Below are 144,179 nucleotides of genomic sequence, written 5' to 3'. Positions count from 1 at the left end.
TCGCTGAGGCAATAGCAGCATGGCTGGTGAATGTGCGGCCACGGAGAGTGTCTTTCATTGTTGGAAAAAGCCAAAAGTCACTAGGAGCCAGGTCAGGTGAGTAGGGAGCATGAGGAATCACTTCAAAGTTGTTATCACGAAGAAACTGTTGCGTAACGTTAGCTCGATGTGCGGGTGCGTTGTCTCGGTGAAACAGCACACGCGCAGCCCTTCCCGGACGTTTTTGTTGCAGTGCAGGAAGGAATTTGTTCTTCAAAACATTTTCGTAGGATTCACCTGTTACCGTTGTGCCCTTTGAAACGCAATGGGTAAGGATTACGCCCTCGCTGTCCCAGAACATGGACACCATCATTTTTTCAGCACTGTCGGTTACCCGAAATTTTTTTGGTGGCGGTGGACCTGTGTTCTTCCATTGAGCTGACTGGCGCTTTGTTTCTGGATTGAAAAATGGCATCCACGTCTCATCCATTGTCACAACCGACGAAAACAAAGTCCCATTCATGCTGTCGTTGCGCGTCAACATTGCTTGGCAGCCATGTGGTCGTCCGTCAGCATTCGTGGCACCCACCTGGATGACACTTTTCGCATTTTCAGGTCGTCATGCAGGATTGTGTGCACAGAACCCACAGAAATGCCAACTCTGGAGGCGATCTGTTCAACAGTCATTCGGCGATCCCCCAAAACAATTCTCTCCACTTTCTCGATCATGTCGTCAGACCGGCTTGTGCGACCCCGAGGTTGTTTCAGTTTGTTGTCACATGATGTTCTGCCTTCATTAAACTGTCGCACCCACGAACGCGCTTTTGACACATCCATAACTCCATCACCACACGTCTCCTTCAATTGTCGATGAATTTCAGTTGGTTTCACACCACGCAAATTCAGGAAACGAATGATTGCACGCTGTTCAAGTAAGGAAAACGTCGCCATTTTAAGTATTTAAAACAGTTATCATTCTCGCCGCTGGCGGTAAAATTCCATCTGCCATATGGTGCTGCCATTTCTGGGACGTATTGACAATGAACGCGGCCTCATTTTAAAACAATGCACATATTTCTATCTCTTTCCAGTCCGGAGAAAAAGAAATTGGAGGCGTTAGAACTTGAACGCAGCTGGTATAAGATTTGCTGATGACATGGTATTAGTGGCAGAAAGTGAGCGGACAGTGAACAACATGATGAAAGATCTGAATGAAGCTTGTGTGGAATATTGGATCCAAATAAAGAAAGCAAAAACAAAGAGTATGGTCATCAGTACAAGACACTGACTGTCCAATATTAAAATAGGACAATCTACGATTAGCCAAGTAGCTTCATTTAAATATCTTGGAAGCACAGTAACTGAAGGTTTGAGATGTCACGAGGAGGCGACAACTCGAACTGCCAGAGCCAAGGAGGCATTCAACAGAAAGAGAAGACTGTTACGTGGCAAATTAGATAAAGATCTAAGGAAAAGGCTTGGCATATGTTTTGTCTGGAGTGTGGCACTCTATGGGGCAGAAACTTTGACGCTGAGACGAGAGGTTGAAAAGGTTAGAAGCATTTGAGATGTGCATGTGGAGGAGAATGGAGAGAATAAGCTGGACGGAAAGACTGAGAAATGAACGAGTATTGGAAAGGGTTGGCGAGAGAAGGTTGCAAGAGAAACGCAAAAGAACTCGTTGAGATACTCATTGAGAAGGGAGTGCTTGCTAGCAGGTGCTTTGGAAGGATTGTTTTGTGGGAGAAGACTGAGAGGAAGAAGGATATACAAGATGATAGACGACATAAAGGGAAGAGGAAATTATGCAGATCTGAAGAGGATGGCAGAAGACCGGGCAACCTGGAGAACTACCGTGTGAAAACATGCCTTTTGGCAGAACATTGATGACGATGATTGTGAACTCACTTTGCCGTCTCAGCGACCAGATTCGCCTGGTGTAAACCCATGTGGCTCGCTATCGGGCACCATCACCGCGTACACAAATCAGCAACCCGTCATGTACGCGAATTACACGACCTGTTCGTAGACATGTAATGCCGCATACATCTACAAACGTACCAACAAACTGTAGGATCCCTATTACGCGGAATCAGTGTTGTATTTGGTTGCAAAGACGGGTAAATAAACTACGAGGGCGGTTCAGAAAGTAACCTCCGATTGGTCACAGTGCGGGTTGTGGGGGGAGTAGCGACGCCATCTGTGCGTTCACGCACTCAACAGGTCAGTCGGCATCAAGCCGTGGTCGAGTGAACGTCGTACCTGCACTAGTTTAGTTTTTGTGGCAGTTTGAAATGTGTGCTCCAATAGAAAACCCCGCCAAATGTGAAGTGCGTGCTGTCATAAGGTTTTTTACAGCCAAAGGATATTCTGCAGCAGCTGTTCATCGTGAGCTTTGTGCCGTGTACGGACCAAGAGTTATGAGTGAAGGAGTTGTCCGTGAATGGGTACGTTTATTTAAAAGTGGATGAGAAAACGTTCATGATGAAGAGAGGAGTGGTAGACCATCATTGGTGACTGACGAACTCGTTCAGACAGTTGATGCAAAAGTTCGTGAAAATCGACGTTTCTCAATGTCGGAGTTGTCTACTGGTTTTCCACAGATTTCTAAGACTCTCTTGTACGAGATAGTGAGAGCAAGATTGGGTTACCGTAAGTTCTGTGCACGATGGGTGCCCAAAATTCTTACCGACCACCACAAAACTCAAAGAATGGCCTCTGCATTAGACTTTCTGTCACGTCATGAGGATGAAGGAGAACCATTGTTAAACAGAATCGTGACCGGTGACAAAACCTGGATTAACTACGTGAACCCTGAGACAAAAGATCAATCAAAGATGTGGGCACATTCAAATTCGCCTACCAAACCAAGAAAAGCCTCGCAAGATTTTTCTGCCAGAAAACTGATGGCAACGGTGTTTTGGGATGCCAAAGGGGTGTTGTTGGTTGAATTCATGGAACGTGGTACGACCATTAATCAAGACGTGTACTGTGAAACAATAAAAAAGTTACGACGGGCTATACAGAACAAACGCCGTGGTATGCTGACTTCCGGTATCGTTTTTTTGCACGATAACGCCCGTCCTCACTCTGCTCGCAGAACAACGGCCCTTCTTGAGTCCTTCAAGTGGGACGTTATCAATCATCCACCTTACAGCCCAGACCTGGCGCCAAGTGATTATCACCTCTTCATGCATTTGAAGAAATGGCTCGGGTCACAGCGGTTTGATGACGACGAAGAGCTCAAAGATGCGGTCACAGGCTGGCTCCAGGCACAAGCGGGTGATTTATTTGCAGAAGGAATTTCAAAGCTTGTGAAGAGATACGATAAGTGCCTCAATCGCTATGGAGACTATGTAGAAAAATAGTGCAAAGATGTAGTTGTAAGATGTATATATTAAAATATTTTTATTTAACTTGGTGTATTTTTTTAAATCAACCGGAGGTTACTTTCTGAACGGCCCTCGTATTAACCAGGCGGTCGTAATGTTTTGACTCATTAGTGCAGATGTAGTCAATATCTGCTCTGCGTACCTCATTACAGTGGGAAGTGACTACCCAACGGTGAGTTAGCATTTACAAGGCCGGGTCTAGAGAGAGCGGACCCTTTCACGCAGAGACAAGAGCTCGTTCAGTCAAACCTTCAGTGGGTCTAGCCTCAGTGCATAACTGGTGCTAAAATTATGTAATCCTGCCTCTCGTTGAGAAAGGCGAGCAACACTCTGAGAACTAGGCGGTCGAGTACGGCAACAGAGAGGTACATGGACGTCCCGTCGTGCACTGCTGGTTCACGAGCTCTGCAAAACTTTCTTTTTGTGATGCTGCGTAGTAGTTGTCACCCTCTCTCTTCCAGGGTGTAGGCTGAACTGTCCGTTACGTTTTCGCGTATCATCCATACACCTGCGTCTTTACTCTGCAAGCCACTCTCAAGAACGAGGCAGAGGCTAATGCCCGTAGTACCGGTTGCATGCTGTCCACCCTGAAATTAGCCTAATTTTGTGTTTCTTTAAGTTTTCCGTGATTGCGTCCGAGACAGTATTACACGTTCTTCCGACGTTTTCGCTGCTAACAGTACAGCCATTTTCAGGGTGAGTCTGTGACAGAATTAAAATCACTCGACGCAATGTTGTGGGGTAAACGCGCTTGCGTTGTACTATGAAACTTTCGGCAACAAGTTAGTTACTTAGATAGTTAGTTAGTTACATGTTCCGTAGACATTTTAACGGTGCATTTCACTGAAATGTGAAACGAGTTAATTTACAGCACACATAACATAATTGATTAACGACCATATTTTTTAATCCTACTCATGTAATTTCCATTTAAAAAACTAGGGTTGTTTTTAAAAATAGACTTACATTTACATAAAGAGTAATTCGTCCATGGATTAGAAGGAGTTGTCTAGGAGAAATGATTTTAGATTGGATTTAAGTTTTGCTACCTTTTCGATGTTTTATGTTATTGAGCAAACCAAACATTTTTGTTACTGTATACTGCACTCCTTCCTGAGGCCCTGAAAGCTTTTATAATGGGTAATGTCACGTTTTACCCTAGTATCCTACTTAAATTGAGATGGATTTTTCATGACGATTTTCATTAGCGAATGTATGTATTATTATGACTGCAATTAAAATGCCTAACTCCTTGAAGAGGTTCATATATTAAGACCGCCGATGAGCACCCTGTGAGCTCGATTTTTGTGGAATTAGTCATTTCATTATGAGTGATGAGTTGCCACAGAAAATTATTTCCTAAGACGTTGAATGAGAATATGCAAAATACGTCAGGAATTAGCCACTATTATCCCGCTAATAGTGCCTGGTTGCTGCCTTCTTGTTTCTAAGAATCAGCCTGCATGAATTGTACACAATGTCAGTTTTAGACCAAATAGCACGTCAGAGATTGATGCGTTTGTTTCCAGGACCGCAACTCTTCGAGGAACAAAAGTAGATGAACGTAATTGTTTAGGAAGAGTCCATTTTCGGGAAACTATTAACAATTTTTTGAGAAACATCATTCCTAATGTCTTTTGTTGCTTTAATGGATTCTTTACAGTAGCAGTGTCCTCTACAAACAGTAGCAGTTCTGCTTGATGACTGTTAAGTGAAAAGTTAATTACATATACTGATCAGCCAGAACTTTATGAACACCGACCTACTATCAATATAACCCCGAGCACCACATGACGTGGAATGATTGCTAGTCAGACACACGCACGTTGTGTGTAGTATCAGTGAGCGTGCTGTCTGTCTGTAGAATGGGGATGGCGTGCGATCAGTTTGAGTTTGACCGAGGGCAGGTCATGATGGCCCTGAGTTTCGGTATGAGCATTTCGGAAACTGCATGACTTGTCGGGTGCTCGAGGAGTGCTGTGGTGAGTGTCTTCAACACGTGGCGAAACCAAGGTGAAACGAGATCCAGACGTCATGGGGTTGGGCGGTGAACCCTCATTACATTTGTCTGACGCTGTAGGCTGGGGAGCCTGGTAAAACAGGCGGCGAACTGTGGCGGAACTAACATCGGATTTTAATGCTGGGCATATTACAAGTGTGACTGAACACACAATGCGTCGAACCCTCCTACCGATAGGTCTCCGCAGCCGACGACCATGCGTGTGGAGTTCGGCACTGGACGTCGGCGCAGTAGCAGGGTGTTGCTTGGACTCATGAATCCTGATAACTTCTTCGTCACGGCGATGGGAGGGCACGAATCCGACGTCTTGCAAGGGAACAGCTCGTTGATACCTGTACTGGCGGATGGAGACAAGCTGGCAGCGGCCCCATTATGCTCCGAGGAACACTTACGTCAGCATCCATGGGGCCGGTGGAGCTCGTGCAAGGCACCATGTCGGTCAAGGTGTATCGTACACTGGTTGCCGACCACGTACACCCATTTGTGTCGGTCATGTTCCCCGACGGTAGTGGCATTTTTCAACAAGATAATGCGCCATGTCACAAGACCAGGATTGTGGAGTGGTTCGAGGAACACAGTGGCGAGTTCCAACTGATGTGCTGGTGCCTCAATTCGCCAGATCTGAAACCGATCCAACACATATGGGATGGAATGTGTAGCCAGCTTGTACGACTTGGACAGGTTTGTACGACCTTGTTACAATGATGACAGACGTCTCGCTCAAAGGCTCGCCATGCTTTTGAACGTGGCGTCAGAGGCCAACTCCCTCCACCGACCTACCAAGACCACATCGCCGCTGTTATCCGTGCCAAAGGTGAACATACCGGCTATTAGATAGGTGGTCATATTGTTCTGGTTGATCAATCTGGCCGGCCGGTATGGCCGAGCGGTCCTAGGCGCTTCAGTCCGGAACCGCGCGACCGTTAAGGTCGCAGGTTCGATTCCTGCCTCGGTCATGGATGTGTGTGATGTCTTTAGGTTAGTTAGGTTTAAGTAGTTCTAAGTCTACGGGACTGATGACCTCAGATGTTAAGTCCCATAGTGCTTAGAGCCATTTGAACCATTTGATCAGTCTGTATAAGGAATATGAGTTGACTTAAAATTGAACCTTGTGCGACTCTGTGTTTTCACCTTCTCATTAAAATTTTCTCTGCTGCAAACATTGTTTGAATTTCGCAATGTAGGCCTTCATGGCCGATATTTTCGTTGTTGCTGATACTTTAATTATGGTCATAGGGTCTACATCTACATCTACATCTACATTTATACTCCGCAAGCCACCAAACGATGTGTGGCGGAGGGCACTTTACGTGCCACTGTCATTACCTCCCTTTTCTGTTTCAGTCGCGTATGGTTCGCGGGAAGAACGACTGTCTGAAAGCCTCCGTGCGCGCTCGAATCTCTCTAATTTTACATTCGTGATCTCCTCGGGAGGTATAAGTAGGGGGAAGCAATATATTCGATACTTCATCCAGCAACGCACCCTCTCGAAACCTGGACAGCAAGCTACACCGCGATGCAGAGCGCCTCTCTTGCAGAGTCTGCCACTTGAGTTTGCTAAACATCTCCGTAGCGCTATCACGGTTACCAAATAACCCCGTGACGAAACGCGCCGCTCTTCCCTGGATCTTCTCTGTCTCTTCCGTCAGACCGATCTGGTACGGATCCCACACTGATGAGCGTTACTCAAGTATAGGTCGAACGAGTGTTTTGTAAGCCACCTCCTTTGTTGATGGACAGGGTCGTGGTGCACGTCATAATTCTCTGCGTAACTTTTCGACTTCCACTGCTTTAGACGTCATCAGAGGCTTCAATGACTCAGAAAGCTGTTACAGGCTCAAAACAAGCTCAACAAGCAGAATATTTTGGTACCAATTCCAGTGAAGTTTTTCTGAGAGAGTGACAAGAACTATGCAACCTGACACCACGGAAAGAGAGTCAGTCGTAGATAAATCTTGATGTGTCTAACAATAAAATACACGAAGTGATGAACCAGCAAACCCACAGTACTTACGAATTATGTGTTTAATTATTAATTGGAACGGCGTGTGTTGGAGTGCCAGGTGGCTGAGTCGTACTGCAGTAATTGCTCTGACAGCGCACAAGTGAAATGAGATATTTTCACAATGTGTGTATCTGGAAACCCTCATGTTGGTGAGCAGTTATTCCCCCACAGCTTACGTGAGCACTGAAATCCTTAGGTGAGCACTGAATTCCAATAGAACGAGGCTGGGCCTAGTATCTTGACTTTGCCGTAGCCCACGGAATGTCCATTGGAAAAACAGCGTTCAGCCAGTGCATATTTGTTGGACTGCGGAAGACGAGTGCGACGCTGGCGATGGATGGGCTGTTCTTATACAGCGCGTATTGTTTCTCCTGGGTGGCGTAATTTCATAAATACCGGCCTTTAGTGAAATATTTTTTCACAGATCCCACAAAAGTTGCCGTCTTGATAGGAGTGAGGAAGATCATTTCCACTTCAAGCTTCGTCATTAATCCGGCAATTTTTGAAGAAACCTTTTTTCCACTTACGGTGGAAGGGCCGTCATACACCTCTTTGTTCTTGGTGTTCCTTTTTTTTTGTATGGTGTTTTCGCTGGCAGAGCTCCCTTAACCTGATGTTTAGAATACCAGTTTTTCTTTTAATACGTCTTCCTAGCGTATCAGTTCACCATGTCGGCTCTCAGCACCGGACACTGTATGGGCTTTCGTACAAAAGTTTTGAGTGCAACCATGGTGTGCGAAGGATGAGAGCAGTTAGACGCCAGCGAGTGTGAATGAATATGGATGGGATTACGGTGCGCGCAACTCCATGAGCGTACGTTTTGGTCGCACCTGTGGTACGGGGGCAGTGGTAGGCGTGATACGAGGCGGAGGTGCTATGTTAATACACGTTTCGATCTGAAATGGCGTTACCTTACCGCCATCCGGGTGTAAATATCATCTTTCAAGCGGAACATGCAGGACCTCGAGTGGACGAAAACGAACAGTTCATACGTGACAACTTCAAATCGCATCTCAAGATGTTGCAGGAATTCACTTCTGCCTCACGAGCAGCGTTGTGTGCATCGAACTGCTGACCGAAGAAATCTGCACTGATGTGCGACGTTTCACCTATGGACTGATGCCCACTTCGGAGCTGTTTCGGTTGACCACGCAGGTTTCGCCCTCCGCACCCGGCTTGTTTTCGAACTTCCTCTTCAGCTACTGCAAGACGTTTTCGTATATGCATTAAGGAATTGTCGTCAATCACATCACAGAAAAATGACAGAACATCGAGAGCTACCACGTCTCGTATGGTCTGCGTCAGATCAAACTTGAACAGACAATGCTGACGACTGACGGCGTGCGGGCGATAGACATGTGCGACAGTGAGTTGCAAACATGTGCGGGCTTTGGCAAGGATGTCGCACCACCTGTGACACCAAGAGTGCTCCCTGTCACCTACGTGATGTTCCGAAGATGTCAGATGCACCCGTCCAGATTCCTTCCAACTTGCCATCGTTGCAGGATCCTGACTGAGCGGCGAGCCTTCAGATTCCTTCTCCATCATCTCCGGCGGAAAAGAAGCCCTCGGACGTCAATAAGTACCTAAAAAGCGATGTTATAGTAATGATTTTTTTTTTTGGTCATCAGTCTACTGACTGGTTTGATGCGGCCCGCCACGAATTCCTTTTCTGTGCTAACCTCTTCATCTCAGAGTAGCACTTGCAACCTACGTCCTCAATTATTTGCTTGACGTATTCCAATCTCTGTCTTTCTCTACAGTTTTTGCCCTCTACAGCTCCCTCTAGTACCATGGAAGTCATTCCCTCATGTCTTAGCAGGTCCTATCATCCTGTCCCTTCTCCTTATCAGTGTTTTCCAAATATTCCTTTCGTCTCCGAGTCTGCGTAGAACCTCCTCATTCCTTATCAGTTCACCTAATTTTCAACATTCGTCTATAGCACCACATCTCAAATGCTTCGATTCTCTTCTGTTCCGGTTTTCCCACCGTCCATGTTTCACTACCATACAATGCTGTACTCCAGACGTACATCCTCAGAAATTTCTTCCTCAAATTAAGGCCGGTATTTGATATTAGTAGACTTCTCTCGGCCAGAAATGCCTTTTTTGCCATAGCGAGTCTGCTTTCGATATCCTCCTTGCTCCGTCCGTCACTGGTTATTTTACTGCCTAGGTAGCAGAATTCCTTAACTTCATTGACTTCGTGACCATCAATCCTGATGTTAAGTTTCTCGCTGTTCTCATTTCTACTACTTCTCATTACCTTCGTCTTTCTCCGACTTACTCTCAAACCATACTGTGTACTCATTAGACTGTTCATTCCGTTCAGCATATCATTTAATTCTTCTTCACTTTCACTCAGGATAGCAATGTCATTCAGCGATGACATCTAATAATGACACCGGAAGACGGCTGACCCCACTCGGATATGAAACAACACTTTCGGAAACAGATGTCACTGAGGAAACGAAAGAAACATAGTCGTACGCCATCTGACGGTTTTTCTTTTGTACTGTCATCTTACATCAATCAACTGGAGTATTTGTTGTCTCTCTTCGCAGTTACCTTCTTTTTTACCTATGTTTTTCTTCTGATCGCCCATTTTAGAGACAAAATTTCCTCTTCAACTGAACTGGCAAATGAGCTATTCCTTATCGCATTACCTATAGCTTCAGAAAACGTCAAGTTTATCTCCTCATTCCTTTGCAGTTCTGTATTCCACTTGTTTGCGTATTGATTCTTACTCACTAATTTCTTAAACTGGAGCCTACTCTTCATCACTGAGAAATTGTGATATGAGTCTATATCTGCTCTCGGGTAGGCCTTACAATCTAGTATCTGATTTCGGAACCTCTGCCTAACTGTGACGTAATCTAACTGATACTTTAATGTACCTCTTGGTCTCCTCGTTTTGTTGGCCTGCCATCGATATTACCTCCGACGTATGGCCTTCAACTGCAGGCGACTTCTGCAACTTGACCTCGTGCAACGTACATGCTATGTGAACAGCCACATGGTTCGCTGATTCCTCAGATGGAGCAAAGTATTCTTGTCCTGCACATTCTGGTTCGCCTCATGTTAGCTGCGATAGGTCCATTTGTTAGCCAGAGGATGATCATCAGGAATTCCCTATGAGTCCTTCACTCTTCCCCATGCCCGAGGTGGTGTGGGCGTTTACCATGTTTCAGACAGAGCTCACGCCCTTTTTGCCAGCTCAAATCGACGATATGGCAGCTTACTGTTTGACGCAATGCTCCGGCCTCGCTGGCCCTTTCCAATGACGTGGGACATTCCAGCAACCTTCTATCACATGAGATTCTTATTTTCTGGAGCATGGTTATATTTCTCGTTCTTTCCAGCCTGTGCACTTGTTGCCAACGAAGGCGTCCCCTCTGAAATGCAATTGGACTGCATCCCTAATGTGATAGAATAAAAATACCCGCATTGCAGGTTACGCCATATAAGAGGTGCATTCAAGTTCTAAGGCCTCCGATTTTTTTTCTAATTAACTACTTACCCGAAATCGGTGAAACTGGCGTTACTTCTCGACGTAATCGCCCTGCAGACGTACACATTTTTCACAACGCTGACGCCATGATCCCATGACAGCGGCGACGGCTTCTTTAGGAGTCTGTTTTGACCACTGGAAAATCGCTGAGGCAGTAGCAGCACAGCTGGTAAATGTGCGGCCACGGAGAGTGTCTTTCATTGTTGGAAAAAGCCAAAAGTCACTAGGAGCCAGGTCAGGTGAGTAGGGAGCATGAGAAATCACTTCAAAGTTGTTATCACGAAGAAACTGATGCGTAGCGTTAGCTCGATGTGCGGGTGCGTTGTCTCGGTGAAACAGCACACGTGCAGCCCTTCCCGGACGTTTTTGTTGCAGTACAGGAAGGAATTTGTTCTTCAAAACATTTTCGTAGGATGCACCTGTTACCGTAGTGCCCTTTGGGACGTAATGGGTAAGGATTACGCCCTCGCTGTCCCAGAACATGGACACCATCATTTTTTCAGCACTGGCGGTTACCCGAAATTTTTTTGGTGGCGGTGAATCTGTGTGCTTCCATTGAGCTGACTGGCGCTTTCTTTCTGGATTGAAAAATGGCATCCACGTCTCATCCATTGTCACGACCAACGAAAAGAAAGTCCCATTCGTGCTGTCGTTGCGCGTCAACATTGCTTGGCAACATGCCACGCGGGCAGCCGTGTGGTCGTCCGTCAGCATTCGTGGCATCCACCTGGATGACACTTTTCGCATTTTCAGGTCGTCATGCAGGATTGTGTGCACAGAACCCACAGAAATGCCAACTGTGGAGGCGATCTGTTCAACAGTCATTCGGCGATCCCCCAAAACAATTCTCTCCACTTTCTCGATCATGTCGTCAGACCGGCTTGTGTGAACCCGAGGTTGTTTCGGTTTTGTTGTCACACGATGTTCTGCCTTCATTAAACTGTCACACCCACGAACACACTTTCGACACATCCATAACTCCATCACCACATGTCTCCTTCAACTGTCAATGAATTTCAATTGGTTTCACACCACGCAAATTCAGACAACGAATGATTGCACCCTGTTCAAGTAAGGAAAACGTCGCCATTTTAAGTATTTAAAACAGTTCTCATTCTCGCCGCTGGCGGTAAAATTCCATCTGCCGTATGGTGCTGCCATCTCTGGGACGTATTGACAATGAACGCGGCCTCATTTTAAAACAATGCGCATGTTTCTATCTCTTTCCAGTCCAAAGAAAAAAAATCGGAGGCCTTAGAATTTGAATGCACCTCGTATGGCGGGCAGTGAACGTCCCTTTGCTTGACACTGCTGCATGCTACACGTGAGCCGTTTTTGTCAGCTCACAGTCGTCGATGTGACGGCGTTGCTCGATTATTGCATGAAGCATATGCCCTGACCCTGTTGACCATTCCAGTGAAAATGTTGGACATCCCAGCGTCCTTCTGTCACATCGGTCTCTTTTTTTCTCGAGTACAGTTATTTTTCCGTTCTTTGCTACCAGTGCACTTGTTGTCAACGAATGCGGCCTACACAAATGCAATTGGCCTCCACCTCTAATGTGATAGAACAGTAATACCCGAATTACAGGTGGCGCCATATACAGCGGGCGGTGAGCATCCCTTTTCTTGACGCTACTGCACGCTCCGCGTGGGCCTTTTCTTGTCGGCTCGCTGCTCACTGTTGAAGATGGGGCAGCGTTGTCCAACATGCCTTACCAGCTCGCCACCTTATGCATATGCCCCGGCCTCATAGGGCCCTCCAGTGATGTCGTCAGACTTCCCGTTACCATAATATCACATCGGATTCTTTTTTTTTCCTTGCCACATGTGTACTTGTTACTTGTCGACGAAGACGATCTACACTGAAATGCTACTACGAGGTGCATTCATGTTCTAAGGTATCCAATTTTTTTTCTCCGGACTGGAAAGAGATAGAAACATGCGCATTGTTTTAAAATGAGGCTGTGTTCATTGTCAATACGTCGCAGAGATGGCAGCACCGTACGGCAGATGGAATTTTACCGCCAGCGGCGAGAATGAGAACTGTTTTAAATACTTAAAATGGCGACGTTTTCCTTACTTGAACAGGGTGCAATCATTCGTTTTCTCAATTTGCGTGGTGTGAAACCAATTGAAATTCATCGACAGTTGAAGGAGACATGTGGTGATGGAGTTATGGATGTGTCGAAAGTGCATTCGTGGGTGCGACACTTTAATGAAGGCAGAACATCGTGTGACAACAAACCGAAACAACCTCGGGCTCGCACAAGCCGGTCTGACGACATGATCGAGAAAGTGGAGAGAATTGTTTTGGGGGATCGCCGAATGACTGTTGAACCGATCGCCTCCACAGTTGGCATTTCTGTGGGTTCTGTGCACACAATCCTGCATGACGACCTGAAAATGCGAAAAGTGTCATCCAGGTGGATGAATGCTGACGGACAACCACACGGCTGCCCGTGTGGCATGTTGCCAAGCAATGTTGACGCGCAACGACAGCACGAATGGGACTTTCTTTTCGTCGGTTGTGGCAATGGATGAGACGTGGATGCCATTTTTCAATCCAGAAAGAAAGCGCCACCAAAAAAATTTCGGGTAACTGCCAGTGCTGAAAAAATGATGGTGTCCATGTTCTTGGACAACGAGGGCGTAATCCTTAACCATTGCGTTCAAAAGGGCACTACGGTAACAGGTGCATCCTACGAAAATGTTTTGAAGAACAAATTCCTTCCTGCACTGCAACAAAGGGAAGGGATGCGCGTGTGCTGTTTCACCAAGACAACGCACCTGCACATCGAGCTAACGTTACGCAACAGTTTCTTCGTGATAACAACTTTGAAGTGATTCCTTACGCTCCCTACTCACCTGACCTGGCGCCTAGTGACTTTTGGCTTTTTCCAACTATGAAAGACACTCTCCGTGGCCGCACATTCACCAGCCGTGTTGCTATTGCCTCAGCGATTTTCCAGTGGTCAAAACAGTCTCCTAAAGAAGCCTTCGCCGCTGCCATGGAATCATGGCGTCAGCGTTGTAAAAAATGTGTACGTCTGCAGGGCGATCACGTCGAGAAGTAACGCCAGTTTCATCGATTTCGGGTGAGTAGTCAATTAGAAAAAAAAAAAAATCGGAATCCTTAGAACTTGAATGCACCTCGTAATTCGCACTCCCAATGTGACAGAACAGAAATATCTGCATCACAGGTGGCGCCATATATGCTGAGAGGTGAACCCCACATGCGCCACTCCTGGCTGAATTACACGACGCATGATGTTGTTCCTGGATGATGCGTACTACCCACAGACGAAGACTCACTCAGTGAATTGATCCCGTGGCCTTGCAATCCGAAGTATTTTTGCAGCTGGCGAGAAGAGTACTCCCGATTTTTGAGCTTACGTGGACAAACGAAATTGCACCATTGTCTGTAATTCAAAATACATGTAATACTTTCCCATCTTCCTTTGGAATGCATTCCATGACCTGCCACGTAGTTGGAAATGTCGCTGGGATAAGTAGTTGATGTGATCTGATGCACTATTCTTGGATATTTGATAATATGACCCCAGCGGCACTCCCCTTTATTTTCAAGAACACGTGCATGGATTTCTCCATGGCTTTGGGTAGATTCAAGGACTCCGGTAGAACTACTGAGATAGACGTAATTAGGGGTCAATGCCTGAAGTGGCGCAGATATTTTTTTTAGTGTCAAAGCGACGGTGGCAAATAGACCATTTTTGTATAGGTTCCTTTACAATCAGGGAAGTGAGGGACCAAATAAAAGGGGGGGGGGGGGTATCATCTTTGACAAGTAATCAAAACGTTCTCGGTCCCGAGTTCGAATGACTATCGAGCTCTGGTTCACCACCTATACAGGGTGTTAACGATGAATGTTTACAGCGTACCACAGTGGTGTAGGGTAAGTTTGATGTAGGCACTTGCAGTCTAAAAAGCTGGGAAACAACCTCAGATCAGCATAAATACCACCTAAGTTACAGCGCATGAGCACCGTGGAGGATATTAAGTATTCATATACTAGTGTCCTCTTACGACACGCCGGCCGGAGTGGCCAAGCGGTTGTAGGCGCTACAGTCTAGAACCGCGCGGCCGCTACGGTCGCAGGTTCGAATCCTGCCTCGGGCATGGATGTGTGTGATGTCCTTAGGTAAGCTAGGTTTAAGTAGTTCTAAGTTCTAGGGGGCTAATGACCACAGATGTTAAGTCCCATAGTTCTCAGAGCCATTTGAACCATTTCTCTTACGACACCGGCTTAGTCGCCCAAATTTTTGAAATTTTTTAGTTTCTGAACATTAGTAGCGTAAACTATTCTACGACGGCAATGAAAAAAGTAATGATATGCCAAAATTAATTACGTTTACAATGGGATGTAAGGTTTACAGTTTGTAAGAGCATGAGCAACACGTATTTAATATTCAAGCACGGTCATACATAGCAACAGAAATGAGCTTCGAAAGGCTAAGATCGACAAAGCCAGTGGCGTAAGAGGGTGGGAGGTTATTCAAAAGCTCAGCCGGCATGCATGGTGCCCTCCAGCTTAGGTGGCTCTTGTAGCTCAGTTTAAGGCTGATTCCCAATTGCATGGACCACAAGAATGCTGCATCAATCTGCTCGTCTTTATTTAATCTCAACAGCTGCGGTATGTTGTAAACAAATATTGTTTGTTACCCATGAAGCCCTCCCATGAACCATGGACCTTGCTGTTGGTAGGTGCAACCACAATGGAGGGGTATCTGTTGACAAACGTTTGGTTCCTGAAGAGCGGCAGCAGCCTTTTCAGTAATTGCAGGGACAACAGTCTGGACGATTGATTGATCTGGCCTTGTAACACTAACCAAAACGGGCTTACTGTGCTGGTACTGCGAACGATTGAAAGCAAGGGGAAACTACAGCCGTAATTTTTCCCGAGGCATGCAGCTTTACTGTATGGTTAATGGTGATGGCGTCCTCCTGGGTAAAATATTCCGGAGGTAAAAGAGTCCCCCATTCGCATCTCCGGACGGGGACTACTCAAGAGGACGTCGTTATCAGGAGAAAGAAAACTTTCGTTCTACGGATCGGGGAGCAGAATGTCAGATCACTTAATCGGGTAGGTAGGTTAGAAAATTTAAAAAGGGAAATGGATAGGCTGAAGTTGGATATAGTGGGAATTACTGAAGTTCGGTGGCAAGGGGAAAAAGACTTCTGGTCACGTGAATACAGGGTTATAAATACAAAATCAAATAGGGGTAATGCAGCATAGTGAACGCACGAAAACTACGCCTTCCACAGTAGTACAGGTTTATACGCCAACTTGCTCCGCAGATGACGAAAGAGATTGAAGAAATGTATGATAAAAGAAATTATTCAGATAACAAAGGGAGACGGTAATTTAATAGTCATGGGGCACTGGAATTCAATACTAGGAAAAGGAACAGAAGTAAAAGTAGTAGGTGAGTATGGAATGGGGGTACGGAATGAAAGAGAAAGCCTCCTGGTAAAATTTTGCACAGAGCATAACTTATAGCTAATACTTGGTTCAAGAATCATGAAAGAAAGTTGTATATGTGGAGGAGACGTGGAGACACTGGGACGTTTCAGATAGATTATATAATGGTAAGACAGAGATTTAGGAACCAGGTTTTAAATTGTAAGACATTTCCAGGGGCAGATGTGGACTGTGACCACAATCTACTGGTTATGAACTGTAGATGAAAACTGAAGAAACTGCAAAAAGGTGGGAATTTGAGGAGATGTGACCTGGATAACCTGAAAGAATTAGAGGTTGTAGAGTGTTTAGAGGGAGCATTACTGAACGATTGACAAGAATGGGGGAAAGAATCACAGTAGAAGAAGAATGGGTAGCTTTGACACATGAAATAGTGAAGGCAGCAGAGGATCAAGTAGGTAAAAAAACGAGGGCTAGTAGAAATCCTTGGATAACAGAAGAGACAATAAATTTACTCGATGAAAGGAGAAAATAGAAAAATGCAGTAAATGAGGCAGGCAAAAAAGAATACAAACGTCTCAAAAACGACATCCGACAGGAAGTGCAAAATGGCTCAGCAGAGGTGGCTATAGTACAAATGTAAGGATGTAGAGGCCATATATTACTAGGGTAAGACAGCTACTGCCTACAGGAAAATTAAAAAGATCTTTGGAGATAAGAGAACCACCTGTATGAATATCAAGAGCTCAGATGGAAAACCAATCCTAAGCAAAGACGGGAAAGGTTGAAGGAGGATATAAAGGGCTATAGAAGGGCTATGTACTTGAGGACAATATTATGGAAATGGAAGAGGACGCAGATGAAGATGAAATGGGAGATATAATACTGCGAGAAGAATTTGACAGATCACTGAAAGACCTACGTCGAAACAAGGCCCCATGAGAAGACAACTTTCCATTAGAACTACAAAACTGACAAAACTCTACCATCTGGCGAGCAAGATGAGATACATGAAATACCCTCAGACTTCAAGAAGAATATAATAATTCCAATCCAAAAGAAAGCAGGTGTTGACAGGTGTGAAAATTACCGAAATATGTGTTTAATAAGTCACGGCTGCAAAAGACTAACTCGAATTCTTTACAGAGGAATGGAAAAACTGGTAGACGCCGACATCAGGGAAGATCAATTTGGATTCTGTAGAAATGTTGGAATAAGACCCTATGAACTATTTTACAAGACAGATTAAGGAAAGGCAAACTTACGTTTCTAGCTTTTGTAAATTTAGAGAAAGCTTTTGACAATGTTGACTGGAATACTCTCTTTAAAATTCTGAATGTGGCAGGTTTAAAATACAGGGACAAAAGGCTATTTACAAATTGTACAGAAACCAGGTGGCAGTTAAAAGAGTCGAGCGGCATGAAAGAGAAACAGTGGATGGGAATGGAGTGAGATAGGGTTGTAGCCTATCGCCGATGTTACTCAATCTGTATATTGAGCAAGCAGTAAAGGAAACAAAAGAGAAATTTGGAGTACGAATTAAAATCCACAGAGCAGATGTAAGAACTTTGAAGTTTGCTGATGACATTCTAATTTTGTCTGAGGCAGCAAACGGCCTGGAAGAACAGTTGCATGGCATGGCCAGTATCTTGAAATGAGGAGTTTTGCTATTGGAGAAGAAAAATAACTGATGATGGTTGAAGTAGAGAGGATATAAAATGTACACTGACAATGGCAAGGAAAGCGTTTCTGAAGAAGAGAAATTTTTTAACATGGAGTACGGATATGTCAGGACAATTTAACATCGAGTATAGATTTAAGTGTCAGGAAGTCGTTTCTGAAAGTATTTGTATGAAAGGCAGTCATGTATGGAAGTGAAACATGGCTTGTATCTAGTTTAGAGAAGATGAGAATAGAAGCTTGCGAAATGTGGTGCTACAGAAGAATGCTGAAGATTAGATGGGTAGATCACATAACTAATGAGGAGATGCTGAACAGAATTGGGGAGGAGTTTGTGGCACAACTTGACTAGAAGAAGGGATCGATGGTCCGACGTGTTATGAAGCACCAAGGGGTCACCAAATTAGTATTGGATGGCAGCGTGGAGAGTAAAAATCTTAGAGGGGGACCAAGAGATTAATACACTCAGCAGATTCAGAAGGATGTAGGTTTCTGTAGTTAATTGGAGATGAAAAAGTTTTCACAGGATACAGTAGCATGGAAAGCTGCTTCAAACCAGTCTCTGGACCAAAGAGCACAACAACAACAACAACAACAACAACAACAACAACAGCAACAACAACAACATGAAGACGTACAGAATGATGTAGTGTGGAAGTGTGAGTTTGAAAGGGATTCGCAAAGTGGACAGAAGTGGACGATAATAAGAATAGCGCTTTCTGGCTACCATATTTCATATAGTAACAGTTGCTTTATTTTTAAGAAAGAGACAGTACGATATCTGTGCAGAAAAAAAATGTGCCATAGGTTATGTGGCCCTTTATATATCTTCACCGAGTTTCTAGACTGTTCACCGTTTCCATTTTCTAGGAGAATCTAGTAAGACACTGATCGCGTACGTGAACAAAGCGATCTAAATATGGTAACGCCTGATAGGTATGCAAGACTCCGGATGTACCGGTAACGTGATTTCGAACTGACAAAGGCTGCTAGGAAAACTACTGTAGTTTCTGATTACTTGCTGTAGCCTACAGTAGTTTTAGAACTCTACCTGTATCAGTTTACTCTTGTCCTCTTCAGCTCAACCACAGTGGTGCGTTGTAAGCGATTACTGGTTACACCCTGTAGAAGTACACGAAGAAGTAGGGTGTAAGCGTGCATTGGAAGAGGGTTAGAAAGGCGGACAGAAGTACATCATTACAAGACTAGCACTTTCTGGCTACCAAATTTTATATTGCAAACGATTACCAGGCGTCTTTTAATAGATATTGTTTTACGATTTGTGCATTGACAAAGCATTGAAAAGAGACCTAACTTTTGAAACATGGTGCTGATTTTCTGAACAGTCATTCATGTGTGTTTAGCTGCATGTAGCATGCGCATCTATACTTATGCAAGTAACTAAGTTGTAACGGTGAAGTCCGCAGCTCGTGGTCGTGCGGTAGCGTTCTCGCTTCCCGCGCCCGGGTTCCCGGGCTCGATTCCCGACGGGGTCAGGGATTTTCTCTGCCTCGTGATGACTGGGTGTTGTGTGATGTCCTTAGGTTAGTTAGGTTTAAGTAGTTCTAAGTTCTAGGGGACTGATGACCATAGATGTTAAGTTCCATAGTGCTCAGAGCCATTTGAACCATTTTTTTGCAAGCTTCCAGTTCTACAGCATGTTACGGTGTCTTCCTATTTCCATTCGCTTTAGAATCGTAGCAAGATTATGGGAGCGAAAATATATATATATATATATATATATATATATATATATATATATATATATATATATATATACAGTGGAAACTCGATTAACCGTCATCTTCGGGACCGTGGTCGTGACGGTTGAGCGAATAGACGAATAACAGAAACACTGTATTCCTCCAAAACATAACCTCAATCAATTATTTTATGTATCGACACGTATCACTCTCACAGTAATATAATAATATTTCGGAGCGAAAACAAATTAAACACGATTGTAATAGCAAATAAAACTATTTATTACATGATAAAAACATCAGTATAGTAGCTACAAAAGATGCAAAATATGTAATGTACAGTACTGTACTGTACTATAAACTTACAGGTGAAATAGTTTATCTAGCTTGGAAATAGTCAACTTCTTCTGTCTTTTTGATGTTCGAGCTTTCACCGCGGCAATATTTCGTATTTTTCTGAGCAGTAGTGCCTGCGTTGCATTAGCCTCTTCTTGACGTTCAAACCATTCTATACACTTGGTCAGCATTGTTTCGGCCTCTGAATGGCTAATAGTTTGTTCTTCTTCATGGTTTGAACACTCGTCTTCGTCAGCCCCTTCTTCTTCATCTGTGGTGGGACTTACGCTGGCAACAATTTCGTCATCATTCAAAATTTTAAAACCCCCGTCCACTTTGTCACACTCTAACCACTTTGATACTTCTTCTGACGTCAAATTTGTGCTTTGTAAACTATTGCACAAATTGACCATCTCATCAACTGTCACACACTCAGCTTCCTCCGATTCTTCACCTCTAGGTTAAGGCAAAAGTTTATTCCAACCGTTCTTGAGGTTTGACACTGACAAATCACTCCATGCACTGGCAACATTGAAAATGACATCTTTAATACTGTAAGACCTCCAAAACTGTTTTACAGATGTTGATTCATAAGATGAGAGCAAACTTTCGATAAATATTTTTCTATAACGACGTTTCATATTTTCGATGATTCCCTGATCCATGGGCTGTATAAGTGAAGTTGTGTTTGCTGGAAGGAAGAGACATGTTATGTTGCCGTCATCACTTTTCATTTCACAAGTAGGGTGCGTTGGGGCACTGTCTAATGGCAATAGCGCTTTCTGTGGCAACTTTTTTTTCAGCCAAATGTGCTCTAACTTGAGGTACAAATTGTTTGTGAAACCAGTCAGAAAAAATTGATTGATCCATCCAAGCACTCTTCTGGGCGTAGTATTGTGCAGGGAGAGCATTCAAATTCAAATTCTTGAATGTACGAGGTTTCCTTGATTTCCCAATCACAAGTAGGAGTAGCCTATGATTGCCGGTCGCATTTGCGCAAACCATGGCAGTGATGCGAGCTTTTTGCACTTTGAAACCTGGAGCAGCTTTTTCAGAGAGTGATGCTAATGTCTTTTGTGGTAAAACCTTCCAATGAAGCCCAGGTTCATCACAATTGTAAACTTGCTCCCTAACAAGATTCAATTCAGCCATTTTTTCTTTAAATTGTTCCCGGAACTCAGCAATTACAGAGCTATCCGCGCTGAATTTTTCTCCACTGATATCAAGTTGGCGAATGCCATGACGAAATTTAAACTTGTCGAGCCATCCTAGACTTGCTTTAAAAGAAGAGTCACCATCAAGCTTGTTGTTCATTTCAACAGCCTTGGCCATTATTATAGGCCCTGAAAGTGGAATCCCCTGACTTCTTGCTTGTATAAACCATCGGTACATTGCAGTGTCCAATTCATCATTTTTGCAGGTTTCATTGTCTTTCTTGTTCACACATCTCCATCCATGCTCTGCATTGTTGACACATGTTGTTCTATTTTGTCAGCATCACGTTTTATATCGTTAACTGTTGTTCTTCCAATACCATAAATCAGCGCTACACTTGTCGCAGTTTCGCCCTTTAAGCGTTTTATCATTTCAAGTTTTTGATTAAGTCCTAAAACAACACGTTTAGGTTTGTCAGACATTTTATCAAGTCACTGTATCACACACACCTGCACTAAATACGGTAGTGTAAAATATTAGTCAATAAAGCTTATTCAAGTGGAAAACACGTACCACGGCACAGCCCGCTAGATACACTGCGACAATTACAGTCTTCCCGCCACAACTGGAAAGCGATCCAGTGGTGATTGTTGACTCACAAGTGAGACAAAGACAAGAAAAGGGGGAGATGTGTTAGCACATCAACTGAAGGTCATATTTTATGTACCATTCTACGGCGGGCGGGTACATTCACTCCCTACTAAAATAGAGTAAATAAAGCGAACACGTCACTGCACCTTAGGGCATTCTGTTATCACAGTATTATTATGCTGTTACAGCAGTGACGGTTAGCAGAAACTGACGGGTTAAAGAGTGACGGTTAATCGAGTTTTTACTGTATATGGCTTCCTCGCTTGATACTGCTTCTTGGACGGGTGTAAGTAGACTTCTGCAATATAGTCGACGTCTGTCTTAAACTTTCATCCAGTTGTGGTTTTTCCCGTATCTTGCGAACGCTCTCCGCTGACTCAAATAAACGTTTGACTGTTAGCAACAAATGATCCTGAGTAAATCATGACGGATACAAGGATTAGAGACCACAATGTCGTTATAGCGACACTGAGTACCGTAACATCCAAACCCACCAGAAATAAACGCAAAAAAAACTATTTAAAAAAAGCCAAAAAAAGTCAGGCTCTACACTTTCCAGTCTGACTATGTAAGCGTATAAATTCGAAGAAATAGTATCGACGGAAATTGAGAGATATATATACCAAACAAATTAATAATACACTACTGGCCATTAAAATTACTACACCAAGAAGAAATGCAGATGATAAACGAGTATTCATTCGACAAATATATTATACTAGAACTGACACGTGATTACATTTTCACCCAATTTGGATGCATAGATCCTGAGAAATCATACCCAGAACAATCACCTCCTGCCGTAATAACAGCCTTCATACGCCTGGGCATTGAGTCAAACAGAGCTTAGACGGCGTGTACAGCTGCCCATGCAGCTTCAACACGATACCACAGTTCATCACGAGTAGTGACTGCCGTATTGTGACGAGCCAGTTGCTCAGCCGCCGTTGACCAGACGTTTTCAATTGGTGAGAGATTTGGAGAGTGTGCTGGCCAGGACAGCAGTCGTACATTTTGTGTATCCAGAAAGGCCCGTACAGGACCTGCAACATGTGGCCGTGCATTATCCTGCTGAAATGTAGGGTTTCGCAGGGATCGAATGAAGGGTAGAGCTACGGGTCGTAACACATCTGAAATGTAACTCCACTGTTCAAAGAGCTGTCAGTGCAAACAAGAGGTGACCGAGACGTGTAACTAATGGCATCCCATACCATTACGCCGGGTGATACGCCAGTATGGCGATGACGAATACACGCTTCCAATGTGCGTTCACCGCGATGTCGCCAAACACGGATGCGACCATCATGATGCTGTAAACAGAACCTGGATTCATCCGAAAAAATGACGTTTTGCCATTCGTACACCCAGGTTCGTCGTTGAGTACACCATAGCAGGCGCTCCTGTCCGTGATGCAGCGTGAAGGGTAACCGCAGCCACGGTCTCCGAGCTGATAGTCCATGGTGCTGCAAACGTCGTCGAACTGTTCGTGCAGATGGATGTTGTCTTGCAAACGTCCCCATCTGTTGACTCAGGGATCGAGACGTGACTGCACGATCTGTTACAGCCATGGGGATAAGATGCCTGCCATCTCGACTGCTAGTGATACGAGGCCGTTGGGATCCAGCACGGCGATCCGTATTACCCTCCTGAACCCACCGATTCCATATTCTGCTAACAGTCATTGGATATCGACCAACGCGAGCAGCAACGTCGCGATACGATAAACCGCAATCGTGATAGGCTAAAATCCGACCTTTATCAAAGTCGGAAATGTGATGGTACGCATTGCTCCTCCTTACACGAGGCATCACAACAACGTTTCACCACGCAACGCGTCCGCCCCGGTAGCTGAGTGGTTGTCCGCCAGAACCTCTTGCGCCGCCAGGACACACTTCAAAGGGTTGCGTTTATTAATCTTTATGTGGCATCAAAATTGGTTCACATCGCTCAAGTTCTCCCTCTGCCAACTGCAATTGGGCGCAACCTTCAGGCGGCTTTTGGCTATTACCTCACGGCTGGTTCAATGTTTAAAGTCCGTTATGAGACACTTACCCTGCCCACACGGTATGGTGGCGTCGGGCTCGTCAATGTCCGTATGCGATCTGCAGCCTTGTACATGAGTACCATGAGAAAACAGTGGATGGGCCAGGGTACATCTCTAACACGCAGCTTGCTTGAGGTCCTCCTACCAGCTTCCACCTCACCACCAGTGTCTGTCGGCCATATCGTGCCTCATTTGTCCCATCTTTCGACCTTTTTCGTCGACTACAGTTATATACATACCAGTCTCCCAGATACACGCCCACCTAGGACTAAGGATTTTTACAGCTTGTTGCTGCGCTGTGTTCCCCGGAATGTGATGGAGATCAAACACCCCTCCATCCAGTGGCCCATAGTGTGGACTACCGTCCACCAGCCCTTCCTCCCTACGAACGTCCGGGCGCTGTGGTATCACATAGTCAACAGGAAATTTGCCACGAAGCAGCGCCTGCACAACATTGGCTTGTCAGAATCCCCTCTTTGTCTCCTTTGCCAGCAACTGGACACTGATGAACACCGTCTGACACGCGCCTCATCGCAAGATGTATGGCGCTTCGTGCAGCAAATCATTGCCTGCTATCTCCGGGTGCCACCAGACACAGTCGAGCTTCGAATGTTTCTATACCCGGAGGACCGACATTTTCCCGCCGCCAAATGTCATGCTATTACGTGGGTCAAAGGGTGGGCGGTCGCTTATCTCTTTAATGAGGGACCTAAATCCCGCCTCGACTTCTGGACCTATTTACGAACAGCCCATGCAGCTCTCGAACACACGCCACGTTACCGAACATTATTTGCAAACTATCTTCGAGCGGTCCTTGTTAGACCTCCACTGAGTTGGGGGGTGCCTGGCACAGAGGGCACCCACCCCTCCTCCCCCGGCGGTGTCTGAGTTTCAACCGCCTACGATCTATTCTACTTCTGACCTCCGCGGATGGGAGAGCGCGTCGCAGATTGCGCGGATTTTATTTCTTTTTGCTTTTCCTTTTTCCTTTCTTTTTCTTTACCTAGAATTTATATTTCTTTTAACTTTCGCATATGTGTTCAAATAATTTCATGCTATTAGTGAATATTACAAAAACACATGCAAATAAATAAATAACACCGCGTTCCACTACTGTTGATTCCTGTTTCTCCCACTTCCCTAAGCACCACAGGCTCGGTGGTGGTGAGGGGGACACTGTGGCCAGGCCTCAGGTTTCGACCCCTGCCCACTTTGCCCCCTGAGCCCCCCACCGGTCCACTAAAAAAAAAAAAAAAAAAAAAAAAAAAAAAAAAAAAAAGTGGTCCGCGCGACAGACTGTCAATCCAAAGGGCCCGGGTTCGATTCCCGGCTGGGGCGGAGATTTAAAAAAAAAAATTAAAAAAAGTGGTCAGCGTGACAGACTGTCAATCCTAAGGGCTCGGGTTCGATTCCCGGCTGGGTCGGAAATTTTCTCCGCTCAGGGACTGGGTGTTGTGTTGTCCTAATCATCATCATTTCATCCCCATCGACGTGCAGGTCGCCGAAGTGGCGTCAAATCGAAAGACCTGCACCAGGCGAACGGTCTACCCGTCGGGAGGCCCTAAGCCACACGACATTTCCATTTACCACGCAACGCCGGTCAACTGCTGTTTGTGCATGAGAAATCGGTTGGAAACTTTCCTCATGTCAGCACGTTGTAGGTGTCGCCACCGGCGCCAACCTTTCAGTATGCTGATAGAATAGCTCTATTCTTACCAATTATATACAACTGTTCGCTCGTCGAGAGATCAGTACCTAAAGACTGGCAATTTGCACAAGCCACCCCAATACCCAGAAAAGGAAATTGGAGTAATGCACTGAATTAGCCATATAACTAACGTCGATTTGGAGTAGGATTTTGGAACATATATGGTGTTCGAACATTATGAATTACCTCCAAGAAAACGGTTTATTGACAAAAAGCCAACAGGAATTGAGAAAATATCGCCCTTGTCAAACAAAAGCTGTAAATTCAACCAAATAGTAAGGGGTTACAATTACGAATAACTTAAACAAATGTCATAGGGAAGGCAAAAAGGCAAACCAAAGACTGCGATCTTCTGGAAGGACATTTAGAAAACGCAACAGGTCTACTAAACAGATCGCTTAAACTAAGCTTTCCTGCCTTCTTCTGGAGTATTGCAGTACAGTATGGGATCCGCATCAGATAGGACTGACGGAGGACAATGAAAAACTTTGAAGAGACGTAGCTCGTTTCGTATTATTGCGAAACAGGGGAGTGAGTGTCACGGGTATAATACGCGAATTGAGGTGGCAATCATGAAAACAAAGGCGTTTTTCGTAGCGGTATGATCTTGCACGTAATTCCAATCACTAGCTTTCTCCTCAGAGTGTTAAAGTATTTTGTTGGCGCCCACCTACATAGGGAGAAAGGATCATTGTAATAAAATAAGAGAAATCAGAGCTTTCACGGAAAGATTTAAGTGGTTGTTTTTCACGTGCGCTGTTCGAGAGTGGAACGGTAGAGAAATAGCTTGAAGTTGGTTAGATGAACCCTCTGCCAGGCACTTAATCGTGAATTGCAGAGTAATGATGTAGGTGTAGATGTCGATACAAGGTGTCCTATTTCGTAGGATGTACTTTCAAAATCTGTTAGTCCCATTTGGTATGGATCCTTTACAATTGTGCAGTATCTTACTCTTTTGTAAGGATTCGTCCGCAGCTCGTGGTCGTGCGGTAGCGTTCTCGCTACCCGCGCCCGAGTTCCCGGGTTCGATTCCCGGCGGGGTCAGGGATTTTCTCTGTCTCGTGATGACTGGGTGTTTTGTGATGTCCTTAGGTTAGTTAGGTTTAAGTAGTTCTAAGTTCTAGGGAACTGATGACCATAGATGTTAAGTCCCATAGTGCTCAGAGCCATTTGAACCATTTTTGTAAGGAATCTGCTTTTTTAGCCTGATCAGATTTTCCTACTATCCTCCGAATGAACAGCAGTCTGCCACCTGCTTTACCTACGATTGAGTGTGTGTGATCTTGCGTTTTTATACGTGTACAAATTGTTGCACACAGGCAGTTCTATGAGTTATGCGGATCCCATTGTGACACGCTGAAATCGAAGTCACAGGATTCTTCGTTTTGTGAATCACACAATTTAAATTACTGCTGATTCCTCATGGGTGTTCCCATATTGTCCGTAGCTGCGAAGGTATTATTTTAATTCTTTTTTCGCCTCTACAAGGCAATGCTTTTATTTACGTCACCAAATCCGTTTCGTTCCATTGAAATAAAACATCATCAGCTGTCTGTAGAGAGAGATTTTTAAACTGGCTTTCTTCCTAGATCGGAAAACAGATAATTACAAAAGCTCTTGAGTTAACTTGCGATATTTCATGACTGAATTTCGCTCACGTCAGGAAACGCCGTCTGATTGCACGTTTATGAGCTATTCCTGTTTTTGGCATTGCTGATTCTCGCCTAATGCCTTGCTGTCTTGCGGAACTATGCAATATAGCATACAAGTGAAACGCACCAAAATATAGCTAACAAGTGTTTTTTTCATATCTTTCCGGCTACGTGGGCCTCGTGTGACGTGCATACTAGTACCAAATTTACGGCTAATTTTTTCTTTGATCTTGTTCTCTTTCTCTGTTATTCGTCGTACGTGTGTTGCTGTGTTGAATTAAAGGATTAAAATGGTGAGTAGGTGGCGGGTTGGGAGAGGTGGAGAGGTGACTGAGCAGTGAATTTAAGGGGAGGTTTAGTATCATTTGGTTCAAAAACTCAATTTTTTAAAAACTGAACTTTTGGATCCATAAAAGTGTTTAGAATCCACCCCTGAAACGGTTTTTCCGAATACGAAACGAAAATGTTTGATGTTCGCGGTCGAAAAAAAAAAAAAAAAAAAAATGTACGTGCCTGAAATTGGCTTTTTTCAGGGACCAGTTTTTTTCTTCCGGAGGACGAGTTATTTTACCAATGCTTGGGAGGAAACACACAAAATTCAAATGAAATTTTGAACGTATGTGCTTGGAAGTTAGCCCCGAAGCATTTGCATTCTGGTGCGAAGACTGTGGAGACTGCGACTTTCCTGGCAGTGAGCAGCTTCAGCGAAGGGTATTCAGCAATTCTGAAGACCATGACATCGGTGGACGTCACCATGGGACTCTATTCGACGCAGTTCGCCAAGCATTCGGACGACCACCGGATTCTGGCGGCCGAAAACCGCTTGTCAACGGCCCTACGAGCGGCTCTGGAGCAGCGTAGGATGGCCCAGATCGAGCAGAACGCCCTCTATGAGGAAGAAGAATGAGGAGTTTATAGACCCGGAATAGCAGATTGAACGTAAGTTGCATAATATTGCATTTATATGTAGTCAAAACTTCAAACGCGTTTTTCTCGAAATGACATTTTTTAATCTCGCGATGTGGTAACTTCAAATCTAATGAACCGTTTGGCATGTTTCTTTGTTTCCGACGAAGCTAACTAAATTATCAAGGAGTTGTACCACTTTTATTCCGATCCATTAACTATATATATTTTTACTTGGCCGGCGAATTCGAAAAATCGATCAGAAAAACCCTCTTTTGTTTTCAAATGGCCGCCATTTTGTTTCCTATGATCCAAATAACTTAAGCGAGGTACAACTTCTAAAGAATCTTATATGGTTCGCTAACGTCAACTCAATTTTCATTTCAGACCAGCCGGCTGACCTGTGACATACCGCACGTGGAGGTCTACATCGAAATTTTGTTACGTTCCGACAACACTACCGCCTTTGCTCTTTGACATTTCCGGTCGAAAAAATTTCAGTTTGTAGAGGATATGTCAGTAAACATTTTGACCAAATTTGACATTGATATTTAGAACACATACCGATAAAAAAATTCTCAAAGAACATGCTTTTTTCGGGCCAAAGATAGTAAACCTCCCCTTAAAGCAGTGGAATGAGAAATGTGTTGCTGAGGGTTAGGAGAACATTTTTTCAGTTATGTGTGTATGCAGGCTGTAGCGACGAGTGAAACTTTGTACCAACGCCGGGACTGGAACCCAGGTCTTCTGCTTACTAGGTAAATGCGGTAAGCACTACGCCACCCTGGCAAAGCGGCTTTGCATAACTGCTACGACTACCCTAGCACGCTTCTCACCTCGATCCAAATTCCCATCGATGCATCAAACCACTTGATATTTCACCTAAATTCGAACAGCATTTTGGGGAATATCACGTGGTTTGAGGCATCGATGGGAATTTGGTTTGAGGCCGGAAGCGTGCTAGGGTAGTCGAAGCAGTTACGCAAAGCCACTACGCAAAGGCGTCGCAGTTAGCGCATTTACTTACAAGGGAACCTCCCCATTGCACCCCCCTCAGATTTAGTTATAAGTTGGCACAGTGGATAGGCCTTGAAAAACTGAACACAGATCAATCGAGAAAACAGGAAGAAGTTGTGTGGAACTATGAAAAAAATAAGCAAAATATACAAACTGAGTAGACCATGCAACAGGTAAGCAACATAAAGGGTAGTGTGAACTAAGGAGCGCTGTGGTCCCGTGGTAGTGTGAGCAACTGCGAACGAGAGGTCCTTGGTTCAAGTCTTCCCCCGGGTGAAAAGTAACTTTTTTTATTTTCGCTAAGTTACGATCTGTCCGTTCGTTCATTGACGTCTCTGTTCACTATAATATGTTTAGTGTCTGTGTTTTGCGACCGCACCGCAAAACCGTGCGATTAGTAGACGAAAGGACGTGCCTCTCCAATGGGAACCGAGAACATTTGATCGCAAGGTCATAGGTCAACCGATTCCTCCACAGGAAAACACGTCTGATATATTCTATACGACACTGGTGACGGCATGTGCGTCACATGACAGGAATATGTTGTCGACCCACCTAACTTGTACACTTGCCGAACGGGTAGAAATATTCTTCTATCTTGCCCGATTTAGGTTTTCTTGTGGATGTGACAATCACTCTCAAAAAAGTGATGAAAACATAAGAATTTGTCACATAAACTGCAACAAATGAATGCAACAGTTTCACAGTCGCACAGTTTTCCTTGTGCTCTGCCGAAACATATGTTTTTAACGTTTTCAAATTTTTCCGTGTGTAGACCGTCAAATCCTGCATATGTCCAAGCAAATCTGAACATGTCCTGGAATTTTGGAGAGCGAAGTTGATTATGTGTGAGTGGCTGAACTTTGGTAATTGTCTGAAAATAAAAAAATTAAACTTTTCACTTCGTGGGATGACTTGAACCAAGGACCTCTGGCTCCGCAGCTGCTCACGCTAACCACGGGACCACGGCGCTCCTCGGCAGACATTTTCCTTGATGTTGCTTATCTTGCCCATGGACTACTCAGTTTGTATATTTGCTTACTTTTTTCCTTGTTCCCAACAACTTCTTCCTGTTTTCTCGATTGATCTGTGTTCAGTTTTCCAAGGCCTATCCACTGTGCCAACTTATAACTAAATCTGAGGGGGGTGCGATGGGGAGGTTTCCTTGTTAGTAAACAGAAGGCCTGGGTTCCAGTCCCGGCGTTGGTACAAAGTTTCGTTCGTCGTTTCCCTCTGCATATGTGCATCGTGGATGTTTGAAACATGGAAAGGTCTCTGGAACCATATAGCTTCACACGAGTGATCTGTAGTTGTTTTCCATGCTCTGAAATGCTGTTTACGTCTTGTGTGAAATGTCCTGCCAGTCACCACTGTGTAGATTTTTTCACACTCCCTGAAATCGTGCTGTTAGGTTCAGGTTGTAGATACCAGCTAAATACATAATATCATTAAACGAAATAAGACATGTATGACGAATAACAGAGGCAGAGAGCAAATTTAGATCAAAGAAACAACCAGCGGTAAAGTTAGTAACACTACACTCAACACACGAAGCCCTTATAGCGAGAAACATACAAACAAAGAATAGTGACCCTATATTGTGGTGTGTTTCACATAAAGAAATGCACAGTTATGCAAAGCAATACGGACTAGTCCAGACTCAATGGCGGCAGAAGAAGGACTAACTGAAAAACGTGCAAACAGACGGCGTTTCTCGATGTGAGCAAAAGACGGGCATGAAATGCCGCAAGTAAAATTAACATCTTTTACAACGAGCTGTTTTTGGACCTAGAAATAAAGGCAATTTGTAAATATCTTTCATTGCAGACCTTCATTAAATTTCAGTACATTTATAGGAATAAATCTTTGCACCACTTTGAAACATCGTCGAACAGTACTTCGTTACAGTAACTTCAGCGCCTGCGAGAAGCCTGAGGCTGCTGCTACTATTGTCTGTGAGGTCATTTACATATTATTGGCTAGATGCGAAAATTTAAAATCTCGACCATTTTTGTCCCGCATCAAAAAATGGCTCAAATGGCTCTAAGCACTATGGGACTTGACATCTGATGTCGTAAGTCTCCTAGACTTAGAACTACTTAAACCTAACTAACCTAAGGACCTCACACACATCCATGCACGATGCAGGACTCGAACGTGCGACCGTAGCAGCAGCGCGGTTCAGGACTGCAGCGCCTAGAACCGCTCGGCCACAGCGGCCGGTGTCCCGACATCGACACTGATATTTTAAAGATATCGATCACAGGGATACCAAGATTCTCAAGATCTCATTTCAAAGAGAAAGTCATCCCGGAGGCAGGCGACGATTATTATAATTATCTGTAGTTCTGCATTCGGCCTAACTGCGACGCAATGGTAGAAGTCAGACATCAGGCAAGGAATTACTTTATTGCTCACATAATGTATTTCGGAATGTATACATGATCAGAATCTACCTGCAGCAATCGCTCCTGGGCATCTGATGATGGATAAAATCTGAAAGGAGTCTTGTGAGTAATGAGGTCATCTCTTGCCGAATGTTTGACTTATACCATTGCGCCCCATCAGCCCGAATGCACAACTGCTGAAAGTTTTAAAAGTTTGACATAGGATAGCCGACGAGGAAAGAAATATTTTTTCGTGTAATATAATAACAAATTAACCACTTTCGCACTGTTTCCTTTCTCGTACTTTGGGACCTTGCTTCTTGTCAAATTTCATGTTTCTAGGTCAACAGGAAGTACCTTGATGAGTGAGTTAGCGAATATTAAAATATAGGGCATAAATGGCCGTACCCTTAGACTGCATTGACCTAGAAGCTTGAGTTTTTCACACCGCCAAGGGACCGTAGGTCTTAGTATGTGAAATAAATTTCAACTTGATACGCCTACCCGTTCCTGAGAAAAAAGGTTTTTAACAGTGGGACATACAGGCAGACACGTAGATAGACGACTATGTGGTCATATAGCGCTGCCGTTTTTACCGACTGATGTACAGAACCCTAACAATATGAACAGGAATGTGCGATATTAGAGTGCCTGAATTAAGATACAATATTCCTTCGTTCATGTATGCATCTCCGAAGGAACATTGCCTCGTATTCGGAATAACGCAGAAACTGCAATATGCTATTTATCCGGCGACACCGAGCAAGCTACTTTCAACTTAAATGTCTCCCCTGTACCGAAATATACACAGCGTGGCCCATTGATAGTGAGTAATTTGTTACTCACAAATAAGCGGCAAACGAAATAACTACAAAGAACGAAACTTGTCTAGCTTGAAGGGAGAAACCAGGTGGCGCTATGGTTGGCCCGCTAGATGGCGCTGCCATAGGTCAAACGGATATCAACTGCGTTTTTTAAAAATAGGAATCCCCATTTTTTATTACATATTCGTGTAGTACGTAAAGAAATATGAATGTTTTTCTTGGACCACTTTTTTCGTGATAGATGGCCCTGTAATAGTCACAAACATGTGGCTTACAATTTTAGACGAACAGTTGGTAACAGGTAGGTTTTTTAAATTAAAATACAGAACGTAGGTACGTTTGAACACTTTATTTCGGTTGTTCGAATGTGATACATGTACCTTTGTGAACTTATCATTTCTGAGAACGCTTGCTGTTACAGCATGATTACCTGTAAATACCACATTAATGCAATAAATGCTCAAAATGATGTCCGTCAACATCAATGCATTTGGCAATGCGTGTAACGACATTCCTCTCAACAGCGAGTAGTTCGTCTTCCGCAATGTTCGAACAAGTATTGATAATGCGCTGACGCATGTTGTAAGGCGTTGTCGGTGGATCACGATAGCAAATATCCTTCAACTTTCCCCACAGAAAGAAATCCGGGGACGTCAGATCCGGTGAACCTGCGGGCCACGGTATAGTGCTTCGACGACCAATCCACCTGTCATGAAATATGCTATTCAGTGCCGCTTCAACCGCACGAGAGCTATGTGCCGGACATCCATCATGTTGGAAGTACATCGCCATTGTGTCATGCAGTGAACCATCTTGTAGTAACATCGGTAGAACATTACGTTGGAAATCAGCATACATTGCACCATTTAGATTGCCATCGATAAAATGGGGGCCAGTTATCCTTCCTCCTATAATGCCGCACCATACATTAACCCGGCATCGTCGCTGATGTTCCACTTGCCGCAGCCATCGTGGATTTTCCGTTCCCCAATAGTGCATATTACGCCGGTTTGCGTTACGGCTGTTGGTGAATGACTGTTCGTCGCTAAATAGAACGCCTGCAAAAAATCTGTCATCGTCCCGTAATTTCTCTTGTGCCCAGTGGCAGAACTGTACATGACGTTCAAAGTCGTCGCCATGCAATTCCTGGTGCATAGTAATATGGTACGGGTGCAATCGATGTATATGTAGCATTCTCAACACCGACGTTTTTGAGATTCCCGATTTTAGCACAATTTGTCTGCTACTGATGTGCGGCTTAGCCGCGACAGCAGCTAAAACACCTACATGCGCATCATCATTTCTTGCAGATCGTGGTTGACGTTTCACGTGTGGCTGACCACATCCTGTTTCCTTAAATAACGTAACTATCCGGCGAACGGTCCGGACACTTGGCTGATGTTGTCCAGGACACCGAGCAGCATACATAGCACACGCCCGTTGGGCATTTTGATCACAATAGCCATACGTCAACACGATATCGACCTTTTTCGCAATTGGTAAACGGTCCATTTTAACACGGGCAATGTATCACGAAGCAAATACCGTCCGCACTGGCGGAATGTTACGTGATACCACGTATGTATACGTTTGTGACTATTACAGCCCCATCTATCACAAAGCGAAAAAAGTGGTACAACGAAAACATTCATATTTCTTTACGTACTACACGAATATGTAATAAAAATGGGGATTCCTATTTAAGAAAACGCAGTTGATATCCGTTTGACCTATGGCAGTGCCGGCTGGAGTGGCCGAGCGGTTCTAGGCGCTACAGTCTGGAACCGCGTGATCGCTACGGTCGCAGGTTCGAATCCTGCATCGGGCATGGATGTGTGTGATGTCCTTAGGTTAGTTAGGTTTAAGTAGTTGTAGAGGACTGATGACCTCAGAAGTTAAGCCATTTGAACCATTTTTGAACCTATGGCAGCGCCATCTAGCGGTCCAGCCATAGCACAATCTGGTTTTCCGCTTCAAGCTAGACATGTTTCGTTCTTTGTAGTTTTTTCGTTTGACGCTTATTTCGTGAGATATTTGGCCCGATCGCGATCAATGGACCACCCCTGTATATAACGGATGTACTAGAGTAGATTGTGGACACATGCTTGATGACATATGGAAATTTGGGTCTGGCGGGACGTCGTGCTCGGAATGTCTAATTGTGAGACGACCACACGCGAAAAGTGAGAAACCAGGGTTCGAGTCCCGGTTCGACACAAATTTTCATTGTCGTCACTCGATTAGACATTACATACTAGTCCACATTCACAATGAATACATTTCATGTGAACAGGAAAGGCTTCGGCGCACTCCGACAGAGCACGTCACAAGTTATGTCAACATTAATCCAAGATAACGTTTTCCGTCTTCGTCTGTAACGAGCCATTGGTCTCTCGTAGCTATACATCGCAAAAGATGCGCTGACCAGTACAACACCTCATCACGCCGCTTCCTCACGACCCATCCTCACGTCTCGGCTCAAAATCGCCTCGTCACGCCAGCTAAAGCGGCTAACATAATTTTACTGTGGCACGTCTGAAGTAACTTCTACACCCGCCTTTAAATCTCCTCCTAAGACAAGTCCCAAGGGCAAAATATAGACTATACACTCTCGCAGCAGAACATCGAACACGATGCAGCCCAGCACTGCTCGGCCAAACACCTTGTGTGGCAGCTGCCGCTCCACTGATTCGCATGTTTCGGCACAGAATCTCGCCGTCAGGCCACCGAAATCGGCGAATGTAGTCCGGAGTGGGACGGGCCAGTATCCGGTGTCCGGCCTCCCGCGTCTGGACACCAGTGAAAGTGGTCCCACCGGAGGCGCGACAACACACACACACACACACACACACACACACACACACACACACCAGGACGGCAACCAGGCTGGATGCCCGCCTGATAGACTTGCCGACAAAGAGAAAGTCCACTGCGACCAAAGGACGGCCGATCGCTTACACACGTACATACAGGTGGTCAGCGGATGTATAGTGGGGTAGTCGCCGGCAGGAAGAGATTCGGTGGACAGCCCCACCACCAATCAAATTACCCCCCCCCCCCCCACACACACACACACTCACACACACGCACAAGTCACCTGTCAATCTTATTTTCACCGCGAGGGCGAGTTTTGTCGCGCGCGTGGTAACTAGTTTCCAGCTGCAGGGAAAGGGATGGTGTGACTGAGGACTTGGGCAAGGGACTGGTGTTGGGTGAAGGGGACAGGGGGGGGGGAGGGGGGCGGGTGGAGTAGCCAGGGGCGAAGGGAAGTGTGTGGCTGTTCCCTTGTCGCAGCTGGGAGTATAAAAGGCTGAGTGCCACTGCGTAGAGGCATCAGTGAACCGACAGTTCTCGTGGGATCAACCAGCTTAAGCGCCAACATGAGGACTGTCTTGGTGAGTGTTACGGACACGCTACACGAAGCATCAGTCACCATCCGAGTCATCAAACTAATTATCCTACATATTCGCATCGGTAGTAGAGCAGAACAATACGATTTTGACAGACATATCGTAGGGCCACAATACTGAGCAATTTATTAGTACAGTCTAAAAACGAAATAAGAAATGACATTATTGACAGATATTTCGTCAATAGGTTGTCGGTGGCTGTAACTTACAGGCGATCTACAGGTTTAAAACATTAGTGATAATGTTCTTATACGTTTCTTGACAAGTTAGTCCCGGTAACGATGTTTTAATATGGAAAGTGGACAACGTGTACACATTTGGGATTAGGACCATATACATATATATATATATATATATATATATATATATATATATATATATATATATATATATACAGGGTGTTTCAAAAATGACCGGTATATTTGAAACGGCAATAAAAACTAAACGAGCAGCGATAGAAATACACCGTTTGTTGCAATATGCTTGGGACAACAGTACATTTTCAGGCGGACAAACTTTCGAAATTACAGTAGTTACAATTTTCAACAACAGATGGCGCTGCAAGTGATGTGAAGGATATAGAAGACAACGCAGTCTGTGGGTGCGCCATTCTGTACGTCGTCTTTCTGCTGTAAGCGTGTGCTGTTCACAACGTGCAAGTGTGCTGTAGACAACGTGGTTTATTCCTTAGAACAGAGGATTTTTCTGCTGTTGGAATTCCACCGCCTAGAACACAGTGTTGTTGCAACAAGACGAAGTTTTCAACGGAGGTTTAATGTAACCAAAGGACCGAAAAGCGATACAATAAAGGATCTGTTTGAAAAATTTCAACAGACTGGGAACGTGACGGATGAACGTGCTGGAAAGGTAGGGCGACCGCGTACGGCACCCACAGAGGGCAACGCGCAGCTAGTGCAGCAGGTGATCCAACAGTGGCCTCGGGTTTCCATTCGCCGTGTTGCAGCTGCGGTCCAAATGACGCCAACGTCCATGTATCCTCTCATGCGCCAGAGTTTACACCTCTATCCATACAAAATTCAAACGCGGTAACCCCTCAACGCCGCTACCTTTGCTGCACGAGAGACATTCGCTAACGATATAGTGCACAGGATTGATGACGGCGATATGCATGTGGGCAGCATTTGGTTTACTGACGAAGCTTATTTTTACCTGGACGGCTTCGTCAATAAACAGAACTGGCGCATATGGGGAACCGAAAAGCCCCATGTTGCAGTCCCATCGTCCCTGCATCCTCAAAAAGTACTGGTCTGGGCCGCCATTTCTTCCAAAGGAATCATTGGCCCATTTTTCAGATCCGAAACGATTACTGCATCACGCTATCTGGACATTCTTCGTGAATTTGTGGCGGTACAAACTGCCTTAGGCGACACTGCGAACACCTCGTGGTTTATGCAAGATGGTGCCCGGCCACATCGCACGGCCGACGTCTTTAATTTCCTGAATGAATATTTCGATGATCGTGTGATTGCTTTGGGCTATCCGAAACATACAGGAGGCGGCGTTGATTAGCCTCCCTATTCGCCAGACATGAACCCCTGTGACTTCTTTCTGTGGGGACACTTGAAAGACCAGGTGTACCGCCAGAATCCAGAAACAATTGAACAGCTGAAGCAGTACATCTCATCTGCATGTGAAGCCATTCCGCCAGACACGTTGTCAAAGGTTTCGGGTAATTTCATTCAGAGACTACACCATATTATTGCTACGCATGGTGGATATGTGGAAAATATCGTACTATAGAGTTTCCCAGACCGCAGCGCCATCTGTTGTTGAAAATTGTAACTACTGTAATTTCGAAAGTTTGTCCGCCTGAAAATGTACTGTTGTCCCAAGCATATTGCAACAAACGGTGTATTTCTATCGCTGCTCGTTTAGTTTTTATTGCCGTTTCAAATATACCGGTCATTTTTGAAACACCCTGTATATATACTGAAAATTAAAATCGCATGTTCCGCAAATGTAATGATGTAGAATCTTACAAAATTATACCTGATCGTTATTTTTTTTTGCTGTTAATATGTCACTCTCAGTCACAATGTAGGGTGTAAATGGTGCTCATTTGGAATATACTACAGTTGTGTAGGGCAAAGTCGATTTGATATGAGACTTGTGGACTTTCAAGCCGCGTAACAACCACAAAATAGTTTCTGTTGGTCCGTCTTGGATACGGGACAGCGGCAGGTCTGATGTTTACCAAAGAAACAATCACCAAGCAGCCGCACGTTCTCAGAAGTTGTTAATTTATTGCCACGACCAGTTTCTACATATCATTAATAGCATCTTTAGGCCCGTGTACAGAGTCAGATACATCGATGTACGCATAACCGGAGCCATCAATACCTGGATACCGGCAGTTTCTTGTCGATCGTGTCTTTCGACGATTCAGTTGTTGTCATGTCTTCGAAGTACACACGGCACAAAAAGATTCACAGTACCCCGGTATCGATGACTGCAGTTATGCTTGTATCGATGTGTCTGATTCGCTATAGATGGAGCGCATAAGAACCCGAAAATGACGTTAATAAGCTGCCGAAACAGGGTTGGTAATTAAGTAACAACTTCTGAAAACATAGGGCTGTTCGGTCATTTTTGTTTGGTAAACAAAGTGACATTTCCTTCGTTGGGAATCACAGTCATGCAGATTTTTCAAAATGAAATTTCCACCATTTCACTGTAAAATACTGTAGACTTATTTTACACAGTCGTGGTTTCGGCTTTCATAGCCATTTTAAAGGGCAAGGTCAAATAAATTTTATGACATTTCACCTTGCGCTTGAAAATGGCGGAAAATCCGTTTATAAACCTTAAATTGGCCTACAAAAGCCCCCTATATTATAGCGCATGCGCGAGGCGTGAGATTTTGGAATACCCTTTTTTCCTTTTGCGCCACAGGCTTCGTGGAGCACCTACAAACTGTAAAAGCGGAATTTGTATAAATTTTACTTCACAGTTTTTTGGATTTTTACAGCATAAAATTAACAATAATATCACTTTGTTTCTCTGCCCTTCTTTCTGCTAGACTACTGTGCTTGTAAGGGTTAGACTTACATCGAATCTTAAATATGATTTGTTTTTGCGTAATATGTTCGCAAGTACTTTGAAATGAATTACAAACAGTATCGACCGCAAAAACATTTATTTCGATGGTAACAACGCCCGCTTCATTCACCGCCACCGTCTACTATAGTGGTATGAGCGTCTGAGGATGGTCAAATACTGACCGAAACAGATTATCAGCGAAATAAATGTTTTTGGGGGGTCGAGACTGTTTGTAATCCATTTTTAAAGTACTTTTGGCCAGACCGCTGTTCCTCCACGAAAAGGATTTTGTCTTCCGTTACTCCCATGTCAAAGGTTAGATTGGTAATGTTAACGAAAGTTGGACACATACGAGGTATTCAATATTTTCCGCAGTGCGCTTGCGCCGTAGCTTTAAATAGCTTTTTTTTGGCCGATGTTATACTGTTTCCCGTCTTGATAGACAGCATGTGTGCTGGTCTAACTGTTCGTCTCCATTTCCCCTACACCGTTGTGGTACTTTGGAAACAGTAAAAGTTCACACTCTGTATTTTTCTGTATAAGTCCGAAGGGGTTTCTAGAACTGTACAGACGTTTACGAACAATTATGGTGCATATATTTTGTGACAGCACAATATTAAGGATTTCTTAAATTTTATTTTTTTAATTTTTTGATTCACGAGTCTTCAGAATGGTTTGATGCTAGCCACCATGACTCTGTCAATCTCATCATATTAGCACATCCATCCTACGTCTTCAATTACCTGTTGAACATGTTCCAATCGGTCTCTTTCCCTACAGTGTTTCCCCTCAAGAGCTCCGTCCAACACCACGGAAGTTTCTCACTGAACAGATGCTCTATCATTCTGTAACATCTTCTTGTCAGTGTAATGCACATATTCCTTTCCTAGTCGATTCTCCGGAGATCTTTCTCAATTCTTGTCGAATCAATCCATCTGATTATCAACATGGTTTCATAGCACTACATCTTTCTATTCTTTACCGGTTTTTCCACAGTCCATGATTTTATTACTACAGTCTAGGAGCAGAAAATCAGACATTTCGTCATGGACTGGCCGAGATTGTAGCTTACAAGATTGAGGATATTTTTCCTAGTAATACTTGCACTTTCTGTGTAAGCGATACGTGGTTTCCGACATACAATTCCGTTTCCAAGGACTAGAGGGACTTTTTGAGCCTTTCATCCGACATAATATTCATTGTATCATCTTCGTTTGGCCGAAAAACTCTCATCTTCTGCACTGATGAGTTGCTTTCACATGTGGATTGGTACTTTGTATTTATTAGATGTATAAGGATTACCTTGTGGTGGCCACAGATCTGAAGATGCCTGTGTAGGTAGAAGCCGATTAGCTTTTAATTTACAAGCAACCGTGATGGGAAATAAACTGTTATGGAACAGACGAAGTGGACAATCCCTCTGGACATCTGTCCTGCAATTAAAATTCTGACGTCCCACATGATCTGCCAGAGTTTCATGAAACTTATTTTTTCTTGATTATCCATGCGATTCCCGCACTCTCAGTTATTCATCAAATACTTGTGTCATGTATGTAAATGTAAAAGTGAAAGATTTTCACCAATACAGCAGATGCACGTTTCGTGAGCAAACGAAGCAGAGGTAATGCCCAATGCAGTCTGTTCATTCAGAGGAAACGCTCCTGCCATTCGCTTTAGTAAGCTAATGAAAACCGAGACGACTCCTAAATCTGGATGGCCAGAGGGGTGTTTGAATCCAGGTTCTCTAAAACGGGAATCCAGTTTTGTCAAAACCACTGCTCTCTCTCCCTTCGGTACTGTTCAGTTATTGCATTCATTTTATTTAGATCTGTAATTCACCTCTGAACCTATAGATTAGCAGTTCTGCACTTTCCTGCTTAGTCGCCAGCGATATCATTCCAGCAAAGACAATTTATTTGCCAAGATATCTCGACAGAAGAATCGTGTATCTATGTGACGGCCTCACGTTTGATACAAAGTGAATAACTACTAACCGTTATTGTCATCATTGTGAAATTTTCGGTCCTGGCGGTGCAGTGTGTTAAAGCGCATACCTGAAAACGGAAGGTCGCGGAATCGAATCCGGGTCGTATCACGGAAGTTCTCAGACTGCCTTTAGTATAGCCTTCACCTCTCAGTGATATAAGGAGTAACCCGGAACGAGACTTCGTTCAGATTCCATGTTAAACTACAGGTCCCCTGTCCCGGTTGGATAACTGGGATGGACTAGGAACACGCAAGTCGCCGATGTGGATTCCAATTGAAAGACTTGCGCTATCGCTCATTGAGCCATACGCTGTTTCTTGAGAAATTCGTCACCATCCATTGGCGGCTTTTGCAGTGCAGGGAACCAAACCTCGAGTGAAATCTGACACCGTGAGGTAGTACTATCTGTGTCAGATAAGTTGCTACTCATGAACGGAGCGTAGTTCCGTTTTATATCTCGTACGAGGAACACAGCTTAGACAACGCAGATGTGGACATTGTTTTTGCTAAACCCTGTTGGGTTGGTTGGCACAAATAAAAAAGCCCATTGGGTAAATTTCGTGACCACATATTCGAGGAAGGGCGTGCGATAATTTTTGTTGCTATCATTTAATGTTTCACGTAGAGATCATGAAAACAAGAAAGACTGGAGTGCGTACAGGGGCTTATACACAAGCATTTTACTGTCGCTCCCTATGCGAACGAAATAACCCAATAAGGGGCTCGTATTGGTACGAAATACTCTCTGCCACGCAGTGAACTGAAGGCTTCATATTTGAATGTAGACGCAGAAACGGTACTGCGATAACAGACACGTTCCATTGAATTACAGAGTTCTGCTAAACCAGGTCTCTGTCTACGAAAATATCCTTCGTGTAAGCTACATGTGTAGCTATAAAGCGCTGCAATTTTTCGTGTGCACGGATCTGACGAAACAATCGATATTCCACATCTACATCTATATTCCACAAGCTACCTTATGGTGTGTGGTGGTGGGTACTTCGTGCACCACTATTACTTCCCCATTTACTGATTCGCGGGAAGATCGGTTGTTGGTAAGCGTGAGTGTGAACTTCAATCTCTCTAATTTTACCTTGACGGTCCTTCCGGGAGATTTACGTTGGAGCAAGCAATAATATTGGTTGACTCCTCCAGAAAAGCAAAGTCTCGAAACATTAACAGGAAACCACACCGTGCCGCAGAACGACGCTCCTACGTCGTCGGCAACTGGAGTTTGCTGGGTAATTCCATGACGCTGTCGCGCTTGCTAAATGGACCTGTAACGGAATGTGCTGCTCTTCTTTGTATCTTCTCTGTTTATTGATCCTAAGCCGCGCGGGATTAGCCGAGCGGTCTAGGGCGCTGCAGTCATGGACTGTGCGGCTGGTCCCGGAGGAGGTTCGAGTCCTCACTCGGGCATGGGTGTGTGTGTTTGTCCTTAGGATAATTTAGGTTAAGTAGTGTGTAAGGTTAGGGACTGATGACCTTAGCAGTTAAGTCCCGTAAGATTTCACACACAATTGAAAATTTTGATTCTATCTGATAGCCCAGATCAATAGTACAGATCACTCGCTTCACAGCTTAACGAACGAAGTTGATTCACATGTTTATCTTCGATCACGTAAATCAAAATTGTGTAAACTTTGTGAATGAACGCTTCACTTCTGTCGTTTAGGTCAGATACGGCCATCAATTCGTATTCATAGGACTGTCAATTTTACTTCTCTTCCAAGAACATTGGATTTTAAAAATTGCAAATACATACACCAGCTAATAAGCAAACCTAGAAATAAGGAGATGCGGAGTTTATGTCTCACCGCGTTAACACGTCAAACTGACTAAGGAAAAAAAAATACTTCGTCTGCTTTCTTCATTTACTTAAGGATTTTGAGTCAAGAAATATTTTGACACTTATATGGACCACTTACTACGCGAATCGAATTTTAAGTAGATATTCAGCAATATAATAAAATATATCCGCCTCCTTAGCTGAGTGGTCATAGTAGATGACTGCCAAGTGTAGGGTTTCTCCTTCAGTGAGATGGCTGGAAAGGAGTTCACTCAGACTCGTCATGTCGATTAAACATATACTTGAATGAGAAGTAGCGGTACCAAGAGTCAGATAGCCGACAATGGGCGGGAGAGCGTAGAGCGTTTTGCTACCGGCACTTCCTTCCATGCCGCAACCAAACGAAACCATTCGCCAAGGATGACACGGCGCTCTGTCGGTTCTGATCAAGCTACTGCTGTCAGGGCGACAGAACTTTAGAATAATGTGTGGGTAGATTATAATCAGAATGAGTCTTTGACGCTGCGGTGGAGTGTGTGAACTGTTTTGAATCTTGCTTGCACCTTTAAAGCTGTGAGAGCAGATTGTAAATTGTGCCCCGATAGCTCAGTTGGTAAGAGAATAGTCCGTGAAAAGCTGGCTATAGCCAGTTCCAGAACAACATCCGTTGCTTCCGTGCTGTGGTTGCGAAGTGGGGCCGAGGCTGTTTCCCAGATAAGTTATTGCAATATGACGATGTATTACTGTATTGTAGTTCTTAGTTTTCGACGTTGACCATTATGGACAAACCGTTGCTGCTTTTATTCTGAAGAAGGTTGGGCTATCCCAACTGAAACCTAGCTAAATCTTAGTAAACATTGCAACTGAGGCTGCTGTTAAATATATATATATATATATATTGCATTTACAGCGCCAGGTTTGGGCTGGTGGCCAAATTTAGAACTAATTTGTTGTAGTGTAAATTCATTCCGCACTAACGCATTAGAATCAGTTTTGGTGCCATACTATAATTACAGTCCACACTGGATCTCTGTGAATAGTTCCACACCGTAACCACCCGGTATATATACAGGGCGTCCAATGAAGAATTGTCAGTATTCACAGAAATGAGAAATGGAAATGAGCGTACGGCATTGTGAGCCGGGAGTTACCTATTCGGGGAAGTTCGGCCGACGAGGACAAGTACTTAATGCATTCGACGCCACATTGGGCGACTTGCGCGTCCGAGATGGGGATGAAACGATGCTGAGGACAACAGAACACCCAGTCCCTGAGCGGAGAAAAATCTCCTGCCCCAGCCGGGAATCGAACACGGGCCCCTTGGTGGGACATCCTGCCGCGCTGACCTCTCAGCTAACGGGGACGGACACAGAAATGGGAGGTATACTCACTTCAAGCCAAAACTCCAAATTCCGAATGGTTTCTGAGCTAGGATAGAGTTAATATACGTTGTTGAAACTTCCTGGCAGATTAAAACTGTGTGCCGGATCGAAACTCGTACTCGGGACCTTTGCCTTTCGCGGGTAAGTGCTCTACCAACTGAGCTCCCCAAGCACGACACACGCCCCGTCCTCACAGCTTTACTTCCGTCAGTACGTCGTCTCATATCGTCCAAACTTTACAGAAGCTCTCCTACGAGCCGGCCGATGTGGCCGAGCGGTTCTAGACGCTTCAGTCTGGAACCGCGCGACCGCTACGGTCGCAGGTTCGAATCCTGCCTCGGGCATGGATGTGTGTATGTCCTTAGGTTAGTTAGGTTAAGTAGTTTTAAGTTCTAGGCGACTGATGACCTCAGATGTTGTCCCATAGTGCTCAGAGCCGTTTTTGCCTCTCCTGCGAACCTCGCACGACTAGCACTCCTGAAAGAAAGGATATTGCGGAGACAAGGCTTAGCCACAGCCTGGGGTATGTTTCCAGAATGAGATTTTCACTCTGCAGCGGAGTGTACGCTGATATGAAACTTCCTGGCAGATTAAAACTGAGTGCCAGACCGAGACTCGAACTCGGGAGCTTTGACTTTCGCGGGCAAGTGCTCTACCAAGTTCGAGTCTCGGTCCGGCACACAGTTTGAATCTGCCAGGAAGTTTCATATCAGTGCACTCTCCGCTGCAGAGTGAAAATCTCATTCTGGAATATACGTTGTTATTTATGGAACAGATGACTTTGCACCCAACTGATTTGAGTTATACTTAACGAACAGCATGTAAAAATTTGTGCAGAATTATTCAAAAAAAGTTGGGAGGGTAGAAAAAGTGAGTGAGGAGAAATCAGAAAGGTAGTTCCACAGGGTTTAGTGCTGTGTCCACTTCTATTCCTATGGCAGAAAGACATCCCAAGCAAAGAGGTTTAAAGCAACGAGGTGGGTCGGACTAGAATAAAATATCAAAGAGGTTGAGTCGGTAAGACATGTAGGACACATAGAGCATGCCACTATCCTTAAAACAATGTACATTAAATGTACTCTACCTCCTAAACCACTAAGATTAGGACTTTTATTCGTATAAACACATGAAAGACAGAGAGAGGTACGTAACAGACACGGCTGTAGCTCCGGTGGAAGGTTCAAGGAAGTGCCCGCACCCAGGCACTAGAGAAGAATCTGAGAGGAAGGAGGTTAGCGGCGCGTGTTCCGTGTTCCGAGCTGCCCCGGAACCTGTTTGAGCGGCCGGAGCGGCTCGTAGAATGCAGACAGTAGACGGCTTACACCGGCCGCCGCCTTCCTGTGATTAACACGCTCTGAGCTGGTCCCCAGACCCGCATCTGGTGCGGAACGCAGGGCCGCTTTCGCTGCGACCACGCCCGCTCCGGAGAAAGCTCTCTACCCTGCTCCGTATTATTCTCTTTGTCTTCTCCCAAGTTTCGTTCGTTTCAACTATACTCGGCGCGCCGCTAGTTTCAGGAAACACGCCCCATATAACTGTCACACACATACCGTTCACCTTTCACCTTCCGGTCTTTTCCTTACCCGTCAACACGCCGTCCATGAACGCGTTTCTGTCTTTTCAGTTCAAGATATTTGCTAGCTGCTACTCTGCAACTTAGTTCCACCCGCGAGAGTCAGAAGGTAGCGTACCAAAAATGGCTCTGAGCACTATGGGACGTAACTTCTGAGGTCATCAGTCCCCTAGAACTACTTAAACCTAACTAACCTAAGGACATCACACACATCCATGCCCGAGGCATGGAACCTACGACCGTAGCGGTCTCGCGGTTCCAGACTGTAGCGCCTAGAACCGCTCGGTCACTCCGGCTGGCAGGTAGCGTGTATCAGAAGGTGTGGCGTGGCGGTTGGCAGATGGCTACCGTGAGAGTTTACTGTGCCAACAAACGTATGAAAATGCATGTCCAGGTTCTCAGCTTCAGACCCTGTCAACATGAAACAAATCGTAGGGTAGTAAGGTTCCAATGTAAGTGGTATACAAATAAGGGAACCACTGATGACAGGTTTGTTGGACGGATGGGAGAGTGATAGGGAAATTGTTAAGAAACTGAAAAGGTCGACATTTGGAGACAGATTATCCCCCGTAAGTTTGCTTACGAAACTTCAAGAACAATTAGTAAGTGAGAAATCTTGGAGTACTGTGCTGTCTCCAAATTACCGCAAAGACAATGCTGGACTAAGTAGGACGCACACAGCATCATTTCAGCAGTCATTCTACAATAGTTCCATACGCATCGTTTCTTCACAAGGAACATCGTCCACACAGACATTAAGAGTGCTGTTTCATTAGCATCGTTGCACGTGTGCATACTTCGTATCGCGCAGACCTATGTTCCTTAGGGTTATTTGCTTTCTGTAGCGCTAGTAGTTTGCATGTAACGAGCTACAGAATATGAAAGTTTTGCGCGTGGTATTTGAAGACGTTGCGGGTTGCATAAAACCAATAGACAGGGGCAGCTGAACCACCTATGTATAGTGAACAGTAGAATTCATCCAAAATTCACGAAAGTCGTATAAGTAAAAACGGTTTCTATATAGACTGTGTAGCTTCACCTACGGTAGACAGTGGAGCTTTATACGCTTGGTTTCCGATAGAAGTCAGTCATAAAACCGAAAACTTTCCAGATATTCAAAAAGAAAGTATCACTTTATTAGGCACTCTTTCTAGAACGAATAATTTTTTGGACCAGCGATTTCAATTCTGCACAGCTCAACTTTTGTTCTGAACGTATCTCGATGTTGCCATCATATATAGATTTCTGACTGCTTTGTTTGAAGTTTTAGATAAAAAAACAACAACTGAGTAGCATATGAGAAGGAGGAGTGGCATTTTTCAATGCAGCTGAAAATAATGAAATGATCGTATGCCATTGTTGGCCGGGAGGCCCCATTAGGGGAAGTTCGGCCGCCGTATTGCAAGTCCTTTTTAGTAGACGCCACTTCGGCGACTTGCGAGTCAATGATGATGAAATGATGATGAAGAACACACAACACCCAGTTATCAATGCAACTATTTCCCCCTAACATGCACACACATGAAATAAAAATCTTGTATTAATTCCTGTAACTAGCAGTCTAAGTGAATTAGCACCAGTCTTAATTTGTTGTTAGTAATTTAGGCAGAGGTATAACCCGACGACGATATTATGGCACTAGGTCTCCCGTAGCAGTTATCGGTAACACACAGTGATGTAACAATAACCATGTACAGTGGTGACGAGGAAAAATGCATCGCAACTTGAATGCTTTCAGGTCAGTTGTGCATATACTATCAATTGGCGCGGCACGTCGTCGTAGAATATGACGACAATAAGTCGACCAAAGCGCCCTTACTCACAGGCTCATTAAGACTGCGGTCGACTAATAGCCAGTGGAGTTTCTTCTGCCTGTTGATGCATAACTCGACTTCTTCCACATCCCCGACGGCTCTCCTTGATGATGGGATTTACAGAACGCAGTGTGCGAATGATTAACGAATGAATGAATGGACAGGTTATCCGGCTGCTGTAGTTGGATACATTAAAATAACACATTATTTTGTTTTCATTACTGCGTAATTTCGCCAGTGGAGCCACGCTCTAGTTATTGTGTATTATAACTCACTGAAATGGACGTACTTGAGTTAGAGTACAAGCATTCATGAAATTCGCACTGCCAAATGGCTAGACCAGGACCACTTCTCAATTGTAAATGTGTATCTACAACGCTTAGGGCTGTACGATTGTGCTGGACTATGGTCATCGACATTTCGGTGCCACTGTGGTAGATCGTTATGGTGCCATTGGACACTGCTGCAACAAAAATTTCGTACTGAGTTCCTTCCAGAAATCGTGGAGAACGACATCTACCGCAGTACTATTAGTAATTTCAAGTGAAGTCCTATGGCTGTGAAACCCGGAAGGACAGCTCCAGCCACCCAATTTGAAAGATTTTTCCTATGCTCCATTCCGTGGGTACCTTTCCTTCGCAAAGTATGACACCTGTAAGCTGTGTCAATGCTGCTGTGAACGGTGTACCAAAAGCTGTGTTAGAAGGCGTGGAGTTTGCTAGACAGATACCATGTGAGCTTATTTTGCTAATAAACGTATCTTCGTAAACTCTACGTCTGCACGCTAGCGTCTCTGAAATGTGGAGGAGGACGTACGCAGTTTGCAGCACACGAGCTAGAAAAAGACTAAAAGACCTGAGGTACATTACTTGTCGTAAGGGCAAAGCGGTATCAAGATGTCAACAGAAAAATTTCAACAAACTCAAGATAAAAATCGATTTATCTCTCAGAATGGTCATCGTGCACCAGAGGCTATGTTATTAACACTGAAGAAAACCATTCTTTTCGCGGATAGTGCAAACAGTATGTGATTGTCCATCTGGAAACAAACTAGCCAGTATCCGGAGAACATCGTTCAACATAAGAGCACAGGCGAGACTTACGTCTAGATAAAGGACATTAACCAAACATGAAGGAAAATGTAGTTAACTTTTTGAATATTTAGATGCCATCTAAAAGGGGCAGAGCTGAAGAGAATTTCTGGACGTACGTGACTACGCAACACTACAAACTACAATAAATTAACAGTTGTTATGAGAAATACGCGCCTTTCTTGAAAAAAAAAACGGTAATGTTGTTTCCATCACAAAAGAAACTTCAACAAAAAAAACCTTCTAGAAAAAAGTGCCTAACGTGGAAATCTTCTGATCGTAGAGCCGCTCATTTGAGTCTCGCTACCAGCAAAGAAAGTTTCTAGTTTAAATTCTTTACTTTTATAATGCACAAATGTTAATTAACAAATATTGAATCATAATATTTTCGTAAAAGTAACATCGATAAGGACCCTCTTTGGACCTATTCGATATGAATGCCACACATTTAGGATTGGCTGAACGAGTCTTTAGCAAGCCAGCTTTTTAATTTCACACGTAAGGTGATGAAAAACATTCTTGCCAAGCGTGTTCTCCTAAAACACCGGGTGAAGAAGCAAACAACGCCGTTTGTATCTATGGACAGGACACTGTGTCACGAAACACGACACTGGGGGCCCTGTTAGGGACTGCTGTCCGACAAACAGGGCCCACCGCTGTGGTGACAAGTCGACTTTCAAAGCAAGCGTCTAGTTTCTCCCCCGGCGCCTTGAGTGTTCGAACCAGTTCACTGACAGCGCCTGGGAAGTATGTAAACGCGGACCTCAAAAGAATCCCTCGCCGCGGCTTTTCACTACGCGAGCGGTTTGGAGCGCGCACTTGACTCAGTAAAGGCGCAGACGGGAAAACGTGGCAAAATTACGCGTCGCGTGTCTGCAGAACAGATTATTGTAATTGCACCTCTGGCTCACCGTCAGGGACTTACCTCACAGACAGTGTCTCGCTGGGTTTCAGCTGGCAGAAAGCGTTCCTATCTTACGAGCAACTACAGTCGGGAGATTTTCATAGTCGAGTTATCAAATCGATGATGGGCGGTAAAGAGAGGTGAAAGTTCAGCGTTCTGCATAAAGTAATGGAGGTAAAGGACATGTTCATTGGGAAAACTCTGTTCTGTACTTGCGGTATCCGATTCCAGCTCCCTTACCTTCCAGTCTTAGCAGATTTCTCGAATAATTTGTCGAAATGTTTCAACGCAAACATTGACGAACATTACATAACGTTACATGTCTTTCCAACACCGTTAATAATGTGTATCATTGAATTAAAAAAAAGAAAGTCAAAACTTGCTTCAGTATTTCGGTTTCTACACTACTGGCCATTAAAATTACTACACCAAGAAGAAATGCAGATAATAAATGGGTATTCATTGGACAAATATATTATACTAGAACTGACATGTGATTACATTTTCACTCAATTTGCGTGCATATATCCTGAGGAATCAGTACGCAAAACAACCACCTCTCGCCGTAATAACAGCCTTGATACGCCTGGGCATTCAGTCCAACAGAGCTTGGATGGCGTGTACAGGTACAGCTGCCCATGCAGCTTCAGCACGATACCACTGTTCATCAAGAGTAGTGGCTGGCGTATTGTGACGAGCCAGTTGCTCGACCACCATTGACCAGACGTTTTCAATTGGTGAGAGATCTGGAGAATGTGCTGGCCAGGGCAGCAGTCGAACATTTTCTGTATTCAGAAAGGCCCGTACAGAACCTGCAACATGCGGTCGTGCATTATCCTGCTGAAATGTAGGGTTTCGCAGGGATCGAATGAGGGGTAGAGCCACGGGTCGTAACACATCTGAAATGTAACGTCCACTGTTCAAAGTGCCGTAATGCGAATAAGAGGTGACCGAGACCTCGTCGTCGAACTGTTCGTGCAGATGGTTGTTGACTTGCAAACGTCCCCATCTGTTGACTCAGGGATCGAGACGTGGCTGCACGATCCGTTACAGCCATGCGGATAAGACGCCTGTCATCTCGACTGAGGCCGTTGGGATCCAGCACGGCATTCCGTATTACTATCCTGAACCCACTAATTCGATATTCTGCTAACAGTCATTGGATATCTGCGCGAGCAGCAGTGTCGCGATACGATAAACCGCAATCGCGATAGGCTACAATCCGACCTTTACCAAAGTCGGAAACGTGATGGTACACATTTCTGGTCCTTATACGAGGCATCACAAGAATCTTTCACCAGGCAACGCCGGTCAACTGCTGTTTGTGTATGAGAAATCGGTTGGAAACTTTACTCATGTCAGCACGTTGTAAGTGTCGCCACCGGCGCCAACCTTGTGTGAATGCTCTGAGAAACTAATCATTTGCATATCACAGCATCTTCTTCCTGTCGTTTAAATTTCACGTCTGTAGCACGTGATCTTCGCGGTGTAGCTATTTTAATGGCCAGTAGGGTACATTGAACAAGATTACATGCAATAAAATCTCGTGTCCCTGGGCGTCCTACCAGTTGCCGAATACGTCCATACCGTGAAACTCGGTATACGGAATATTATGCGCCCTCACAGTGAGTATCTGTGTATGTGTTACGTGAAGTTTACATCCTCGTGTCCAAATATCCTGATACATTATTATATGGCTAATAAGGTGGTCTTTTATTTTGCATCCGAACATGTGAGTGTTTCTAATTTTCTGCCTGACGTCTGCCAGCATCTTGTTAAGAGTCATTAGCGCCAATATATGAAGCTCCATTGCAGACCATGGTGCACTGTCTATACGAAAATTACATTTACTTTCGGTATTGTGCGTGTGGTCTCACAGTTCCTGTAGATCAGTCGTTGACTCGTTCAAATTGCAAATGTAACAGGCCCAAATGCTTTCAGAGCACAGATACAGGTACTTGTTTAATGACGTATATCAGTACGACAGAAAAGAGAGCAGGCGAAAATGGGACCACGTAGACCTGACCCGGATGACCTCTGTCTCCACAGGTGTGCCTGCTGGCGGTGGTGGCGCTGGTGGCAGCGGAGGCCCAGCAACCTACCGCTGACAGTGCCGCGCAGTCGTCGACGACCAAAGAGAAGCGCGGCATCCTGGGACTGGGTAGCTACGGGGGCTACGGCCTCGGCAGCTACGGAGGCTACGGCGGCGGGTACGGCTACGGCGGCGGGTACGGCTACGGAGGCGGTCTGGGTTACGGAGGCGGTATCGGCTACGGAGGCGGTCTCGGTGGCCTGGGAGGCGGTCTCGGAGGCTTCGGAGGAGGCCTGGGAGGTGGTCTGGGAGGAGGCATCGGCGGCGGTGCCGTCGCGGTGACCACCGTCAACCAGGCGGTCCCCGTGCCCGTCCCCGTGCCCCAGCCGGTCACCGTCACGCGTCCGGTACCTGTGCCCGTGCCCCAGCCGTACCCCGTCTCGGTGCCCCGACCCGTCCCGGTGCCCCACCCCGTGCCCGTCCCGGTATCCGTGCCCCGCCCCTACCCGGTAGCCGTCCCGCGTCCCGTACCCGTCAAGGTCCCCCACCCCGTGCCCGTCTCGGTGCCCCAGCCCGTGCCCGTGACTGTGCCCCAGCCCGTCCCCGTGCCCGTTCCCCAGCCCGTCCCGGTCAGTGTGCCTCAGCCCGTTGCCGTCCCGGTCGCCACCCCCGTCGTCGCTGTAGGTAGCGGCCTGGGAGGAGGCTACGGCGGCGGACTGGGAGGCGGCTACGGTGGCGGCCTGTCCCTCGGCGGAGGATACGGAGGCGGTCTCTACGGCGGGAGGTACGGGGGCTCCATCGGATACGGCGGAGGCTATGGGTACGGCGGCAGCTACAGTGGCAGCTACGGTGGCAGCTACGGTGGTCTCAGTTCTGGATACGGATACGGCCACGGCATCCACTAGAGTATCCGGTCCGGCGTAGTCATCGAGCAGTACCAGCACCGTCATTCGCCAGCACATCGCTTCACTCCTTCAGTAAAGGCACACCATTTATCACTGCAAATCTAAACATCTCCTTCACCTCTTGCACCTGTACATACTCAGACACCAATTCTTCCTACATCAAAGTCTGTGTTTTCTTACGATAGATTAGCACAGTAAAACTTGCTCAATTGTTTTGAGAGATGTTTTATTGTTTTGTGTAATAAACAATTTTTAGAAATATGTTGTCCGTTTTATTTTTTCCATCTTCCCCTGCACGTCTTGCACCTAGAAAAATCAAATGGTCTGTCAGTGTAAGGTTTTTCAAGACACTGTCAAGACCAAGAGTAACTAGCAGAAAGCAATTGTGTTGTTTCCATACAGCATTAGAATTTCAGTGATAACCAAAGTATTGTTTGTCAGAATGTTGTTATACAGTACAAGGAAGATTTATTTATTTATTTATTTATTTATTTATTTATTGCTAAATTATAGACCTGTTACCTGATGTTTAAAACAGGTCGTACATCTTACAATTTTCGTTTTTCATCTTTTTACAGTTTTCTTTCCTTTTGTTTTATCTACAACATTTACAAAGAATGATTCAAAATAACAATAATTTGAGGTTGAAATATAAATAAAATTTTGTTGTTTTTAAGAAGAATATAAAAAGAAGATAGGATAGATGAGAGATATGTTAGTACCATCACCGAGTGTGATTGACGGTGAATACCTCGGAATGGTTTCATCGAGCCGTTGACCGCCAGTCACACACACACACAAATGGTTATTAGCAGAGAAATAATGTTTCTTATCCTATTTGTTACTAATCCTATGTATTAACTATATTAGGTGCGCATCATTGTACAGCATTTGGCGTTTTCTTGGCTAGATGCCAGCAATTTGCTTATTTACTGTCACACCTCAGCTTCCCCCTCCTGTTCCTCCTCATTTTCACTATTTTCGCTGTCACTGTGGGTATCGCTGTCCATCCTCTGGAGATTTCTGTTACGCTGCACATAGGCGTGTCTGTGATGTCGTGTCCGCATATACTCTTCATGTGTTGTTTTTGAAATACTGTTTGTCAGTGCGTTTAATTGTGCCCATTGTTCTTCGTCTCTTATTGCTGTGTATATATCTATGTCTGTATCTGTGTAATCTAAGTGTAGTGAATGTCTATCGTTCGCGTATTGCCCGCAGAAAAAGACAGTGTGTTCTGGGGAACCTTTTCCCCGCATGTGCATGTAGGTGTCTGCCTCAGACTCACGCGGTTTAAGTGCGTGGGATAAGGTCCGTGCCCGGTTAAGAAATGTACCATACCGCGGCTGGGATCGATATGTCTCATTCTCAACCGCTTATGTCAGGGAGGAAGTCGTGCAGCCTACGTCCCTTATCACTTACATCCCACTCACCTTGCCATGTATCCAAACGCCAACTTCTAAGGTGATGTATCGTCTCTATGTGCACACCGGTTATTGTGTGTACCTTATCAAGTCTCCCCACCTTTAACCAGTACCTTGCAGCTCTGTATTTGATCGTGATATCTATGGGGCATATTCCGAGCACCACACACAGTGCATCCGCTGAGGTGGTACCGAAGGCTCCGGATAGCCTAAGTAGGACACTTCTCTGCCCTCGTCTGACGGATGCTTTATTGGTGACCACGTTCAGTCTATGTGCCCACGTGCTAGCTGCAAAGCTCAGTACTGATTCAAAGAGCGCACAGTGGTATGTACGTATGACTGGTAGAGGTAATCTGTAATGTTTTGAATTTAGCCTCACCAGTTTGTGGAGTATTTTTTCAGCTTTGTCTGTTGTCAGCCTTATGTGTTCGTGGAAATTCAATTTTTCATCTCTGTGTACTCCAAGATAGCGCGTAATGCGTGCTCGTTTGATGAGAAGGATTCTAGAATAGGTTGCACATGTCGTTACAATGAAAAGAGCAATGGTCAAGGGTGCTCTGGTACCAAAATACAAAATGGCCACGTAGAGGCCTTGGAAGACATGGATAGACAGAGCAAAACCATGTACAACGAATTTGGGACAACTGCTGAAGGACAAAACAAGATGGAGTGGTGAGCCTTACTCGTGCTGTCACGTGGTCTGCTTCGACAGATCACATTCAAGAAGGAGGGGCAACATCAGTAGCTACAAAGTTGATTGTGGACATAATGGTCGTTGTAAAGGTCAAGATACGAATAAAGGCCAAGCATAAAGGATACAAAAGTCAGAATAGTAATTATAAGACCATCATACAACTGCACATTTTTCGCTTTCTGCAACGATGAGGGACCGCCATAAATCATCTGAACACATACACTCATTCGAGATTACAGTGTAAAACAATTTTTACTTCGAGAAACTTCCAAATATCTACCTCTTCTTTATAACCACAAATTACATGTCACTGTTCTCATTTGTACTGAGTATGCAGTACACATGAAGTGCCTAACTCCTTTCACTGCTCTGAGTCAAATGCATAAGGTTTCTGGTTAAGTTCGCCAACCTACAGGCTTCTGTAGATGATCCCTGACAGAAAACATCACGTAGATCCATTGTCTTGAGGGTATAATGAACTCTTAGCGAGGACTAGTACTACTTCAGTGACTGTTTATTACTTCTTCCTTTTCTTCTTCTTCTTCTTCTGCTTTCGTCATGGTCTAAGTTATAGGCCTGTACCGTGTTCTAAGCGTCCAGACATCTTTTCCTTGGTCTTCCTACGGATCTTGTTTTGGTAGTCTTGAACGTGGCATTTTTTGAGAAGTTCTGGCCAGCTTTGTCGATTACACTTGATCTTCCATTTGTAGCACACATCCCCAGCTCTGGCCTTATGTCTTCGTTTCTTAGTCTCTCTAACCTTGTACGGCCCCTAATTCGTCTTCATTTCTGCCTATTGTATTCTACTCTCTTGCTTTTTAGTACTTGTCCACGTTTCACTTCCGAACTTGATTTCTGTATCTTTTCTCTCACTTTATTTCCCATTTTTTGGGATGCCACTCGTATTTATTCCAGCATAACACGAGAATCTGCGAATTACAACCTTCATCCACCGCCACATCACTAACATTTCCACAAGTTTCCTCTCTAAACACCGGTAATTTACCACACATTTACTTATTCTTTTGACTGTTCTAGACCTAACACTTCTTTATAGATCTGAACCACAACTGACCGTACCAGACAACGCGTCTGTACCTTATGACTGGTCGTTTCGGAGTGATTAGGTAGAGTAAAACACATTACTTGGCAGGCCAGTTTAGACGGGAGACTGAGATACTAGAAGTGCTTCGTATGACTTTTCGTTTAACTTTTGATCTTAGTTTTGCTTATTACTATGACTTTTGAAATTAGTGGACGATACCCTGCCATTTTCAATAGCCTAAATTTGAATGTCCATGACATTTACTGCGTAGTTTTTGTAATATTAATGATACAAATTAGTGTTTCGGTGCGCCGCCTCCGAACACAGCAGCCTGTCACAGTGAAGGACTACGATTCGGGAGATCTTTACTACGCGGTCAAGACATTCTACTGGTACCTCACACTACTTATTACGTCAGCTGCTTAATGCTGCAATTTGAACCGTCTGAGGTGAGAATTTTGAACCTAGATGTGAAGGCAGCTAAAGCCAGAAATATTACAAGCTTCTTCTACACTCCTGGAAATGGAAAAAAGAACACATTGACACCGGTGTGTCAGACCCACCATACTTGCTCCGGACACTGCGAGAGGGCTGTACAAGCAATGATCACAAGCACGGCACAGCGGACACACCAGGAACCGCGGTGTTGGCCGTCGAATGGCGCTAGCTGCGCAGCATTTGTGCACCGCCGCCGTCAGTGTCAGCCAGTTTGCCGTGGCATACGGAGCTCCATCGCAGTCTTTAACACTGGTAGCATGCCGCGACAGCGTGGACATGAACCGTATGTGCAGTTGACGGACTTTGAGCGAGGGCGTATAGTGGGCATGCGGGAGGCCGGGTGGACGTACCGCCGAATTGCTCAACACGTGGGGCGTGTGGTCTCCACAGTACATCGATGTTGTCGCCAGTGGTCGGCGGAAGGTGCACGTGCCCGTCGACCTGGAACCGGACCGCAGCGACGCACGGATGCACGCCAAGACCGTAGGATCCTACGCAGTGCCGTAGGGGACCGCACCGCCACTTCCCAGCAAATTAGGGACACTGTTGCTCCTGGGGTATCGGCGAGGACCATTCGCAACCGTCTCCATGAAGCTGGGCTATGGTCCCGCACACCGTTAGGCCGTCTTCCGCTCACGCCCCAACATCGTGCAGCCCGCCTCCAGTGGTGTCGCGACAGGCGTGAATGGAGGGACGAATGGAGACGTGTCGTCTTCAGCGATGAGAGTCGCTTCTGCCTTGGTGCCAATGATGGTCGTATGCGTGTTTGGCGCCGTGCAGGTGAGCGCCACAATCAGGACTGCATACGACCGAGGCACACAGGGCCAACACCCGGCATCATGGTGTGGGGAGCGATCTCCTACACTGGCCGTACACCACTGGTGATCGTCGAGGGGACACTTAATAGTGTACGGTACATCCAAACCGTCATCGAACCCATCGTTCTACCATTCCTAGACCGGCAAGGGAACTTGCTGTTCCAACAGGACAATGCACGTCCGCATGTATCCCGTGCCACCCAACGTGCTCTAGAAGGTGTAAGTCAACTACCCTGGCCAGCAAGATCTCCGGATCTGTCCCCGATTGAGCATGTTTGGGACTGGATGAAGCGTCGTCTCACGCGGTCTGCACGTCCAGCACGAACGCTGGTCCAACTGAGGCGCCAGGTGGAAATGGCATGGCAAGCCGTTCCACAGGACTACATCCAGCATCTCTACGATCGTCTCCATGGGAGAATAGCAGCCTGCATTGCTGCGAAAGGTGGATATACACTGTACTAGTGCCGACATTGTGCATGCTCTGTTGCCTGTGTCTATGTGCCTGTGGTTCTGCCAGTGTGATCATGTGATGTATCTGACCCCAGGAATGTGTCAATAAAGTTTCCCCTTCCTGGGACAATGAATTCACGGTGTTCTTATTTCAATTTCCAGGAGTGTAGTTTGTATACCCAAACATTACAGTTCTTACACCAGTTCCATTGTTTCCTTATAATAAATTAACGCAACAAAATGTGATTTTTAGAAGTGTTTCATTCTTTTGGAAAAGAAAATGCACATTAAATAAAATATAGCTCATATTACATTTCCTGTAATCAACTCAAAATGAGCGTACAAAGTCAAGCGAACATCCTTCCAGAGTTTATTTTTCAAAAACGTCGATAATTTTGACGTAAACGTCTGCGAAAGTAGCACTCATTATTGGCCTGCACTGCATGTTTATAAGCATCTGATTCGAAACAACTGACACACCGTGTTTGGTTAACTTTGCTTTATGAGCATTAATCCGGGGTCAACGGCATATTTCTGTGACCAACGTTTCGTCTCCTAATGCTGGAGATATCATCAGAGGCTCTAAAGGCTGAAGTAGCAGATCTTACACAAGAAAGTTCAGCAAGCCGAACTGTTTATATGTATCCGCGCAGGTGACAGGTACTGAAGTTATAAGATCGCTGCCTAAACTAGCAGATTCACGCTGGTGTGTGTTGTAGAGTTTGTAGTGAAAAAGACTTGGAGATGTTTGATTTATTTGGCACTAAGGCCTACAACTTGCCGACTTTCAATCCTTCTCCTTTTCTGGCAACGTTGGTTTTGTTATTCTTAATTTCTTTGACCTCTCTGTACATCACAGAACAATAATCATTAGATCTTGATAAACATCAAGTAACGGAGAAGTGGATTTAATGGTTCCATTGTTCCAGTGAGTGATCTGCTACATCGATTTATCCGTGCTTCCCGACGACAATTGGTATTGTATTCCTTAAGTTGAGCGTAAATGCTTCCTTTTTGTATATCTTTGGAACACTTGACCGCACGTGCAAGGATTTTATATACACCTTCTGTAACAAACAGTGAACGCTCATTGGTCCTATATCAACGAAACCATTGTTTGTTGTTGTTCTGGTCTTCAGTCCTGAGACTGGTTTGATGCAGCTCTCCATGCTACTCTCATCTCCCAGTACCTACTACAGCCTCCATCCTTCTGAATCTGCTTAGTGTATTCATCTATTGGTCTCCCTCTACGATTTTTCCCTCCACGCTACCCTCCAATACTAAATTGGTGATCCCTTGATGCCTCAGAACATGTCCTACCAACCGATCCCTTCTTCTAGTCAAGTTGTGCCACAAGCTCCTCTTCTCCCCAGTTCTATTCAATACCTCCTCATTAGTTATGTGATCTACCCATCTAATCTTCAGCATTCTTCTGTAGCACCACATTTCGAAAGCTTCTATTCTCTACTTGTCTAAACTATTTATCGTCCAAGTTTCACTTCCATACATGGCTACACTCCATACAAATACTTTCAGAAACGACTTCCTGACACTTAAATCTATACTCGATGTTAAATTTTTCTTCTTCAGAAACGCTTTCCTTGCCATTGTCAGTCTACATTTTATATCCTCTCTACTTCGACCATCATCAGTTATTTTGCTCCCCAAATAGCAAAACTCCTTTACTACTTTAAGTGTCTCATTTCCTAATCTAATTCCCTCAGCATCACAGGATTTAATTTGACTACATTCCATTATCCTCGTTTTGCTTTTGTTGATGTCATCTTATACCCTCCTTTCAACTGCTCTTCCAAGTCCTTTGCTGTCTCTGACAGAATAACAATGTCATCGGCGAACCTCAAAGTTTTTATTTCTTCTCCATGGATTTTAATACCTACTCCGAATTTTTATTTTGTTTCCTTTATTGCTTGCTCAATTTACAGATTGAATAACATCGGGGATAGGCTACAACACTGTCTCACTCCCTTCCCAACCACTGCTTCCCTTTCATACCCCTCGACTCTTATAACTGCCATCTGGTTTTTGTACAAATTGTAAATAGCCTTTCGCTCCCTGTATTTTACCCCTGCCACCTTCAGAATTTGAAAGAGAGTATTCAAGTTAACATTGTCAAAAGCTTTCTCTAAGTCTACAAATGCTAGAAACGTAGGTTTGCCTTTTCTTAATCTTTCTTCTAAGATAAGTCGTAAGGTCAGTATTGCCTCACGTGTTCCAGTATTTCTACGGAATCCAAAATGATCTCCCCCCCAGGTCGGCTTCTATCAGTTTTTCCATTCGTCTGTAAAGAATTCGTGTTACTATTTTTCCGCTGAAACAGATAGTTCGGCAATTTTCACATCTCTCAACACCTGCTTGCTTTGGGATTGGAATTATTATATTCTTCTTGAAGTCTGAGGGTATTTCGCCTGTTTCATACATCTTGCTCACCGGATGGTAGAGTTTTGTCAGGACTGGCTCTCCCAAGGCCGTCAGTAGTTCTAATGGAATGTTGTCTACTCCGGGGGCCTTGTTTCGACCCAGGTCTTTCAGTGCTCTGTCAAACTCTTCTCGCAGTATCATATCTCCTCTTTCATCTTCATCTACATCTACATCCTCTTCCATTTCCATAATATTGTCCTCGCCTTTGTATAGACCCTCTATATAGTCCTTCCACCTTTCTGCTTTCCCTTCTTTGCTTAGAACTGGGTTTCCATCAAAGCTCTTGATATTCATGCAAGTGGTTCTCCTTTCTCCAAAGGTCTCTTTAATTTTCCTGTAGGCAGTATCTATCTTAACCCTAGTGAGATAAGCCTCTACATCCTTACATTTGTCCTCTAGCCGTCCCTGCTAAGCCATTTTGCTCTTCCTGTCGATATCATTTTTGAGACGTTTGTATTCCTTTTTGCCTGCTTCATCAATTAAATTCAATATTTCTTCTGTTACCCAAGGGTTTCTACTAGCCCTCGTCTTTTTACCTATTTAATCTTTTGCAACCATACTGTCTGTTGAATACTGCAATAGCACCGTGTCTCTTTAACATTCGCCTGATGCAATTTCTGATTGTTTCTACGAATGGGAGGAAACCATTCCCTTCAGCTGGTTCTTTTTCAGTATAAGCTCAAAATTTATTATGGTGTAGCGCCTTATTTATCTCTTTCTCACAGTAGCCGTTTCTTGTGCACGTCATTCTTTTGTCAGGGTCCTCCAACTTTCAAAGCGGTCAGCCGCGCGGGGAATGGCCGTGCGGTCCAGGGCGTCTTGCCACAGTTCGCGCGGCTTCCCCCGTCGGAGGTCCGAGTCCTCCCTCGGGCATGTGTGTGTGTGTGTGTGTGTGTGTGTGTGTGTGTGTGTGTGTGTTGTCCTTGGCGTAAATTATAGATTAAGTAGCGTATAAGCCTAGGGACCGATGACCTCAGCAGTTTGGTCCCATAGCAACTTACCACGAAAAATTTCAAAGCAGTCAACCTTATGGGAACACTACATTGCCTTGAATATAGTAGGCAGTACACCAACGTCCTGTAGCATCATAATGCGTGACACGGAGTTTGACTAACTGTAACAAGCAAATGCTCTGTGTGTCTGTGTGTGTGTGTATATATATATTTGTGTAAGGTGCTATATTTTATTGCTGTCAGTAAGTAACCGACACAGAAAGCTGGAAAGGATAAGAACCTACATCTGCAATTAGGGAAACAAACCACATAATCATGAATTGCCAGTCTACTTTTATATCGTCTCTGCTTTGGCCATCGTCAACTATTTTCCTTCCCAAATAGCAAAACTGAGTTACAGCCTTCAGTGTCTCGTTTCCTAATCTAATTCCCTCAGCATCGCCTAATTTAATTGGACTATACAACATTACTCATGTTTGACTTCTCTTAATCTTCATCTTATATCGTCCTTTCAAAACACTATCTGCACTTTCAACTGCTTTGCTGCCTCTGGCTGAATTACAATGTCATCGGCAAACCTGTAAGTTTTCATTTCTTCTTCATGAAATTTAATTCCTACTCTAAACTTTTCTTTAGGTTCCTTGACTGCTTGCTCACTGTAACGTCGGGGATAGGTTTCAACCACGTATCACTCTGTTCAAGACCATTACTTTCCATTTTTTACCCCTCGACGCTTATAACTGCCGTCTGCTTTCTGTACATGTTATAAGTAACCACGTATATGAAGACAGTAACTGTTCTCGAAAGAACAGATTACTGTTGTCGACCGTGCAGCTTTTCCCTGGAATAAATGATGACTAACTGAAACCCTCAGCTGCCGACAGGTGTTGTTGATATACTTCGATGTGGACAGCCGAAAATGTGTGCCCCGACCGGGACTCCAGCCCGGGATCTCCTGCTTACATGGCAGACACACTATCCATCTGAGCCACCGAGGACACAGATGAATAGCGCGACTGCAGGGACTTATCCCTTGCACGCCTCCCGTGAGACTCACATTCCCAGTTGTCCACAATTCTACATATGTGATGTACCTTATAGACATTTGCCCATTCACTCATTACTCGCGCACGCTTTGGCGATTCCCGTAAGAGTTTGGGCAACCTGTGCGCATTCGCACAGACGAAGGTCAATGGCTGGTAACCTTTCGATCACTGTACTTTATTTCTGTTTTTTATTAACACACCGAAAAAAGTCCCCGGGAATCCCCTCACCGTCATTCTGAAACTGTAGGCCACTAAATGGTTTCTTCATCCAAAGAAAAATGAACAAGCCACCGGGTGCCACCTCAGGAGAATACAGCGGTGAGGTAAACTTTGATAGCCGAAAGAACCAACATGTGTGGCCGTGTGCCATGCAGAATGAGATGAGTATTATTGTGGGGGCAGATAGAAACCCCCGGACAGCTTGAAACTACGCTTTGTCTTGGCAGCTTCCAGTAACCTCGTCAGGATATTTTACTAACAGACTCCTGTGACGCTTTATCCATTACGAACATAAACAACACAACGTCATGACAGTCCTAAAAGCACCACCACCTTCCCTGATGGTTGAGCCTTCCTTTTTCGGCGGTGGTAAATGCAAATATTTCCACTGCTTAATTTGCTGTAATAGGCATAAGGGTGCCCAAAAAAATACGTACAAAATTTAGGAACAGGTTCCTTACACCAAAACAAATAAAAAATGTCTAATAAACAAGGACTCTAAAATGCACACCATAAGAGCTACGATTACTTGTTCATCTTCATTGCTATGAACATCACAGCTCTTCTACCGCAAGGACTTTGCTTTTCATATTTTTGAGGACGTAGTAAGGACCAAAGCCAAAAAAAAAGTGTTGCTAGTGTAAAACACCTCTTCTATTGAATAACTCAATAACTGCTAATAGTTGTTAACGTAAGAATTTTAGTGTCCATGTTCACTAGATACTGTTTTCTTGTTTTGGTCCCCACTACATTATCCTGAAATATGGAAAGCAAAGAGCTTGAAGTAGAAGTGATATATTTCATAGTATACAAGATGAAAAACTGCTCACGACTCTTAAAGTATGCATTTTAGAGTTCTTGTTTACTAGACTGTTTTTGTTTTGGTGTAAGGCACCAGTCCCTGAATCTCACCGGTGCTGTGTATGGAAAGCGCGACTGTCATGGAGCCAGATATCGATTTTGTTTGCAGCGATGTCACAATTTTCGAGCCACTCTTCCAATAATAAATTAATGTCTGGTGTCGTTTTAATGTGAAAATAAAATAATAAAACGCCAATGTAATGTAATTGAGCCGATTGTAAATCGTTTGAGAAGTTTCTTTGCGGATTACAGACATTCTGACGTGTTGAAAAGTCAACTCAACTTTTCCAATCTTGGAGGTATATTTTCTTTTGCTCCTACAAATTACAGCGGCGTAAGATGACTTCATTAACGTTTTTAATGTGCTGCCAAACTCCACATATACACTAAAGAATCGTTTCGCGCTGTGTTACACATGCCAGACATTTACAAAATAGTTGCCACAGTTTTGCTCTTGTTTCTGATTGACTTTCGTTGGCAATTGAATATGTAATTTCACTTATCTTACAGAGGTGACGGAAGCCAGTACAGTTTCGAGTAATATTACTCTCAAGTGGCGTTATTTGACTCCTAAATTTAGTACTGCGCAAAATCCTTTAGGTTTCTGTTGGGAGTACCATCTGCTGCCGACTCATTGACACTAGAAATTGCCAGGATTGTAATGGGCAGACGAGTGTCAAACTAGGTTAAAAAAAGAGCGCTTTTGAGTTCTCATTACAGTTATGTTGTAGCAAATGTCGGAAAAGAGCATGTATAACAAGAAACACGTGCCAGAATGAGATTTTCACTCTGCAGTGGAGTGTGCGCTGATATGAAACTTACTGGCAGATTAAAACTGTGTGCCGGACCGAGACTCGAACTCGGGACCTTTGCCTTTCGCGGGAAAGTGATCTACCAACACAGTTTTAATCTGCCAGGAAGTTTCATATCAGCGCACACTCCGCTGCACAGTGAAAATCTCATTCTGGAAACATCCCCCAGGCTGTGGCCAAGCCATGTCTCCGCAGTATCCTTTCTTTCAGGAGTGCTAGTTCTGCAAGGTTCGCACGAGAGCTTCTGTATAGTTTGGAAGGTAGGAGACGAGATACTGGCAGAAGTAAAGCTGTGAGGACGGGGCGTGAGTCGTGCTTGGGTAACTCAGTTGGTAGAGCACTTGCCCGCGAAAGGCAAAGGTCCCGAGTTTGAGTCTCGGTCTGCCACACAGTTTTAATGTGCCAGGAAGTTGCAAGAAACACGTGGTTCGATGCTTGGAAATTAACAATACAGCATAATATCCTCATGGTTTCCTGCTGGATTTCGGAATACACATTGGAAAACGCAGCTTCAGAAACTGTATTATCAGTTGACACTATCTGAGATTACTACCGTTAATTGTGATTAACGACAGTTCTCCTACAGGTGGTAACAACACGACTGTAGAAATAGATGATTCCTACAAAACAACTCGAAAATACGACAAAGAACGACTTCTCAAGAACGAAACTATACAGACTTAGGTGTTTGGAGGTACACAAAGAGAATGTAGCAAATGTTTCATTGTTAAAGTGTATTGCAGGAGTAAACGAACCTATTAAGAACTTACTAAGAATTTTATCTTGTCCGGAACCAAAGTAACTGCAGACACCTGAGAGTCGTACAATACTTTGAAGAAAGAAGGATTTGAACACTAATTTGTGAAACATAGAGGGGAATTCGTGTGTTGTGAGGATCCAACTGTTCACTCGCAGAACATCGAGCGATTATGGAAATACAGTATATGAAATATTGTATCAAAAGAGAAGGTTGAGAAGGAGACCGAGGCGAACTGTATACGTTTCAATACCTGCACTTCCACAATTTGCGCTTATATGTTACAAAACTTACTTGTGAATTTTTGCCAATTTTTTATAGAGATATTGCTATGACGGCTATGGCAAGAAAAGATTCCTGCCGGCTACAGAAACATCACACGGAATTGTGCATGACGAAGCATCTATGACAAGTGAGATACACGAAATTACATTTAATGTCATCATTGGACGACATTCATGTATGGTCGTTGTTGTTGCCAACGCTATAAACAAAATCCATATTGTTCACCTTTTGTCGTTGTAGTGAATGGGAATATTGAGAAACCTCAAGTGTCAAAAAAAATAAATAAATAAAAACTTTTCCAGGAAACACAAAAGACTTTCCAGATCTTAAAAATTATTCTGAAATTGCGCTTCTAATTTTTCGTTAAAATAAATATAGAGGGAACAATGCCAATGCACTCTAGACAATCTTGATACATTTTCTTGACGCTAAGTTAAAATTTCTGTAGTAAACATGTGGGCTTTCTCAATATTTTTTAATAAATAAATATCAATCATAACTCACACTTTCTTGTTAATAAGGACAAAAATCAAACAGACTGTGCCTGTTTTTTATTCTCTTTGGCATTATACTCCATACATGATTCTTTCATTAACACATGTTGTCCAGTTGCATATGTCAAAATAGAAGTTATGGATGATTTCTTCTTTCGGTGGGAATGACAGTAATATCCGCAGGTTATGTATATTCATTTCTAGACACACGACCTTCATAAGCGGGACTTACAGGGCTTGATGGAATTACAAACGGATCAGCTAGCTGCAGTGTGTACTCTTATGCTCCATCAGTGAAACGCCCAACTTTAACGATACCAAGGCTCTCATATGAATAACAGAAGTGCATGAATTGTGTTACATGAAAGTCCTATTTGCTATTTCTCTGTGTAGCATTTACTTGAGTTTTAACGGAAATAACATTCTTTCGGTACAACTTCGGTAAACATTCCTTACCATTTAGACCTCTTCTGTTTTTGGTATTTTCGCTTGATATTTCATCTTTGTCGTGGACTCTTTTATTAATATTCTTTCAGGTACCACCTTTCTAATTTTTCTTTTTATCATGATGAAATCTCTACCATTTCGAAGCCAAGAGTGGCGTCTTATTGGAAAATAATGGGTAATAAAACTGAAATCTTCCCTGTGCCACAAGCATAAAACAAAACCTCGCCATTATAGGGTTTTATTTTGGCCTCGATAAAAGCTGGAGAACAAGTGCAAGTGGTTGACATGTTGTCCAGCATTTCTATTTATATAACCAAAAGGAAATAGACTTCATTGCGCTCCTTCGTGCTATTCCTTCATGACAGAGATAAAACCCTGAGATTGCATTATGTACGTAATGCCCATTGAAGACATTTACTGAAAGCTGACCTAAGTACGAGGGTTGGAACTTAGGTAGTGGCAACTATTTATTCACAACCGATACAAATGAGTTACATGTTTGCACCTGTTACTGTGCTTCAAAGTAGTCACCAGCGTTGTGTAGAACCCGTTGCCAGCGATGTGGAAGGCTTAGTATACCGTTAGCAGAGCCTGTTCTGTTGATTCTGCGAATGGAGCGGTCTGCTGCCTGTTGAATCTCTGGAACAGTTCTGAAGCGAATGCCACGAAGTGGTTCCTTCATCTTCGGAATCAAATCAAAGTCATAAGGACTTAAGTCCGGGGAGTATGGTGGGTGGTACAGTACTTCCCAGTCCCATCGACCGAACAGAGCAGCCACAGCTTGCCCTGCATGCGCCCGCGCATTGTCGTGCAAAACGATGGGTGGGTTGGGCAGAAAGTGTCGCCGCTTCTTTTGCAAACTTGGTCGCAGGTGATGCTCCACAAACGAACAGTAATATTGTGCATTGATGGTCAGTCGTGGAGGAACGTAATGCATTTGGATAACACCATTGAACCGTGGATTTACACTTTCAAAATCCTTTCTTAAAGAATTTACTTTATTTACTAGCGATTCACCAAGACCATTAACACATTTAATCACACTAGTTAGCGTGGAAGCATTTGCCAGGAAGTAACTGATTGAAAATAAAATAACCTTTAAGAAATGTGAATTTTATTCCTAAAAGTCTTTTTAAAACAGATTTAAAATTACAATCAGAAAGCACCCTCTAAATATCAAGTTACAACTACTCAGAGGCAGAATAACAACTTCTTTCTTTTCTTTTTACAGTAGGAGCCTTCGGGCTGAGAAGCTTCGGCCCCCTTTCACGACAGCTCAGAACTACCTCTGAGAAAATACACTGGTGCAAATCTGCAACATCTTAGATTGCTTTAAACTAAAAGATTTTTAACAATTCACACAACACCTTAACTATGCACCCCGTAAGAGGGATGGAAATGGTACAAACACTGACACTAAGAAATTATTTGCCACCCAAAGTGCAATTTGTTTTTAAAAGGACTCTTACGGTGGAAGGGTGGCAACTTTACAAAAATTACTATTTAAATAAAATCCATGAAATTCAGACTTACATAAAGTGTACAACATCCTCTACATTACAGATATACCACCTCTCAAGATGATAGGCAAGATAAAAACATACTTCAGGAATTCGGCCATTACACCTTAAGTTTAGAAATTCGTTAACACCGAATCCGACAAACATGACAGAGGCAGCTATTAACGTATGGCAGACAGACAGACAGACACTACCTGCCTAACAAATGTGGACGAGAGACAGACGAGCAAGCTGGGGACGAGATTGACCAAGAACACAAGTAAAATTTAGCAAGTAAGTGAAACAACATATCACTAATCACTTAACGTCTAATAACTGCGATGTCTGGCGAAGACCTGACGCAGCACCCCCAAAACGCTCTCCCGAACCGTCCGCTGCCAGCCGCTTCAACGGGCGCAGGAAGGCGCGCCGATCTCCCGTCTCACGGCGTCGCAGCTCGCACCGGCCAGACCGATGTCGTGGGTTGACTCCTGTTGCTCTCGTGTCGGCCGCGAAGCCACTACGCCTCGCTATACGCCGCGGCCCACTGGACTCACGTGGCGACCTCACATGCGCCGACGCTCCAAGACGGACAAGTCATCTTGTGTCTCAGTGCGCTACCGACCAACTGATCGATCCAACCGCCAATGACCATTGCCTGAGCAAACTCGAAAAGACTGGCGGCCTAACATATACTAGCACTCCGGACGACAGACAGACACGAACCGCCTCACGAATGCGGACGAGAGACAGACCCAGACTCACTTGGCTGACCAACTGTCTCCGACTGACTGACTCCCCCTGGCGAGCTCATAGCGCCCCTTAAATGCACGTGAACAGGCAACCTTTCCCCTTTCCCACCAGAGGGAGACACCAAAGCTGCGACTGACACAGCGGCGCCACCGCCATAAACGGAGGGCGACTGCTTCACACTACGCGCTGCGGCGCATTCTTAGCAATTTTTACCACGGCTCAACCATCACAGTCGTACACGAGAATCGCCATAACTTTCGACTGATCCATTCGCATCGCCAACAGAACAGGCTCTGCTAACGGTATACTACGCCTTCCACATCTCTGGCAACGGGTTCTACACAACGCTGGAGACTACTCTGAAGGACAGTAACAGGTGCAAACATGTAACTCATTTGTATCGGTTGTGAATAAATAGTTGCCACTATCAAGTTCCAACCCTCGTAAAACGTGTCTTGCGTTGGTATCTGATACAATTGCTGGTTCTGCATAAAATCAAACAAGAGACCTCCAGTAATAAAAGCAATTTCAGTTTGCGCTTTATCTGTATGTAATTTCTTGAAGACTATCAGCACGCCTCTTACACACTATTACCTCAACTGTAACTGCCTTTGTACCAGTGATAACTGGACCTTGATCTTGGAGCAATATAAAGTTTCAGGTTAGAGCTCATCTGCATTCGTATCCAGGTTGTCTGGATTGCACTCTACTTGCTTTCCGATTTATATATGCTTCCTTCTTTATTCTTCCTAGTTTTATGGCTGTATGTTTCGGAGACTCCACTGCGTTCGTCTTGTTCTTCCTTATTTCCTGACAATTGTCACCAGCATCACCAATGTCCAACATTTTACCACCAATAACGATAAAGATCGATTACACCAATGAGCAGGAGGCAATATAGATTATTCCCTCCGCTTAAAACCGTGGTGACACATTAACATCTTGAGAAAGTTCTTATCTTGTGCACCTGTGGGGTTCCTCGTCAGCTTAGGTGCTACAATGCCTACATAAAAGCACGGAAAATCACAAATAATAAAATTATGCCGCCGTTGAACGGACTTCACCTTAAACCCCCACGTTTCGGCCCCATCTGTGGACTTCATTTTCAAGGGGGATCATAGTAATTGTAAAATGTAAACTTTCACGGCAGGAAATGTCACAGTTAATAAAATGCTCCTACCTACTATTCTGTCAGAAACAGCAAAGGACTTGGAAGAGCAGTTGAACGGAATGGACAGTGTCTTGAAAGGAGGATATAAGACGAACATCAACAAAAGCAAAACGAGGATAATGGAATGTAGTCAAATTAAATCGGGTGATGCTGAGTGGATTAGATTAGGAAATGAGACACTTAAGGTAGTAAAGGAGTTTTGCTATTTAGGGAGTAAAATAACTGATGATGGTCGAAGTAGAGAGGATATAAAATGTAGACTGGCAATGGCAAGGAAATCGTTTCTGAAGAAGAGAAATTTGTTAACATCGAGTATAGATTTAAGTGTCAGGAAGTCGTTTCTGAAAGTATTTGTATGGAGTGTAGCCATGTATGGAAGTGAAACATGGACGATAACCAGTTTGGACAAGAAGAGAATAGAAGCTTTCGAAATGTGGTGCTACAGAAGAATGCTGAAGATAAGGTGGGTAGATCACGTAACTAATGAGGAGGTATTGAATAGGATTGGGGAGAAGAGAAGTTTGTGGCACAACTTGACTAGAAGAAGGGATCGGTTGGTAGGACATGTTTTGAGGCATCAAGGGATCACAAATTTAGCATTGGAGGGCAGCGTGGAGGGTAAAAATCGTAGAGGGAGACCAATAGATCAATACACTAAGCAGATTCAGAAGGATGTAGGTTGCAGTAGGTACTGGGAGATGAAGAAGCTTGCACGGGATAGAGTAGCATGGAGAGCTGCATCAAACCAGTCTCAGGACTGAAGACCACAACAAAACAACCTTCTATGCCGTGGTCGACATGGTTTGACCCAAAAACCCAACATTTCGTCCCCATCGAGTTTTAAATTTAAAGCCATTCGGCCACGCACAATAACCCGAAACATTTTATTAATTGTGACATTTCCGGCCGTGAAAGTATAGATTTTACAACACAAAAATTCCAGAACATATGGGATTCCTCTACATTATGATCGGCTTATATGGTCAATATCGAGGAGATACTCGACATAGTAAGGGCTCCGGTCAAAGAAAACCATCATAACGACCGGGAGAGCGGTGTGCTGACCACACCCCCCCTCCTATCCGCATCCTCAGCTGAGGATGATATGACTGTCGGATGGTCCCGATGGGCCACTTGTGGCCTGAAGACGGAGTGCCTTTTTTTAAGATGTTTATTGTGCGAAACCTATGGTAACTCAGTTTTAGCAAAAAATGGGCATGTGAGGTTTCTTAATATTCTCATTCTGTTATCATCGTTGTAAACTAAATCGCAGTCCGGCTACGTGACAATCGCGCATTCGACATATATCGCTTGCCAACGTTCTTGGAAACTGTTGTCTTGTTCTCACTACGTAATGACACGGAGACTGTGAAACTTCGCGATTTAATCTCCCTGCAGTCTTACATACTTTTTACAACGTCAGCGCCATCACTCTACCGCCTCTGCGCTTCATCACTGGAAAATCGCTGATGCAATAGCGACACGGCGACACACAGTGTTCAAATGGTTCAAATGGCTCTGAGCACTATGGGACTTAACATCTATGGTCATCAGTCCCCTAGAACTTAGAACTACTTAAACCTAACTAACCTAAGGACATCACACAACACCCAGTCATCACGAGGCAGAGAAAATCCCTGACCCCGCCGGGAATCGAACACGGGAACCCGTGCGCGGGAAGCGAGAACGCTACCGCACGACCACGAGCTGCGGACGACACACAGTGTGTCTTTCGTCGCTGGGAGTAACCTAAAACTGTTAGGAGTCAGTTCGAGTGAGTAGGTAGCATGAGAAACTAGCTCAAAGTTTCTGTCACCCAGAAATGGCAGCGTCTCGTTCACCCGACGCACTGGTGCGTTGTCGTGGTGAAAGAGCACATGCAGAGACTTTTCCGACCGTTTTCCAAGGTAGACTGGAGTGAGCTTGTTCTTCAAAACATCTTGGAAGGATGTACCTGTCTCTGTAGTGCACTTAGAAACGCAAAGGAGCAAGGATTGCGCCATAATTGTCCCAGAACATGACCACAATCATTCCCTCATAAGTGTCGTTCACCCGAAATTTTTTGCTGACGGTGAGTGTGTGGGCTTCCGTGGAGGTGACTGACACTTCGTTTGAGTCTTGGAAAACGACATTCACGTCTAAATGTTTGCTACAGTGGATGAAAAGGTAGTCCCATTCAGGAAGCCCCATTCATGCGGTAAGTAGGCTGTTTAGGTTTTTACGTTGGTAACGCCATGTAGCGCTCTATATGAAAATGACTGTGCTGTGTGACGGCTGTGGTTAGTTTGCATTGTTGGAGTAATATTTGGTATTGTAGTGCTGGGCAGTTGGCTGTTAACAGCGCTTAGCGTTGCGTAGCTGGAGGTGAGCTGCAAGCAGTGGTGGATGTGGGGAGTGAGATGGCGGAGTTTTGAGAGCGGATGATCTGGACGTGTGTGCATCAGAGACAGTAAATTTGTAAGACTAGATGTCATGAACTGGTATATATGTATTATGACTTTTGAACGCTATTAAGGTAAATACATTGTTTGTTCTCTATCAAAATCTTTCATTTGCTAAGTATGCCTATCAGTAGTTAGTGCCTTCAGTAGTTAGAATCTTTTATTTAGCTGGCAGTATTGGGGCTCGCTGTATTGCAGTAGTTCGAGTAACGAAGATTTTTGTGAGGTAAGTGATTTGTGAAAGGTATAGGTTAATGTTAGTCAGGGCCATTCTTTTGTAGGGATTATTGAAAGTCAGATTGCGTTGAGCTAAAAATATTGTGTGTCAGTTTAGTGTTGATCAGAATAGGTAAAGAGCGAAATGTCTGAGTACGTTCAGTTCTGCTCAGCTGTTTGAAAATCAAATAATGTAAGAGGTTTATCTGCACAGTAATTCATTAAGTTTTCTAAGGGGACGTTACAATGCCGTCATCGCACGTGAACATTGCCGGGCAACAAGCCACTCACACAGGCTTGTGGTCATCCGTCAGCATTCGTGGCACCCATGTGGAGGTCTTCCGGTCTTCAGGGTCGTGTGTACAGATCCTACGGAAATGCCAACTTTGGACGCGATGTGTACCACACTCATTCGGCGGTTCTCCAAAACAACAATGAAAGCAGCTGTCAAAAGGTCAATGAGAGATTCTTTTAACGAATTTGAAAGCAATATTTTATCTGCGGATTCTAAAACTCATCTCCAAAAATTTTGGTCGTACTTAAAATCTATGGACGCTACAAACAATTCAATACCTTCTCATACTGACAGTACGGGTAATGTAATGGACGATGATAAAGAGAAGGCCGAAATTTTAAACCTAGCTCTCAAAAACTCGTTTACGGTAGAGGACTGCAGCACCATTCCCCATTTCAGTTATCGAACAAATGCAAGGATGGCTGACATAGTGTTTAGTGTATCTGGGCTTGTAAAACAGTTAAGATCGTTAGACGCCAGGAAGGCATCTGGCCCAGACGGTATCCGCCTAAGATTTTATGACCATGCTACAAATATAGCACCATCCTTATTCATCATCTATCACAGATCGTTGAAACAGAGGAAACTTCCACGGGTCTGGAAGAAGGCCCAGGTCATAGCAATCTATAAAAAGGGCAGAAAATCGGATGCACATAATTACCGGCCAATTTCACTGACATCGATTTGTTGTAGAATCATGGGACATATTTTGTGTTCAGACATAATGAATTTTCTAGACACTGAGAAGCTCATCTGCAGAAACCAGCATACTTTTTGGAAACAGCGGTCATGCGAGACACAGCTGGCCCTCTTCGTGCATGACTTACAATATGCTCTAGATACCGGCTCCCAGGTTGATGCCGTATTTCTCGACTTTCGAAAGCCGTTCGACTCAGTTCCGCACTGTCGCCTGCTCCAAAAAGTGCGCGCTTACGGTCTGTCCGATGACATATGCGGTTGGATAGAAAGTTTTCTAACAGACAGGGAGCAGTATGTCGTCCTGAATGAGGAGACTTTAACAGAAAGAAGAGTAACAACAGGTGTGCCCCAGGGCAGCGTAATAGGACCGCTGCTTTTTACGATCTGCATAAACGATCTGGTGCTGACAGCGGCATTAGACAGTTTGCTGATGATGCTGTAGGCTACAGGAAAGCAGTATCAGATGAAAGTTGTGATCAAATCAACGAGGATTTGCAGAAAATAAATGCGTGGTGTAATGACTGGAAGTTATGTAACCTACTGCGTATAACAAGGCGAAAATCCTCATTAATGTACAAGTACAAAATAAATGTCCAGTCTTTGGAAGCGGTAACATCCGTCAAGTATCTGGGTGTGACTATTCGAAAATTTCTCAAATGGAACTATCAGATTACACAAGTAACAGGTAAGGCGGTTTATTGGTAGAATCCTGAAGCGATGCAGTCCTTCAACGAAGGATATAGCTTACACTACTTTAGTTGGTCCAGTATCGTTCGTCTGTATGGGATCCTTAACAGTTGGGTCTGATTCAAGAGATTGAGAAGGTGCAAAGAAGAGCGGCAAGATTCGTGACTGGTACATTTAGCCATCGCGAGAGCGTTACAAATCTCATAGGAAGTTTGAAGTGGGTCACACTTGCAGATAGACGACGCGCTAAACGGAAGGGGCTGCTCACTAAATTCCAGAATCCGATCTTCGCCGAGGATGTAGAGCATATATTGTTAGCACCAAGTTTCAAATCGCGCAATGATCACCATTCAAAGATAAGGGAAATCAGAGCTCGTTCTGAGGCCTTCAGACAGTCGTTTTTCCCTCGCGCGATTCGCGAGAGGAACAGAGGGTGGGGGGAATATGACTTTGGCGCCTCCGCCACACACCACTTGGTGGCCAACGGAGTATATATGTAGATGTAGATAAACAACCTCCTCCAATCGACGGTGTTGTTGTCAGACCGCCTGGTGTAAGTCCGGAATTATGTTGGTTTGTTGCCACATGGCGTTGTACTTTTTCTGAACTGTTGCACCCACGAAATCCCCTTAGAGACTTCCGTGACACACACCATCACATTTGTCACTCAGCTGCCGTTGTACATGGTGTTTCAAAATGAATATATGGGTTTTATGGTTTTACTGCATTTTTTACATTGACCTTACAATTATAAATAATTCATCAAATGAAAGAGCAACACATACAGTTTTCCGAACAAGTGATTAATTTGAGCACTATTCGTCACACATCGAGTCCATAGGCGAGGTCTTCCCAAATGCTGATTAATGTGACTGGAGTAATTGTTGGAACAATGCCGTTTCTAAAGTCTGGTAGATGAGTTTCAATGAGGGCATATACACACGATCCTTTATGAACCTCCACAGGTAAAAAGGTGTATGAATGTAGAAGTCATGCAAAAGAAGGTCTATCATCTGGCTCCTTGCGGCCAATCCAGCGATCAAATGGCTCTGAGCACTATGGGACTTAACATCTGAGGTCATCAGTCCCGTAGACTTACAACTACTTAAACCTAACTAACTTAAGGGCATCACACACAACCATGCCCGAGGCAGGATTCGAACCTGCTACCGTAGCAGCCGCGTGGTTTCGGACTGAAGCGCCTAGAACCGCTCGGCCACAGCGGTCGGCTCCAGCCGTCAGATACAGCGTCCTTTAGCCAATAGGGTACTGAATTATTACAGCGATGCGGGGCACAATCTTGCTGCCCAATGAAGTTCTGTGATGCAGCTTCTTCCAGTTGCGAGAACCATAGTTCTAAAGCATCAGTATAACAAACGCCAGCTATAGTTGCTTCACCGAAAAAGAAAGGCTCATAAACTTTCCACCGGGATATGCCAGAAAAGGACATTCAATTTTGTGAGGTCTCGTTGCAACTGTACCATCTCATGGGGAGTTTCTGACCCCGAGAGGCGAACACTATTCGTGTCCACATGACAGCTTGGATGAAATGTCGATTCATCACTTAAGAAGACACTATCCAGAAAATCATCATCGTCACGCATCAATATTTCGTTTGCAAAGTTGGTACGTAAAACACAGTCTGTAGGATTCAGACCTTGTAGCAACTGCAAACATAAGGACGTCGATGTAAGCGTCCCTTTAAGTCTCCACATAGACATCACTAGAATTGCGAATTCACGACCTCCCTTCCGAACTGATTTCTTTGGCCTACGCAAGAAAGACTCTCACATGTTCATTTGGTCTTCAGTCACGCTTGGTCGTTCCATACTGTTCCCTTTGCCCACGGGTACGGAAACAAGACTGTTTGAGTTCCTCTTTTGTAAATGCAAGTTGAGTGCTAGAAATGATACATACCCTTGAAACCTGTATATACATTGTGAAACACCCTTTATTTCAATGGCTGTCAAACCACGCATATTAAAAAAAATGAAAACAAAAAAACGGATTATACGCTGTTCTAATAATGAAAATGTGGCCATATTAAGTATCAAAATCAGTCCTTACACTCGTCGCTGCCACTAGAATTCTGTGTGCCGTATAGTGCTGCCCACTCTCTCTCAGGCATTCACAACAAGAGCACGCGTATTTCAAGCCAAACCGCGTATACCATATTTTTTCAGGATTGTGAAAAAATCGGATGTGTTATAACTTGAATGCACCTCGTACATCCAAAACTCGTCGATGGTGTTTAGAATACCAAAAAGGCAATTGGACTAGCCTCGGTTCGGCGGGTTTCTTTGAACAAAACATCATCCGAAATTGTGCTAAACGCATTCTCTGAAATTTATTTCGAGCACTTAGTTCATGATCCCATGCGAGTAGTAAACGTTTGTTAAAATACACTTGAACTCGTAGCAACAAATAATCCTGAGTTAATAACGCGCATCAAAACGGAAACAGGGGTTACTAAACACAGTGTTGTCGTAGAGAGATTGAATATTGTAAGCCGCAAATCATCCAAAAATAAACGAAAAATATAGCTATTCAAAAAATAACATAAAAATTTACATGACGCCATCCTGGGAAAACTGGAAAGTTCGCACGGAGGATTGTAGAGATAGAGGAGAGAAGTTTATTGACTAAATATGTATGTTTTCTAATGTTTAATGTTTTATAACAACAGTCCTGTTACTTTCTAGCCACTCTTGAGTTACTCCCGAAGTTATACTTACAGTTGATGGTACCGTCACATTGAGAAAGACATGTTATTATCTGTCGCTCTTGTGCAAAAAGGTGTGCAGTATACTGCTGCATCGATTTTCAATAAGCTACCATTCGAATTCAAAACTCGTAGCAGTAACCTACGCGCTTTCAAATAGAAACTGAAGAGTTTCCGCATGGGTGACTCCTTCTATTCTGTCGATGAGTTCCTTGAAAAATTAAGCTGATTCTTGTTGTATTGTTGAATGCGTTTACTTAAACTTATGGACTGACTTTTCTCAGGTTCATAAACGTTTATTTTTATCCGTTGTTACTTTTATGTTGTAATTTCATGTACTGACAGGTTCCATGACCGTGGAGATTTGCTCCTCAATTTGGTCCTACGGAACTTCACGTGTAAATAAAATAAAATAAGTACTGAACAAAGTCCCATAGCTTGTCCAATATTCCGCAAGCTCGTATTAGTCCAGCAAGAGACTTTAGCTGAAGCGAGTAACTACTATGGCATTAAGCTATACGCCTTTGGGCTGCGAGAAAAATTTCGCAACATATCTGTTGAAAAGACTGGCCAAGAATATGAAGAGATGGAGGATGCAATCAAGCTACTAGTTATCACACGCGCAAGCTCACCCACCCACCGACGCACCCACCAACCACCAGCCAACACACACACACACACACACACACACACACACACACACACACACACACACCTTCCTCCCATGTAACGTAGATCATCCTAATATGTTCAAAAGAGTTGAACATCTCGACTCATTGTTTCATTTGTTTCATTACGGCAGTGTCGTACGTCTTAGAACTCCTAGAAACAAACAGACCTGAACTTACCGAATGAGATAATGTACAGGAAGATAAGGCTGTTATAGCAACTATGACTACGGGTTTTACAACGAGTGTTAAGAAAGGCAGGAAAATAATTTTGTTTATCAACGGTGGCAGAGTACAAATTGCAAATTATCTGAGTAGCCAACGTCAGATATTAAGTGTTGAGGACGAAGATGTCGAGCACACATGAACAAAAATTTAAAAGCGTCGTTGAACATGCCTCAGAGAGTATGTTCCGAGCAAGGTCTTAAGGAATGGGAAAGGCGCACCGTGGTTTAATTCTGCTTAAACAAAGGGAATTTCATCACGCATTCAAGAGAAGTCGAAACCTAGCTGACAAGTAAAAGCTGAACGAAGCGAAAACGAGCGAAAGGAGAGCAACGAGAGAAGCGTCCAAAGACTTTGAAAGTAAATATTTTTGTCAACCAAACCGCATTGCCGTAGAAAACAGCGCTCAGGTTCATGCCGTGATTTCAGGAAGGCACTTGACACAGCCCCGCATCGCGGATCAGTGAAAAGAAAATACAAGCTTATAGACTATCTGACCCGATTAGCAACTTGATTCAAGACTTCCTTACAGATAGAACTCAACTCGTCGCTCTTAACGGAATAAAATCGACAGATGTAAATGTAATTTCTAGAGTATCCCAAGAGAGTGTGATAGGGCCCTTACTGTTTACAATACATATAAATGATCTATAGCGAAGATTTGGATGCTCTATAAGGCTGTTCGCAAATGATGTGGTTGTCTGTCACAACTTAACAAGGCCAGAAGATAGTAACGATTTGCAGAATGACCGCCAGGGAACTGATGGATGGTGCAGGCTCTGGCAACTCACGCTAAATGTAAATAAATGTAACATATTGCGGGTACATAGGAAAATAAATACGCTAGTACACAACTGTAATATTGATAACAAATTGCTGGAAACAGTATCTACCGTAAAAAAATTTAGGAGTAAATACCCAATGCGACCGTAAGTGTAATGACCACGTAAAACAAATACTGTAATAGGAAAAGCAGACACCAGACTGTGAATCACAAGAAGAATCTTAAGGAAATGTAACTCATTCACGAACCTAGTCGTGTGAAAGGCGCTTGTTCGACTGAGTTTTGAGTGTTATTCATCCATCTAGGGTCCTTACCAGGTAGGACTGTCAGAAAAGAGAGAGAGAGAGAAAGAGAGAGAGAGAGATAGAGAGAGAGAGAGAGATAGAGAGAGAAACGGAGAGAGATAGAGAGAGAGACAAAGACCCAACGAAGAGCGGTGCGTTTCGTTACGTGATCGTTCAGGCGGAGCGAGAGCGTTCAAGAGGCGTGTAAAAACTCCAATGGCAGACATTACCAAAGAGGCGTTGTGTATCACGGAAACGTTTACTACTGAAATTTCGAGAGAGAACTTTTCGGAAAGAGTGGGGCAACATTTTACTTCCTTCCACATACGTCTCACAAAAATGTCCACAGTGAGAACGAGAAATTAGAGCAAATACAGTGGTTTACCAACAGCCATTCTTCCCACCAACCATTTGCGAGTGAAACAGAGAAGGGACCATCAGTTATTGGTACCAGATTACCCTCCGCCACACACCGTTAGATGGCTTGCAGTGTATAGTACAGATGTAGATTTCATGTTTGAGTTTTCTAAGTCATACTGAAAGGACCATCTACGCAAGTGGAAGGAGATCTCTTACAGACTGCCTTAGGGAAACACAATGATCACGTTTTAAATTTGTCTCACTATAAATTTCAGTCTCAGGTCAAAGAAATATCATAATCATGATTTAAATATGGAGAACTGCAGCAATTACTTATGTTTTAATTTTTAGCAGAACGTACTTCGAGAATTTATTTTTATTTTCAATTGAATTTGGGCATTTCTTTACATGAATATGTTTGGTGAAGGCTGCATGTCTTGCGTTTTTTTTGCGGTTAGAAGGTACTGTTCCTCCTCCATTATACAGAACATTACATACATGCAAATGATCACTTACACTGTTTGTTGTTTTGTAAACAAACACTGGTTGTTTATTTGTAAACAAACAGTGTAAGTGATTTTTTGCGTGTGTGTGATGTTCTGTATAATGGAGGAGGAACAAAAGCTTCTAACTGCAAAAAATACGCAAGAGAGGCAGAAAATCATAAACACAGACATCACCAAACACAGTCATGTAAACAAATGCACAAATACACTCTAAAAAGAGAATAAATCTCGAAGCGCGTTGCGTTAACCATCAAAACAGAAGTAACTGGTGGAGTTTTCATTATTTAAAGCTTGAATGACACAGTTGCAGACTTTCCTGAGTCATCTAATATGAGGAACCAAAATTAAAATATCATAATCGACTTTGACTCCAAGCCATCGTCGGATTATCAGCTTAGGAAGAAAATAATGTGTAGTTAAACATTAAGAAACTAAATTGTAAAATCAAACTACCACACACACGCACAGCTGTCTGTACGTGAGTACATAGCTTGCTAACTCGTCAACTGAACAAACCACGAGAGGTGCTCAAGCGTAAGCAGATTTGTGATGTGATTGTTGCAACTGAACAGTACAGCTAACTACGTAATCGTATAAAGTTGGTAACACTAAGCTGAAATCATAAAATTAAAACCGATAACAACATAAAATAGCTTGTTGAGAGAAAGGTTTATAATGATAAAAATGGTAAAAACTTGCTTAACCACTGGTGTAGGTAATGTACGCATACAGGAGAAACAGTGCAGATGACACACGCCTGCAGACGCGATCCGCAAGTAGGAAACTAACACTTGGCGGTCGCCATTGTAGCTGCGACAGACAGAATGAAGCCCTTTGTGGCCACGTCGTAACCCCAGTGTTGTAGCTTACCCGGCAGTCACTGGTGGTTGTTGTGCTGCATATACACCAGGCGGAGTAAGCACGACACTACTACGATGCCCATCCACCGAACTATTTTCCACGTCTATCGTCACGTACAGCCAATACTTCAGGGATGAGGTATCATTCCGCACTAGCAACTCGTAGTACAGATCCGCAGTACCATTCCAAGCTACTGTAAATCGCACATTGTGGCTTAGCTAGAAGTTCAGCAGTTCGAGTGTTCATCGGGAATTCACCGAGAGTGTTATCCATCACGAGTCTTCGAGTGCGTCTGCAGCTGTAGCCGCCATAACTCCACCCACATCCGACATCAGACCGAGGAGGGAGTGACACTCTTCCACAGCGTTTAGAACGGGACAGAGACTTCACAGTGGAATTGAACTTCGTCTCTGATAGGATTATTACGGACATACTTGTCAAAATCACTGTGTTATGCTAGTAAAGCGTGTCCTTAAAACTTTGCACTGTAATCATTTCGGTACTTATGTTTTTACAAAGTGCTCGATATGAATTCGGAATATGGCTCCAGTGATACATCAGTGGCATCTCCAGACGAGTTTCAAAAGATGTTTTATTTATTTACTATTTTATTTTACCTGATTTAATTAGGGCCATGGTTTCACATATACAGTACCTTTCCTACACCATAGTTACCTAAGAAATAACAATTTTAATATGACAAATAGTATTAAAATGGTCTGACAGTCTGAAGTGGCAGTGTGAGTAAATAATACTGACTGTGAATAAATAATGTTGATACTGGCAGTCCTTGTACACTGCAACTGCTGCCGACAGTAGTGATAACAGTAATATTATTGATAGTAATAATAATAATAATAATAATAATAATAATAATAATAATAATAGTAACAATAATAATAATAATAAATCCCGTGGAGGCCCGGGAAAAGAATAGGCCTCCGGGATGTTCTGCCAGTCGTAAAAGGCGACGAAAAGAACAAACCACTAATAGGGCTAACCCCCCTTTTAGTGTGATTAGTTGGTTCAGGACAGAACTAAAGAAGCCTCGGACAAGCGCCGTCATGGTCGGGGACGACGCTTGAACCCTATGCCCGCCCGCAATGGTAACGACACTGCTAGCCAACTGGAAAATGATTTAAATCCAAATAGAGGTGTTTTGCAGGATATGCTTCCTGCAACCACCCTAGAAGGAAAACAAAGACAGAGGATGAGATGGTCAGATGAAGTTAATCGACACCTCATGTTCTGTTATTACCAAGCAACAAATCTAGGAACCAACACAACTGGATACAGATCACAAGTATACACAACATTTGTTACCAGATACCCAGAATTAAAATTTTTAACAGAACAACGACTAGCTGATCAGATCCGTGTAATAATAAAAAATAACCGGATACCCCAGTCAGAATTAGAAAACATCAAACAACAAGTACAACAAATACTGGAACAAAATAATGTGCAATCAGAAGAAGAAGAAAATACAGTAATGGACTCAAACATCCCAGAGCAAACAAACAAAGAACAACACGCACCAATTAAACAATCAGAGGAAAACGAAATCTTAAGACAGCCACCAGAACAAGCACAAATAGAACACGAAGTGACACAGATGTTAGATATAGAAGAAAAATTTCAGCTAACATATATAGAATACAAAGACACAAATACAGACATTAGACCATTCTTGCATAGACCACCAAATAACCCACAAGTCGAAACAACAATAAAAACTATCAACACAATCATACACAACAAAATAAATGAAAACACAACTATGGAAGAGTTACAACTACTGGTTTATATAGGAGCACTCACTACACTAAATATACACACTAGGCAGAGATCAGAACCAACCAACACACAGAAGAAACCCACAAAACCAGCATGGCAACACAGGCTACAGATCAAAATAGAAAAACTGAGAAAAGACATCGGACAGCTAACACAATTTATAAGAAATGAAATCTCGGAAAAAAACGAAAAAGGTTAGGTAAAATCTCACAACAAGAAGCGATAGAGCAATTAGACGAAAAGAAGCAGAAATTACAAGCATTAGCCAAGGGACTCAGAAGATACAAAAAAAGTGAAAATAGAAGGAAACAAAACCAAACATTCAACACAAACCAAAAGAAATTTTACCAGACAATAGATAACACACACATTAAAATAAACAATCCACCAAACATAACAGTCATGGAATACTTCTGGAGCAACATATGGTCAAACCCGGTACAACATAACAGGCATGCACGATGGATACAAGCAGAAAAAGACACATACAAGATGATACCACAAATGCCTGAAGTGATAATTTTGCAACATGAAGTCACCCAAGCAATTAATTCTACTCACAATTGGAAAGCCCCTGGAAATGATAAAATAGCAAATTTCTGGTTAAAGAAGTTCACCTCAACACATTCACATCTAACTAAATTATTTAACAGTTACATTGCAGACCCATACACATTCCCTGATACACTTACACACGGAATAACATATCTGAAACCTAAAGATCAAGCAGACACAGCGAACCCAGCTAAATATCGCCCCATAACATGCCTACCAACAATATACAAAATATTAACTTCAGTCATTAAACAGAAATTAATGACACATACAACACAGAACAAAATTATAAATGAAGAACAAAAAGGCTGTTGCAAAGGAGCATGAGGATGTAAAGAGCAACTGATAATAGATGCAGCGGTGACATATCAAGCTAAAACTAAACAAAGGTCGCTACACTACGCATACATTGATTACCAAAAAGCTTTTGATAGTGTACCCCACTCATGGTTACTACAAATATTGGAAATATACAAAGTAGATCCTAAATTGATATAGTTCCTAAACATAGTAATGAAAAATTGGAAAACCACACTTAATATCCAAACAAATTCAAATACTATCACATCACAGTCAATACAGATTAAGCGTGGAATATACCAAGGAGACTCATTAAGTCCTTTCTGGTTCTGCCTTGCTCTGAACCCACTATCCAACATGCTAAATAATACAAATTATGGATACAATATTACTGGAACATACCCACACAAAATCACACATTTGCTATACATGGATGATCTAAAACTACTGGCAGCAACAAATCAACAACTCAACCAATTACTAAAGATAACAGAAGGATTCAGCAATGATATAAGTATGGCTTTTGGAACAGACAAATGTAAGAAAAATAGCATAGTCAAGGGAAAACACACTAAACAAGAAGATTACATATTGGATAACCACAGCGACTGCATAGAAGCGATGGAAAAAACGGATGCCTATAAATATCTAGGATACAGACAAAAAATAGGAATAGATAATACAAATATTAAAGAAGAACTAAAAGAAAAATATAGACAAAGACTAACAAAAATACTGAAAACAGAATTGACAGCAAGAAACAAGACAAAAGTTATAAATACTTATGCTATACCAATATTGACCTACTCATTTGGAGTAGTGAAATGGAGTAACACAGACCTAGAAGCACTCAATACACTTACATGATCACCATGCCACAAATATAGAATACATCACATACATTCAGCAACAGAAAGATTCACATTAAGCAGAAAGGAAGGAGGAAGGGGATTTATCGACATAAAAAACCTACATTATGGACAGTTAGACAATTTAAGAAAATTCTTTCTAGAACGAGCAGAAACAAGCAAAATACACAAGGCAATCACTCATATAAATACATGGGCTACACCACTGCAATTTCATAACCACTTCTACAACCCTTTAGATCACATAACATCAACAGATACGAAGAAAGTAAATTGGAAAAAGAAAACACTTCATGGCAAGCACCCATATCATCTAACACAGCCACACATCGATCAAGACGCATCCAACACATGGCTAAGAAAAGGCAATATATACAGTGAGACAGAAGGATTCATGATTGCAATACAGGATCAAACAATAAACACCAGGTATTACAGCAAGCGTATTATTAAAGATCCCAATACCACAACGGATAAATGCAGACTTTGTAAACAACAAATAGAAACAGTAGATCACATCACAAGCGGATGTACAATACTAGCAAATACAGAATACCCCAGAAGACATGACAATGTAGCAAAAATAATACATCAACAGCTTGCCTTACAACATAAACTTTTAAAACAACACGTTCCTACATACAAGTATACACCACAAAATGTACTAGAGAATGATGAATACAAATTATACTGGAACAGAACCATTATAACAGATAAAACAACGCCACATAACAAACCTGACATCATACTCACCAATAAAAAGAAGAAATTAACACAACTAATCGAAATATCCATACCCAATACAACAAATATACAAAAGAAAACAGGAGAAAAAATTGAAAAAAACATCCAACTGGCTGAGGAAGTCAAAGACATGTGGCATCAGGATAAAGTTGACATCATACCAATTATACTATCAACTACAGGAGTCATACCACACAATATCCACCAGTACATCAATGCAATACAGCTACATCCAAACATATTTATACAACTACAGAAATCCGTAGTTATTGATACATGTTCAATTACCCGAAAGTTCCTAAATGCAATATAACACATACCGTACAGTTAAAAGGAAGTGACGCTTGATCAAGGTCCGCGTCACTCCATTTTTAACCGGACTTAACGTCTGAGAAAGTGAAGGAAATAATAATAATAGCGGACATTAATTATGACAATAATAACCATAATGACAGTGGCATATACATAAAGAATTTTATAAGTTTACGAAATAGACCGTTTTTGACACAGCGAGTACCGGAGAAAGGAAATTTAAGGAGACTACGCTGCTAAGGATTCTGAAAATGAGGAGAATCTGGTTCGAAAGGAGGATGTACAAGGATACAGGGACAATAGTAATCCTTTTTGTTACTTTAGTGGGCATATCATTAAATGTCTTCTGAAGGTGGCTGAGAAGTTATTCAGTTCTCTAATATAGTGGAGAAGGTTATTCTGGAGTCGGTTTCTTGCTGGTGAGAAGGAGTTCGAAAAAGTCGCTCAACGATAGTTACGCGCTTCAGTAGCAACTGTTAAATTAAGACATAATCAGGTGCTGGCTGGCGGAAAAAGAAACCGCAACAAAGGAGAAGAGAAAATCATGGAGGAGAAACATCATAACAAATCAAAAAATACTTCAAAAATACTTCTTTACGGAAATCACAGCTTTCATATATAAACAGTATAATATCCCTATGTACAGAGAAACATTAAGAGTTCCTGGAATGTTTAGGCTATTTCCTTCCTAAATATAAAATTCATGAAGGGAATTCAAATCTTGTTAAAGCAGTTATGGTATAACGCAACAGAGCAGTGTTACCCTCTGAGAGGAATTTTGTTATGTAGACCGTTTTGTACCTAACGGAGGTGGCTTATAGGAAGTGAAAGTCAGAATTACGTAAATATTTGAACAGTAACAAACAAAATTTTTGCCTATCTGCACTGTTTAACGGATAAAGGAAACGGTCGCCAGCCTAATTAGGCAAGAGAATGATTAACATTCTCGTTTAAGAGAGAAGGTATGCGTAACTTTAACGGGCAAACACAACCTAGACTTGGCCACACGCGAGTGCAGAGAACACTGACACCTGCATATGTTGACGTTAAGGTTGGAACGAACAGCTAGAGCAGTACAAACTATTTGCATAAATATAAGATATAACGAAACACACTATTACCTTCCATGCTAATTCGTACTGAATGGTCTTTATAACGTTATTATTACTATTCACTGCAGAATCATTAATTGCACATAGGTTAAGTCTCTCTCAATTAAATACTTTACTATTTAAAATGAGAGTTAATTGGAATCCACTAACAGGTTGCTTCTCACTATCTTTTGAATAAAGGAATTATTGTTTTCATAAATAATGGTCTTCCCGTTACTTGTTACCTAGCATTAGCACGATAGACAAACTGTGGGTCCTGTTATACTATTAATATGCACTTCCAATACATAAGAGAGGCAAACACTTAGCAATCATGAACATATGATTTTCTACTATTCCAGTTTTTCATTTTTACTACAGTGAGACACAAAATTACCATATTTGTAAGATACTGACTCACTTTTTGCGATTTACAACGAGCAGCAATGTGATCATTTACAAAGGAAAGTTTTATAAGCCTCAGTCTAATGAACTTTTAATTTTGAAGTAGGCAACGACATATTAATAAGCAGTTTTAATAGAAAAATTATTTTCAGCAAGCATCATTAACTTAAACTCACTCTCTTGCCACATTAACTTTAACTTTCTTTTTACTATGTTCAAGAGGCATCAATTAGTAAAACACTGGGCTTTAAGGTTCATTCAGTAGGGACACTCGGTAATCACTTTAGTTCAAACGGAGAGGAACCTGAGAGGTGTTATGATAAGGAAAAAATTAAGGTAGGTACATAAATTCAGTTATAAGTTACCTTATATTTGTGCACACTAAAACATCCAATGAGCTGATCCTTCACTGTACATTATTATAGTGCTCCATTATAGTGATTGCGCAATGTGGTGGCAGCTGCATATTGATAGTTGGATTTGCAGGCAGAATTGCTGGACTCTGTCCCATCGTGTTGGCGACGATAAATACCAATTCCAGAATAGTTCCAGCTATTTATCCATCCATCCGAGGCATTGGTAAGCGGCAGGAAAATCCTCTCTCGGAACCAGCATAATATACAACTTTTACATGGGAGTGCACATTTTGATAGCTCGTCCCCGACTGACTCTTGTTCCACCTTTTCTACCTGGGCCAACCACAATTTGCGTGCGCTACACAGTTCCGTTCCCGATGGGAACCACTACACCTTTTACATACAAACTAACTAAGAACCCTAAGTGAGGATCAGCAGTTTACATAACAGCAAACAGTCATTTTAAACAAAATAGAACATTTTCACATATTGACATTCCTACAAAAAATTTATTCACACAGAAATTACTATTATATATAGTAAGTTTTGTTCCCTCCAAATGGGACAAAGAATTTAAATGATAGATATACTACATTGCATAGAATCAAACCACGACATCAAAGTTTTAACAAAGAAAGGAGTATACAATTTTATGTTATCGATTCTATCAAACACATTTACAGAAGCTCAACAATGTAATATTAAATAAAACAAAAGCAAAATAAATCAGTAGAGTATTAGAGGTATGGTGTTACAACAATACCCCAGCAGCTGCTGCTCGACCACCTGATCCAGAGTATGCCAACCCGTTGTGCGGCCTGTGTACGTGTGCATGGCGATCATATCCCATACTGATTCGGTGTACATGCGCAGGAAACAGTGGCGTTTTGTAGCACATGTGTTTCGGGACGGTTTTCTCAACTTATCACCAATGCCGTGGACTTACATATCTCTGTAGTGCGTGTTCCCTATGTGCCTATGCTATTAGCGCCAGTTTTGTGTAGTGCCACGTCGTGTGGCACCACATTCTGCAATTATCCTTTATTATGAGCACGAGTGTATTTACAGTGACCGCCGATATTTCGGCGGGAGTACAGCCCGCCAATTTTCAAGGCACAAATACCCGTGTTTGAAAATTGTGTACATCTACATCTACATCTACATCCATACTCCGCAAGCCACCTGACGGTGTGTGGCGGAGGGTACCTTGAGTACCTCTATCGGTTCTCCCTTCTATTCCAGTCTCGTATTGTTCGTGGAAATAAGGATTGTCGATATGGTTCTGTGTGGGCTCTAATCTCTCTGATTTTATCCTCATGGTCTCTTCGCGAGATATACGTAGGAGGGAGCAATATACTGCTTGACTCCTCGGTGAAGGCATGTTCTCGAAACTTCAACAAAAGCCCGTACCGAGCTACTGAGCGTCTCTCCTGCAGAGTCTTCCACTGGAGTTTATCCATCATCTCCGTAACGCTTTCGCGATTACTAAATGATCCTATAACGAAGCGCGCTGCTCTCCGTTGGATCTTCTCTATCTCTTGTATCAACCCTATCTGGTACGAATCCCACACTGTTGAGCAGTATTCAAGCAGTGGGCGAACAAGCATACTGTAACCTACTTCCCTTGTTTTCGGATTGCATTTCCTTAGGATTCTTCCAATGAATCTCAGTCTGGCATCTGCTTTACTGACGATCAACTTTATATGATCATTCCATTTTAAATCATTCCTAAAGCGTACTCCCAGATAATTTATGGAATTAACTGCTTCCAGTTGCTGACCTGCTATATTGTAGCTAAATGGTAAGGGATCTTTCTTTCTATGTATTCGCAGCACATTACACTTGTCTACATTGAGATTCAATTGCCATTGCCTGCACCATGCGTCAATTCGCTGCAGATCCTCCTGCATTTCAGTACAATTTGCCATTGTTACAACCTCTCGATATACCACAGCATCATCCGCAAAAAGCATCAGTGAACTTCCGATGTCATCATTTATGTATATTGTGAATAGCAACGGTCCCTACGACACTCCCCTGCGGCACACCTGAAATCACTCTTACTTCGGAAGACTTCTCTCCATTGAGAATGACATGCCGGGAGAAATTCAGGTCTCACAGGATCTATCTGTGTTAGACTGAGGGCAGATTGTGGTGACCCAGGCTTCGCACGAGCGTTTCGGTCGAAAACTGCACGACTTGTCGGGTGTTCGAGGCGCGCTGTGCTGAGTGTATTCTGCCAAGGTGAAACTACATCCAGGTGAATGTGGGGTTGGGCGGCCCCTCCTCATTACAGCTGGCGGACATCGTAGGCTGATCAGACCAGTAAAGCATCAGACGTTAATGCTGGGCAGAGTACAAGTGTGTCTGAATAGACAGTGCACCGAACACTCCTAAAGATGGGCCTCCGTAGGCGACGATCCATGCGTGTGCCAATGTTAACACCACGACATCGGCAACTACGACTAAAATTGGCACTTGACATCGGCACTGGACGTTGGCGGTGTGGCAGGGAGTTGTATGGTGTGATGAATCCCGATACCCTGTTCATCATACCGACGGAAGGGCGTGAATCGGTCGTCTTCCAGGCTATCAGCTCCTTGACGCCTATACTGCGGGACGGAGATAAGCTGGTGGGGGCTCCATTATGCTCAGGGGAACAATCACGTGGGCTTTCATGGGTCCAGTGGACCTCGTGCAACGCATCGTGACGGCCAAGTGAAGCTTCTTAGTTTGTACTGAAACTGCTGAATGCAACTGAACCTGTACTGTCTCGTTACTCATTTTTTTATCATTTCTACACTGACCTAAGGGATTTTCCCTGATAAGGACGACTCAGACTTAACCTATACATCTGTTACCCCCAGTATGCAAGTGTAACCCAATCTGACTGCTTTAAAATGACAACCTGACTTCAAATAATTAGCAAAAAAGAATGACCCTGAATTGTAAGAAATCCTAACAATAACCCAAACTTTTTCAGAAGTCACTTACCTCACAGAAAATCTTCATAACATGAACTACAGCAGTTACAGCTAGCAGCAACTAAGGCCAGCTGAATAAAAAGAGTCTAACTACTACAGGCTCTAACTACTAGTAGCCGTATGGTTAGCAAAAGGAAGATTTTGTTGAGGAGCAAACAATGTATGTACCAGACTTTACCTTAATCATGTGACACCCAGTTCCAAAAATTATATAGTCGTTACTAATTCCACTACCCAAACATTACCAACTACATTAATCATCATTTTACATTACATGTCATATCAATACTCAGTCTCCATGAAGGACACATGTCCAAGCCGACCGCTCGCTAACTGCTAACCGCCAACTGCCAGTCCGTTCAACCAAAGAGTCTCTTAGCGAGGACGCAGAGCGCTGTCAGTGATATTAACGCAGTCTATAGTGCTGCCAACATACAAACATATAAACAGGCTACTTACACATGGAGTATCGTACACTGGTTACAGACCATGTACTCCCTTTCATGACGACCATGTTTCCTGACGGCAGTGGCATTTTTCAACAAGATAATGAGGCATGTGACAATGTCAGGATGGCGATTGAGTGGTTCCAGTTGATGTGGTGGCCGCCCAACTCGGCAGATCTGAGTCCGATCGAACACATCTGGGATGTGACTGAATGCTGCGTAAGGGGATGGAATTTACGGGAATTGGGTTACTTGGTGGGCGGATGTGGAGCCAAGTACCTTTGGCGAACTGCCAAGGCCTCACTGCTTCCCTGTCACAACGCGTCGCCGCTGTTATCCGTGCCAAAGCTGGACATATCGGCTATTAGCTAAGTGGTGTTCTGGCTGATCTGTCTATTTACGTGAGATTGACGTTCTTACATATCTGCCAGAAGTATCTGGTACTCTTTTCCCAGATTTCGATTTGCATCCGTAACAATATAAATTACTGTCATCATCATGATCAGTGTTTTGCCAAAAGGCAGGTTTTCACATGGTAGTTCTCCAGGCTGTCCGGTCTTCTGCCATCCTCTTCTGGTCTGCATAATTTCCTCTTCCCTTTATGTCGTTTATCGTTTTGTATCTCCTTCTTCCTCTCAGTCTTCTCCCACAAACCAATCCTTCTAAAGCATCTGGTAGCAAGCACTCCCTTCTCAGTGTATGTCCCAACCAGTTCTTTTTCCTTTCTCTTACAACCTGCAGCAGACATCTTCTCTCACCAACCCTTTCCAATACTCTTCCATTACTCACTCTTTCCATCCAGCTTATTCTCTCCGTTCTCCTCCACATCCATATCTCAAATGCTTCCACCTTTTTCCATATATCTTTCCCCTATAGTTCTTAACAGGCCAATAGCATCTCTTGTTTCTTTTCCTCTTCTAAATCCGAAATGCTCCTCTGCAATCCCTCTATCCAGCTTGCCATACTCACTGTGACTGTTAGTAATAAGTAAAAATGTGAAAAAAAAGAGTACAAATTACTCCGAATGTAAACCGTAGTTCATTACCAAAAATCGCGATGAAAGGCGTCCGCTCTGAGACATGTGCGTCACGATCCACAGTTGCCTGCCTCAAAGACCTTTAGTGATCTATCTGTCTGCTGCCGTGGAAAATGTTAGTCGTCCGCTCTTTGGACGGACTCAGCTGATATTGAAGATGGGCGACTGAACCGGTTCGAGCAGCCCAAAGTGATGTAAACGCGTTGTATTGTCACAGTGCATTCTGAGTATTCAACCGATTTCACTCTGGGTTATAGTGAGGCCCTTGCTGGCTTTGCAAATGTTCGTTTTTAATTACTAGATTGAACATTTTGTGGGTTTTCAAACTGGAGCATACCTTGTTCGCACTTTCAACTTCTTTTTAACGTATGAGATCAATATCATGTTTCATTTCAGTCATTCAACGTTTCAAGTGCTCTCTCACTGCTGTCCCACTCATAAAATAGCTTCAGCTTTTAATATGTGTTGATTCTCTTTTGTCTATTGTACACAGTGATAATGTAAACACACGTGATCAGCTGAGTTGTATTTACATATGAAATTTATCAGACATTCAAGTACTGATCTTTATGCTAAATCTGAGCGTTATTTGAGATTTTTGCGAGTTTATCATCACTCCCGCTGGTCTTGTTCTAATTATCATTCCATATGTTCTAAACCTCCAAATGAGTTCACTCAAGAATCATGTTCTACACTAACTGAAGGCGTTGGTGCAACGAGCATATAAGTCCTTTTCTGGTCCAAAATAAGATTTTACTACCATTGCATAGTTTAAAAAGAGATCTATTGTATGGAGCAAGATTGAGGCCTGTCGATTGGACCAATTCAGAGTAACATTGGGAATGGACTTATCGCCACTGGGTGTTTGGGGTAAGTGAGGTTCAGAGAAATACATCCAAGAGGTTCACATCCGTTGACGTCTATTTTTAGACCTCTCATACCAGCTAAGAAAAATATTTACGTCTAACACTGAGAGTGTTGATAATGAGAAACGTATTGTTTCAAAACAGGTTCTTTGAATACTCTACCGAGCACAAGCACATAATTCGTTATAGTGAATCATTATCACAGCTTATGTCGTCATTCAAGAAGCCTTAACTTTTTCTGACAAACTGTGTAAAGTGCCTCTGCCAGTTAAATCTGAGCAATGCACAACCGGAAAACATCGCAACACCAAGAAGGAATTGTGCGACATAAACGAAAGTTAGTAGGCGTGTTTCTACATCCGAAAGATGATGTATTTTCAAATTTTAAAGCAAATCAGTTTTGCTTTAAATACACGCTGTTAAGGTTGTAAACATTAGTTACTTTTGAGACTGGACGAGGTGAGCTGATTTGACTTCTTGTCAAATCTGAAGATGGTTCATTAATCAACTGAATCTAGTCATCTTGTTTTAACGTTTCATAATGTACACGATCAAGACAATTATAAAAATGATTAAAAGAAATGCTTTTAAATTTTAAGAATTCCAACAAAGTTTACACATAATTTCAAACTTTTTGTCGCTGACACATCCTACAAAATAATAAAATAAAAAAGTCTATAGCATACCACAATGTCGCTGTTCAAGCAGTAAAACACCAGCATCAGGCACGATGATTTAATTTATTACTTCTTCACTTCTAACTCTACTCGAAACACATTTTTCACACAGCATCTATTTATACCACTCAATGTAATTGCAAAATTATAGCACTGAACTACACATAGTTCAGGAGATACGACGATTTGATTTTGACTATTTCGTTAGTATATGGATTGACAAGCCGAAACTAATAAAACCAATGTATTTCGTGCTTTGTGTCTTCAACAGTTGAGGGTTGACATGTTTAATGTCATATATTTAACACATTAGTTCACTTGTAAAGTAAGCAGACATCTAAAGCTATTTTATACATCGGTGTTGTTCGACTCTACAAAGGTAAGGACGTGCGGTGGGGGCGGTGAGATGATTTTTTCGGGTCATTGTACAATCTATGAAATCTGATATGTAACTATAATGGAAATGATAAAAAAGTCGTAGATAAAGACATAAGCTGCAAGTGATATTTGTTTTATTGTCAAAGACAGTGTAAGCAATAATAGGGTGGGATGGAAGTTTTGTAAGCGGAGTAAACCCCTCTCTTTTGTCTATATTCGCGAAAGGAGTATTTACCTCGGCAGACTTTGTACTAATTTTCAGCAGGGTAACGTGGTACGAGGAAGATGACCACTGGCTAGTCGAAACCGGAAATGACATACTGAAATGCTAAAGTGATTGTTAGAAAATATTTAAAAAATGCACCTAAATACACAGAAATACAAACACATAAGATAACGTGACATACTTACTTTATGTATCTTGGGCAAAGTACAATTTACTATAAACATTTTGAATAGATGTAAGAGTTGATAAAAAGTGAAAGAGCATATTGTCTGACAAATCATATCTGCTACAAGAAAAGCATATCTAGAGAAACGAAACTAAAACACTGTTACTCAGTGGTAAGAGCAGAATATTTATATGCATATGAATGTTTAACTATGAACTATAAGCCGGACAGAAAGCACTTGAGACAAGGATTATCAGAAAAAACTGACAGCAATACAAATTATAGTCAGTAGAAAAGTGATCAGTAACGAATAGAGCTATGAAAATACAGAGAAAGTATCAGCAATAATGGCAAAGGTGAGATTAATCTTTTCTGGACACGTGTACCAAATGAATGGGAACAAGGTAAAAAAAAAACAAATATCCCTCTATACACTATGTGATCACAAGTATCAGAACACCTGGCTGAAAATGACTTACTCGTTCGTGGAGCCCCCCGTCGGTAGGGCTGGAATTTTTTTTTTTTTTTTAAATCTCATTTTGTTTGTTTCCGTTCGTTGCATCTGCTCTGGGCGGACGTTGTGAGACACCCTTTTAAGTTCGTCGTTAATCGTTTTTTATTACAGAGGGCAGCTAACCCTCTGACCGAACACGCTGAGTTACCATGCCGGCATAAAATTTATAAAAATGTGGAACGCTTCACGATTTTGCGTGTCATCCTTGCGCAGGGTCCATGCTAATCTTCTCTGTATCGTTCCAATTTTAGTGTATGTACCGCCGAAGCGAGTACAAAATTTAAATTTTTACTCGAGGGAAGACTTGAACGAAGGACCTCTCGTTCCGCAGCTGCTCACGCTAACCACGGGACCACGCCGCTCCTGAATTCAATATGGTGTTGCTCCACCCTTAGCCCACACAGATGATGCTGAGGGAATTAGATTAAGAAATGAGACACTTAAAGTAGTAAAGGAGTTTTGCTATTTGGGGAGCAAAATAACTGATGATGGTCGAAGTAGAGAGGATATAAAATGTAGGCTGGCAATGGCAAGGAAAGCGTTTCTGAAGAAGAGAAATTTGTTAACATCCAGTATTGATTTAAGTGTCAGGAAGTCATTTCTGAAAGTATTCGTATGGAGTGTAGCCATGTATGGAAGTGAAACATGGACGATAAATAGTTTGGACAAGAAGAGAATAGAAGCTTTCGAAATGTGGTGCTACAGAAGAATGCTGAAGATTAGATGGGTAGATCACATAACTAATGAGGAAGTATTGAATAGGATTGGGAGAAGAGAAGTTTGTGGCACAACTTGACCAGAAGAAGGGATCGGTTGGTAGGACATGTTCTGAGGCATCAAGGGATCACAAATTTAGTATTGGAAGGCAGCGTGGAGGGTAAAAATCGTAGAGGGAGACCAAGAGATGAATACACTAAGCAGATTCAGAAGGATGTAGGTTGCAGTAGGTACTGGGAGATGAAAAAGCTTGCACAGGATAGAGTAGCATGGAGAGCTGCATCAAACCAGTCTCAGGACTGAAGACCACAACAACAACAACACCCTTAGCCTTGGTGACAGCTTCCACTCTCGCAGGCACACGTTCAGTCAGGTGTTGGAAGATTTCTCGGCGAATGGCAGCCCATTCTTCAAGGAGTGCTGCACTGAGGAGAGGTATCGATGTCGATCGGTGAGGCCGGGCACGAAGTCGGTGTTACAAAACATCCCAAAGGTGTTCTATAGGATTCAGGTCAGGACTCTGTGCAGGCCAGTCCATTACAGGGATGTTATTGTCGTGTAACCACTCCGCCACCGGTCATGCATTATAAACAGATCCTCAATCGTATTGAAAGATGCAGTCGCCATCCCCGAATTGCTCTTCAACAGTGGGAAGCAAGAAGCTGCTTAAAACATCAGTGTAGGCCTGTGCTGTGATAGTGCCACGCAAAACAACGAGAGGTGAAGCCCCCTTCATGAAAAACACGACCACACCATAACACCACCGCCTCGGAATTCCATTCTTGTCAGCATACACGCTGGCAGATGACGTTCACCGGGCGTTCACCATACCCACACTCGGCTATCGCATCGCCACGTTGTACACCGTGATTCGTCATTCCACACAACGTTTTTCCACTGTTCTATCGTCGAGGCGTCGTTTGGCATTTGCCGGCGTGATGTGTGGCTTATGAGCAGCCGCTCGACGATGAGATCCAAGTATTCTCACCTCCCGCCTAACTGTCATAGTACTTGCAGTGGATCCTGATGTCAGTCAACAGACGAGGTCGGCCTGTACGCTTTTCTACTATACGTGTCCCTTCACGTTTCCACTTCACTATCACATCGGAAACAGTAAACTTATTGATGTTTAGGAGTGTGGAAATCTCGCCTACAGATTTATGAGAGAAGTGACACCCAGTCACACGACCACGTTCGAGTTCCGTGGAGCGCCCCATTTTGCTCTCTCACGATGTCTAATGACTACTGAGGTCGCTGGTACGGAGCACCTGGCAGCGCAATGCATCTAAAATGAAAAACTTATGTTTTTGGGGGTGTCCGGATACTTTTGATCACATAGCGTATCTAGAAAAAGAAATCAACAATAACATGGATTTCAGAATAAGAAAATTTCTAGAAAGAAACATTTAAATAGTCGGAAATAAAAGAAAGAAAATATTTCAAGAGAACAATAGTAAATTTAGATACTTTCAAGGCAGAAGAAATAGGAAAGTGGGAACAACATGGATAAAGAAAACGAGAGGATATGGGGAGAACATGAAGGAGCAGGAAGATAACTGTATCCGTTGTTTAGGATGGAGTACCTGTTCGATGTAGCGATCTAGTGACTGATTTTAGAATCACATGAAGGAAGAGGCACAGGAGGTGGCCGTCAGCAGTTTCCATTGTTTTCTACGGCGTTTGTTGTTATGAGCCATGAGATGGTATTTTGTGCTTTGTATATACACTCCAAGCAAGAAAAGGACACACCACGAAGGAATTATCCAAACGTGACGGAAATTTGTGTGTGGTATGCATGTACAGAAAAACAAATGATAAAATTTTCAGAAAAGTTGGAAGATATATTGAAAAGAAAGAGCTTCACAAATTGATCAAGTAAATAACGCGTTAATCCACCTCTGGTTCTTTTGCAAGCACCCTCCGCCACACACCGTCAGGTGGCTTGCGGAGTATGGATGTAGATGTACTGAAAGTTTTGTTGGATCTCCTCTTAGGGATATCGTGCCAAATTCTGTTCAATTGGTGTGTTATATCGTCAAAATTCCGAACCAGCTTTAGAGCCCTGACAACCAAAGGGGTCCTGCTATGAAATGAAATAGCATCCCAGACCATCATCTCCCGTTGTCCGGCCGTATGGCGGGCGACAATAACTTTGATATGCTTCAACTATTTTTGTATCCCACCATTGTCTGAGGTGTGTCAAGAAACAGGTTCGCTGGTCTTCGGGACTCAGTTGAAAGCGGGACTCATAACTGAAGACAATCCTACTCCAGTCGATGAGATTCCAGGCCGAAGATATGCCTGGAGGCGCCCCAGACAGTGTTGGGACTTGATTGTGGTATGCTATACGGCCCGAAAACATGGAAAGAGAGTCTGGAATGCATGGAACCTCTTAGGTTGTCGCCCTTACAGCACAGAGGTAGGTAGGCGTTATTCTACGCCCCGTATCGTTGCACTTCACGGCAATCCATCCTGAGCTTACTTTTCAGCAGGAGAATGCGCTCTGACACACGGTGAGAGTTTCTACTGCTTGTCTTCATGCTTGCCAAACCCTACTTTGACCAACAAGGTTGCCGGATCTCTCCGGAACGTCTGGAACACTATGTGCTGAGCCCTCCAACCAGCTCGGGATTTCAACAGTCTAATGTGACAATTAAACAGAGTTTCGCACGACATCGTTCAGGAGGACATCTAGCAATTCTATAAATCAATGTCCAGCGTATAACTGCTTGCATAAGGGCGAGAGGTGGACCAAAGCTGAGACGCCGGCTAAACTCGCTGGGCAGAACAGGTAATTAGGATTGTGGAAAGGGCCAAATAAGGCTGGGGTCAGTTTCACCTTATAATTGTAATTTATGGTAATTTTACAACCAAAACGGCAGATAGCCGAACCATTACCAAATAAAACTCTTTGACCGCTGAAGGCCTCCAGACAAGAAATCTTTAAAAAACCAACATGATAAAAATGCAAATAAAACAGAAAATAAAATAATGTAAAAAAAAACATATATCACAGCTAGGCGAAAAGCCTCAAGGCAAAGCAGATACAACAAACATATGCAAGGTGCAACACAGATGGCTGAAGGCCACAATGAAGTTTCAAAATTTTAAAATATGTTGCCATAATCTTTTAAAGGCAGAAGGCCCCAATGATTAAGCTTGAAAGAAAATTTTTAGAATAAGGTTGCCAGGCTGAAAACTCACAATTAATTTGGCAAAATTTTAAAAAGGAATATAACCATAAGCCTGAAATTTTAAGTAGCTGAAAACAGACAATTAAACACCGATGAGAAAGACAGTAAAGACAACGGCACTCAGAAGCCTCCAGGGAGGTCGGTCTGCCCTCGTTTACTTAGGCGAGACAGGTGGTGAGCGCAACTACACTTGATCCGTCAGATCCCAACCAGCGGACAGCCACGGACTCACCGACACTACGACTTGCCTCCCATCAATTAGTACATGAGAACTCAAACACCAAAGGTCACAAAAGTGATAATCCACCATGAAGTATGTATTAGCTGTCAAAATTACGTACCATGTTGGACAGCGACAACAGGTGAGGAAAGGACGCTGCCTGAATTTACGTTAGTGGCCAGGGCAGATAACCGGAACACTAACGGCCAGAAGACAGAAAATTCCGTTGGTACACCTGAATTTGAAATAAGGTAATATACACTCCTGGAAATTGAAATAAGAACACCGTGAATTCATTGTCCCAGGAAGGGGAAACTTTATTGACACATTCCTGGGGTCAGATACATCACATGATCACACTGACAGAACCACAGGCACATAGACACAGGCAACAGAGCATGCACAATGTCGGCACTAGTACAGTGTATATCCACCTTTCGCAGCAATGCAGGCTGCTATTCTCCCATGGAGACGATCGTAGAGATGCTGGATGTAGTCCTGTGGAACGGCTTGCCATGCCATTTCCACCTGGCGCCTCAGTTGGACCAGCGTTCGTGCTGGACGTGCAGACCGCGTGAGACGACGCTTCATCCAGTCCCAAACATGCTCAATGGGGGACAGATCCGGAGATCTTGCTGGCCAGGGTAGTTGACTTACACCTTCTAGAGCACGTTGGGTGGCACGGGATACATGCGGACGTGCATTGTCCTGTTGGAACAGCAAGTTCCCTTGCCGGTCTAGGAATGGTAGAACGATGGGTTCGATGACGGTTTGGATGTACCGTGCACTATTCAGTGTCCCCTCGACGATCACCAGTGGTGTATGGCCAGTGTAGGAGATCGCTCCCCACACCTTGATGCCGGGTGTTGGCCCTGTGTGCCTCGGTCGTATGCAGTCCTGATTGTGGCGCTCACCTGCACGGCGCCAAACACGCATACGACCATCATTGGCACCAAGGCAGAAGCGACTCTCATCGCTGAAGACGACACGTCTCCATTCGTCCCTCCATTCACGCCTGTCGCGACACCACTGGAGGCGGGCTGCACGATGTTGGGGCGTTAGCGGAAGACGGCCTAACGGTGTGCGGGACCGTAGCCCAGCTTCATGGAGACGGTTGCGAATGGTCCTCGCCGATACCCCAGGAACAACAGTGTCCCTAATTTGCTGGGAAGTGGCAGTGCTGTCCCCTACGGCACTGCGTAGGATCCTACGGTCTTGGCGTGCATCCGTGCGTCGCTGCGGTCCGGTCCCAGGTCGACGGGCACGTGCACCTTCCGCCGACCACTGGCGACAACATCGATGTACTGTGGAGACCTCACGCCCCACGCGTTGAGCAATTCGGCGGTACGTCCACCCGGCCTCCCGCATGCCCACTATACGCCCTCGCTCAAAGTCCGCCAACTGCACATACGGTTCACGTCCACGCTGTCGCGGCATGCTACCAGTGTTATAGACTGCGATAGAGCTCCGTATGCTACGGCAAAGTGGCTGACACTGACGGCGGCGGTGCACAAATGCTGCGCAGCTAGCGCCATTCGACGGCCAACACCGCGGTTCCTGGTGTGTCCGCTGTGCCGTGCGTGTGATCATTGCTTGTACAGCCCTCTCGCAGTGTCCGGAGCAAGTATGGTGGGTCTGACACACCGGTGTCAATGTGTTCTTTTTTCCATTTCCAGGAGTGTAGTTAACTTTACTCAAAAGAATACTGCCTGAATTACGTCAGTGCCCAGGGCAGGTAACAAGAACACTAACGGCCACAAGGCAGAAAATTCCGCTGGTGCAATCGAATTGTAGTCAACCAATATAGTTAATTGCTCCGCATGGCCGCCTAAATATCAGCAGTAGAACCACTCGGTGTTGTTCACTGGAAAACCTCCCCAACAGCAAACCACCGAAACGAAGGACACAACATGAATGGACGTGGCTTGGGTAGTTGAAACCACTACTCAACTTTGACGTCCTGGGTCGGCGAGCCACGAAGCTCGTAGCGACCGGGCAGCTTCACACACGTTCCGACACTGCTCAGGGACCGCCAGCGGATCCAGCCGACTGCACCGCGCGGAGATAACTTCCCTCGACCGCAACAACCGGCCGACACATTTCAAACTGCCGACAACATCTGAAATAGTCGTCAGTGGAAGTAACAGCAACTACACACACAACCTGACAAACACTTTCACGAAGACCTGAATGATAGCCAACAATAACTAAGCACGCACGAAGACAAATCGGGAGTCGATGAGTCGATGCGCACACGCACAGCTGACTCATGAACGATCGTAGAGCCAAAACGCGTCGTCTGGTAGGACGACCGACCGACGGTCCACCAAGACCGTGGCGTGGATCAAGTGAGGCGTGGTGGCAGTGGTCGGGCGAGCCATGTCGACGCAGACCTCACTGCTGCTCCAACCCGACTGCACTAGTCCCGCATTGCAACTCCCCTACTGGCATGTCCGGACTGCGCTCCAGACGCGTTCCAACTGACTGGCAGACCCAAATTCGCAACCCGAAGTGGGTCTACGACGGACAACGACCGGGAAGTAATAGCAGTCGAGCAAAGATACTACGAGGGGGTATATATCGATACGCGCTGCTAGCGCCGGTCACACACGGGCAAAGCAGCAACTCAGTGACAGTAGTGATTTAACGTAGTGGGGTGAGAGTACGTTAAAAACAAGGTGTAAAATACATGACGGCGGGAACACGAGCCACGCACCGCTCAAACGCTTTATTATTTCCACATTTGTGAAGCTATATCTATCGTATAAATCATCCAATTTTTCTGAAATTGCTATCATTTATTGTCTGTACATGTAAATCATATCTGCCGACTCCTGATCCATTAGGAAAATTCCTTCAGGGTCTGTCGTTTTCTTTGTGTTAGAGTGTATTTCGAATTATACATATTTAAGCGCCGTGTTCTGTATTAAAGCTGTTTGGTGGATACTGCTAATTCTTCAGTTACATAATTTTATGATGAGTGAAATTCTGTACATTTTTAAAATTAATTACGTCCATGTCGGCGGTTAAACGATATTACGGTCAAGCACCGGTTTTAATGGGAAGTCTTTTTACCATGAAAAATATGATATTTATCAATGAAATGAGTTTTTTTCAAGTCTTTAACAATTTTCCCCTGTCTTCAAAATGGAAATTGTGTTATTTGCCAATACCTTCGATTTGGTTCGTTCAAAAGGCTCTGAGCACTATGGGACTTAACATCTGTGGTCATCAGTCCCCTAAAACTTAGAACTACTTAAACCTAACTAACCTAAGGACATCACACACATCGATGTCCGAGGCAGGACTCGAACCTGCGACCGTAGCGGTCACTCGGTTCCAGACTGAAGCGCCTAGAACCGCATGACCACACCGGCCGGCATACCTCCGATTTCAAAAAGTTTTTAACTTGTAACTAGTTTCAGATTACACTTCTTAATTTCATTTCGCTTACTGATTACTGGTGTATAGTGGAGTAATAAAGCCGGCCGCGGTGGTCTAGCGGTTCTAGGCGCCCAGTCTGGAACCGCGCGACTGCTACGGTCGCAGGTTCGAATCCTGCCTCGGACATCGATGTGTGTGATGTCCTTAGGTTAGTTAGGTTTAAGTAGTTCTAAGTTTTAGGGGACTGATGACCACAGATGTTAAGTCCCACAGTGCTCAGAGTCATTTTGGAGCAATAAAGTAATAAATAGGCTGTTAAAAACGGTATTGGCAAAATTGTCTCGACTACAGCAGTTTAAAATGTGAAAAAGAGTAATTATTCCTAGGTATACGAACACATTGTACGTTGGAAAAGTTTTTCACATTTGGTAGAACCTTACTTTTCCACAGTAATTTTTTGCAATTTTAGAAACAGACTACTGCACACATAAATTGAATGCTACCATTTCAGAATGCAATAAGAAATTATATACTTAACTTCTCTACAGCGCTAGCTAGAGCCGGAACTCTGAAAAGTGTTTCAAAATACAACACTGCCCACTACTCTAAAAATAAGAACCTACAAAATCAGAAAATCTTGTGACAGTTTTACTTGATCCCAGTTGTTCAGTACGAAGATAAAAGAACTGAAAGAAATGTTCTTCAAGTCATTACGTCGTTTCTTGCAGAGAATTAATCGCAGCAGCCTACAGTAATCTGCTTTCTTTACAGATGTACTGCACTTCCCCAGAACACTTCCAAGAAATCCAAGTTTTCTATTCATCTTAGTTTGTACTAGCCCTAATTTTTGTTTCTAAAAGACCTTTCGATATTTGGCTTTCAAAGGTAATTAACTTTAGCCACTACCCCTCGCTATACGCCGTGGCCCACTGAACTCATGTGGCGACCTCACATGCGCCGACGCTCAAGACGGACAAGTGATCTCGTCTCTCAGTGCGCGACCGACCAACCGATCGATCGATCCAACCGCCGATGACCATTGCCTGAGCAAACTCGAGCAGACTGGCGGCCTAACGCGTAGACTCAGATGCAGGAACTGAGCCCCAACCGGGCGACCACTCGCTGAGTTTTCTTACTGGAGGAGTGGAAAGTCTCTCATTTTGCCGGCTTTAAAGGTTGATCCGAACGACAGACATACTAGCACTCCGAACGACATACAGACACTAACTGCCTAACAAATGCGGTCGAGAGACAGACTAGCAAGCTGGGGACGAGAGACTGACCCAGACTGACCGACTGGCGAGTTTTTTTTTCTTTATTGTTATTTCATTCCCCTGCCCCATATGGGTAGGGGAGGGCTGTCAGCGGCACAATCTGCCGCTCTTCAGCCGAGTGACACTGAAACTAAAACAAGAAGAAAATGTTACATCCATAAGGCGATAAAAAAGAGGAACATAAAACAGAGTAAGGGGAGAAACTGGAGGTAAAATATACACTGACATGGAGACGTTCATGGGGGACAGTTAAAAAAGTCACCAGAAAGTTAAAAAAAAAGACAGTTGGCGATTCTTAAAACACAGAGAAGACACTGAATGCGCAGGCACAGGTTAAAAGTTGGCCACAGTATTAAAAACACTCCAGAACAACACACTTAAAACCCACTTGGAGCACACATGACAAAGAATAAAACTGCCAGGTGGGACCTGCCGAGGGAAAAGGTCAGAGAGGATGGAAAAGGAGGGGAGAGCATGGGCCAGCTGGGGAAGCGGTGGGATGAAGAGAGGAGGGGCAGCAGTGGGGTTACGAAGAGGCAGGAGACACGTGGGGTGGGAGAGGAAGAGGGGAGACAGGGCAGGAGGGAGCGTAGAGACACTGAAAGGAGGCACAAGAGATGGAGGGGGAGTAGGAGGGGGAAGCCGCTCAGGATGAGGGAGGGGGAGGAGAGGGAGCCCTGAGGAGGAGGCAGGAAGATGGGGTTAGAGTTGGTAGGAGGGGTAGATGTCAGGGCGAAGCTCATCATCCAGGAGGGGTAGACGGTGGAAGTTGTGTTGGAAAAGGAGATGGAGGGTGTGGAGATGGAGAGAGGGTGGGACACAACGGTAAAGGCGCGGCAACTGGTTGGGGGTGGAGAGGAAGGGAGAAACCAGGGGGTGAGGGGGATCAAGGTGGCGGACAATATATAGTGTGCAGAAGTGTTCAAGGAAAAGGAGAAGGTGGGGGAAGGGGATGAGGTCGTAGAGGATGTGTGTGGGGGACGGAAGGCAGATGCAGAAGGCGAGGCGGAGCGCATGGCGTTCGAGGATTTGGAGGGCTTTATAGGACCAGGGAGGGGCAGAAATCCAAGCGACGCTGGCATAACAGAGGATGGGGCGGATCATGTATTTCTAGGTGTGAAGGATGGTGGAAGGATGCAGACCCCACGTCCGGCCGGACAGGAGTTTCAGGAGGTGGAGGCGGCTGTGAGCTTTGTTTTGGATGGTAAGGAGATGGGTAGTCGAGGTGAGGTGGAGGTCGAGTGTGAGGCCAAGGTATTTGAGGGTAGGACTGAGGTGGATAGGACGGCCATAAATGGTGAGGTAGAAATCATGGAGGTGGAAGGAGCGGGTGGTGCGGCCTATGATGATCGCCTGGGTCTTGGATGGATTAACATGGAGGAACCACTGGTTGCACCAAGCAGTGAATTGGTCAAGGTGGGTTTGGAGGGTACGTTGGCACTGTTGAAGGGTAGGATAAAGGGCTAGGAAGGCGGTGTCATCAGCGAACTGGAGAAGATGAACAGGAGGGGGAGGTTTGGGCATATCAGCAGTGTACAGGAGATAGAGGAGAGGGGAAAGGACAGAACCTTGGGGCACGCAGGCAGAGGGGTAGAAAGTACGGGAGTTGGAATTGTGGATAGTCACATAGGAGGGACGATGGGAGAGGAAGGAAGCAAAGAGACGGGCGAAGTTGATGGGGAGAGCATAGGTCTGGAGTTTGAAGAGGAGTCTGGGATGCCAGACACTGTCATAGGCGTTCTGGAGATCAAGGAAAACAGAGATAGCGGAGCGACGGGAGTTACGTAGGAGGGAAAGAAGATTGGTAAGGTTAAGGAGCTGGTCGTCGGCGGAGAAGGAAGGCCGGAAGCGACACTGGGTAAGAGGAAGGAGGTGGTGCTGGTTAAGGTGGCAGTGAATACGGCGAGAGAGGATGGCCTCGAAGACCTTACTGAACACGGAGGTGAGGCAGATTGGATGATAGGAAGAGGTATCAGAGGGGGTTTTGTTAGGTTTAGGGAACAGCAGGACACGGGAAGTCTTCCACAGGTCGGGGTAAAATCCAGTGGAGAGGAGGAAATTGTACAGGGTAGCAAGGAAAGACAGGAAGGATGGAGTGGATTACTTGAGGTGACGGTAGGTGGCGCCATCATGACCAGGGGCGGTGTTGCGTTTGGAGCAGAGGACGAGTGTGATGTCTTGTGTGGTGATGGGAGTGTTGGTGTCTGAGGGGTGTAACCGATCCAAGTAATGGAAGCTAGGGGCGAGCAGGTGGGACTGGCGAGCACATAGCGCCCCTTAAATGCACGTGAAGAGGCAACCTTTCCCCTTTCCCACCAGAGGGAGACACCAAAGCTGTGATTGCCACAGCGGCGCCACCGCCAGAAACGGTGGGCGACAGCTTCACACTACGCGCTGCGGCGCGCTCTTCAAAACAGCAATTTTTACCACGGCTCACTCCGATTACAACAACGGCTGTTTACGCAGAGGGCGCGTTTGGTCCGCATGAGCTATTTTATTTCCCTCATGTCCGCCGATAAGCTACCTGGGACGCGTCATAAGGCAAAATTGAATAAGAAATTGAACAAAGCAAATTATATTAGCAAAAACACATACAACAAAAAAGCTCCAAAATTAAAACAGTTACACAACCAGAAATAACATACGCACTCCTGCAGCTGAAACAATCTTCAAAACAACTAATAAGCGCCGCATAGGTTCAACGCTTCGAATTAAAAAACAAAATGGCTATCCATGGAGCGGAGGCTCACCACCTGTCCTCCTAAGAAGAAATTCAAAGCCGCACCCTCAGTGGATGAAACTATGGCGACCGTCTTCTGGGACTCTGAAAGGGTTATTGTTACTTATGTCCTCCCTCATGGTGCAACGACTAATTCTGAAGTATATTGTGCTACCCTCATGAAACTGAAAAAAACTTCAGCGTGTTGATCGCCTCAAAAACGAAAACGAACTTCCTCATAACAACTCAAGGCCTGACAAGTTTGCGCATCAGTGAGGACTTCAGAACTTCATTGAACCGCCCTTCCTCATCCACCCTACATCCGGGATGTCGCACCTGCCGACTACCATCTGTCTGGCGCTCTGTGGGAAGCACTGCGTGGGTGATGGGGAGGTTTCCGCAGCAGCAAGGCGTCGGCTCCGACGTCAACCAATACTGGGGTACCACGGGGGCGTAAAGACCCTGCCAGAAAGGTGGCGTAAGGTCGTCGCATTAAACGGAGATTATGCTTAAAAATAGGATTTTGTAGTCAGAAGAGTGGGAAGTACACCACTGGCCATTAAAATTGTTACAACAAGGAGAAATGCAGATGATAAACGGGTATTTGTTGGACAAATATATTATACTAGAACTGACTTATGATTACATTTTCACGCAATTTGGGTGCATAGATCCTGAGAAATCAGTACCCAGAACAACCACCTCTGGCTGTAATAACGGCCTTGATACGCGTGTGCATTGAGTCAGAGCCTGGGTGGAGTGTACAGGTACAGCTGCCCATGCAGCTTCAACACGATTCCATAGTTCATCAAGAGTAGTGACTGGCGTATTGTGACGAGCCACAATCGACCAGACTTTTCCAGTTGGTGAGAGATCTGGAGAATCTGCTGACCAGGGCAGCAGTCGTACATTTTCTGTATCCACAAAGGCCCGTACAGGAACTGCAACATGCGGTCGTGCATTATCCTGCTGAAATGTAGGGTTTCGCAGGGATCGAATGAAGGGTAGAGCCACGGGTCGTAACACATCTGAAATGTAACGTCCACTGTTCAAAGTGCCGTCAATGCGAACAAGAGGTGACCGAGACGTGTAACCAATGGCACCCCATACCATCACGCTGGCTGATACGCCAGTATGGCGATGACGAATACACGCTTCCAATGTGCGTTCACCGCGATGTCGCCAAACACGGATGCGACCATCATGATGCTGTAAACATAACCTGGATTCATCCGAAAAATTGACGTTTTGCCATTTGTGCATCCGGGTTCGTCGTTGAGTACACCATCGCAGGCGCTCCTGTCTGTGATGCAGCATCAGGGGTCTCCGAGCTGATAGTCCCTGCTGCTGTAAACTGTTCGTGCAGATGGTTGCTTTCTTGCAAACGTCCCCATGTGTTGTCTCACGGATCGAGACGTGCTGCACCACCCGTTACAGCCATGCGCATAAGATGCCTCTCATCTCGACTGCTAGTGATAAGAGGCCGTTGGGATCCAGCACGGCGTTCCGTATTACCTTCCTGAACCCATCGATTCCATATTCCGCTAACTGTCATTGGATCTCGATCAACGCGGGCAGCAATGTCGAGAAACGATAAACCGCTATCGCGATAGGCTACAATCTGACCTTTATTAAAGTCAGAAACGTGATCGTACGCATTTCTCCTCCTTACACGAGACATCACAACAACGTTTCACCTGGCAACGCCGGCCAACTGCTGTTTGCGTATGAGAAATCGGTTGGAAACTTTCCTCATGTCAGCACGTTGTAGGTGTCGCACCGGCGCCAACGTTATGTGAATAGTCTGAAAAGCTAATCATTTGCATATCACAGCATCTTCTTTCTGTCGGTTAAATTTCGCATCTGTAGCACGTCATCTTCGTGGTGTAGCAATTTTAATGGCCAGTAGTGTAATATGGCGAATTGCGCCCATCGTACCAAAAAGCCACACCCACAAATTTTCAGGAATGTTTCTGTGGAGCTAGGAATCTGTGTGGGCCTAGACTAATGATTTTATGCTCTTTTTCTCATTTATAAAGTTTTTACTCAAAACACTTTTATATAGCCTAATTATTTACGTCCTGCTTCTAAGTCTCGCGTGTATGAAATTTTTGTATTGACTTTATACATTTTTACGAGATTGCAACAGAGACACGTGGTAAATTTTAGGTTCACTTCAGTTCCTCTTCATGTGACTCGACCAACATATTGCTTCATCCTGCGTGCATTTCGCGAAAGAACCGTGAATTTAAAAATTAGAGAAACACGAGGTCACGTTGAAGTTAAACAGCAACCGTCCTTAACGCGAAACATTCGCCACTGCAACACGGATAGCGAGAAATATCAGTGGAGCAAAAAATACCTTGTGTTGTGGACTGGCAAGACAGCCAATCCACAGTGACGGGTAGCCGAAAGGCACGCGTTTAAGCCCACGCAGGCTGGCGTGAGGTCTGGAACAGTTAAAGGAGTTGAGTCTAGTAAAAAAGGTACATAGCTGTTGAATACTTAATTTTAATCCATAATTGGTGAACATCGGTCGGACGGTACATGCATCACAAGATAAATAGCAAATGATAATGGCGCCTTGCTAGGTCGTAGCAAATGACGGAGCTGAAGGCTATGCTAACTATCGTCTCGGCAAATGAGAGCGTAATTTGTCAGTGAACCATCGCTAGCAAAGTCGGCTGTACAACTGGGGCGAGTGCTAGGGAGTCTCTCTAGACCTGCCGTGTGGCGGCGCTCGGTCTGCAATCACTGACAGAGGCGACACGCGGGTCCGACGTATACTACCTGACCGCGGCCGATTTAAAGGCTACCACCTAGCAAGTGTGGTGTCTGGCGGTGACACCACACCTTGTGCTACACGCAAGACAAGAAAGCGTGTTAATACCGCAATGTCATCCAGTTGTGAGATGCGTCGAAAGTGCTAAGTCTTTAGCTCATTGGGAAGTGTGGTTGAAATCAGTTACAAAAAAATTACACACAACAATCAAGCAGAAAATCAAAGTACCCTCCCCACACAGCAGACACGAAAGCGATTATAATATTACATTGTCATCCGTTTCTGAACTGTGTTAAGAGTTTGAAGTCTCTAGCTCGTCGGGAAATTAGTTTAAAATTAACTGAAAAATTTGTACCGAGCACACAAACAGACAAGAAAGCGATCTAACAAAAACGTGTTAATAATTAATAACTTATAGAGCTGTACAAACAGAGTGTAACATCGTCGAAGTGTCATAGAAGGAAAGGCTGAGCTGGGCTTGTCACATAGGGAATACGACGGATAATAGAATACTTGCACGACGGAGAATAGGCTACTTATAACAACCATCTACAGCACAACGAGAGGAAAATGATGAGGCAGAATTAGGTGGCTACACAATATCTGCGATGAATATCAATATCAAATGGACAAACAGTGCGTTCAGCAGAAAGGAATGGCAGGTACTTGTAGAGGTTGGCGGATGGATGATAAGCTGCTTGGAACACGTGAGGTAGAGAGTATTTATGAATTAGGTACATAAAATTAAGAATTAATTGTGGGAAAGGTAAATAGATTACTTACAGAAATGTTTGATGCTTCACTGAATGCAGTACATCTTCAAGTTTTGTTCACAAGTATTCAATGTGGCTACCTTTTGTAACACGACGATGTCCCATCTGTAATCAGTTTTCTGCCATATCGTATGAAGCAATGTACCGTGGCAACTGTTTATGTTATAACGTTGCCGCAGCTCGTCGACGTTTCCCAGAAGCAGAGAATCAGACCCACTGTCTTTATTGTTAAACCCATACAGTGGAGTCATTTGGGGTTAAAGCTGGTGATCGTGGTGGCCAGAATTTCATTCCACCACGTCCAATCCAGTTTGGACATTTCTACGAAATATGCGACTACTTCGCGTTGATAATCTGGTGGTGTCCCACCTTGCTCAAAAGTAAATTCTGTGCCCATGTCCCGTCGTAATTGATGCGTTAGATAATGTTCAGGCACGTCCAGTAACAGATGAATTGGCAAAAGAGACAGGACGGTAAATGTTGCTAGGGCACACAGCGCAGAAAACATTTGCCTTAGGCGTGTCCCGTTTCATCTTCGATTATGTGACGTGATTTCTGTTCATACCATATCCGAACATTATGCCAGTTCACTTTACAGCGGGTGTGGAAGGTGGCTTCGTCGCCTTATCTGCAGTTTGCACATTGTTAAACATTTCCACGCAACATTTTTAAGCTTGCGACAGTTCCAGTGCGGAGTTTGAATGAGAGGCGTTTTCGTAACATCTTCCACCATGTAACACTAGGTGTATTCAATATTAAGATGGCACGTCTCCTTGCTTTACCCGGACTACGAACGGAAGAAAGCCGAACTACTTCAACTGCTGCTGACCTGCCCAGACCTGGAGTCCTATTTGATAAAATCGTTCAAATGGCTCTGAGCACTATGGGACTTAACATCTGTGGTCATCAGTCCCCTAGAACTTAGAACTACTTAAACCTAACTAACCTAAGGACATCACACACATCCATGCCCGAGGCAGGATTCGAACCTGCGACCGTAGCCCGTCCCGCGGTTCTGGACTGAGAGCCTAGAATCGCTAGACCACCGCGGCCGGCTCCTATTTGATACAAAACCAGTTTCGGTGAAACGTTTGTACTAACTAATAACAGTTTGTGTTTCAGGTGATGGTTTTTGATATTTCGTCCTGCATTGTCTCTGACGTGTAACAACGGATTTGGACTTTTGGAACCATAAACGACACTGCACACCGTTATACGACTCCATGATGGTTGTTGGTGTAACTCATTCGCCCATGCGACCTAGCGGGCTCGTCGTGAACTAACAGTACTAAGCGGGAATAAGACTTGAAGATATACTGCATTTAGTGCTGTACCAAACATATCTGTAACTTATTTACCTTTTCCAAAATTTAAGATTATTTTTGTATAAATAATTTGTAAACACGTGGTATTACGATTTACTGGGGCACACCCGATGTTACTTCAGCTTCTGCGGACCGTTAGCTGTCCAGTATAACTTACTGGTTTCTATCGGAACCAGTCATATACCTGCGAAAATACTTCGTATGATGTATCTTTGTTACTAGGGGACAACGTGGTACACCGTCGAACGGATTTCGGAAATGTATGATGACAGGAATTACCTGTGCACCTGATACAATTGTTTGCAGAATATCGTATATGGTTTTTCCCTAATTTTTCCCCAATGAAACACACATCCGTTGCTCGCTCTGGCTAAAAACTTCTTTGTTGTTGTTAACACATACTCGTTTAGTGGCATTATGATATTTACTGTAGCTGTCTGGGTGCAATGGGGCGATATGGCGGTACGGACTTAGATATGGGAAAAACCGACACCGATATTTCACTTGATAACTAGCATTTTTCAATATTTGTTGCGTCTTGGTTATAACAGTTTTTTTGCTGACAACCATGTAAAAAAAATCGAAATATCAATTAGACATAGCAGCAGTGTTAAAATTTCTCGTTTTTAAATAAACCTTTTTTAATAAAGGCGTAATTTTTATTTGTAAAATTTGTGTTGGTTTGAAATACAGCTTTTTTTATAGAAAATTGGAACAGCGATCCGTGCCGTTCTCTTAACAATGCCAACACAAACGAGCAACAAACACACTGCCTAAGAAGTGACATAGCTGTGGTGAGACAGTAATGTCCTTTATATGTAGATAGTGAAGCAGCAAGGAATCAAGTAGGTAAAAAGACGAAGGCTAATAGAAATCCTTGGGTAACAGAAGAGATATTGAATTTAATTGATGGAAGGAGAAAATACAAAAGTGCAATAATTGAAGCAGGCAAAAAGGAATACAAACGTCTCAAAAGTGAGAACGACAATAAGTGCAAAATGGCTAAGCAGGGATGGCTAGAGGACAAATCTAAGGATGTAGAAGCATGTATCACTAGGGTTAAGATAGATACTGCCTACAGGAAAATAAGAGAGACCTTTGAAGAAAAGTGAACCACTTCCATGAATATCAAGAGCTTTGATGGAAACCCAGTTCTAAGCAAAGAAGGGAAAGCAGAGAGGTGGAAGGAGTATATAGAGGGTCTATACAAGGGCGATGTACTTGAGGACAGTATTATGGAAATGGAAGAGGAGGCAGAAGAAGATGAAATGGGAGATATGATACTGCATGAAGAGTTTGACAGAGCACTGAAAGACCTGAGTCGAAACAAGGCCCCGGGAGTAGACAACATTCCATTAGAACTACTGACGGCCTTGGGAGAGCCAGTCCTGACAAAACTCTACCGTCTGGTGAGCAAGATGTATGAGACAGGCGAAATACCCTCAGACTTCAAGAAGAATATAATAATTCCAATCCCAAAGAAAGCAGGTGTTGACAGATGTGAAAATTACCGAACTATCAGTTTAATAAGCCACAGCTGCAAAATACTAACGCGAATTCTATACAGACGAATGGAAAAACTGGTAGAAGCCGACCTCGGGGAAGATCAGTTTGGATTCCGTAGAAATGTTGGAACACGTGAGGCAATACTGACCCTACAACTTATCTTAGAAGATGGATTAAGGAAAGGCAAACCTACGTTTCTAGCATTTATAGACTTAGAGAAAGCTTTTGACAATGTTGAATGGAGTATTCTCTTTCATATTCTGAAGGTGACAGGGGTAAAATACAGGGAGTGAAAGGCTATTTACAATTTGTACAGAAAGCAGATGGCAGTTATAAAAGTCGAGGTGCATGAAAGGGAAGCAGTGGTTGGGAAGGGAGTGAGACAGGGTTGTAGCCTCTCCCCGATGTTATTCAATCTGTATATTGAGCAAGCAGTAAAGGAAACAAAAGAAAAATTCGGAGTAGGAATTAAAATCCATGAAGAAGAAATAAAAACTTTGAGGTTCGCCAATGACATTGTAATTCTGTCAGAGACAGCAAAGGATCTGGAAGAGCAGTTGAACGGAATGGACAGTGTCTTGAAAGGAGAATATAAGATGAACATCAACAAAAGCAAAACGACATAATGCAATGTAGTCGAATAAAATCGGGTCATGCTGCGGGAATTAGATTAGGAAATGAGGCACAAAATAGTAAAGGAGTTTTGCTATTTGGGGAGCAAGATAACTGATGATGGTCGAAGTAGGGAGGATATAAAGTGTAGACTGGCAACGGCAATGAAAGCGTTTCTGAAGAAGAGAAATTTGTTAACATCGAGTATAGATTTAAGTGTCAGGAAGTCGTTTCTGAAAGTATTTGTATGGAGTGTAGCCATGTATGGAAGTGAAACATGGACGATAAATAGTTTGGACAAGAAGAGAATAGAAGCTTTCGAAATGTGGTGCTACAGAAGAATGCTGAAGATTAGATGGGTAGATCACATAACTAATGTGGAGGTACTGAATAGAATTGGGGAGAAGAGGAATTTGTGGCACAACTTGACGAGAAGAGGGGACCGCTTGGTAGGACATGTTCTGAGGCATCAAGGGATCACAAATTTAGCATTGGAGGGCAGCGTGGAGGGTAAAAATCGTAGAGGGAGACCAGGAGATGAATACACTAAGCAGATTCAGAAGGATGTAGGCTGCAGTAGGTACTGGGAGATCAAGAAGCTTGCACAGGATACAATAGCATGGAGAGCAGCATCAAACCAGTCTCAGGACTGAAGACCACAATAACAACAGCAACAACTCAATATTTACTGCAGCTGCCGTGGTGCGATGGGGCGTTCTGGCGGTACGGACTTAAGAGACGGGAAAAACCGACCGGTTAAAACCGATACCGGTCTTTTATTTCTGAATAAACGGTATTTTTCAATATACGTTGGGTCTTAGTTATAACATTTTTTTTATATCGAAATATCAATTAGACATAGCAGCAGTGCAAAAATGTTTCGTGTTGAAGTAAACCTTTTTGGGAGAGGCGTAATTTTTATTTGTAACATTTGTATTGGTTTGAAATACTGAGTTACTATAGAAAATGATAACAGGTATCAGTGCCGTTCTAATAACAATGCCAACAGAAACGATCAACAAACACACTGCTTGAGAAGTGATATAGCTGTGGTGAGACAATAATGTCCTTTATATGTAAACTGAAGGTGGACAGGCGAGAAAGGAAAGGGTTTCAGAACGAAAACAGTCTTGGTTGTGTGTCAATGACTCGTTTCATCCTTCTGGGGCATCATCAGATTGTGTAAAAGTAGCTGGATACGTGATCCATCAATCATAAAAATAGTATCCAGCTACTTTTACACAATATGTTGCCCTAAAAAGTTTAAACGTGTCACTGACATTAAATAATTTCGCAACCGAGACTAATTTTGTTCTGAAACACTTTCGAACCGGTTGCCATAATAGCCTACCACGATGGAACGGAAAAGGAGAAGATTGTTGCTGTCAGCCGCATCGGAACATTATATGGATTCAGCGGCGACGAGTGAAAATTCGTACTTGACCAGGATTGGAATCTGGGATCTGCTGCTTACTCGACAGTTAACCACTGCGCAATCCAGACACGGTGTTTATCGCAACTGCGCGGACTATATCAACACGCCTCCCGAATATACCCGGCGGAGATCAGACTTACTTGTGCATCCACATTCAAGAAGGTGGAATCGTAGCCCATCGAGGCGAAAAATTATATGAATGTGTGATGTGTGTTCTTTCCGACATATCCGAAAGAACAGACAACACACATTCGTATAAATAATGTGCCTCTTGCTCTGTTTCGTGGCTTGAGGTGCACTTAGGCCGTAGGGTGACCATATTTTCTTCGGACAAAAGTGGGACTTTCATACATTTTCTTGGCCAAAAAGTGGGACAATTTTTATTTCTCGTTAAATACTCTTATAGACGTAATCGCAACGAAACAGACTTACAAAGTAAGAGATGTTGGTCAAACATCGACCCCTGGCCTCTCAGCACATGATGTAATATTCCTGGCCTACTCCGTGCAGCCCCCAAGGATCAAATCGCGTTACATAACTTGTAGGAACATGAAACGTATTGATCTTGAAGCCCTAACAGCCGATTGCTCAGAAATCTCATGGCATCAAATAATCAGAGAACCTACAATCGACGGCAAAATTAATGAACTTGCTGATAAACTCACTGCCCTCTATGACAAACATGCACCTGTGCGCACAATCCGTGTAAGAAAATCTCCTGCTGCATGGCTGACAGCTGAATTACGTCAAATGATGATTAATAGGGATGCTGCCCACAGGCGTTTAAAGGCAGATCCGAAACCCGAGCGTTTCGTAGAATATAGAAAGCTACGGAACAGAGTGAAACAATGCATTCGCAATGCTAAAATCAGGCACGCTCGCTCCCTTGTATGCAGCGATCTGACGCCCACAACTCTATGAAAGAATCTCCGTAGCTTGGGGGTCGGAAAGGCAAAATCGGAAACTACTTTTCATGTGTCAGCTAACGAATTAAATGAATTCTTCTCTGCACGTCTGAATACCCGCACGGCTGATGATTACCATCCACAAGAATCCCCAAACAGGATAACTAACAACGATACCTTCCATCTAAAACATGTAACAACAAATACGGCATGAGAAGCAATAATGAGAATCTCTTCTGATGCAATAGGCAACGACAGTATCCGTATAACCATGATTAAGAATGTTGCCGATATCTTAGTACCTGTCTTAACTGACATATTTAATTTTTCCCTCGTGAACGGAATGTACCCCACTGCATAGAAAAGAAGCATAATTCGACCCATCCCTAAGATCGAAAACCCGCAACTGCCTAGTGATTACCGACCAATTAGCAAACTGCATGCTGTTTCCAAAGCTCTTGAATTTATTGTTCATGACCAAATCACTGAACACTTGCATGAATTCAGCCTATATGACAAATTTCAATCCGGTTTCCGTAAACATCACAGCACAAACACAGCTTTAATTAAAGTAACTGATGACCTGAAATATGCCATCGATAATCGAAAGGCAACAATATTGACCCTACTGGACTTCAGCAAAGCTTTTGACACTGTTAACTTTGACATATTGCTCAGAAAAATGCAACAGCTTAATTTCTCTGATAGTGCAATGAAATGGTTTGAAAGCTACTTAAAAGACAGACAGCAATGTGTTGTCTGCGTAAATGAAAAATCTTCCTGGAAACATGTTTCCTCGGGAGTGCCACAAGGATCAACCTTAGAACCACTTTTGTTTTCTTTATATGTCAACGATATTTCGTCGGTTCTGTCCTCCTGTAAATATCATTTCTATGCCGACGACCTCCAGCTCTACCTAAGCGTCAGACCTGAAGATGTAAACACTGCAATCGCTCAGATGAATGATGATCTGTCTTCAGTAGTGACATGGGCGAAAAACCTGGGGCTTAAACTAAATGCAAAAAAGACGCAAGTAATCTTAATAGCCCATCAGAAATTAATAAGTTCAGATTTCCGCGAACGGCTACCTCCTATTCTGCTCGACGGTACTCGAATACCTTATCAGAAAACAGTGAAGAACTTGGGTGTAACTTTGGATGAGCATCTCAACTGGGCGGAGAATACAGTCGCAGTGTGCCGAAAGGCGTCTGATTGTCTCTATGCTCTCAAAAAGTTTCGGAACATATTTCCACAGGACTTGAAACGCCAGCTCGTGCAAGCTCCACTATTGTGATGTGATTCAACAAGGTACGAGTAGTGAAAACAAAAGACGGCTAGAGCTGACCATGAATGCCTGTGTGCGTTACACCTGCAACATTCGCCGATATGATCATGTTAGTGCTTCATACTCCGAGCTAGGGTGGCTGCGGCCGGACAAATTGCGTGGCTACCACACTCTATGTCTACTTCACCGACTCCTCGTCGCGGAAGCACCCCAGTACCTTGCTTCAGAGATTAAAAACCTGTCATGCCATCACAATCGAAACACGAGGTGACTCTTATTTGGTATCCTAACTGTGCCCACTCACAAAACAAAAACTTTTGCAAACTCCTTCTCAGTTGCCGCTGTCCGCCTCTGGAACAAACTGCCCCTTACCTTGTGCAAAATTCAATCTCCTGCTGCTTTTAAGAAGAAGTTGAAGCATTTCCTACTATCATCCTCATAAAGTTCTCCACAAAATTAATATACTAGGCCAATCCTCTCATCTGTCAAATAGCAAAGCTAGCGTCTCCTATCTTGCTCCTTTCTCTCCTTCCTCTTCATCTATCTCTATTAGCCACGCAATCTTCTTTTCATTTATATTTCCTTAATTATGTTTCATCATGTCTCTCTATTCTTCTCCTCCCTTCATCATGAGTCTCCCTCATACTCCCTGCTGCCAGCTATCTAAAATCTGTCTCTTCAATAATGTCTAATTATAACAGTACTTATAATCTACGAATATAAACTCTATATGTATGTATTTTTCCAGGTGTACCTTTCTAACTGTTTATTTCACTTTTTGTACTAGATGTAGTTTAACATGCCTACTAAAACATATGAATGTAAAATAAGTAGAATGCCTGGTTAGATGTAAGAGAGGGCCTGATGGCCCTAATCTTGCCAGGTTAAATAAATAAATAAATAAATATCACTTTTAATGCTAACATTTCTTCTTCCTCTGCAAATATAGCCTTCACTGATATTTGTGTAAATGTGTGTATGTGTGTGTGTGTACAAAACCAAACAAAGAATGGAAAGACTAGAAAGAAGTACATTTCAAGTTTTCAGAATGTAACATTTATAACACAGAATGTAGAAAGACATACACTAACAATCAGTTCTTAGTGAACACTAGGAATTTATGGTTTTGTGGATTCCACACTGCAATCATATTTCTTCGAAGATGAAATTTCATTCAGCAACTCAGGTTTGCCTAGTAGGTATGAATATAAGTCAGTGCAACTGTATTTTCTGAAGTTTAAACAGGTCAGTAAAATACACTTAACGCTCCTCACCGTAAATCTATTCCTCTCATCTGTCCACTGTGATGATAGTAAGCTGAAAACTCTTTCAACATTTGCATTGTGGGCAGGGAGTGAAAAGAAGTACTGTGCTATGCTAAGCTATTCTCTGAACTGTTCATTACACTGGCAAGATCTGAAAAACCTACACCATTTTTCATGTGCCATCAACTGATTCCATTGTTCACTGTCTGTTTACACTTGTTGTTTTACAAATGACTGTATATGAACTAATTCATCAAATAAGAGGCTGTCATTTACTAGAATGCCCATTTCATTTAGCCACATTAAAGACCATTCTGGTGGTTCTGTGACCATCATCCATGAGAATACAGAAAACTCAGCTATTCCCTGTAACGATGAGGATAAACAGTGTACTGCAGCATCATAAAACGTTGATACTGCTATGTCAAATTTCTTAACAGACTGGTAATCACAATTATCCAGCAGTTTTTTTACACTTAGTGGTACAAAATGTTGATGTTTCCTTGAATTTAGACTTGTCAAAGCTTTATTTAAGACTGCTAATACTTCACATATGGAATTTTCTGCTTCTCAATGCTCATAATGGATTGTTGGAAAATCCTCATTTGTGAATGTACAAAAAGTAAATAACATTCACCTATAGGATCAATGAAAACTCTTTAAGATTGCAGGGCACTTTGAGTTAGACTACATTTTGTTGAACAGTCATTGTCTGTAGCAGTGAAGCAAGGAAATTTCCTCTGAAGCTCTTCCGAAAACTTTGATTTTCGTTTCGGCATCGCCACGACGTGCTAGCACTTCGCGAAACTGACACTGAGTGGTGACAACAATGGCAAGCAAAAGCAAAGAAAATAAGAGTACGCAACAATTATTGTGCTGAAGCAGTACATTATCAGGGGGTACCAACGTACGGAATGTCAGTTTCAATTGATAGTTCATAAAATCGACACTCAGAAAATATTTGAACCACTTTGTTAATGTCGGAAAATAATCCTTGAAAATCGGGACAAATTGCTTGTTTTTTTAAAAAAAAGTCAGGACAAATTTTTGAGCATCAAAATACGGGACAATCCCGATTAATCGGGGCGTATGGTCACCCTAGGTGAACGTGTACATGTTGCGTGCAAGACCCCCTTGGTGGATACCGTAGTTTCTCGCTATCGTCGTCAGATATCCGTTATATTGGACAGTGGCACCAACCGTAGTTTGCAAATTTTTTTACCAATTGAGGTAGCAATGTAGTACAATGCTTCATTTGCTTTAAAAGATAAAATATCTGTCTGCCATGATATAACAAAAAGGGAAGGAAATTATAGTAACAGTAATAAATCAAAAACTAAGCAAGAGTTCATCCGTAGAATGGAATAAAAATAGAAAGTAGTTGATTTGCTGTCTGTGTCTGGTTATAGCCCATGGGTGCAGACAAATTATCACGAAAAACAGTTTCTTCAAAATCAGTTTTCCCCCTTTAGCACTAACTATTGGTAATGCCGAAATAGCGGTATGATCCCTAATTACAACATAATTTTTGAGCAGAGTTTCAAAAAATCAGAATCGGTAGTAGCACCGTTGTGATTTTTTGTAATATTCAACAACATATCACACAGGAAACGATGAACGGACGAAGTTTTTTTTCTTGAGCTGATTAATTTAATTCTTCGATTCTGTGTACCCTGAATCAAAGTCAAAAGCTTTCAGTCTTTGTTCTATTTTTACGTTTATTACAGAAAATAAAAGGAATAAAAAGGTCAATGGTTATTTTAGAAACCAGTTATTTTGAGCAGCTTTAACACTCGGGCTAAAGTGGAGTGGGTAAAAAACCGGTATAAACCGGTATAACCGAAAACCGGTTGTTTGAACAATAACCGCCATCCCTCGGAGGATTGGACAATGTGTGTTTCAGAAGCCTCTGACGATCTGCAGCGCCAACTACGCGAGCGCACAAGGAACTACTTTCTCCACTGGAGTATGCTTCGTTTCTCCAGCGCACCACTAGATGGCAGGAACACGTTTCTACAGCCCACATAAACGTGCGGTAGAAAGAAGCACTGCCGTTTTCCCTTTTTTTCGACTTAATTTATCCCGAAAATTATTTGTAGCTCTCAATTCAAGAGATAAACAACAGCTCTTTTGTCAGTTTTCCCGATAGCATCATCTTCATCATGTTACCAACATCGTCATCATGTTCTTCACTGCCCAGCTCCTCTCGACTGATCCGGTTTAACAGTGCAGCTATTTGAGGGAAGATCCATATAGAACCCTCCATCCCCCCTCCCCCATCTGGGCCTAGGCTATGGTGTGTCCTCCTTGTGCTGACAATTTAGTGCAGTGTTGGCCTAGGCTATGGCGTGTCCCCCTTGTGCTGACAATTTAGTGCAGTGTTTACAGTGAGTGCTCAGTGTTGTGCGCCATTTCCGAAGTGTTGCGAACGGCCATCACACTGTCACTGGGTGTGATTTTATATCTCTTTCGAACAGAAACCAGACTGTCGCCATGCTTTTCAATTGACTGTCTACTATGTGTTACCTGCCTGCTTCCTGTGTATTTTTTTCGCTTTGGCAACCCTTTGCTTTACGTTTTAACTTTCCACAATTTTCCGCCGTTTTACAATTTAAGTCCCCATTTTATCGCCTGCTTTTATTGTTTTTTTAACTTCTTCTTATGTTTTAAAAAGTCTGTAGGGCAGAGCAGCGTGATAAGCTGCTGCCAGCCAGCCCCCCTCGAAATTCAATAAAGAAAAGAAAAAAAAAACCCTCGTGCGGGCGCGCCGCTTTCCATAACACGAATGGGGGCGCGGCGCACTTTGTACGCACGAAAAGAATAGGTTTCCTTATGTTCCCAAGGTAAATCATATATGATCAAAATGACAGTTTAATCTTAGTTTATTTTAACAAGAAGAAAATAAACTTACATAATATGAGCTAAACTACTGTTTTAGTAAACAATAATGAAATAAATTTTCACTATAACTCTTTGCTGCCAAGGACAGGCGCTGAAGAGTCAGTAATGACGCATTCGAAGCATTAAGCAGTGCAGTTGCATCAGATCTCGGTCAGCTGCTTATGTGATCACTAATTACCTCGTAGACAATTGCATCAAAGTGGGATTATGTTGCTCGTTCGTAACTGGGGTTATTTTTTTGAAATGATTGTAAATTTTTTTCTGGCCATGCTCGCTTTGTACAGGGTGGCGCACGAAATGTGTTACCATTTTGTTTTTGAATATAAACTTTATTGTCAATACAATCTGAAAGGAACATATACTACAATGAAGAGCCGTCCATGGAGATTTGTTCTAACTCAGAACAAGCTCAATATGTCCACCATTTCGTTTCCTAACTTCCTTCAAACGAACACTGAAGTTAGTGATTACCCTACGGCACACGTCTTCCGTAATTTCATTGCAAGCTTGAAGAATAAGTCTTCTGAGCTTCATTAAATCACGTGGACGTTTCGGGAAAATTTTTTCCTTTAGGTACCCCCAAAGAAAAAAGTCACATTGATTGAGGTCTGGACTATTGGGGGGCCAATTTTGTCCGTCATGAAGCGACCTGGAAACCTGAGTGAAATGATCCGCATGTCGAAATGCTCGTGTAAAAACTCCAACAGTGTTTGCAGTATGTGGTCTTGCTCCATCTTGCATGAACCACTGCGTGTTGAAGGGCAAGGCAGTAGCAAAAAGCTGTGGAATGAAGCTATTGCGAAGCATGCTCGAATAACGCTCGCTGTTCACAGTTTCTTCAAAGAAAAAGGGTCCAATAAGTCCGTGACTGGAAATTGCTGCCCACGCTGTAATCCTCGGAGCATAATGTTGTCGTTCATGAAGCACTTGTGGGTTTTCAGTGGCCAAATAGTGTACATTTTGTTTGTTAACCACACCGTCCAAATGAAAATGCGCCTCGTCTGAAAACCAAACGTTGTTAAGAGTTTCTTCCCTATCCCCCGCCCACTGAGCAAACAGTAGTCTCTGCTGCTTGTGTTCTTCAGTGAGCTTCTGTGCACAGGTCATCTTGTATGGGTACATATGGAGGTCACTTTTAAGAATTCGTTGAACGGAGCGTCTCGATATTTCTAGTTGCACTGCTGCCTTTCTACACGATTTCCCGGGAATTCTCTGTACAGCAACTCGTACCGCTTCAATATTCTCCGGCGAACAAACAGGCTTAGACCGAGGTCGCTTCGCTTCCAATACTGTTCCTTCCTGTACAAATTTATCGTACAACCTGTGGATGGTCTTCTTGCAAGGGACCCATCGTGTGTTAAACTGTTGTGGAAAACGCCTCTGAGTCACAACAAGGCTTTTCGTTTCATGGAAAAGTATCACAATTGCCGATCGTTGCTGTGTCGTCAGTCTTCCATTGTCAGCCATTGCTGCTTACTAGTCTCCTAGCGGCAGTATCGTGAATTACACGTCATTTCGTAACTCATTTGTTTTTCCAAGCTCTGCTGGTACTGCTGTAGAGATTCCAGCGGGATATCTAATATGCGTCCGTAAATTGTCAAAGAAACACCACGTGCGCCCCCCTGTATTTTCTATTACTGCTGCTCCCTTAGACGTACGACAAAGCAATTTATCGCTGTGTTACCTGAAGCAATATTGAAGGAATAGGTAAAGGTTTGCAGTTGTGAAACAAAAATGGAACCGCACAAAATCATTTTATTTTTGGTTGGCGCACTTTATACACAGGCGCGCCCGCTTGAGGTTATCGTGAGAGGGTTAAACCTAAAGCTGCGTTTAAACGTGGTTCTTTTTTCCTTTCATATTTGAAACAGTTGTAAATTATTAATTAACTATAGCACTTGCAGAATAGATAAGCAGTTGATGTAAATGTTTTTGAGTACTTTTGCACGTTATTGTGCAAAAAACTATACTGGAAAACTCTATACTGGAAAAACCCCCGTTTCCGCCACGGTTACAGTGGCCTGCTTTCGGGTTTGGGTAGTTGCAGAAGAAGGCCGCTGTAACCGTGGCCGAAACGTTGCTTTCTTCAGGAAAGTTACGTGATTACGTGGTATCCAGAAAACTTTTATGTCAACTAACTCTGGCCGCGGAAGCATACGCAGTTAGGTAGGCAGTTCTTTACTGATACCCCATTTCTCCAGCACGGAATCGCTAGTACGAATCTCATTTCCGCCACTTCGATCAGGGAATCGTTCTGCGTTTTATCAACCACGTCCCGCAGCTATACAGAAGTAGGGGTAGCTATTGTTTTATAGAATTTTATTTTTTTGGTACTCTTCTGTTATAACATAATACCTACGTAACGTGTCACACAGTTTAGAGCAGGTCCACCAGTTCTCTACCGTAAATCGGTCATGCCAAAGCTTGGCATTTCATCCACAGTACCTGAAACGTGGCAATTTTTCCAGTATCAGCACATCCACATTAATTTTTTATCGCCGGCCGCTGTGGCCGAGCGCCGGCACGGTAGCTCAGCGTGTTCAGTCAGAGGGTTAGCTCCCCTCTGTAATAAAAAAAACTGAGTGAACGGCTCAACACTGAACTTGAACGTGTGTCATGGGACATCCGCACCGAGCAAATGAAAAAAAAAAAAAAAAATTGCCGTTCTAGGCGCTTCAGTCCGGAACCGCGCTGCTGCTACGGTCACAGGTTTGAATCCTGCCTCGAGCGTAGATGTGTGTGATGTGCTTAGGTTAGTTAGGTTTAAGTAGTTCTAAGTCTAGGGGACTGGTGACCTCAGATGTTAAGTCCCATAGTGCTTAGAGTCAATTGAACCATTTGATTATTTATCTACACTCCTGGAAATTGAAATAAGAACACCGTGAATTCATTGTCCCACGAAGGGGAAACTTTATTGACACATTCCTGGGGTCAGATACATCACGTGATCACACTGACAGAACCACAGGCACATAGACACAGGCAACAGAGCATGCACAATGTCGGCACTAGTACAGTATATATCCACCTTTCGCAGCAATGCAGGCTGCTATTCTCCCGTGGAGACGATCGTAGAGATGCTGGATGTAGTCCTGTGGAACGGCTTGCCATGCCATTTCCACCTGGCGCCTCAGTTGGACCAGCGTTCGTGCTGGACGTGCAGACCGCGTGAGACGACGCTTCATCCAATCCCAAACATGCTCAATGGGGGACAGATCCGGAGATCTTGCTGGCCAGGGTAGTTGACTTACACCTTCTAGAGCACGTTGGGTGGCACGGGATACATGCGGACGTGCATTGTCCTGTTGGAACAGCAAGTTCCCTTGCCGGTCTAGGAATGGTAGAACGATGGGTTCGATGACGGTTTGGATGTACCGTGCACTATTCAGTGTCCCCTCGACGATCACCAGTGGTGTACGGCCAGTGTAGGAGATCGCTCCCCACACCATGATGCCGGGTGTTGGCCCTGTGTGCCTCGGTCGTATGCAGTCCTGATTGTGGCGCTCACCTGCACGGCGCCAAACACGCATACGACCATCATTGGCACCAAGGCAGAAGCGACTCTCATCGCTGAAGACGACACGTCTCCATTCGTCCCTCCATTCACGCCTGTCGCGACACCACTGGAGGCGGGCTGCACGATGTTGGGGCGTGAGCGGAAGACGGCCTAACGGTGTGCGGGACCGTAGCCCAGCTTCATGGAGACGGTTGCGAATGGTCCTCGCCGATACCCCAGGAGCAACAGTGTCCCTAATTTGCTGGGAAGTGGCGGTGCGGTCCCCTACGGCACTGCGTAGGATCCTACGGTCTTGGCGTGCATCCGTGCGTCGCTGCGGTCCGGTCCCAGGTCGACGGGCACGTGCACCTTCCGCCGACCACTGGCGACAACATCGATGTACTGTGGAGACCTCACGCCCCACGTGTTGAGCAATTCGGCGGTACGTCCACCCGGCCTCCCGCATGCCCACTATACGCCCTCGCTCAAAGTCCGTCAACTGCACATACGGTTCACGTCCACGCTGTCGCGGCATGCTACCAGTGTTAAAGACTGCGATGGAGCTCCGTATGCCACGGCAAACTGGCTGACACTGACGGCGGCGGTGCACAAATGCTGCGCAGCTAGCGCCATTCGACGGCCAACACCGCGGTTCCTGGTGTGTCCGCTGTGCCGTGCGTGTGATCATTGCTTGTACAGCCCTCTCGCAGTGTCCGGAGCAAGTATGGTGGGTCTGACACACCGGTGTCAATGTGTTCTTTTTTCCATTTCCAGGAGTGTATTTGCGTTCGAAAAGCATGACTTAGTTTTTTTTCCTGCCGGGACTTAGCAATTGCATCTTTAAGACTTTTTTTGGACAGTTATTTTCTGCAGCAGGCATAGCCTATAAATATTGATTTCAGAAAATAAATCGCCCTTTTTTCTTTCTGTAATATACTAGGTGTTTCAGATAAAGTGTCTTCCCATACAATTTACAAAACAATAAGTGACAATTTTATTTATTGAGATAAGTACACGTAAAAAACGTTACACTTTTTGCGGGCTAATGAATATAGTTTATTGAGTTATTTTCCAGGGAGCAACGAGATACAATTTTCTAAATATAACAGTAGTTTTTTTTCTGTCATATAGTCGATGAATTTAATCCGGCTATGTACAGATCAATTTAAGTCACATTTTGGCAGCTCGATACCTTCAAAGTGATAGTAGTGGATGCAATGTACTGTACACAATACTGGGCAGTGTGCACTTGGATCTGCTGCTTGCGGAATGTTGCCACGAGTGGGGTGTTCAGATGTGTGCCCACGTTCCTGAATGCACAACACGATGCGCCGTGTAAACGACCTGCAGACAATATACACTGCAGCTCCAAAGAAACTGCTATAGGCATGCGTGTTCAAACACCGAGACATGTAAACAGGCAGGACAGGGCGCTGTGGTCGGCAACGCCTATATAAGACAACAAGTGCCTGGCGCCGTTGTTAGATCGGTTACTGCTGCTACAACGGCAGGTAAGCAAGATTTAAGTGAGTTTGAAGGTGGTGTTATAGTCGGCGGACGAGCGGTAGGACAAAGCGTCTCCGAGGTATCGATGAAGTGGGAATTTTACCATACGACCATTTCATGAGTGTAGCGTGAATATCAGGAGTTCGGTAAAACACCAAATCTCCGACATCGCTGCGGCCAGAAAAAAGATCCTGCAAGAACGGGACCAACGTCGACTGAAGGGAATCGTTCAGTGTGACGGAAGTGCAACCCTTCCACAAATTGCTGCAGATTTCAATGCTGGGCCATGAGCAAGTGTCAGCGTGCGAACCATTCAACGGAAAATCGTCGATATGGGCTTTCGGAGCCAAAGGCTCACTCGTGTACCCACGATGACTGCACGATACAAAGCTTCACCCGTCGCCTGGGCCCATCATTGGACTGTTGATGATTCGAAACATGTTGCCTGTCGCGTTTCAAATTCTATCGAGCGGAGTATGGGGACAACCTCATGAATCCATGGACCCTGCATATCAGCAGGGGAATATTCAAGCTGGTGGAGGCTCCATAATGGTGTGCGGCGTGTGCAGTTGGAGTGACATGGGAGCCCTGATGCGTCTAGATACGACTCTGACTGGTGACACATACGTAAGCGTCCTGTCTGATCACCTGCATCCATGTGAATTCCGACGGACTTGGGCAATTCCAGCAGGATAATGCGACACGCCACACGTCCAGAATTGCTACAGAGTGGCTCCAGGAACACTCTTCTGAGTTTAAACCCTTCCGATGGCCACCGAACTCCGCAGACATGAACATTATTGAGCACATCTGGGATGACTTGCAACATACTGTTCGGAAGAGATCTCTAACCCCTCGTACTCTTACGGATCTATGGACAGCCCTGCAGGATTCATGATGCCAATTCCCTCCAGTACTTCAGACGTTAGTCGAGTCCATGCCACGTCGTGTAGCGGCACTTCTGCTTTCTCGCGGGGGGGTAGGTGTACTAATTTCTTTGCCTCTTTAGTGCATAACGTCGCCGAAGTAACGGACCGACGGACTTCCTCGATGGGCTGTTAGATGTCATGTTCGCTTAGACTGCTGACCCTCGCCTCACACCGCCGTATACATGGCAGGTCATACAAACATACCGCCGCTTGAGTCTCATACAGATTCCCGTATGGAGGACATAGTGACAGACATCCCTGGGGTCGTGAACCAGCTGAATGGGTTGAAAATAAATAAATCGCCAGGTCCTGATGGGATTCCAATTCGGTTTTACAGAGAGTACTCTACTGCATTGGCTCCTTACTTAGCTTGCATTTATCGCGAATCTCTTGCCCAACGTAAAGTCCTGACCGACTGGAAAAAAGCGCAGGTGACGCCTGTATATAAGAAGGGTAGAAGGACGGATCCTCAAAATTACAGACCAATATCCTTAACATCGGGTTGTTGCACGATTCTCGAACATATTCTCAGTTCGAATATAATGAATTTCCTTGAGACACAGAAGTTGCTGTACATGCATCAGCTCGGCTTTAGAAAGCATCGCTCCTGCGAAACGCAACTCGCCCTTTTTTCACATGATATCTTGCGAACCATGGATGAAGGGTATCAAACGGATGCCATATTCCTTGACTTCCGGAAAGCGTTTTACTCGGTGCCGCACTGCAGACTCCTAACCAAGGTACGAGCATATGGGATTGGTTCCCAAATATGTGAGTGGCTCGAAGACTTCTTAAGTAATAGAACCCAGTACGTTGTCCTCGATGGTGACTGTACATCGGAGGTGAGGGTATCATCTGGAGTGCCCCAGGGAAGTGTGGTAGGTCCGCTGTTGTTTTCTATCTACATAAATGATCTTTTGGATAGGGTGGATAGCAATGTGCGGTTGTTTGCTGATGATGCTGTAGTGTACGGGAAGGTGTCGACGTTGAGTGACTGTAGGAGGATACAAGATGACTTGGACAGGATTTGTGATTGTGTAAAGAATGGCAGCTAACTCTGAATATAGATAAATGTAAATTAATGCGGATGAATAGGAAAAAGAATCCCGTAATGTTTGAATACTACAATAGTAGTGTAGCGCTTGACACAGTCACGTCGATTAAATATTTTGGCGTAACATTGCAGAGCGATATGAAGTGGGACAAGCATGTAACGGCAGTTGTGGGGAAGGCGGATAGTCGTCTTCGATTCATTGGTAGAATTTTGAGAAGATGTGGTTCATCTGTACAGGAGACCGCTTATAAAACAGTAATGCGACCTATTCTTGAGTACTGCTCGAGCGTTTGGGATCCCTATCAGGTCGGGTTGAGGGAGGACATAGAAGCAATTCAGAGGCGGGCTGCTAGATTTGTTACTGGTAGGTTTGATCATCACGCGAGTGTTACGGTAATGCTTCAGGAACTCGGGTGGGAGTCTCTGGAGGAAAGGGGGCGTTCTTTTCGTGAATCGCTACTGAGGAAATTTAGAGAACGAGCATTTGAGGGTGACTGCAGTACAATTTTACTGCCGCCAACTTATATTTCGCGGAAAAACCACAAAGATAAGATAAGAGAGATTGGCAAATGGTTCAAATGGCTGTGAGATATCGTGGTCGAAGAGCTCCGGCAGCCAATATGTTCCTCCGCGCTGAACGACAACTTCGGGGAGCAAGAAGGTGTGGGAGAACAGGTAAAGACAGGCAGGCAGTATGGAGATGGAGGCGTCTGTTTCAGCCACAATACACCCTGATCGCCATGTTAGCTTACGAGACGTTGCTGCAGTCACTGGTATCAGTCTTCGATCTATGTGGTGTATATTATAGGGTCACAGCTTTCATCTGTACCATCTGTCACTGACTAGGAGCTGAATGGGAACGATTTCAATAGGAGAGCTACTGTCTGCGAATGGACTCCGCGTAATTTCACTCTGTACGTCGTGGGAAGTGTTATGTTCTCCGGTGAATCCTCGTTCACTAATTATGGTGCAGTGTCTAACAATACCAGCACTTGCAAAGTAGGTTAGAAATCAGATTAATAATGTTGCTCACGCAGCATACGTTCGCTTTATCGGGCAACAACAAAGTTATTGACTGTGGATGGTATCGTCCGAATGGAAATAATGAAGTCATTGTAAAAAAAGTCATTAATTTTGGCACTTTTCTTGAATGGATTCCCACGTAGATTTCATCGAAGTTGTTATGGCTCATCTTGTTGATTCTAGGGTGATTCCACTTTGACTGCTAGAAGGTTCAGATCTATATTTTAGCAATATTTGAAGACCTAACAAATGCGTTTTTCAGGAAATTCTTAATGATCAAACAATCCCGGATCAGAACAATGGTACGGTAGAAATAATTTTTGACTTTGTGTTCACGATCCACATTCTTATTAAACTTCTTGTAAATTCACATGTACTTCTTCTTAATTGTCACATCATCAAGAAAACAGTTTTGTATCAATCTTCATATATTTAACTTCCACTTTAACCAAACACAAGACTTGGCTGTTCTTTTACAAAGCGAAATAACAATTTAACTTCTGCAAAGTGAAACAAAGACTGCTCTATGCGCATTCGCGCCAAAACCGTTACAAGATTATGACAGTCTCACAGAAATGAATACACACAAGAACCATATCACTATAATATATCGATACATCGGAGTACCTATACATTAATAAAACCAAATGTGACTATTGTCACAAAAATATGTCAGTTACATCGCAGAAAAGTAGTACGATATTACTGGTATCGAGAACTGGGGTTGGAGTGCCGTAATGGTCACGTAAATAAAGAACCATTACAAATGAAATGTTATAGTATGCATTGATGGGCCAAGGAAAATCCTAGTTGGGTACGTCCTGTCGACCGTCAATGGAGGTGATCCACTGATGAGTGGTGTGGGATCCTTGGGATGAAATCATCAGTCAACACTATTTCGCATGTACTCTGACACGTGAGAAATATCGAGCTTGTATCGTCGACATTTTATCTGCGCTCCTTGAAAATGTCCGCCTACACGTTAGAGGCCGTAAGTGGACGCAGCGCAAATGGCCACCCGACCAATTCTGAGCGTGATGTTGGGCAAAACTGAACTTGATATTCCATGGAAGATGGATCTCAGGAATGTAACGCACGGTCGCTCGAGTTAACATCAGTAGATTTCTTTTGGTGGGGATGCCTACAGAATCGTGTTTATGTCACTGAACACACGAGTGCAAATGATCTAAAACGGCACATCGAGGAAGCATCGCGTCCACCGGTCGTTTGGAGGCGCATCGCGTTGTGCGTTCACGAACACAGGCAACATCTCACTTACATCAACATTTCGCCACCAGAAGATACATCTGCATAAACACAAGTATTGTAACTCTATGAAGGTTTTTTAGGTACCAGAGTAAACGTGACAGAAATGTGAATTAATTTAATTTTACACAGATGGCTTAAATACGTCAGTTACATTATAGGAAAAATTAATGTCTTATTGACGAGGGGGAAGCTCATTAAAAACTCGCAATATTTAAAAGATGCACGAAATGCACAATTTCGAAGACGTTGTTGTGGTCTTCAGTCCTGAGACTGGTTTGATGCAGCTCTCCATGCTACTCTATCCTGTGCAAGCTTCTTCATCTCCCAATACGTACTGCAGCCTACATCCTTCTGAATCTGTTTAGTGTATTCATCTCTTGGTCTCCCACAACGATTTTTACCCTCCACGCTGCCCTCCAATACTAAATTGGTGATCCCTTGATGCCTCAGAACATGTCCTACCAACCGATCCCTTCTTCTTGTCAAGTTGTGCCACAAAATCCTCTTCTCCCCAATTCTGTTCAATACTTCATCATTAGTTATGAGATCTACCCATCTAATCTTCAGCATTCTTCTGTAGCACCACATTTCTAAACCTTCTATTCTCTTCTTGTCCAAACTATTTATCGTTTCGCTTCCATACATGGCTACACTTCATACATATACTTTCAGAAACGAGTTCCTGACACTTAAATCTATACCCGATGTTAACAAATTTCTCTTCTTCAGAAACGCTTTCCTTGCCATTGCCAGCCTACATTTTATATCCTCTCTACTTCGGCCATCATCAGTTACTTTGCTCCCCAAATAGCAAAACTCCTTTACTACTTTAAGTGTCTCATTTCCTAATCTAATTCCCTCAGCATCGTCCGACTTAATTCGACTACATTCCATTATCCTCGTTTTGCTTTTGTTGATGTTCATCTTATATCCTCCTTATATCCTTTCGAAGATACAGCAATGAAATTCTGTACCATAGTTCACATGAAATTAACAAAAAATGGTTCTGAGTACAATGGGACTTAACATCGGAGGTCATCAGTCCACTAGACTTAGAACTACTTAAACCTAACGACATCACACACATCCATGCCCGAGGCAGGATTCGAACCTGCGACCGTAACAGCAGCGCGGTTCCGAACTGAAGCGCCTAGAGCCGCTCGACCACAATGACCGGCCATCAAATTAACACATTTACTGTTACGTTCCTTAGATTAGACATATACATGAAACTTTTTTATGGAATTATAAAAATTTTATTTTCAATATACTTTTTCCTCAGAAACTATTCAAGAGATTCGTAAAAAAAATTTCTCCGTTAAATCTCCTTGCACATAATAAACTTCTCTCACTAGGTTTTCTGAATTTATCGAATGAGATAATTTTAGTAATGTTTTAAGTATAATTCTGTAAGTATAATATAAAATTCACGCAAAATTCTAAGCATTATGCCCCATATCTCAGCTTACACTCAGAATTTCAAAGTTTACTCTCTTGACAAAGCTTATTGGGTTTATAGAAATAAGTGTACAAAATTTCACTGTTATAGCCTTCATAGATTCTGAGAAAAAGGTACGAAAACTTTAAAAACCATAATTTTCGGGAAATGAAATTTGAAGTAAAACCAAAGTTTTTTTCTTAAGTCTCCTTTTCGGAAGGTCTCACATCTGTACTCAGGATCCTTCATCCCTTCATATCTTCTCTTATGGTTCCTTATTTTCTGCCTGATTTCCTTTACCAAGTCTTCAAATGACTTTTCAGCTGCAGAGAGACGCTGTAAATTTATCTTCCTCAAGACGTCTTGAGTGAAATTTCTTATCTTAAACGCCGTTTTCTCTAATGCCTTCATGCTCTCTAGAGTCACATCATTAAATACAGGAAACGCAACGTTTATTGAAATTCTGGCAACTGTAACAGATAAAAATGGGTTTTAATGCAACTTTTCCGTGTGTGTGAATATAGAAACTCATTAGGAGTCAGGAGTTTGTCGTGAATATACTTTTTTATATACTTTTTTAAAAGTTTAGGATCGGCCAGAAACCTGTTAGTGGGCTTGACAGCATCCAGGATAAAATTTGGTAGCCTCTCCTTGTGGATGTATGGGCTGTCATCCCTCTAAGCCTATAGATATTTACACCAGCTAATGTGGCGCAGATGATAAATGTGATGTTCATATCTTGAAATCATGTGGAAACATGTAACCGGTATTGCACTTCTAATGTCACTTACACTGTGTAGGTTCTGTCTCATTCTCGTCATACTACACTTGAAGAGCGACTGGCATCTTCTTTGTGAGTCTGTTATGGGCACCAGTGTCCTTTCCTTCCATTTTCTATCTTTTTGCGCTTCATATCACCGACAAGTTTTCTCAATCTAGGGTCCATTCTCATCTGCAAGCGTCCAGTCCAGCCTTCTAGATGTGTCCCATGCAAGACTGTTTGAACGTAATTCACCAAGCTAATATTGAAGTGTTGCTCAAAAAGTGGGCGTGGCAGGAAAACTGTGTCACACATTTTCTTATTTTTCAGGCACCTCGTTTGCGATTCCGTCATTGAATCTCTGGGAACTTTTTGTCCATGGGCTTTACTAATATATAAAAGTAAAGTGAAATTTAACATTTTCGATCAATTTCATGAAAGTACCAAAAAACTGTATTTCGCTGCTGTAATCTCTGGAAAATGGCTCCATAAACTGGCTCAATAAACTATGTTCATAAGCCCGCAGAAATATAACGTTTCCTATGTGAACCTATCTCAATAAATATTCTTGTCACGTATTATTTTGGGAGTTACAGAGGCATACACTTTATCTGAAAACTCCTGTATATTTATTTACGTTTCAGACGCATTCTGCCTTTTACGTTAAGGTGTCTTCAGTGGATTTAATCTAAAACAACGCAATTTTGCTTTTATAAGTGATACTTATAAAAACAGTAAACACACGCCACAAAAAAAAGACAATACTCGGCACCATAATGAAAACCGAGAACAGTCATGATAATATACGAGACTTCACAAAACAATGCACAGTGGCATAGAAACATAAATACACACATACAATCACCAACATTTTCAGAAGACAAGGCATGAACGCAGAATGCTACACACGTTTCTATCCAAAACTACATCCCAAAACTAAAAAAAAAGACATAGAAATGTACCTCAATATACACTCCTGGAAATGGAAAAAAGAACATATTGACACCGGTGTGTCAGACCCACCATACTTGCTCCGGACACTGCGAGAGGGCTGTACAAGCAATGATCACACGCACGGCACAGCGGACACACCAGGAACCGCGGTGTTGGCCGTCGAATGGCGCTAGCTGCGCAGCATTTGCGCACCGCCGCCGTCAGTGTCAGCCAGTTTGCCGTGGCATACGGAGCTCCATCGCAGTCTTTAACACTGGTAGCATGCCGAGACAGCGTGGACGTGAACCGTATGTGCAGTTGACGGACTTTGAGCGAAGGCGTATAGTGGGTATGCGGGAGACCGGGTGGACGTATCGCCGAATTGCTCAACACGTGGGGCGTGAGGTCTCCACAGTACATCGATGTTGTCGCCAGTGGTCGGCGGAAGGTGCACGTGCCCGTCGACCTGGGACCGGACCACAGCGACGCACGGATGCACGCCAAGACCGTAGGATCCTACGCAGTGCCGTAGGGGACCGCACCGCCACTTCCCAGCAAATTAGGGACACTGTTGCTCCTGGGGTATCGGCGAGGACCATTCGCAACCGTCTCCATGAAGCTGGGCTACGGTCCCGCACACCGTTAGGCCGTCTTCCGCTCACGCCCCAACATCGTGCAGCCCGCCTCCAGTGGTGTCGCGACAGGCGTGAATGGAGGGACGAATGGAGACGTGTCGTCTTCAGCGATGAGAGTCGCTTCTGCCTTGGTGCCAATGATGGTCGTATGCGTGTTTGGCGCCGTGCAGGTGAGCGCCACAATCAGGACTGCATACGACTGAGGCACACAGGGCCAACACCCGGCATCATGGTGTGGGGAGCGATCTCCTACACTGGCCGTACACCACTGGTGATCGTCGAGGGGACACTGAATAGTGCACGGTACATCCAAACCGTCATCGAACCCATCGTTCTACCATTCCTAGACCGGCAAGGGAACTTGCTGTTCCAACAGGACAATGCACGTCCGCATGTATCCCGTGCCACCCAACGTGCTCTAGAAGGTGTAAGTCAACTACCCTGGCCAGCAAGATCTCCGGATCTGTCCCCCATTGAGCATGATTGGGACTGGATGAAGCGTCGTCTCACGCGGTTGCACGTCCAGCACGAACGGTGGTCCAACTGAGGCGCCAGGTGGAAATGGCATGGCAAGCCATTCCACAGGACTACATCCAGCATCTCTACGATCGTCTCCATGGGATAATAGCAGCCTGCAGTGCTGCGAAAGGTGGATATACACTGTACTAGTGCCGACATTGTGCATGCTCTGTTGCCTGTGTCTATTTGCCTGTGGTTCTGTCAGTGTGATCATGTGATGTATCTGACCCCAGGAATGTGTCAATAAAGTTTCCCCTTCCTGGGACAATGAATTCACGGTGTTCTTATTTCAATTTCCAGGAGTGTAGATACATGTAAGTCCTATTGCAATGCATATGATGGGAGTTGAGGGGGTAAACAGGTAATACGTTCAATATCTACCATATGTTATCCTGAAAATGCGGAACAAACCGCTCCACATTTCTAGAGCCCTCCAGAGAACATAATCAGAACTCAACCTCAACACATGAAAGTAATGTGTAAACAATAAAAGACGCCATCTGATCTTACAAGAAAATTATTGTTTTAAAAAAAATACCAGAGCCGAATAGAAAACCCTTTTGAATGATCAATTATACATTAATAACAACTCACTATTGAGAATAATAGCTAAAGTGGTACAGTAACACCCGGGCACATGATCATCAGAACAAAGCGTTTCCGTTCGCTCTTCCTTTTTGCGCTTCACATAACCTCTAAAGCAAAAATCAGTCGTTCAGACACCCAAACTATTTATCCACGCCCTGACACCTATTAGATCCCGAATGCCTTAATGTAATGTTGACATTCACTCTTGTACTACTGCGATGTGCTTTATCTCAGTCGTAGCGTTATTGCCAATTTCGTGCAAGGGTAAAACTTGTCTAGTTAATTTAGTTCATCCAATTCTTTTAATATGCCAACAGAATTTCAACCAGCTTGATTTTTTTATTTCTGAATTTTCGTATTTCCTCTTAATCTGACTGTTCGCTTCAGTCTATTTTAGAACTAAAACTTTACCTATTACTTTTTCTTTCCTGTTTTAGATATATTCTGTGCCACTCTTTTTGTTTTAAATAAATATTTAGGTTCCATAAAGACCCTCTGCAGGTCCTGTCGGAAGTGTTAGTTTTGTGTACTTTGATATGTATTTTGTATTTATTTAGTGTTTTTTTTTCATAATACCTTTAGTAAGTCTGTAGCCTTAGCCATTTTGTGGCAACAAACTTTTGTACCCCAGTCCTCAAGTGTGGTTTAGAGATTTACCTTTTATAATACTACATTGTGCTGTTTGAATGTCCTGACACAGAATCGCCAGATCACCCAGATCACCTGTAGTGGCTCCCTAATTTGTCGGTTACTTGACTGTGAAGTGAAAAAGTGAAGGAAAACGACTTTGACTCTCCTGTACCGTTGCGCAGGAGTGGAGCATTCAAAGTGCTCAAAGTGGCGACCCTGGACACCGATACACTGGTGCACTCCTTGAATAAAAGAATTATTTACTGCTTCAAGTGTTGCTTGCTGAAGAGAGTTACAAGCAAGCACGATACGTTCCTGCATGTCCAAAGAAAAAGGTCCAGAGGACTTAGATCAGGACACCTAGCTGGCCAAGTAACTGTTCCTCCTCGATCAATCCATCTGGCAGGATACCTTCGGTTCAGAACACGACGTGCACGCTAGGCATTATGTGCTGCACATCCATCGTGTTTGTGCCACATAAGCATTCTGGTTCTTAGCGGCACTTCATCCAGAAGAGAAGGAAGAATTAGACTGCGGAAGTTGGCATACGCTGTGCCGTTTAAACTTCCATTGATGAAATAAGGGTCAATAATTGTAGTACCAAGCATCCCACACCAGACGTTAACTCTCCATTGACGCTGATGTTCCACCTGTTTAAGCCACCGTGGGTTGCCGTTGTTGTTCCTTGTATTTACTTGTCGTTTGAGAAGGAACATTAATCGATAAATAGAACATTGGAGAAGAAGTTCGGCTTGGCGAGGATTTGCTGCTGTCCCCACTGACAGAACTGTACACGATTCTGGAAATCATTCTCATGCCATTCTTTATGTAGGTATACATGGTAAGGATGGAACCGGTGACTTGTAAGAATACGATGTACACTGGTTTTAGGAATGCCAATCTCGTGTTCAAGCTGTCACAGTGCTCACATGTGGAATCATAGCAACGGAAGCGAGAACAGTAACTTCGGCAGCTTCGTCTGTGCGAGTGCTTCGACGATTGCGTTGTCGTGGTTGAAACTTCCCGTTTCCTGGAGCGTCGCAACAAGACAAGGAAACATCCATTGGGAAAGTGGGTTCTTGGTTCAAATGGTTCTAAGCACTATGGGACTTAACATCTGAGGTCATCAGTCACCCAGACTTAGAACTACTTAAACCTAACTAACTTAAGGACATCACACACCCGTGGCCGAGGCAGGTTTCGAACCTGCGACCTTAGCGGTCGCGCGGTTCCAGACTGAAGCGCCTAGAACCGCTCGGTCACACCGGCCGGCTCGTTTACATACCTGGGCGTAACGTTTCAAAGCGATATGAAGTGGTACGGGGATGTGAGGACTGTGGCAGGAAAGGCGAATGGTCGACTTCCTTTTATTGGGAAGATTTTAGTGTGGTTCACCTGTAAAGGAGACCGCATATAGGACGATGGTGCCACCTATTCTTGAGTACTGCTCGAGTGTTTGGGATACGTATGAGATCGGATTGAAGGAAGACATCGAAGCAATTCACAGGCGGGCTGATAGGTTTGTTACCGGTAGGTTCGAAGAACACGTAAGCGTTACTGAGATTCTTGGGGAACTGAGATGGGAATCGCTGGAGAAACACTACTGGGAAAATTTAGAGAACCGGCATTTGAAGCTGACTGCAGAACGATTCTATTGTCGCCAAGATACATTGCTTGTAAAGGCAGCGAAGATAAGGTTCACGAAATACAGCTCATACGGAGGCATATAGACAGTCGTTTTTCCTCGCTCTATTTGTGAGTGAATTAGGAATGGAAATTACAGGTAGTGGTACTGGGTACCCTCCGCCACGCACCGTACGGTGGCTTCCGGAGCGTCTATGTAAATGCAGATGCTTGTAATGATTTCTCTAGGGGTGACTAATTTGTTGTCCGGTGAGGCTATGCACTTCGTAGCGAAAATATGTCGATTTATTATTGGCCTCGAGCAAGTGATAGTGTCAGAGACAATTCGGGAAGAGGTGACCCCCATGAAGCTAGCAGAACTAAATGCAAAGTGGCTGCTCTCAGTGAGAGGGTTGTGGCCTATCTGCGATCGCTTTGCAGTGAGTCGCCGCTCACTGCCAACCACTGTGCTGACCTTTCGCGGAAAAAGGACCCTTTCTTCGCCGCTGACAGATCGGATAGGCGAGGCAGCCGGTAGCTTTCAAAGAGCAGACTCGCTTGGCCTTCCCCGTACGTCAGCCTTAGCGGGCAGTTTGCGGTCGCTGACCTGACTCCCTAGCCCGCTAATGCCCATCTACATCTACATGAACATCTAGGCAAAAGTTGGGTACAGTGGCCATCCGAAGGAAAATTTTGTTCCTCTATCTGAAATCCACTGGTGTCCAAAATTAAAGCAACAAAAGGGAATTTGGCAAGGTTGGGTTTATTTTCCACAAAACAGTATAAATGGTTGATAGTAAAGTAGACATAATGTAAAGAATACAGAACGTAAACAACTGCAACATGCATAACGGTAGACAAAAATTTTCCTCGTTTTTTGCAACGTAACGAATTTGCACACACATTCCAACAAATTATCGGTGTGCTCAGTCTGCGGTGTGACCATCTCTGGCAGCAATACGAGCCTGACAACTACAGTGTACGCTGCGAATGATGTCCCCAATTTCATGTTGATGAAATAACCCCTATTCTTCCTGCAGATCTGCTCGTAAGTCTTGGAGAGTGGTTGGTGTATGCTGACGTGATTGAACCCATCTCCCTAGTGCATCCCGCACATGCTCCATGGCATTCAAATCGGCAGAACATGCAGGCCACTCAGTATCTTCCGTTTCCAAGAAAACATCAGCCACCCACGCCCTGTGAGGTCGAGCATTATCGTCCGTCAATACGAAGTCTGGATCCACGTCACAACAACCACAAACGAGGACCCAAGATCTCGTCACTATACCTGACAACGGTTAAACCTTCATGCGTTACCCGTACAGTTTCATGAAGAAATGTTAGAGTGATAAACACAATCCTGGCCATTAGGGATGCTCCTCGATACCGGTCTCTTTCGTCAATCGTGTTCCACGTTCCATCCAGATGCAAATCCGTCGAGAATCACTCTCCAGACCAAATCAGGACTCATCTGTGAAAAGAATATTGGGCCGTTGTTAGACCATACAGGTGGCATGTTAACGTCTCCAATCTAGACGTTCCCTTCTGAGAGGACACGTCTCAGGTACACATACAGTAGGCCTCCGACAATAAATGCCACTCTGCCGAAGCCTTCTGTTCCCCGTTTGCCTCGATACGACACGTCCAGTGGATGCCAGTTCTCATGCAGTACCTTCGTGACCTAAAGCCAAATAGCAGTCCTCTGTTTCTGATGTCACATGTGGTCGCTTCTGCCCAGGTCTTCGGGAAACAATTTCGGGCTCTATAAACTGTAGCCACATCCGAGAAGCAGCAGAACGATTCACATTTAGCCATATGGCCACATCAGTTTGTGACTGTCTTGATTCCATTCTTCCTCTGGCCGCTGGGAGTATGGTAGGCGCCTTATCTGCGCCATACTGCACCGTCTGTGACTATGCACGCAGCGGTTTTGTATGTGGAACTACCTGGCAAACTCTACCCCATTTGATACATGCCATGACGTCATCCTTCGTGTGGTTGTCCGTCGACCGGAGTGCCAACTTCCGTGCAGAACATTATCTTACTAAGATCTGTTGATAGGTTTCTATGAGTATGTCGTGAATTAGACTCAGGACGGGGAGACAGCGGTTTGTTGATTTCACTTTGGACAGCAGTGTATATATCCATAAACGGTATACACTCTGTAACTACACTGAAGAGCCAAAGACCTGCCTAATATCGTGTAGGACCCCTGCGAGCACGCAGAAGTGCCACAACACGACGTGGCACGGACTCGATTATTGTCTGAAGTAGTGCTGGAGGGAACTGACACCATGAATCCTGTGGGGCTGTCCATAAATCCGTAAGAGTACGAAGGGGTGGAGATTTCTTCCGAACAGCATGTTGCAAAGCATCCCAGATATGCTCAATAATGGTCATGTCTGGTGAGTTTGGTGGCAAGTGGAAGTGCTTAAAAGAGTGTTCCTCCTGGAGCCACTCTGATGCAGTTCTGGACGTGTGGGGTGTCGCATTATCCTGCTGGAATTGCCCAACTCCGTCGGAATGCACAATGGACTGAATGGATGCAGGTGACCAGACAGGATGCTTACGTACTTGCCACCCGTCATAGTCGTATCTAGACGTATCAGGGGTCCCATATCACTCCAACTGCACACGCCTTACATCATTACAGAGCCTCCATCAGCTTGAACAGTCCCCTACTCGCATGCAGGGATCATGGATTCAAGAGATTGTCCGCATAGCCGTACACGTCCATCCAGTCGATACAATTTGAAACGAAACTCGTCCGACCAGGCAACATATTTCCACTCATATTGACAGGCCCATGCGAGGCGTAAAGCTTTGTGTCGTGCAGTCATGAAGGGTACACGAGTGAGACTTCTGCTCCAAAAGCCCATATCGATGATGTTTCGTTGAATGGTTCGCACGCTGATACTTGGTGGCCCCGCATTGAATCTGTAGCAGTTTTCGGAAGGGTAGCACGTCTGTAATGTAGAACGAGTCTCTTCAGTCGTCGATGGTCTCTTTATTCCAGGATCTTTTTCCGGCCGCACAGATGTCGGAGATTTGATGTTTTACCGGGTTCCTGATATTCACGGTACATTCGTGAAGTGGTCATACGATTCCCACTTTTCCGCTGCCTCGAAGATGCTGTATCCCATCGCTCGTGCGCCGACTGTAACACGATGTCGAAACTCACTTAATTCTTTATTACCTGCCATTGTAGCAGAAGTAACCGATGTAACAATTGCACCAGACACTTGTTGTCTTATATAGGTGTTGCCGACCGCAGCGCGGTATATTTCCCGTCTACATATCTCTGTATTTGAATACGCATGCCTTTATCAATTTCTTTGGCGCTTCATTGTATAAAACCGGACTATTGCGAGTAGGACTCGCACCCAGTACAAGCTTAATTATGGTTATAGGTAATAATAATAGTTTCGTATGATTTAATAGCCGAGTGCAAATCTTTTTATTGCTAGCCACTGCGGCAATCTGCGTGCCACTAACCTATCTCAGTTATCCAACCTGGGCACGCGATGCTTTTGGCGACTTGCCAAATAGTTGAGATATGAAGACTAGATTAAAACGAACACTGTAAAATCCGCGTTCCGCTGACATTCGATCCCACGATCTCTTGGGTTTACTGCCACGCACTTCACTGCTGTATAGACAGTTGACATAAAAGTTTTCTGAGCATTGTACCGCGTCATAATATAAAGAAAAGAGATTATACTGGAGAAACCAACGCTTCGGTCATGGCTACAGTGGCCCAAAACGCTGGTTCCTCCAGTACAGTTTTTACAATAATAATGGCACAATGCTCAGAAAACTTTTCTGTAAACTGACTCTGGCCGCGGAATCCTGCTCAATTATATGTGTAGACACTTCGATTTTGATGGGAGAGTTAAATATGACATAAATGGCCGCATTTTGATTGCATGCATTCTGGAGTTTAAGGACCATAGATCTCAGTGATTGATATAAATTTCAACTCGATATGGCTACCAGTTCCTGAGAAAAACACGGCTTAGAGACGGACAAACTGAAAGGCAGACAGACGGGTATCAAATAGCAAAAGAATATTTTTATGTAATATAATTAAAAATTTCAAATTCTGAAGGTGGCAGGGGTAAAATACAGGGAGCGAAAGGTTATTTACAATTTGTACAGAAACCAGATGGCAGTTATAAGAGTCGAGGAGCATGCAAGGGAAGCAGTGGTTGGGAAGGGAGTGAGACAGGGTTGTAGCCTCTCCCCGATGCTATTCAATCTGTGTATTGAGCAAGCAGTAAAGGAAACAAAAGAAAAATTCGGAGTAGGTATTAAAATCCATGGAGAAGAAATAAAAACTTTGAGGTTCGCCGATGACATTGTAATTCTGTCAGAGACAGCAAAGGACTTGGAAGAGCAGCTGAACGGAATGGACAGTGTCTTGAAAGGAGGGTGTAAGATGAACATCAACAAAAGCAAAACGAGGATAATGGAATGTAGTCGAATTAAATCGGGTGATGCTGAGGGAATTAGATTAGGAAATGAGACACTTAAAGTAGTAAAGGAGTTTTGCTATTTGGGGAGCAAAATAACTGATGATGGTCGAAGATGAGAAGGTATAAAATGTAGACACGCAATGGCAAGGAAAGCGTTTCTGAAGAAGAGGAATTTGTTAACATCGAATATAGATTTAAGTGTCAGGAAGTTGCTTCTGAAAGTATTTTTATGGAGTGTAGCCATGTATGGAAGTGAAACATGAACGATAAATAGTTTGGAGAAGAAGAGAACATAAGCTTTCGAAATGTGGCGCTACAGAAGAATGCTGAAGATTAGATGGGTAGATTACATGACTAATGAGGTGGTATTGAATAGAATTGGGGAGAAGTTTGTGGCACAACTTGACCAGAAGAAGGGATTGGTTGGTAGGGCATTTTCTGAGGCATCAAGGGATCACCAATTTAGTACTGGAGGGCAGCTTGGAGGGTAAAAATCGTAGAGGGAGACCAAGAGATGAATGCACTAAGCAGATTCAGAAGGATGTAGGCTGCAGCAGGTACTGGGAGATGAAGAGGCTTGCACAGGATAGAGTAGCGTGGAGAGCTGTATCAAACCAGTCTCAGGACTGAAGACCACAGCACCAACAACAATCAAAAATTAACGTGATCTTTTACTTTACTCGCACTGTGGAGCCTTGCTTCTTGCAAAATTTCATGGGAAGTAACGTGTGACTTTTGATAAGTTAGTTTGCGAGTGCCGAAACACGTGACGTAAATGCCCGTATCGTTTGCTTCCGTTGACTTAGAAGCTTAAATCCATTACACCGCCATGGAACCGTAGGGCTTAGTGTCTCATCTCTTTCCGCCCCCCTGCCCCCCTTCCACCCCCCACCACGTCCCTGTATCCGCCCTTGCCCTGCATCTACATCTGAGCAAGGAACGTCTGTAATGAGGGTAGTTCACCGAGCGAGGTGGCGCAGTGGTTAGACACTGGACTCGCATTCGGGAGGACGGCGGTTCAATCCCGCGTCCGGCCATCCTGATTTAGGTTTTCCGTGATTTCCCTAAATCACTCCAGGCAAATGCCGGGATGGTTCCTCTGAAAGGGCACGGCCGACTTCCTTCCCCATCCTTCCATAATCCGATGAGACCGATGACCATGCTGTCAGGTCTCCTTCCCCAAACCAACCAACCAACCTAATGAGGGTAGTTCGAAGACCACCGTATTTTCTCCCATTCCGGTATATTCGTTCCTATTCGCGTTTGGATTACGATGTTCATATGCGAGAATAAGCACAAATTCAGAAAAAGCGACTTCTCCATGGTGTAATGAACGGTCTTTAAATGTGGCGCTACAGTCTGGAACCGCGCTACCGCTACAGGTCGCCGAAGCATACGTATTTATGCTTTCATCTCACTTTTTTTCACATTTAAAGGGCAGGTTATTATCACACAGAGCCTGTGAACGACTATCTCGAAAATGGCGAAGCTGGTCGAATGTTCACGAGCTACTGTCGCGAGCATCTACGGAAAGAGCTACAAGGACAATGAAACTACCTCCAGGCGCTTAGTGGTTGGACGTCCACGCTCTTTACATAACGTGCTGTTCGGAGACTCTGAAACGTCCCCTTAGAGAAATTATCAATAACTGTGCTAGTAAACTTCTACGTTATTTGATAGAAAGACATCTGAGTAAAACTGAACGTACTCAGTTTTCTCTTCACTTATTCTGATCATCATTGAACTGACACACCACATTTTTAGCGCAACGCAACCTGACTTTCAGTAATCCCTACAAAAGAATGGCCCTGACTAACAATAACCTATACCTTTCATGAATCACTTACCTCACAAAAATCTTCGTTGCTCGAACTACAGCAATACAGCGACCGCCAATACTGCCAGCTAAATAAACGATTCTATCTATTGAAGGCACTAACTACGGATAGGCATAGCAAATGAAAGATTCTGATTAATCGTTTTAAAAACTCATAATATATACATATATATAAATTCTTAACAACTATTTCGACAAATTTCATTTTTTTTTTCGTCCCCTCAAAAATCTGGCATCTCTCTCTCCATATCCACCACTGCTGGCGGCTCACTTCCAACTGCACAACGCTACGCGCTGTTCACATCCAACTGCCCAACACTACATCAGCGAATATTCCAACAATGACTCCAATCAGCCACAGACTGCACACAGCGCAGTCAGCGACTTTCATACAGAGCGCTACGTGGCGTTACCAACATAAAAACCTAAACAGCCTACTTACAACTTGTCTGTGAGTTCCACGTAGCGCCCCTTTCGGCTCTTGGTTGGTTGGTTTGGGGAAGGAGACCAGACAGCGAGGTCATCGGTCTCATCGGATTAGGGAAGGACGGTGAAGGAAGTCGGCAGTGTCCTTTCAAAGGAACCATCCCGGCATTTGCCTGGAGCGATTTAGGGAAATCACGGAAAACCTAAATCAGGATGGCCGGACGCGGGATTGAACCGTCGTCCTCCCGAATGCCTTTCGGCTCTCTCACAATGTGTGAGGACTAGTGAGGTCGCCGATATGGAGCACCTGGTAGTAGGTGGCTGCACAGTGCACCTAATATCATAAAAGGTATGTTTTTGGAGGTGTCCCGGATACTTTTGATCACATAGTGTAGCTCTACAAATCTACCAACAAATTGTAGATGAGACGCATAATGGTTGACACATTGCGTTATAAAGATGACCCAACAAGCATTCATAAGGTGGTCATAATGTTTGGGCTCGTCAGTATATAAACCGACGTTTTACTCATATTACATTCGATGTAGACATATCACCCTGGCTCCCAGAACTCCTGAAGATAGACGTTGACTGTGGATATTCCATCACAGACGCAGTTCGTTTGACTGTTCAGACATCTCACTAAACTCACCCAAAGCCGGCCGAAGTGGCCGTGCGGTTAAAGGCGCTGCAGTCTGGAACCGCAGGACCGCTACGGTCGCAGGTTCGAGTCCTGCCTCGGGCATGGATGTTTGTGATGTCCTTAGGTTAGTTAGGTTTAACTAGTTCTAAGTTCTAGGGGACTAATGACCTCAGAAGTTGAGTCCCATAGTGCTCAGAGCCATTTGAACCAAACTCAACCAAAGATGTAAACAACCACGCACGAGCAGCTCCTATTAGACGGAGGGGGTCCGACAGCCGATTAGTTCCAGCCATTCCACCAGGGAGGAGGTACACGGTTCGTGTTGTCTGGAGTTCAACCATGCCTAGACGGTCAATACTGTGGATCGCGTCCGCATTGGTACATTGTACCAGGAAGGGCTCTCAACAAGGAAAGTGTCCAGGCGTCTAGGAGTGAGCCAAAGCGATGTTGTTCGGACATGGAGGAGATAGACAGGAACTGTCGATGACATGCCTTGCTCAGGCCGCCCAAGGGCTACTACTGCAGTGGATGACCGCTACCTACGGATTATGGCTCGGAGGAACCCCGACAGCAACACCACCATGTTCAGTAACGCTTTTCATGCAGTCA

At 43.9% G+C, this 144,179-nt stretch overlaps 1 protein-coding gene and 1 non-coding gene across 2 annotated transcripts; one reads left to right on the top strand and one right to left on the bottom strand.

Moving 5' to 3' along the window:
- Positions 1 to 51,694: 51,694 nt before the first annotated feature.
- Positions 51,695 to 109,678, top strand: LOC126424600 (cuticle protein 79-like; the record flags this gene model as incomplete). The annotated part of the gene is made up of 2 exons (XM_050087340.1): positions 51,695 to 52,272; positions 109,675 to 109,678. Coding segments are annotated over 2 exons (582 nt in total), but the record flags the coding sequence as incomplete, so codon positions are not given.
- On the bottom strand, positions 93,658 to 93,764 carry LOC126425536 (U6 spliceosomal RNA). The gene has a single exon (XR_007576372.1). It is a non-coding gene; the product is annotated as a U6 spliceosomal RNA (small nuclear RNA).
- Positions 109,679 to 144,179: the final 34,501 nt, after the last annotated feature.

This window comes from Schistocerca serialis, chromosome 10 (genome assembly GCF_023864345.2).
Source record: "Schistocerca serialis cubense isolate TAMUIC-IGC-003099 chromosome 10, iqSchSeri2.2, whole genome shotgun sequence".
In the NCBI taxonomy this organism is placed as follows: domain Eukaryota; kingdom Metazoa; phylum Arthropoda; class Insecta; order Orthoptera; family Acrididae; genus Schistocerca; species Schistocerca serialis.
This window is presented reverse-complemented; position numbering and strand designations above follow the sequence as displayed.